We start from the raw sequence: 144179 nt of genomic DNA on the forward strand, positions 1-144179 counted from the left end.
ATTCTGTTTATCAAAATTAACGTAATGCTATAAATCTAAAATAATAATGATGTAATACTAACTGATTAATAAATTATTTATACAACACCACACTTAGAGTATTGTCATGCATGATTCCCATCGCAAAGAATATTTTAAACTGTTTTTTACCTATTATCAAAGCGCAGAACTTCACTGTTTGCTGATTTAATTCAAGAGACCCAGTAATTGTATATTGCGAATTCAAATAAATGTACTCAGAATTACAGCTTCCTTTTATAGTAGAAATAGAAAAATAGAAAGGATGTTAAAAGACAAATTAATTGATGCTTTTAAAGTATTTTGGTTTTAATCTTTATCTGACCACTTCCGTTTCTAAATAACAAAAGTGGTAAAGACTTGTGACTTGTTCCTATACTGCCAGCAACATAAAATTGAACTATATGCTGTTTTGTATCGAATTTAATTCTGAACTTTGGGAAATATATGTAAATTTTAACTAATTTAAAATGATAAATGTTCTGCCATTTTTAAATGTCTTAGTGGCACAATTGGCCTTAAATCATTTTATTCAAAATGGGGCAAATATGACGACATAGTTGGCAACTTCACTAATTATAGTTATATGATTTTATGACTTATGGCACTTTACAAGCCCGCTGACAGGTAACTGTCAGCGATTTAAGCCGAATGAGATTCTCTTGTTTTTTCAGTAGCGCCAACTAAGGTCAAGAGTATGACTTAGCTACTTCATGTGTCACATTCGCTTGCACAACCCCCTTTTTACAGGGGCGCACCTTCACATTCCTCACAGATAGAAGGAGAACAACTATGCCCGAACTGGGACTCGAATCCAGGACGTCCAGATCACGGGAAAGACGCGCTACCCTTATGCCAGAACGCCGACATTATAGTTAAACAGCCGTCATTATTAAATTGTAAAACATTTCATACCATATAATTAACATTAGCAGAGCACCATTGTTCTAATTGTTAATTAATATAATAATAATTAATATAGTAATAATTATAATTTTTAATAAACTAATTGTTATGTTTATTTTTACAAATGAACAAAATAGAAAGATTTTCTAATTAAAACAATAATTGATATTAATGCAATCCTTAAAAATTTAATATTCAAAGATTTATTTAAAAATCAATGAGAAACCAATCTTTATATTTGATATCCAGATGTTCAAATAAAATTCTCAAAAGGTTCTTCTTAGCATTTTATTTCTTTCGGACAGTTTAAAATTTCGGTATCGAATTGTGATAGTAAGAAGGAAGTTTTACAAAATTTATCGCTAAAAGAAACGTTCAAAAATTGGAAGAAAAAGATAGAAAATTAATCAAAATTGTTCACTGATATCCTTAACTGTTTAATGGCGAAACCGGGACTGTTGACGCTCTGTAAAACAAACGATAACGATAAGGATCAGGATATGGATCTTTAGATTATAAAAGGGTTCAAAAATTCCGATTTAGAAACATGATGACTAAAACAAATTATTTATTTCTATCAAAATAATTACTTTACTCTTGACACTACGGAACCTTTGAACATTATCTGTGCTCTCAACATGTTTACAAGTTTGTTTCTCTTAATCTGCCGCTCACAGGAACATTTGGCACGTTTTTAATATCTTCTCTTATCAGCTCAAAGAGCAATCACGTCAAAATACAATTACGGATGAAAAGATGTGAAGCATTTATTTAATCAGATGGTAGAATGAACGTGTGAGTCAAGTCTTCGCTTAAAGTGGCTTTCTTTCAATTTTTCAGTATATATATATATATATATTTCTGGTCAGTTGTATCCAATGGAATAAGGGAATTACATATTTTAACCTTTAATTAATTTTATATTTTGGTATAATCCAACAAAATTTAGATGGATAATTGCTACAATATAAAATACAAATATTTAAAATGATAATTTATTTTTGGACGCATAATTTCAACAGTAAAAATTTCAAGGCAATAAAAAATAATAATAATTTTTTTAAAAAAACCATCAGACGAACTGTAATCATTCTCAGTTATAATTTGAAACGTTTTCATTTGTTTCCTTTCACAGCACACTATTCAGATATACTTTCAATTTAGTCTCAACAGCTTGTGGGATATTATTTAGATGATTTTTAATGAAAAGTAAAAGTGTTAGAACTTTATTTTAATCCTCCTAAGGTGTTGATAATTCACTAACGATACCAATAAATGAATACAAACGTTAATATACTGGAAAGCTTATTGGATAATTTTTTAAATATGAAATCCGACCCAAATCTAAAATATGGAATTCAAATGTAATATTTCTCTTATATATTGTTCCGCAAAATTATTATTTTTCAAAAAATGGGAATTGCGAACAATGTTTCTTCAAAAGTAAACCGCTTTGTTTGAACTAAAAGGGCTGAATCTGGCGGGTAATATTTAAGATGATTCAGAATGATTGTCTCGGTACAGAAATGACAATTTTATGTTCGTCAATTAAGATTTACGTTGTATCTTTGCAATCAATTAAAAAACATTATTCATGATTATTTGAAATTATTGTCGCAATAGTTTTGGGTTTTCCGGGCTGTATGTCTGACCATATCATTTAAATAGAAGAAAGTTTTTTCATGTTATAATTATTCATAAAAACATCCATATGAATTAATATATATCTTGCAGTAAAACACATAAGTTTTGAATTTAAACATAGTTTCAAGAAGAAATACAAGTATGACAAACTATTTTTGTAACTAATATTTTCTTGCATATGTTCAATAAATTAATTAGGTTTTCAACTTTTTTTAATGTTTATCATTGAAGAATTTTTTCCTTTTTCTATCATAACCATTTTTTTTTCCCAAGCAAATATTGTTTGAATACTTGCACATTTTTATTTGCGATTACTCTACGGTGCTCTATTTTGTTATCATTAATAATAAAGCAGAGAAAATAAAGTCAATTTTATTAACGAATCTTTGCTCTTCCCATCTTTTAATCTAGTTCACATTTTCTTAGATGTTAAAAGAAGGTAGAAAAGTAGTTCTGGAATGATGTATCTGTGGTCAAATGCCGAGCTCAAAACTTGATAGTACAATCTTCCCTCGACCCTGGCAACAAAGACATGGAAATGCTTTATCATTGCCAACAGATTTTGCTTTTAATGGATTCCATTCTTTTAACTCGAAGACTAAGCTCTGAGCTAATAATTCGAAAGAACGGCTGATTTTAAAAAATAATCCGGGATTCATACATCAGGACATCTACTATCAAAAGAAACTTTTATTTCTTTGTGATAGTGTTTAGTAACAAAAATAAAACCCGTAATATGAATAAAAAGTGAGTGGAACTTCAAATTATTCTCGAAGATTCGCATTAGAAAATTTAACTGTTGCACATTGCATTAGAAAATTTAAATGTTCTAAAGCTGTAGTAAAAAGAAACAAATGATATCGATACTTTCCGCCTCATTTTTCATGATAGAGTTATACGATAAAAAAATTATGTCAGGTAACTTGTTCCTTAAATTTCTTGAAATTGTCTGAGGGATATTGTTGACATTACATGACTATCTGTTCGTGAATGTACAGAAAAAAGAACTGGACAATTGCCTGCCTGAATGAAACATGTAGAAATTTCTCGAGCTTGAATAGATAATCAATGATTTTCAACTATTTGACTGTAGAGTAGATTTAATTTATTCTATGCATTGAAATAATGTTATACAAACTTTTATGCTTGCAGATGTTCAAATACCAGTTTCAGTATTAAAATCGTAATGTTTTGTCCCAACATGATTTCCTGATTTATTTCTGAAGAAAAACAGTATTTTATGTTTTCAAAAACAGAATAATGAGTTTTTAGAAAGGAATAGCAGGAGAAAAAAAAAATCATAATAATTAAGATGTATCTGCTGTCCATTTGGACAAACCGAAGTTTCTCTATAAATATAAAAAAAAGTGAGCATTTATCACATTATAAAATGTTCTATTATTAACCATTTAACAGATGTGTCCATGCTCCCTGCATGCATCGAATTACTGTATTCTTAATCTTGTAAATTAGAATTGCTATTCACAGAGATAATTAGATGCAAAAATGGTATGAAAGCCCTAATTATTTCAAGTATTTTAAGGCCATCTTAGATGGCTCAGTATTTAAAAAAATTTCAACTACTTATTTATTTATTTTTTTGTTATCTAATTAGATGACACCTTCTATACAACTCCAAATCCACAGAATGCTTTAGGTTTTTATGGAATATGTAATTTTTACATATCGAATCATAGCGTCTTTAAATGTTAATGTATGTTAAAGTGTGTATTGAATTACAGTGTCTTTTGCGATCATTTGATGGTTCGAGACTATTAAGTAGTTAAAAAGAAGGTGTTAATTAGTTAGATAGCAGAGAAAAAGGAAATTTCATTTGTATTTCCAAAAATAGGTAATATCTGCATGATTCATTTTAGTTTGATATACTACTTTTTGATTGCTAATAATCTTTAATTTTTACTTTGAAAATTCAAGATGTGTGTATAGTGTGTGTGTTTATATGTAAATAAGCATTTTTCAACAGACGAATTTTTTTTTTTTTTTTTTGGAACTGTAATGTAAAGTATGAATTAACGTAACAATAAAACATATTTCTTTCTTTCTTTTCGCTGTTACAAGCAAATGAAATATCTATGCTCCTCTCATTTAATTTTCAAATCTTACAGAATTTACTGCATGTATATTTTCTAGAAAAACTTCTCCATATTTAAAAGCATTTTCAATTAAAAAATTTTTAACTCCCTTCTAAACACAAGTACATCAAAATATCTATAAAGCATAAACTATCTTTTTTTTTAATATTTCATTTAATATTCTTTAAAACATACTTCGACACAAAAACCTCACAGATATTAAAATACTCATATAGTATTAACAATCCATCAAATGTTTTTGAATTATTTTATCCACGAAGCAGTTAATAGAAATGTAACAAGATCAAGTCCCCTTTCCTTTACCGATTTGGGAGGAAATCGTAAACGATTTTCATTTTGTTCGGAAGCTTTTTTTTTCCCTCCCCCGTTCCCGGCGGGTGTGAAAGGTTATCCAGATTATCGTTGACCACTTAATGGGATACAGGAGGCGTTAGTGCGCCCCAATCAAGATATGGAGACCCCCTTCTATTCATGTGGAAAACAGTTTTTTAGCCACCCCGCGCACGCATTCATGTCCTTCAAACTTCGCGACTCGGGTTTGACGCTTCGAATTTGATTCGAATTGATTAATTGATTAATTTCGAATAAAATTAAATGAATAAATTTGATTAATTTCGAATAAAATTAAATTCGTTTGTTAAAAAAATGGGTGATTTTTCCTTTTAAATTTTTTTCGTATAGATTCAATCACTGAAAGAAATAAGTGAAATAGAGATATTCTAAATGTTTAGGGGGGATGAGGAACTGATGAAAAGAATTCATAAACCAACAAGAGGGACTGAAGCCAATGAAAAATTACGCTATTACTAATGCACTGAATATACATACTCGCCGGCGTCTTGGCATAAGGGTAACGCGTCTTCCCCGTGATCTCGGCATCCTTGGTTCGAGTCCCGGTTAGGGCATGGTTGTTCTTCTGTGTTCTATCTGTGAAGTGTGTGAATGTGCCGCACTGTAAAAAGGGGTTGTGTAAGCTAATGTGACACGTGAAGTAACTAAGTTGTACTCTCGACCCCAGTTGGCGCTACTGAAAAAAAAAAAAAAAAAGGACGCTCACTCGGCTTAAATCATTGACAGTAAATTGTCAGCGGTCTTTTAAAGTGCCATTAGTCACAACACATATATGTACTCAGTTCAATTGATCTGAATTTATGAAACACCTATTAATAATCCTGACGGACCCTGAGTTGAAAATATATTCATGTCTTTTATCAATAAAAAATTAACTATTTAATTAATAGTCACAAAATTTTAGTTAAAAACTTACTTATGTTTAAGAATTTTTTGAACAAAATTTTAACTGATTATAACGCAATTATTTTTTATAACATGACAAATGTATAGTTATCACATGGCAAATTATTAATTACTATGTTAAGTAAACAAAATATTGGGGAGTATAAAAATAAATCTTTTAAACGCTTAAATGATTGAACGCGTAATTTTTTTAAGTCAAAAAATTATATACGTAAAATTTTTTTACACAGACAGGCAACATTTCAAATAAATAAATAATTAAAGGCAGAAATTCATCAAAATCTTGTATATTTCTTATATAAGAAAGTAAAAAAACAAAAAAAACATTCAATATCAATTTAAAAAATGTCTTTATCAAACATGCCGCTTCCTTTCATATATATATATACATAAACTTTGAAAGGAAAGCGTTCTGAATACTAAGCAGTAATTCATATCTGCATTTTTAATATTTTAAAGTTTGATGGTTAATTAATAAAATTATTTATTTACTGCACTTTTGACATTATAGGGGAATGTTTTTTAGCGAAAAGATTTAACTAAATAATTAGTGAAATGATTCCAAGTTAATTATTTAATATTCAAATTTTTTTTGCATATTACTTAAATTCTTTAATGTAATTTAAAAGAACCTCTATTGGGAAAAATAATGTTCATCAATAGGTTAAAAAAAAAAAAAAAAAAAAAAAAAAATTGCTTTTACTTAAAAAGTTCAGTTTGCATGACTGATTGAGAAAAATAAATTAGGAGCCGTTCTTGTTATGTGGCTGTGATTCAAAATGAAAAGAACTGTCCCAAAATAGCCCTTCTAAACGGGATGTTAATATAACTAATCTTTCATTTGCTACTTGTAGCATTACAATATAGCATAGAGTTAGGATGTTGCGACATTTATCATTCAAACTTAAATTCTACGCAGTAATTAATTTGTGTGTCACTATAAGTTTTGGATATTTTTCAGTTAGTGTTGAAAAATTTAATAGTGGATTAACAATAATATCTGTTTAATGCATTTTTACCAGTAAGAAAATTTTTTAATGAAATAATTGATATTTTTAATTAATTTCTAATTTAATAACATTAAAGTACAAAATTGCATATTTTAAAATATTCTTCTTGAATTCCATAACTCTTTTATACATTTTTGCATGTTTGTTTGCAAATAAAAAAAAATTGTGTTGTCTAGAATTAAATAGGTAAAATTCAATTTTCTGAAAGGAATAGCGAATGCTTTAAACTTCTAAGTATGTTTTCGCACCGAAATATTGATATCACAGTCGACTCTTTTCATTTCTCACTGAGAGCATTTTACTCAAGCAGATAAGACAAACACGTATATTTTATTTGATATAAGACAAATTTATAACTTATCTGAATAATTCTGTTTCTTTTATCACGATTATTTGTTATTGTTTCCACATTTGCAATTCTGAAAATTCCCTTTCATTTCCTGATCATTCAACAAGGAAACTCCAAATGCTCTTTCGAGTATCTGAACATGCCTTAGCTTTCAGTTTCAAAGAAGTATCGTAAAAGCCTTCGTCTGATTAGGAGAACTCCCACTTAGAAATGCATTTAGCCACCCCAATTCAAGTCCTAACGACGCCTCGAAACTGAATAGAAAACAGACAGAAAAAAGCAAAAGAAGCCATTTGCTTTCCATTTAGACGTGCTACTGTGGAGATACGGCACACTTCCAGATAGCCGAGGAGTTGTCGACCCCTAATTGCCCGACTACAAGAAGCAAGGCCTGTTGATTTGTAGAATGACAAGTCTTCCCACTTAAAGAGAAAAGGCCCACCAGTATCAATTGGCTACTTTCCCCATTATTTCGTATCAGATTATGTGTCAGGTAATTATGTTTAGCTTTTCTTCCCACTTTGGCGGCGAATTTGGTTTGACGTAGTAGTACTTCTATTAAGGTTTGGATTCGGTTGCCTAGGCATCACATTGTGGATATATGAATGTTGATGCAATGCACATGATGCTTGTTACATATTGAAGACAGGTTGATTTCTTATTGCTTTATTCGTCTCGATGAATAATGAATGAAAGATATTGCTTCTAATACTTTTTTAAGGTTGCTTCAAATCTACTGTTTGTTCTGGATAATATACAGTAAAGGTCAAACATTAAAAAAATGTCAAACAATGGTTTTTGAAACGAATATAAAGACAGGTTGATTTCTAATTGCTTTATACGTCTCGATGAATAATGAATGAAAGATATTGCTTCTAGTACTTTTTTAAGGTTGTTTCAAATCTACTGTTTGTTCTGGATAATATACAGTAAAGGTCTAACATTAAAAAAATGTCAAACAATGTTTTTTGAAACGAATATAAAGACAGGTTGATTTCTAATTGCTTTATACGTCTCGATGAATAATGAATGAAAGATATTGCTTCTAGTACTTTTTTAAGGTTGTTTCAAATCTACTGTTTGTTCTGGATAATATACAGTAAAGGTCTAACATTAAAAAAATGTCAAACAATGTTTTTTGAAACGAATATAAAGACAGGTTGATTTCTAATTGCTTTATACGTCTCGATGAATAATGAATGAAAGATATTGCTTCTAGTACTTTTTTAAGGTTGTTTCAAATCTACTGTTTGTTCTGGATAATATACAGTAAAGGTCTAACATTAAAAAAATGTCAAACAATGTTTTTTGAAACGAATATAAAGACAGGTTGATTTCTAATTGCTTTATACGTCTCGATGAATAATGAATGAAATATATTGCTTCTAATACTTTTTTAAGGTTGTTTCAAATCTACTGTTTGTTCTGGATAATATACAGTAAAGGTCTAACATTAAAAAAATGTCAAACAATGTTTTTTGAAACGAATATAAAGACAGGTTGATTTCTTATTGCTTCTCGATGAGTCGATGAGCTTACGTCTCGATGAGTAATGAATAGAAGATATTTCTTCTAATACTTTTTAAAGCTGCTTCATATCTACCGTTTGTTCTGAATAATATATAGTAAAAGTTTTATATCTAAAAAAAATGTCTAAAAATGTTTTTCAAAATGAAGGAAATAATGAATCTTACTTGGCTTTAATAAATCGAATGATTACTTTCTTGGAAGAAGATGAGAAAAATGAGTGATTTTTTTTAAAAATTAATATTATTTTTAAAGTGTCACTGTGAAAACACTGACTTATTTTGGGACGAGCTTCGTAATTCTGCATAATCGTCAGATCCGAGGGCGGCACTCCCCGACAATTTTAGTATCACAACAGCGAAAGTACGACTGACCCTCGACGGGTTTAGTGTGCATTAAACACTTAAGCACATCTAATCTTTCGCAATATCGGATCTTAGAATTGAAAATTTTACCACCATTACGTTTTTGGTAAAAGAGATAAATCGTTTCACAGGTATATATATTTATCAGAAACAGAATTATTTAGTTTACCTACGTTCCAATTTTAAATACGTATTACTGCAGTAACTTGTATTATCATTTCATATAATGATGTTTTTGTAACTAATTAAGGAAAGAATTCAAAATCTTGCATTTTTTTTTTTGGTAAACTATTTCAATAAAAGGCAGAAACACTTTTTTTCAATGTCTGGATTAAAGCTCAAATTTATTGGTGACCTCCAAGTACTAGTGAAAATGTATAAATAAAAGTAAATAGTGACCGGAGGCGGGCACTTTCAGGCACCAATCATCGATTTCTTATGGCTTGCTTGGTAAAGCTTATTTTGAAATAAACTGAAAATTGTCCATTAAAGGCAATCATTATTACAAGTTAATTTTACTTTAGATAAATAATTTAAAAAAAATTTGAAATGAAAATTGGCTTTGCCAAATTTATTAATTGTTTCAATTTTCAGGAGAATTTAATGAAAAAAATGGATCTTTTCTGCAAGGTTTATATTCAAAATTTGTGGAATTCTTGAATCAGTAAATTTAAGGTTGATTAAAAGCCATAAAGAAAATTAGGGTTAGAAATTACTTCATTTTTCCAAATTTTTAAGTATTTTGTAAATTATTTGAAAATTACTCACCATTATTATTTATAATGAATATTGATTACATAGCCCCAGAACACTTTAGAATCAATTTAATGATTCTTTATTATAAAGAAAAGACAAATTTTTTTGGAATTCTTGTAAAGTGCAAGAACGTATGCGGAGGTTTTTCAAAACGAGTAGACTTCAAATGGCTAATAATTCATAAGTAAAAACAGAACTCATTCAAATGCGTCAGTTATTGTTTCCTGAACAAATTAAATTTGGTCACATCGGATGGGTGGCGAGGTTGATCTTAGATAACGGTGTAGACAGACAGGGAAGGAGTAAAAATGATCGTTAAAAAAAAGCAAAGGATAAAAAGTTAGCACGGGAAGATCTGCTGAATTAGCAAAATTAATTCAAGAATAAGGTTTCAATTGTCGTTTAAAAATTGCTAATAAATTAAAATTATTTAGAAAATATGCAAAACTTTTAATTTATTTCCTGCACTGATGCGTTTAATTCTTTCTATATTTTTCATCTATATAAATTCATTAAAACATTTATCTTTCAAGAAGGATATTTGTTATAAAGCTAAAGAAATTAAGAAATTTACAAAATCTTTACAAAAAAATATTTCAGGAATATTTTTACTTCTTTTGAAGCCGTAATTACAGAGAAATTGAAAAATTAACAAAATTTAGAATGCACTTCAACTCGGAATCACCTGTGTACGGTACTGCAGTCATGCTATGAAGTAGATCACCGAAAAATTAAACATAAAAGGATGAGTTGAGTTAAGAGAGAGAAAAAAAATTTTGAGATTCTAGAATGAGAATTCGAAAGTACTGCAACGACCAGTGACATTAGCAGAGAGATTAGAAGAGTAAAAAAATCTTACTAAGGATAAACATTTAATTTTTCTTGTTAACCATTGCCGAACAGTTTAAATTATTTACTTAGAAGTCTCGGTTCACAAAGTTTTAGATTTTTCAATGCTGTTGGGGGTTATTCTCACATAATTTAATACTTTTTTATCAAGCACTTCATTACTGCAATTATCGCTGTATGTTGTTATGAAAAATTTAATTTTGTCTTTATCTAAAAACTGAAATATGAGTGGCTCTATTGGTATAAATTTTACAAGTCGGTTGTTTCTCTGAAATTAATTTGTTTAAATAAAAGTTGCTTTGAATTATGTTCTCTATTCTTGTCAGCATTCATCTCAAAAATATAAAAACATGTGGAACCTAAACTTGATACAATACCTTTCTATTTTAAGATTTCACTTGTTCTGTTAATAAATACAAAGTTTTTACAATTACCATAAGTTTCTATTATTTATTTCTGCACATTATTTGTAAAACTTAAAATTATTTGCTCAATTATTAAAAAAAAATCTTCAAAAATTTAATAAGGGAAGTTATATTTATTTACAGTGCAAATTTGGTGCTCTTTTTCTTAATTCATAAAGAAACTGCTATTTTTAAATTATGTTGCTGTTAGCAAAAGAAGAATTCTCCCAATTTATTCAAAAAACATTTTTTTTCGTAACAACCTAACTTTCTTAACATTCTTTAACAATACTGTCATATCAAAAAAGAAAATTATTACAAACCCAATTCTTACAATCCATTTTCTTTCTTCAAAGCGTATAATAATGAGTTCACTCACGATAGTTCGACATACATCTTTATCATCTTGAAATAAATTGACAGTTTGCAATAAATTCAAATTAAACAGCTTTACATTTGATGTAAGTAGATCTCCGACCAGATATACCTTAGTTGTCCTTAAACTGTCAGTTTCGTTGCAGGAATTTTTTTCTACTTATGAAGATTATTTATATTTCTCGAGTAGAAGTTTCAAAAATAGTCTAAAAACAATGTTTTAAAATGTAACTTCTCTTTGTAATTTTAATTGCCTAAAAAAGTCATAAAATGCTAATCGTATCTTAAGAATCAAGTATTATTGATATCAGGATCTCTTTTATTGACTAACGATACCTATTACTTAAATGCATATTTCTATCCAGTTATAAAAGTTTTTTTTAATGCAATAAACGTGATGAATCAGTTCGAGTGAAATAAAAATCGAGCTTCAAAAAGGTTCGAAACGCAGAAGCCAATGACATCTCGTTCCATCCATCATAGAACCTAATATAAACTCATAAATGTTGGTTGGAGAGAACCGTATTTTTACGTGGCTACTAAGTAAATGCATACAGTTGGCAGAGAGCGTGAGCGCAATTAATTTTCCTTCAAACAGCAGGAATCCAGTTACCTAATTTATCTTTTTTGACATGAGTAAAAATATCAAAAATAAATTTTCTTCGTACAGTATTCGAACTAAGCAACAGATGGGTTGCCGACAAAAATTTTAAACAGGCTAAGCTAACACAAAACAAAAAGGACACAACAAATGAACTCGTCACATTGACCTGCTTAAGTGAACTTTGCCATCTCATTCAGCTGCTATTGGACTCCAATGAACAAACAGAATAACAAATTCTAATTTACTTTGGAAACAGAAAAAAAAAAAAAAAGAAAAAAAAAGCCACAAAATTAATTCATTGATAAAGAAAAAAAAAAGTAATTGTGCGTTTTTCTTCCGGAAAAGCCAAAAGTTATTTTCCATTTATTTTGTAATAGTAAAAATAAATTTTGGTTAAGAAATTGAAATTAAATAAAATTGCAATACATAAAAATCCACAAACTCAATAATTTTCTTGGGCTGCGAAGAACTCGGCTTCGGAACTGGAGGGCTTCGGGTTCGAGACCCGATTCCACCGAAGAACATTCGTATAAGCGGGTCTGGTGCACGTTCAGTCCATCGAGGTCAAACCCACTCTCCAAACTTCCCACTGGTGTCTCGTGGAGAGTGGATTGCTACTTCAGGTGCCGTCTTCGTCATCTGACCTCGGTTCAAAATGACGAAGTCCATCCCCAAATATTCCAAGTTTTGCTTTAAAACGAGTCATTCATTAAACAAGAACGAAGATTAGAACGAACGAATTACGGATTATAACGAAGCTTCTAAATATTTAAGATAGTAATAGTCTCGATTATATAACATATTTGAATTTTATTAATATACTTATGGTTTTTAATATTTGCTGAAATAACACCAGCGTCATGATCAAAACAAAAATGTTAATCGACTGTTGAGGATGTCCATCCTTCAAAAAAGTTTTCCTCGTTTTTCTGCAGTATAATGTGTGACATTCATAAAATAAAAGAGTAAAAGGTATATATGAGGATAGGATAACAGATAGGAATGTTTAGTTTTAATTTTATTTTATGTCATATGATTTTAAAACACCAGTCCTATTCAGAATTGGAGATTTTTAATATGGCTTTTGCACTAACTTGTTGCATTATATAAACATTTGCCAATATTTCTCTTAAATTAGTAATATTTTTTTTTCATGTCAAAACATTAACCATAAAATCTTGCTTTCGCAGGAGTTAAGAGAATTTTGTCAATTCTATACAAAAAATTTTTGACACGTTTTTATTAGTATACTAAAAAGTAGAATTTTTACAGTAAATTTTTTTTCGATATTTTTGTTTTTATTTTAGAATTCCTTATCATAAATATTACGGATTCTTGTAAACTATTTTTTTTCTCAAAACCCCTATCAGGTGGAATGACTAATAGGAAATCTAAAATTATTAAATATTAATTGATTAACTGAAAATTAAGACATGAAAACAGTGGCTATACAAGTGTTTGCAAACTTTATCTCATCGAGAAGTGAGTGAAAAACTTGTTATAAAATTCGATTTTTAGAAAAATGAAACACTTCAAGTTAAATAAAAAAAAGTTTACAAATTTGAATTCATTAAATGGCATTGCAGGGCTTAGTACTTTTGAAACGTATTATATTCATGGAATTTGCAAAAAAAAAAAAAATATTTTCAGAAAGCTTTTTTTTTTTTTTTTTTCATTCGTTTTGCATCATGATTTGAAGGTCATGAATCCTGCCAGTGAAGAAATTCATAAAGATGAATTTCTACTTCTGAAAAAATTTCTGAATCAAATCTGAACGTTTTCTTTCACTTGTCAGTATTAATGTCTCTCCATTATAGCGTAACATGGTGATTATGATAAAAGGAAAAGCCAATGTATTAAAGCAATATGTTTCTGAGATAAAAGAGCTCGACCTTCGACCCAAAACCATCGAAGAGCAAAGACTCCTATAATGAACACTCACATAAGTTAGTTTCCTCTTCAAAGGGAAGCATTTATACTTTAGATACTCATTTTCTTTTTCTTGGTGTCTGCTGTTTTCTTCAGGACAGGAATTCTGTAAGGATGAATCTCAAGAATCATACAAAATAATATTTTCAAGTGAATCTTTTCAAACTGAGGAATAATACAGAAACATTTATACATATATCGCATTAGCTCTCATTTTACATTTATATATTGATTTTATCTTTTCTGTTTTAAATAAGAATGTTTAGTGCAACATTATCTAATGAATGATTATTTATTCTTAGTCATAGATTTTTATTCAAAGATAGTATTTTTTGGAGTAAATCGGAAGATATTTCTGAAAATGTAAGGATTTTCCTTACATTGTTAGTTCCTAAATAAATTTTTAAAATTCTGCTGCCAGTTATAATTTATTCTAAAATATGATACAAACTGAATAATATGAGGAGAAAACTGAATTTCAATGATGTGTATCAAAGTTACAAGAGCATCATTTTATTTTGCTTTATTTGACAACTGTGATGAATAATTTAAACATATTTTTATAGGCTATTGAGAATGATTTATATATTGAAGCATACTTGAAATTATGAAATGTATACACAGTTTAAAGACTCTGCTCCTCCCCCTTTAAACGTATGTATGAAGAATAATTAATCTTTCGCCTCGAAAATTCTTTCTCGAGTGCGTACAACGAACAGAAATCAAGCTGTTATCCTTTTGACAACAGAGCTATTGATTTCTTCTACACAATCCGACTCAATAATTCACATATATATTCTTCTACAATAGAAACTAAATCTCATTCACATTTGTGCAGATGAGACGGAGATTTTTTAATACTTTATATTCATCACTAGCTGGTACCCGGCGAGTTGCTGTCACAGAAGAAATGATTTCGGAAATATCGTTTGAAATTTGAAATATATCTCCTGTTAAATTAAGAATGATATTATTTTCTGGTCGACAATGAATACATTCAATAAAATTGAATGATATATAAAGGAGAAATATAAATAATATTTATTCTATTTTTTGACATTATTATTCAAGTATACTTTAGGGTGGACAATATTATTTTTTTTCTGTCTTCAGCTAAAGCAAATACATTTCTTGGCTGTCCGACTCCTCAGCATCCAACATACAAATGGCCATTTGAAAAGCATGAATTTTCTGGGTTCAATCAATAAATTGGCAAAGTTTTATCGCCATCAGATAAACGGTACGGCAGCGCATAAAATACGAACAAATAAAAATTCGTTTTTATATATTAGATATAATAATTGTATTATGCCTATAATCTTCGCACAAGTGCAATCAATAAATTGGCAAAGTTTTATAGCCATCAGATAAACGGTACAGCAGCGCATAAAATACGAACAAATAAAAATTCGTTTTTATATATTAGATATAATAATTGTATTATGCCTATAATCTTCGCACAAGTGCAATCAATAAACTGGCAAGGTTTTGTCGCAATCAGATAAACGGTACGGCAGCGCATAAAATACGAACAAATAAAAATTCATTTTTATATATTGAAGCGAAATTATGAAATTTCTGAAATGTAAACAGAGTTTAAAGGCTCTGCTTCCTCCCTTTATATGTATATATGAAGAAGAATTAATCTTTCACCTCAGAAATTCTAACTCTTCTCGAGTTTGTACATCGAACAGAAATCAAACTTTTACCATTCTGACAACAGAACTATTGATTTCTTCGGGACAATCTGACTCAATAATGCACATATATATTCCTCTACAATAGAAATTAAATCTCATTCACATTTGTCCATATAAGGCAGAGATTTTTTTAAATACTTTATATTTATCATTATCTGCAATGGTTGAACACCAACGACACATGTGCGTATATAAAGAACAACGTTATTCATTGAATGAATAGAGGTGCTGTTGAAGTTTCTAGAAAAATGTCGCAATTAATTTTTGTGTATTTTGATATTATTTAACTTCACTTAAGGTTCGGAATGTTAGATTGCAACATAAATGTACAAGAACTAACGATGCCAATTATAAACAACTATTAAAGTTTACCACCCACTATGCGTAATATGATCTCATTCAATTCATTTTTATTGAAGTGCTCTCACAATTCTACAATGTTTTTCACCCTATGTCAAGCACTGTTTAACCAATAAAAACAGAATCCAATGAAGTTGGCTTATCTCAGTCTTTAAATACTGTCGTTATTTCTTTCACATAAAAGACAAAGGAGAAGAAAAAAATTCCTCTCCCGTATAAAACTGCGAAAGATAAAAAAAGAAAAAAGAGTTGTTCCCAACACCCTCCCTGTGACTGAAGTCGTCAAATCGAACAGCATACATAAAAAATTATTTACGCTTTTGTGGTGGTCTAACCACAACACACACCGGCATAAAATAATAATAAAGAGCCAGAGAAGAAAAAGGCTCTAAAATAGATTTTCTAATAAACTGCTCGTTGCAGTGGCTTCTTAAAAGGGGAATATTGCTCTCACTGTGTTTAAGTATCTTGAGGGACAAAATAAAAATTGAGATGACTCGCAACTAAGCTCTCTTTCAAACACATATCATTTAAAATCATTGTCATTATCTGCAATGGCTGAACAACAACGACACATGTGAGCAAATAAAGAATGTAATTATTAATATAATATGAAATAGATATTATTTCTATCCATTAATTAATATAGCATGAAATGGCACATTAATCAATATAATATGAAATATATATTATTTCTTGCTATAAAAGGCATTTCTTCGTCTTCACTTTTATTCTGTTTATTTGATTATACATCAAATTATTTATGAAGAGAACACTTTTTCTGTTGGTAGAGGTTGTTTAAATATTCGTCTGAGTTAATAAATCCATTATTAAATGAATATAAAATAATTATAAATAATGATGCACTGCGATGATATCCCGTTACATCCATTATTTTTATAGTACATCGATAATAACATATAAATAATGTGCGTTTAATATTTCTAACGAAATTAAATTTACTAAAATAACAATAGTAAGCAATTAAATGCAAAAAAAAAGTTCATTTCAAATGGTATCTAATTCAGCGATCTTAACAAATCAACTCATTTGGCAGGTGCAACCATTTCGCTTCCTTTTTTATTCAATGAAATTAAAAATTAATATATATCAGAACAAGAATTAAAATGTTTGTTTTCATTGCCTAGAAACTTTGAATATATTAAAACAATATGTACACATTATACGTATTTCTTAAGATAGTTTTCAATAAATATTCAAGAATCGTTTTTTTTTATTGAACTGTATTAAGTGTGACATCATAAAAGCATGATCTTATATACGCAAAAACACATCGCTAGGGAATCTAGAATAACTCACATATTCATATTTTTATATTTACTTTTCGGGATCATTTTATCTAAAGATGAATTTAAAATATCATGACGGAGTTATAGATAGCAAGTTTTGCTTAATTCGCTAAATCACAATGCTGGACTAGTAAACTAATTTCATTGTATCAAGCTACAAACGCCAAGACTCAGTTGTATACTGTGTTAGAAAGTTAGAATCATGCTCTGTCGGGCTTTACTAGTTCTCTGAGACGTTAAATATATACTCGTTGCACTTAATTAAGATGTCTGACCGTGCAATCACTATCACACCTTCAAATCAGACCGTTTAACAATTGCTACCTCAATAGACCAAGAACAATTCAAACCCCCATAAGTATAACAGATGCTTTACCTTTTGGAGGGAAGTGGTCTGCTTGCCATTGCTTTTCTTATGCTGTCCTCTGATGTGCACTTTCTGAAAACAGATAAGAGGCTCATCTCCAAAGGAGTGACCCGTAGACAGACCTGATTCTGCAAATAACGAAATGCATGTTCACTATATGTTGCGCACGAATGCTGATAGATGGCTCATTACGGAAGAAAGGATATTTCGTAACCAACTTAGCAGCTTCATAGAATTGAATAAACCTCCGCTGATTTTCCGAAAATAAAGAAGCGATAGATCCTTTAATTATACTACTTTAACAGCTTTTTCTGTCTTCATATTCATGAGTAGAAACATTTGGAAGAATTCACTCCTGAAAATAGAAGTCTCTTTTTAAGATATCTTATAATATCATAGTACTGAACTGAAATTTTGAAAGCGAGATTTCAAAATTTCATGTATAATGTACAATAAATTGATATAAAAACTTTTCTATATCTAATTTTACATTATTATATATTTTAAACCTGATTCATTGGTTATGGAGTATCATTTGTGCCGTGATGAACATCAATCAGCAAACTTGTGGAACACATTATGAAAATGCATTTCGTTATTTGCAGAATCAGGACTGACGATGTGTCACTCTTTGGATATCAACCTCTTATCTCTTTTCAGAAAAATCAGTTTGGACGTTAATGAAACAAGTGCACATCAGAAGACAGCAGAAGAAAAATAATGGAAGCCGCCCCTCCCCTTTCCCCGAAAGGTAAAATATCAGTTAGTGAACTTTTAACTTATAACTTTTATACTGCTTAATAAATTCAAAATGTACTACAGCGCCATTTGGGAATGCTCCCCGAAAAACTGAGCAACCATCTCTAGATCCCACTCCCTAAAGCCTCATTTATGGGAGTTATTTGACGGTTGCTTTTCCTTCGCTAACGAGATATTAGGTAGTTAAAATTAAGACAAGATGTCCGAAGGACAATAAAACGAAATCAAATTCACCCCACTAGTAGAAAATTTTGACCTGCCTTTAGCTTTTCTCCGGGTAGCACTGAGAAACTGCCCAAACCTCCATTAACATTTCGAATTGGAGGTAGGAAAGATAACACCTTTTTTGACATTTAGAAGAAATAACTGCGTAAATGATGTCTATATTTCGCACCCCAGGAAGGTAAGAAATCAAAAATGGGAAAGATAATCCGGGAAATAAATATATAACAGAATTATGCAATAAAAAAAATAACCTCTAAGGGTTTGGCACTTTCATGTGCAGCTAAATCTTACCGGAGTTCGTGGGTTGGAAGCAGCAATAAAAGTTCTAGGCAACTACGAGATGATATTGGTTTGTTTCGAAGCTCATATTGTCATTCTTGGTTCAAGCGAACGATTTCATTTTTTAAAATATAGAATGTAATTTAATTTCAAACCATTATCATTTAATTAATGTGAATATAAAAGTATGATACTTAAAAAATTATTTATCTATTTTAAAAAATAAACTATTCTGAACTTATAAGATACTTAGAAATGAAATAATTTCTATTCTCACTTTCTTTAAATTAAAATGTTTAAGACTGGATTATTATTAAACAAATTAAAGTGTGCATCATGCTTTATGGGCTTTTCTTGGACAGTGTAAACAATATTCTATGATGCAATTTCCTGCCGAACATTTCCATTGCCGTACCTTTAAAATTAGTTTTCCGTTGTTGTTTTCACTTGGGAAATAATAAATTTCATACCATCATCATTAAATTAATGTGAATATAAAACTTATTTGGAAGTTATAAAAAAAATCGCAGATAAATGGTTTTCGGCGATACGTTTCTTATTAATGAATAGACGCCTTCTAAAGTTTGGAAAAAATTTCACTTATCGATACAACTCATGGAGTGTAGCGCATACTACTCAAAATGATGTCTTTATCACGAATAGTGAATATTTTCTGTCAACTGTGACTCTTATCAAAATTATTTGCTTTAAATGTGGACCAGAATTGGTAAAATGAGATGAATCAATATGTAATTCTCAGATTTAAAGTTTGATTCTTCCTTTTGTTTTATTAATCGTTATGCCTCTATTAAATATCCTCCAACTCTATGAATAGAAGTGGGCGGGTGCAAGAAATATGAAAGCTACTCTGCTTGAATTTTGATTGAAACAAAATATATATGAGAAAAAATCAAATAAGGTTAAGCCTTGTATTCAAATTTTTCCCAACATGACTTGATAGAACTGTTTATCACGATGAATTCATTCATTTGCAAATAAACAAGGGAAATAAAACGAATCTCGTCAAAAAGAAAAGGAATTATGGGAGAATGAGGGATATTTAGATTAATTTACTTATGAACTTACTAAATTATTCATTACTTTGAGAAAATGATAAAATGTTCCGTAATTTCAAATTATATTACTTTTCCTGCATAGAAGTAAAGTGATCAGTAAATATTAGATAAATAGTAATATTACGACAAGTATGAAATATTACGACTCGGTTTGTTTTTTTATCAGTATTCTAGATGTTTTCTCGATTTCACTGAAGCGTCTCTTTGAAAGGCCAACTCTGAATCCGGCTTGAGACGCCATCGTGAACATAAAACAGCTGTAAAAAATGTTACTATGCCTAACAGCTTGGGAAAAAAGCCGAGATAATGAAGGCTACTGACGCGAGTTATTTGGCTGGGAAAGTGGAAGCCAAAGTGTTAATGTTACAGTCTTCGCCCGAGCATTTGGAGGCTTATGATTGCCTCCACTATGCTCCTCTGTGCCCAATAAACCTTCCAATCAAAGAGTCCATAAAAAATTATTTCATTGTTACATAGATCTCTTGTTTTGGGGAACCAGACGTGCGCTGAATGCGCAAGTTGCTGCTTCGCAAGGAATACTGATTTGTCCTAGGCAGCAATGCGAGACAGCTGCCAGAAGATCCCAAATGGATTGAAGGACAGCAACCAATGAGCAAGCGGCTCTTTCGTATGACGGACGGAATCCGTTTTCGGATGTGACAGATAATTTGCTCGATTAGACTGAAGTAGATAAATGAAAGAGTAGGCTATTAGTATGCGTGTAATAAGCGCATCTTGCATTACAAAGTCAGTTCGAGCAACGTTACAATGAAGGACGACTTATTAACACTTGCCAAGCGGGGTAATTAGAATTATGAATCACTTCGGGCAGACGCTTTTCGATGAACTACCTCGAAAACGCTTAAAAGAGCCTTTTATTGATATTATTAGACTTGATTTCATTATTCGTGTCACTTTCGCCGATGAAGATAACGAATTAATAATGCAAATGCAATTTATTCGCGCTGATGAGAAAATATTAATAGCATTCACATCGGCGAGAGTAAATTTGTTAAAGAATTGAATTTTCTTATTTTAATAGCAAATTATTGTTTCAGATGACATTATCCAGACATAGTTCGATTACTGCATAAAAATTAAAAATAAGAACGAGAGTAAAATGAATGCATTTATTTGATATGATAATAATATTTAACATATAAAATTGTTTCATTTAAATTGCAATCTAGTTTTTAAAATCCGAATATGCATTTATAACTTATGTCTTATATTTATATGAGGACTTATCATTTTGCTTGAAAGTTTGCTTTCCATAATTAACTAAGACTATTAAGTTGTTAAAAATTAAGGACTTAGAAATAATTTTTAGTTTTAATTTGGTTCTAGTTAAATTAAAATGTTTCTTTACCAATGATTATGAATTGCTTCCAAAAATAAACTTTAGTATATTTTAAAATGATTTATTTGTTTGTTAAATTTTATTTCATATTTAATTCATTTTTGATTTCCTTTTATATTTATTATATTTGATATCTATTATATTTTATATCTGTTTTATTTTAAATTTTATTTTTATTTATTTTATATTTAATTAATATTTTTATTTGAAAAAATTGCACAATCTTTTAATAGGAAAAATGACAGATACTTTTTTAGCATCTATATCCGTATATACACCATAATATGAAAACTCCCAGCTATTGATCTTATATACACAAAAATATGAAAACTCTCAACTTACTATTGACATCTCTCTCTTTTTTGTCATTGTTGTTCTATAAATAAGCAAATAAAAGGGGTTGCATGTTTCCATGTTAACGTGTTTGGTGATTGTTTAACTTCAGAATGTAAATTAGTTTATTTTAATGATTATTTTATAATGTACTAATATAAGTTATAATAGTTTAATGAGTAATTTTTACAGCATATAAAATCCATAGAAGCAAAAAGTAGCATAGTTTTACATGAAAGCTTTTTTTTACTAAAAAAAAAAAACGTAATTGAAAATATATAGTCTTCAAGGTATTATTTTGATGTAAGTATTTAGATATTCGTTATTTATTGTACGAAATAGTTCTCTTTCATAAATTCTAAGCTAAAAATCCATATTCTTTTTCAATTTTCATATAATCATTTAAATCTTATTCTAGTCTTTAATCAGTAGATTTTTTTACCTCATAAAAAATGAAATTGGTTTCTGAAAGAAATAGGACTCGCATACAGATGAATTGCTTTAAAAGCAATTTTAGTTTAAAATTGGTTAAGATTGTTTTTTCCGTGATCATAGCAATGAAAAAGCATGAATCAAGCAAATTTAAAAATGGAAAACTAGTTACATCTTCTTCCTAAGAAATTTCAACAAATAGCACGAAAGAAATCTACTAAGAGCTGATGACGTAATACAGAATTTTCCTTACCCGGAAAATGCTGATGGAAAGAAATCTCTATGTGAAAAGTATGCAAAATCTTTAAGAAAAGTATACAAAAATAACAGTCTAAGAGAAAAGTATACAAAAAGTAAAATATGAAATTGCATAATATATCTTTAAATTGCATGAAGCTATTTCATTCAATTCAATTAATATATGTCAAAGGATGATAAAATAGCAACCAATATCACAGGTTTTGAAAGTTTATTTTTATGTTTTAAATGATATTATAAATATATGGATATATTATAATCTGTTTTAAAACTTGGACTTCCCACATTTGTTCATTCAATTAAAAAGAAATATATCACTTTGCGTTTCAGTAACTAACAATGGGACCAACACATTTTGCTTGACATTTTTTTCACTATGCTTCCAGAATAATATTTCGTATAAATATAAATAATATAGTTTTCCCTTAGGTTGGCTTTATTACTAATCAATATCCGGGCTATATTTTATGTAAAATAGGTTAACAAATGTTATAGTGTGCTAATTAGTGCTTCACATGCTTTGTAAAACCTTTCATTTTAGTATCTAAAAATAAAGTTTTTATTTTTTTAAGCGATTTTGTAACGATCATTTATATTTTTCCAAACACACTTTATTTTGTTTTGATTAGGACTTGGAATTAAAAAAAAATACATTTAAACCTAATTTTTCCTGCTTTCTTTTAAAAACAATCCTAATATACAAATTTTTGAAAGAAGCTGTTGAAAATTCCTACAGAAATTTACTTCAAAATGTGCATATCATTGATCAGTGATAAGCATATCTGTATTAATTTCATTTTCTTCTGAAATACTTCAGACTATTTTTTATTGCATCAAAAGCACTAATTTTTTTTTTTTTACTGGCAGGGCTGTTGTGGGTTTTTTTAATGTCATAAATAGTTTTTTTTTATTCATACTAACTTTAATTAGAATAGTTTAAAGTGACATTATATTATTTAAATTGCTTTTAAGTGATTAAATGTTACACTTAGAAATTCTAATCTTACTTTTGGCAGTGAAGGACATTATAAAATGTATGTTAAAGTAATTATAGTTTAAATTTTTGTTTAACATTTCTTTAATCCTTGAAACATACAGTTGAAGAAAGTATTTAAATGAAATATATATTTTGCATTGTATTATATAGGAGAATTGTTAAAAAAATACTTTGGCGATATATGCCAGCCCCCCACCAGATAGCATATCGGTGACGGGAGGGGAAATGTTTTGAATTTGAAGGAAGGGAAAATGTTTCATATGGAAAAAGATAGTCCCATTTTCACAATTACGATTACTGTGACAAAATTTCGAAATTTTCAAATGATGGCAAGCACTTTTTTATAAGGAAATGTGATCCTCGTTGTAGAAAAATGGAGTTAGGAAGGATATTTTAAGATTGAAATATGTTGGCTTTAAACAAAGACAGAAAAAGCGAGAACATCAACAATGGTGTTCACTAGACCACGAATTGCTTTTATGTTGAAATCATAGACCATACTGAGTCATCTGCTCTGGACCTAACCTACTGTATCTCTCTCGAAACTAGAAGATATGAAGATACGTAGATTCCAGCTCTGGCGTAAGATACTGTTATAGCTGATGTCATAGCTCTACACCAAGAAAAAAGCAGTGCGGCATCTGGCTTTCTTGCCCTTTGACGTAAACAACATACTAATGCCGCAAAAGCGAATTGTACCTATCGCCGAAACCATTAATTACAAGTCTCTTGTTCAGTGCAAACTGTACGGAATTTGATGACCAGTTTTGCAGAATCTGATTGTAGATGTGATCTTGTCCTGTTGAGATTCTTGTAGAAGTGAACTTATATAGTACGTTGTAAATGCATACGAAGTTTCTCGCGTGCTAGGTGCACTGAATTTTGCAATCCATAAAATCCTGTGATTTGTTATTAATATGTTTCCATATCCTTTTCATCGTGTTCCGATGCTGTAAGCGAATAAACAATAACTACGGTTGAATTTTACAAATGAATTCGTCCGTCAGTTATGCTAACAATAACTGGCCTTTACTCTTTCTGTGGGCAGACGAGACGCTGGTTGCATAATTCAAAGAACTGTAAGCGCTGTGAAGATTCAGATCCTCATAATGTGGTCTCATTTTCTTTACGTGAAGCAAAAGTGATGCGGGTTAATGGTACTCATTATGAATCAATGTTGACCAGCTTTTTTATTGCCGATTTGTAATAACGGAATGTTCTATTTGGCTTCGTGTGGGTGCAAAATAGTGCTGCCTTTTATGAGTAGTACTGTCCCCCTTTTTTGTCAGTTTTCAACAGAATTGTTTCCCGCCACTTTATTCTCCTGTGATCACCAAGATCACTTGATCTCATTCCAGCGCACCCTGGATTGCTAATTGTGGATATACCTGAAATCCAAAATATATGAATTAACTGCTAGTTGTATGTTATTTGAAAAATGCCTTCCAATCTAGGATTCTAAACATTCTTCTTCACATGATGCTTGCTGTAATACTATGCACCATCCGCGCATGCAGTGTGTTAGCGTTAATGAATGCAGACGCATCTAAAACTTCCGAAGCATAAAAATTCTTTTATTGATTACTATCGCCTTTGTCTTCGTTCTTGCCAAGCGACGACATTTTACACACTAAAAATATCGTTCTAATTCCATTTTAACATTTTTTTATGTGAGAATCACATTTCCATAAACAAAAGCAGGTGTTGCCTTTCGAAATTTTGTCTCTGTAACATAACTATTAAAGTTAGTTTTTTTTTAAAAATCATTTTTCTTTTGATACCATATAACAGCTGCATTCAAGATCTTAGTTCGTTCCTACCAGCGATATAGCCTTTTGGGTGTCATATCACGGAAAAGTTCATTATCTTGACCTGGTGCACTGCAAGATGAAAAGTTCGTTTTGTGCCCAAAAGTCCCAAAACTTTCTTTCCTGGCGGATACTGTTGGATTATACAAGTATCATGCTTCTGATTATTTTTAAAGTATATTAAATTTTCCTTAATAAAACTAACAATTTCCACCAACTCTATGCTATTTATAGACAGCCTATATTGAAATGAAACGAGATATTGCCAATTAAAGAGATCATGAATAAAAACTGTCATAGTTTAATTTGAATTGTTATTGCGTGTTTATTTTAAAGATGGACGGAAACTACTGGTAATTAAATTCATATTTCTACACCATGACTAGATAACATCTTGATCGTTATCCCACTTCTCAAACTTTAATGCCATGTTAAAAAGTGGATGTTTAAGATATGGGACAAAGTTAAACGTGCGCGATCATTCACAAGGTGTGGCATTTTTGAAATTGTAATCGCTAGGCAAGATCTTCCTTAGAATCTTGTTTTCTTTAGAATATTCTTCGGTTATTTTGAAATGGAAGTCATAATTTTGAAAAGAAATAGAGGATGGAATGGCCTCTGAATCTGCACTCCCTCTGTAAATTCCCACACCACATAAACGGGAAGACGTTTAAACTACAACAGATTTAACTAGCGCTAAGGCACGACCTCCGTAATACAAGGCCTCACAGCTAGTTTGTGACGTCACACAATTAGGATGATTGCCTGCCGTGAGCAGAATCCTGCTTTCTTCCTTGATGTGTAGGTATATTTTAAATTCACTTAAAAATAACTTACTATTCCTAATATTAAGACATGAATCTTGCATAAAATTCAAGATTTATTTTTTCCCGTGTGAATAAAAGAAACGGCATGATAGAAAATCTTAAAAGTCCTCTATAGCGTATTGACCATTTAATAACATTCAAGCTTTCGAAGATGTGAATTTATTAGATATATACATTGAGGTATTGTTAGTTTTCTTGTTTTAATAGTTTTTTTTTATTTTATTAAAAGCTGTTAAAAATCGTTTTATTTTTTCCTTGAAAATATTTTTTAAAGCTTGAAATTAAATTAATCATTAAGACTTTTTAAAGCTTAATGATTTTAAAGCTTTCAAATAAAACATTAATGTATTTAATATCAGATTTAAATTTTACACCAACTAATTCTGTTGATAAAAAAGAATTACTTTCACACCTTGTTTCTTCACATTAAGAATTGTTTTCATTTAATATATTAGTAATTCATACAATTTAATAAACTAGCTTTTATTACATCTGATTTCCCATTTCAATGCACTTATACTTAATCTGAAGTAACAGTAAAGGATAACACAAATAAAAAATCACACACTATTTGATTCATAACATTTTATTTTCAGAGACAATAACAAAATACATTTTGTTTCTTAACTTTATTATAAATTTCCCACAGACAAATGAAAATAATTATAATATTAAATAAAGTTAAAATACAAATTTATAAATAAAAGTTAATAACAATATTAAAAGAAACAATTGTGATAAAAGTCAATTAACAATTTATACTGATATTACTTGTTATGCTTGAAAATTTAATATTAAATATTTTTATCATCCCTCCTCTTTTTCAAGTTAGTAATTTTTAATTTTTTTTCCTTTCTTTTTTCTGCTTTCTTTACAGCTAGGTTTTTTTTTCTGAACTAAAGCTTTAGCTAAATTATCATTTTTTTTCTTAACATAATTATTTAAAAATATATTTGTGGAGCACCAAACTTTCCAGATAATGGAATTAAACTGATGACCTTCATCACATGCTCCACTATCACAGAATTCATTTTCTTCTAGAATAGAATATGTAAGGCAAGAAACTATTTTTCTTTGATCGTGAAGTTTTAGGAATTCAGACTCATATTCGTCGCATATTTTTTTAAATACTGTAAAATTATAGAGCACTGCATTTAAAATATGTTCTTGCGGGAAAGAAAGTTTACCCCCATTTTCTAAACCTATATGAGCATGCAATTCATATTGTTTTACAACTATATCTAACTTTTTTATATAATATTTTAGAACAAAATATAAATTTAATTTGCTACAATCTATAGTCATGATATATATAATAAAAAATTAAGTTTTATTATTCATTAGATGATTTTAAACTTTTTTTATAAGAGTATAATAACAGTAAATCACTTAAGTACTTTGTAAGATTTTGGTGATAATTATTGCATATTTCTAAAAAAAACTTACCTTTTATACTCCATTGGTACTTGAATAAGTTCTCCTGTACTGGTATTAAACGCTTCTCTAACAGTTAAAAACTGATTTTCTGGAAAATGTTTAGCACAGACCTACATATATGAAACAAATATTAGGCTTAAGTCAAATTTAAAAAAAATATATATGAAGTATAATTAAAAAGATACAGAAACAAAACATTTTAAATATTAAGAACAAATTAAAAAAAAAGACTATGAGAAGTAACAATAAAACAAAGAAATTTTTTATTTAGCTCAAGCAAACAACACCAAAGTAATTGGAAGCATAAGCAACTAAATGTAGAGAAAACAAAATGACAGAAATGGAAGTTATACATAATTTTAAATGTTTCACAGTTCAAGAGAATTAATTAACTAAAAATTGTACAAAAAAGAATGAAACTTACCTTACTATATTTAGTTGGCACGAAATTGTCCCGCTTTATTGCAGAGATCCATGCTCTTCTAGTGTTTTCATTTCTTGGAAACGAAAGTACTGAAATATTGGGGCTATTTTTCGTGTAATTACTTTTACAATTAGGAACACAGCACGCACTCGGCATCTTTATTACAATAAATTAAAATTAATATGAAAAAAAGATCAGAAAACTTTTAAATAAAACCAGTAACACAATACCCGCACTTCGCTACGCCAACATCTACCGTGACTAACCGCACTCTTTTACACCAGCTGCCTTTAGAATTTTCCTGAAAATTCATCCTAACTCGTGACGTCACGGGCTGAACGCGTTGGGAGTTGTGAGGCCTTGTATTGCGGAGGTCGTGGCTAAGGCCACACACATGACGAATTTTTGACACAATAGGATCTCCAGCCCGTGACATTCCATTTCTGAAGTCTTCAAAAAATGTGATAAAAGTATGTTTTCTTTTACATTTGAAACTATCCCTATATTTTCTCCAGCACACCTAAAAGTGTGTACAATTTTTAAAGTTATATTTCAGATAGTTTTCTAAATGGATATTCCTTTTATTTAATGGGGTTATCTAAACGAAATTTTTTCTAAGCACCACTTTTTCTAAATGTGAGTCCTTAAACCAAAAACAAGTGATTATTGTTGGGAAATGACTCTTGAAAATTCCTAAAGAATTCTTTGATATTATTCATATTAAATCCAAAAGTATATTGACTTTTAATGAGGATGTTATACAGTCTATTTGAAGAAGTAAATAGATTAATTGCTTATCCTACAAAAGCTGTAGAAATAGAATGCATAATAATCTTTTTTTAAATATGTGATGGATTTCGTTGGAAAATGAGAAAAATCTTTCATTTAAAATTAGTTCTCTGAATGCTTTATCAATGAATTGAAAAGTAACTTTGTGTTATTCATCAATACATATTTTCTTTGTTTAATAACAAGTTAATATTATTTCAATTTCAAACGTTCAAAAAAATTTTATCCGAAAACAGTCTGAAAATAGTACAGCAACAAATTGTACTTCTTAGTATAATTTCCAACTTCTTTTGAAAGAGCTAGACATTGAAATATGAATTCAGAAGTAGAAATATGAATCAGACGTAGATGCATCAGAAGAAATATCATTAAATCCCTTAACTCGAATTATGAATAGCAGAACAATTATCCATTAAATAATTTTAGCTTAAAAGTTTAAACGTTATATTATCAATTAAAATACAATCATTGTATATAATGCTTATATTAATTAAGTAGTCTTTATTCCTTCCTTTTCATTATCTCAATTTTAAAATCAATTTAGATTTACCTTTTCAACTTCAGAGGAAATTACCTTCCTATTTTATAATCTTTTAAAGAAATAAAAAATATGCAAAGCAAAATGTCTTCCCAACAGGATTTTAATCAGTTTTCTTAATCTTTTGACCAAAAACAAAAAATAAAACATGAGGAAACCTTGTTTATTTTGTCCTGACAATATCATAAATATTTCCACAAATCGATGAGGTAATTTTTTGTTAATTTTCGCCTCTAATATCTTAGTTTTTTCATTTTAAAAATATGTTTCAGTTTTTAAATTACCTGAATATAAAAATGTTTACGTATACAATGGTTTACTCAAATAAAAATTCAGATATGATTATTAATTTTAATTTTAATTCGAAACTGCTGATATATTTTAAAGAAATTTCATTTAATGTTAGAAAAAATAAATATAGATATGGTATGCATTTCATCTATTGTATTTATTTTTAAAACCGACATAATTTTCCGACTACATTTTTCATACCATCCTCAATATTATTTATAGGAAAATTATTTTCTTTTCACCTAAAAAAATGATAAATGTGTGAAATTGTCTTTTAAAGGTGTCTGATTTGTGTTTAAATGGCAAAATTTAAATGTTATCGAATAAAAACTATGTTATTACTCAGGATTTAAACGTTTTAATAACTAATTTAATGTTTAGTTTGATTATCTTCCTTTTTGAGAATCTCTGAGTAATGGCCCTCGTTATTTCGAACATTGTCTACAGCTACAGTCGGATTTAATTTAGTTATATTAACGTGACATTTTAAAGCAACACTTGGGCTATTTCGGAACGGACCTCGTCCTTTTGAATGATGATGAGGATGATGAGGACAACACCTGAGCTGGCATTCCCTCCCCAAACATCCGCACCACACCAGCGGGAGGATGTTTGGCCCCGACGAATTTAAAGTGCACCAGACCCGCTTACACGATGGTTCTTCCGTGGAATCGGGCCTTGAACTTGAAACCTCCAGTTCCGAAGTGTTGATCTTACCAGCAGACCACCGCTGCCCACTTTCAGTCGGAGTCACTCTTTTCAAACTTCCACATCATATGAATAGCTACGACAAATTTACCATTCACTAACAGAATTTGATTTCGAGCAACTGACTTTCCGATCCCGAAGCTGAAACTGTACCACGAATTATTTCGAAACATATTCTTTAAAAATTTCTCATTTTTATTTATCAATATGCTTTATAAAAAGAAATAGAAATTATAATTTTTCAGATTTACAAAAAATTTTAGTCTTTATTTTTCTTTCTGTTAAGGTTAGCTAAAAGAAAACAATTTAAAAAAAAAACAACTTTTATATTGATTTTTATGGTAATTTTGTTCTTATTACACAATTTTTAGGCATATGCTTCATTAAATTTTTCAGTTTTAAATGAACTGAAAAACTTTTTCGAAATATCGAAAAGTTTTAACGTTTAATGAATAAAACTAACATTTCTGAATTAAATATGATTGCAAATAGCTACATTGCATTGACGTGAATTGACGAAGCCTTTATCAGTTTTTTTTAAAAATTAGTATTGATATTGCATTACATAATTCATTTGGACTAATGGTCTGTTGCATTATAAATAATAATAATATTTCTATACGTGATATGAAGAACGAATCTTTACCAAAGATGTTTCAACTCCTCGAATAAAATTTTCTTTACTTACAAGATTTTCACATTTCTCTTTCCCTAGACTTAATAAATAAAGTCGAAACTGCTTACCATCAATCGTTACATTAGTATAGAAACTGAATCATAGCATGATGTATTCAAACTATTGAATATACTACATACTTTGGCAGCAATTCAAAAGAAACCACTTCGCTTTGTCTTCGGCTTAAGATTTTTGATTTTGTGTCAGATTTGAAATATTCTATATTTTCCCCTTCTGTTATTGTTTGTCTTTACACTCGCTCATTGTTTGATATTTATTTTTTTTATCTACTTCTCTATACTCGCTCGAACAGAAGATAAGAGTAGTTATTTTCTTTAACAAAAACTTGTTTGAAAAATAAGTTTAAAAACTTTGTGAGGATAGCAATTTAAGAATGAATCTGCACGTATTTTCTTAAATATGTATACATTCAATTCTTAAGAATGACTGAAATGAATTTCATATGCTGCAGATTGATTAAATAAGTTACATAGATTAATAGCAAATAAAATAACTTTTTTGAAAAACAAGGTATAAACAAATGGAACTTCACATCTTCCAAATCTTCTTTATTCAAAATTCATTCATTTCAGTTATCAGACTATTTACAAGTCGTGCTGTTAAATCTTTATCATAAATAATGATCTTATTAATATTCATTGACTGGAATTATTACTTTGACCAAAATAAGTTACAATGTGTATTGAATCTATAATACATCTAAGCAATTGAGAATCACTAAAAATATGTACTTTATTTGAGGATTCGGAATAATGAATGCTCTTTGCTATTTAAAGAAAACACTATAATTGATTCAAAGAAATTTCTAAACAACCTGGGTCTTAAGAAAAGTCTGAGTTAACAACATTTAATCGACTTTGAAGTAGGAGAGAATTTTTTACCTACGACAGATTTCGAGTATTTATTTTTTATTAGCTTTATTCACAAGTTCATTATTCTCTTACAAATGTTGACATTAACACTGCTTAGTTTTGTATTTATTATGTAATTTAAAATAAAGAATTTTTAATTTTAATTTTTTTAAATTCAAATTTTATTATTGAAACAGAATTTTGCTTCTGTGCTTTTTTCATTTTAGATCTCACAAATCGTTTCTTTGTCTCTAAGCGGCTCCCATTTATCCCAAATGAAATTTCTCTTGAAATGTCCTCGGAGTAGAATCTGTTACAGACTTTGAATTTGCCACTCATCTTAGAAATTATTTTAAAAAGAAAAAAAAATATATTATCTTCATCTAAAGCAAAGTTGAAAGACATTCTTTGTTTTCAACTTTTAATTTTAACGATTTTTCAAAGAACAGAGAATCTTTTTTGCGAAAATCATGCTGTTCTGAGAGCTTTCTACTACATTTCTTAAAAACTTTTTGACGGAAATATATAAAATTTGGAATAGCGATGTTTTACGTCTTGCACTGTCAATTGGCATCAAAATCTTTATGAGTTCCTTCTCAAAAATTTTTAACTCAAAACTTTATTAATTTTAATTAAAAATATGAAATATACTTTTACATTTTTAGAAATGTATAACTTGAGTCTTTCTTATGCAGTATTTCGATTTAAATTAAAAAGTCATTGTCAAAAAATTTTCATATGTTGAAATATATTTTAAAAATAAGAAATCTCATTTAATTTTAAGAATTCAAATTTCCAATTATTTATAGCTCATTCGTCATTTACTCAAAATTACAAAATGATATACTTTTTTAAACAATTTTAATCGGGTGTTGCTATTTGAAATAATTGAGTTGGCGTAAATCTTAATATGGAGATGACCTCTTCCACGAGGAAATGTTTTCTACCTTTACAATTTATATGTTTATACAGCGACAGACTTTTACAATTTCATTAAGTTTCAATAATTTACAATTTCATTCACTTAGTTTCGGAATAGCGAACAATGTCCGGATACTTTTTCTGATAAATTGTACAAAATTTCAACATTTAAAGTATAGATCTTTATCAACTTTAAACCAAATCCGTCAAGGGGTTGACTACCTATCGGTCAGTACATTCGCATTATTGTAAAAGCAATAACTCTAAAGGCTTAGACAAATGAAATTCGATATACGATCTAAAATTGTAATTTCTTATCAAATTTTGGTTTCACCAATGGATAAAAAATTAACCAAAATACATATTTTTTCTCTTTGTCATACTACAAAGCACAAAATGCTCGTGTGAGAGATTCTGAAAATAGAAATCTGTGCACTCCGACTGTCCCGGTTTTGCCTAAAGTTCATAATTTTTGTGTAGGGAGAAAGAGAATAGTACTCTTATTATACGGTATGTGAGAAATTTCTGGAGACTTCACATGTTGCTCTTTTCATTGTATTTGGAAAATTCACGAGCCACATGCATTCCTGAAGCAAAGCCATAAAAAACAAAAAGTATTTACCTATATAAATTCTGTTGTGATGTTTTTTGATACGGTTAAACATCTCTAACTGACTGGCGTCAAATGCCCTTAACTTGAAATTTTTCTAAATAATCTAAAGTTCAAGCCATTTAAAATTGAGAAGTTGAAAAATTTTGTACAAAATTTTGTAAAATTATAAATTGATGTATTCGTAAAACCCAGTAATATTTCAATTCATCATTCCTTCAAAAGTACATTTTCTATTCACGAAGGTATGAGAAAAAATTTACTTTAGACTCCCAAACATATTTATCTGTACATCATTACAATGAGTTCTCAGATTGGAATGATCCTAGATACCTTCGAATTTCCTAGATCATGTGAACAAAAATTCAATAGAGATGGGGCACGGAAATTGCCAACTGCCTCACTATTTGAGAAAATCTGCTTATATCAAGCATCCCAGTTTCCTCTAAATATGAAGTGTTGTACCTTTGACCTGTTGAAAGGTACAATCTATTGCAGTGGCTAAAGGCACAACTTGGTATAGTTTCAAGTTTAAATATATATTATATATATATATATATATATATATATATATATATATATATTAACTAGGGGAAGAAAAACCAAAATTAGCAGAAAATAAAATTATTAGTCTGAATATCGATCACTAAAATCTTTTTTAATAGTATCAAAAAATGATTTTTGTTATAATTACGTTTTTAGTGATGAAATCAGAAAAAAATATTTTAATTACCACAGTAAATGTTTCTTTTCAACAGCAAGAAACTAAATTAATCTATGTATTAAATATACAGATTTTAAAATTTTTTCTTCTGTTGTTAATTTAGACACAAGTGGTCGAAGGTACGATTGATCATACGAACTTACTTTGAAACTTACTTTACTTTACTTCATACTTTGAAAAATGTTTTAGCTCTTCAGTGTGTGTGGGTAACGTGTGGTTATTATTTTTCTATGTCTCCAATTTCTATTCTAAAATATGCATTATACCTTTATTATAAAATATTTTATACAAAAGAATTGATCTTCTGAGTAAATTTCATGTAATGAAATATGGTTAAAGATTGTTTTAAAACCTTAGGACTATTGAAATTAGTTCACTAAAATGTTAGAAACTAAATGAAATCCTTTCTTAGTAAAATATTTTACAAATTTCCATTTTACTGTGTTACAGCATCATTGATTTTCTGATTCTGAAATTATGAAGTTAAGATGTAATTGTGCTAGAAAATTTTTATTAACACCTTTTTTTTTGGAAAGAACATTTTTTGGCCTATTTGTGTTTATATAAATAATTTACTAGATTTTTTTAAATTTTTTCTTTACAGACCTGCACAAACTCCTTGATTTTCCTGATGTATAATAACTTTAATTCCACTGGAGACGATAGGGTATTTGGTTCCGAAAAAGTGTCTGAAATCTTTGAAAGATTATTTGTCAAAGGCATGATTCATGGTTGACGAATGAAAATGCAAACAGTTTCTTTTTCTTCTCCAGAAAAAGTTGGTCTCAACTCACAGAGACCTGATTTCAGTGAAGATCAAATTCTATCTCTGGTGAGATTTTCCTAGTCATATGATCTCGGTTCGAAATAATGAAATCACTCCTAAAATATCTCTCGTGTGTCTTATAAAACGTTATAATAAAATATACGTTAATCCAACTAAACTTTTTATATAAAGTTCAAGTTCTCAGCAAATACATAAATGATATAAAAATTTGTTTTTAACGCTTAAATTATGCAAAAATAATACAGTTAGTTCTCTTATTTTTCCAGTAATAATTTTTGAACGAAAAATATATTTCTTTTTAAAAATTGAAATTAAATTTTAAATGCAAACAGAAAAATTTATAGACTTGTGTAATGAGTCAGCACACAAATGTAAATTAATCCATGTGATGAAAAAAAATCTGTTCTTACATTTGTTTCGTTTTTAAAAAAGAATGATTGCTAATGTAACGCAAAATTAAGCTGAACGACAGGAATAATATGTAAATTCAACTACTGTTTATGAATATTAAATAGAAAATATCAGGAATTTTCTCTTTAATGTATTTTTACAATATGGCAAGTTTTGCATTAAACTTCGTCGTATAATGGAAATAATCACATTTCCACTTCCCAATGCCAAATCGTGCCCAAATAAATATTATTGAATTGCTTTTACCACACACAAAAGATTTCTCATAAAATCAGGCCCAATTATAAACAACGGTCTTCACACCTTCGTCATTAATTGATAAATAAGGGATTATCGACTTGATTCTCATTAGAGATTATCGACTCTATCGATTTGATTTGTTATATTATTGTATTATTTAGAAATTAGAAAATTAGAAAGCGAAAAATCGCACGACAAAACAAATTTCACTTAAATTCTTTTTCCTCTGAAAATAAAATTGTTATTTAGTACTAACTATAGATTACTGAGCACAAATATGAAAATGAAAATTTTAAATTGGTTCCCTTTTCTAAGATATTTGTAACAGGAAGCAATGTGAAAACAAACACGTGTACTATAGCGGGGGGGAAAAGAGTCATCCTACTTTATTCTTCTGTCAGCCACTCTATATGAAAATTAAAAATACCATTTTAAAGCTAGAAACGTATACTAAAAGTTGTTGTCAAAATGTTGGTAGAGGTTGGTCCAAATATATAAAATTGCACACACTTTGAAATTTCCTATCTGAATTTAATATCCTATTTGAAATTTCCATGTCATGATTAGATTCTTTCCATGGAAAAATTACTCAAAATACAAATTTTGTTTAATATGCCATGATTACATTGGAAGATATTTTAACATTTTTTGTGGGGTTTGTTTCCATGCTTAGCTGTGTAAGATTTAGATATTCTCTGGATGTTGGTAATAAAAAATTTTTTATGTTTATATTTGTGGCACTTTTAAAACATCTGTAATGTTACAATCTACATGTCAAAATCGATTGCTACTTCATATAAGACGAAATAAATACATTAAAAATTTTGGGGAGAAGTTTGATTCTTTTCCACAAAGAAATATTCAAGATCATTGAAAACAATGAATTGCATCTGACAGCGTCAATACGATAAAAGCTACAAAATGGAAAGTTTAGTTGTATGAGTGAAATAAATAAAATTCAATATATTTTTAATGTTTAAAAGAAATATAAATTTTAGGGTTAAAAATAATAACTTACCGACAGAGAAAGAAAAATATTATTATTTACTGATTTTTATTCATTACGTTTTTATCCTTACATTTCTCTATCAGTATATACTATTGCTTACTACGCATAAAAAACATAGAATGATACACAGCATTATTTTACGAGCATATAAGAAAGTAGAGCAATTCATTCATTGTAAATCAGTTTTCTGTCATGTTTTACAGATCACTTAGTGCTCTATGCAAATACTTTTTTGACTGTGAAAGATTTCATAATGTGAAGACACGTATACATGATATATTCCTTTACTTGATGTCTTGTTCTATATATCTTTAATCTCCATTATTGTTGCATATATTTTGCTACTTCTGATATGAATAAAAATCTGAAAGCAGTTATAATTATAATCATTATAATTATGGAAATGATTGTAATCTATGTGATTGTGGAAATAATTTTTCCATAGGTTATCTTTAAGAAGTATCCAGTTTAACTATCGCAAATTCGTATTAGAATTTTTTTTTTCACTAAGCACAACAAATAAAAATGAATGAAGCTGGCAGTTATCAACCAAATATATTAAATGACGAAATAAAATCAATAAAAAAATAATAAATCGTAATAATAGATCTAAATATAATTTATCAAAAACAACAAAATCATGCCTAAAAGTTTGATAGCAGATAGATGTTTAATTTCTGCATTCGTTCTCCAAAGTTTAAAAATATCTTCAAATAGATAGAAGAATAGCATTTTAATGACCTTAAACAGAATTAATTGGCAAACTGCGATTGTTCATATAGCTGAGATCAAATAAAGAATGGCCACAAATATTTTATAAAAAATTCACTTATAATTTTTTGTCTTTTTTGTAAGTACCAAATTAAAAAAAGTAATAACTTAAAAATGAATTTCATTCCAAGTTTTATGTAATTTTTTTGTTTTAAATTATTTCTGCTTATGAAGAGAAATTGTTACAAAACTTTACTTTCGAAGAAGTTTATTCATTTCGACATCCGAGTAAATTGACCTTTATTCTTTTATAATTTTATTTGACACGTTTATGTCCTTCGTTTAAATATTAAGTAAAAAATATGTAATTTTATACTAACAAGAAAGTAATAAATTAAAATATTAATCAATATTTCGTGAATCATTTGAAATTCTTCGTTTTCGCATGTGTATTAAATAAATGAAAGATAAATCTGTTATCCAAAAAATAAATATTAAATGCATTATCAAATAATGTTTAGATGCATGTACTTTTTTTTATTCCATTTATGGTTATATACAATATAAAGCACAAAAATAAACATCAATAAATTTAAAGAAAATTGCCCTTTTCTCGTTACAAAATATGGAGTTCGTTATACATTTATTCTTAAGAGAAATAATTTGGTCATTATGGTAGTAAAATTGAACAGTTACAATCGCACTAAGCCGACGAGCAAAAATTATAGCTTGCCACAAAATATAAAATAAGACGTCAATATAAATCGTTTTTTTTCTAAATTTGATTTCACATTTTTTGCTGCTGTCGAATTTTTTTTATGTATTCTCTTACATTACAACAACGTGGAACATGATATTTGATTCAAGAAATTCATGATCAGTAGCATTTGAAAGCCACATAAAATGCTGTCAATATTTTAAAATTTCTGAATACGTTCCTAAATGCCTCGTTTTGGAGGCAATTGAGAAAACTTAATGTAACTGTAAAACCACTTGTGGAAATGAAACTGTACGTTCTCCATAAAATGGCGACGTGCTTCGATTTATACCCAAATTTAAGTGTGCTGCTACATAATAATATTTAAATTGGAAATTCTAACTTCCAAATTTTTTTCACATATTAAAAATTATTTCTTAATGATAAATATGTATGCTAAATGTGTAGAATACCTTATATCTTCATAGTAAAAAGAATTCTGGTCAATAATTATATTATCTTTTAAGATATGGATAAAAATCTAAAAATTTTTTAAAACTAAAAACGATAAAAATTTTATTGCTAATGATTTCGAAACAAATGGACTTAGACTAATTAAATGTGGTTTTCGGGAAGAAATTCTGATATAGTTTTGAAATTTGATGAGAGACATTTGTATTGCGATAGAAAATTTTGTTCTTATTAGGCACCTTTGGAACGGACCCTTATGAAACGGATCCTTAAGAAATTTTTATTTAATTCCTTATGAAATAACGGTCCCTTATGAAATAATTAATTTCTTTCCAATGGCACCTTTTTTATGGTTGTACAACGAACGATACCAGAATAAAGATGGATCCTTTTTTCTATGTCCGCGACTGTACTTATTTATTCCATATTACTGAAGTGTTTGGCTTATCGCTTATGCATTTTTTCTGAGTTACTACTAAAAATTTCCCGACAATAATCTGCCAGCATTGTAGCTGACCAGCTTCTCTGCCATCTATTTTCGATATGTCCTGGTGAAAATGTTTATCATATTTATAATTAACTTTGCTACAATTCTGAAGTGCGAAATCCAAATGTCATCGCAAGAAATGCATATTTGGAGACACAATGGAACTAAGTTTTTTGTAAGCAGACAACATTAATTTTTTACTATCATTTGTCATCACATTTAAAAAAAATCTTCTTTGACACTCGTCATAGCTCGAAAAACATTTCAAATTTCTTTCTGATCTTGCTGGAACATACGATCAAAATTTGCATCCTTAAAGAGCTAGAGGAAAGTAAGTCTATCTTAGTCGTGGACACTTCAAGGCGTCTAGAAAAATTATTCAGCCATCCTTGATACATCTTACTTAGTATAATATAGTATCATCATTATATTCACAACTAGATGTAAAAAACTTTATGAAAATGATTTTTTTTTTTTTTTTTACTTCTTCTGGATCAATGTAAAATTCACATGGAGTTTCCGAAAAAGTAAATGCTTGAAATTTTGGACTTCCTTGCAATGAAGAGAATATATTCGGACACTGCCTTCTTTACCCCTCCCTCCTCTCGTAGTTCTTCCAAGCAGATGATAGGCCTTATAGAAGTGGTAATAATAACGTGATTACTTTGTTCTCTCTAAATCAAAAAAAGGATAAATGGCATTGCCATTTTCTTTTCGCCTTACAACCACATTTTCCCTGAACATTCATTACAACATGTAGTGCCCAGGACTTCTCCAGATCATCAATTCTGCATTCAAAGTAAAAGTGATATAACTTTTTTCATTAATGAAGTCGATGGTGCATTTTAGGTCTTCAAATGCCACGTCACCCTTATAAAGAAGAAGAGGCATCAAAAAGAATGAAAATGAGATATAAGAAATATAATGTTCTTAACTAAAACACAAAGCCACTATTCACTCACAAAACCTTGCTTTCAACTAACAGCTATTACATTTTATTTCTTATTTTTAAAACTAAAGTAGGAAAAAACGTCAGCAGCCAGACTTGTATCGTCCCGCGAATTAGGTTTTCATCTATAGTGGTAATAAAGCATTTGTTTTAAATTAATATTTGGAAGCTATACTTCTAAATTTCATTTTTAAGATATTTTATGTATATGTAATTTTAGCCGACATTGGATACTGTCTGGTGTTTCAGGAATATTGTTTACCTATCATTTCAAATGAATGCATAATTTGCATCTTATGCATGACTTAATATTCTTGATTTCCTCGTGAAAGTATTTTAAGCATCGAATTGTGATAAACATTGACTACATGTTGTTTTAATAACCTTATACTTGCTCTATTTATTATATTCATGGACCTTCCTATCCTAGTGCAATTAAAATCGTAATCGTCTGGGTAATCTATTTTCTAATTGAGATCTTATATTTCGCTGTACTATGACTTTATTTTCTTATTTCTCATGCACACTGGATAGATAATAAGGAATATTTTTTTCCCCTCAACTTTCAATAAAGAAAGAAAATCACGAGTTTAATAATTTTAGGAAACATTTAAAACAGATTTAATTTCATTGCAACTATAAAAATTTAAATGGTATAAAAATCATTTTATACAATAACATTTCGGGAGTCATCATGGGAAAACGCCAAAAACACACATAACTTTTAATTCACATTATAGTCTAGCATTCTGTATTCATCACAATTTTTTAAAGGGAGGCATTTCCACTGATGAATGCAGATATTCCGCTAATAAAATATTTTATTGAATATGTAATAATATACTCTTCTTGAATATTTAATATATATTCTTTTTTAATATTATATATGCGAATTAAATTTTTTGTTGAATTCCACTGTTGTTCAGAATGTATATATCGTTTTTAAAATAGAAAGTCAAACATCTCCTGTCAGCCGTCAAATTTTTCCTTTCCCATTTTTTGAATTGCAACTCAGAGCAAATTGTATTGTCCCCTCCCCTTTTCCAGTCATTAGTATCATGCCAAATATAACTGTCGCCCGGGCCTTGCTATAGCCCTTTTTATCCTGTTTTGGTTTAAAAAACAGCACTGCATGAATCTTTTGTGTTCATCGCTCCGCCTGAGACTGGGGCCAGGGCATCTATATCCCCCTATCGTTTCAACCCTATCATTAAACCAATGCAGAATGCTTTGCCTTTATGCGCATTCCTTTTTTTTTAATTTGCACTAGAAAAAATCGATTTAAAATGACATTTCATGTCGAAATTTCGGCAGAATTATTTTATGATGGCTTGTCATCTAATCTAACAATATAAAAGAACGTATTAATTCCAACACTTACATTTGTGAATCTTTTCTTTTTTCCACACTTAAAAAAAAATTAATGCTGCACTGCTCTAAAAAATATCAAAAGTATATTATATATATATATATATATATATATATATATATATATATATATATATATATATATATATATATATATATATATATATATATATATATATATATATATATATATATATATATATATTTCTTATTTATCATAGCCACACCCTCCCGCCTTAAAAAGATTTCATTTCTTAATTAAAAAGGGAAATACTCTATTGAAGCGCCTTCTTGTGTAACAATTTTTTCTGAAAGATTTTCGAAAATTTTCCCCATAAAAGAATACTGTGGGTTGCCATCCCTAGAAGGAAGTAAAGAAAAAACTAATGCTAATTCCATCCTTTAATTAACCAATAACGAGGCACGATCATCTTGCCTCTTCCCATACCATCAATAAACTGGATGAAATGCAGCAAAGTTTAAAAAATGGTAATCAAGAGATGTTTGAATGTCGAGATTGGCATCAAAAATGAAAAATTCAAACATTTCAAGCACACTCTAGAATATGGCCATTCTCTCTAACAAGACTCAAAGCTGATTTTTAATTTTAAAAGATAGACCTCATTGATTTGCTTGAACATAAAAAAAAGTCAATTAAGGCCCCAGATGTAATACACTTAATACTTGTTATTTGCTAAAAATGCATTCCGAAATCTCACTGTGACCAAAATATAATGGCACGTACTATAAACCAAAGCAATATAACATTTAGATTGCAAAATAACAAACAAATGTGCCCTGAAGTTTCATTACTTAATCAGTGGTTAAATTTAAGATTATACGTACGAAAAATTTTCTATCGATCTAGGCATCAAAATTCAATAATTAATGATTTTTTTATCAGTTTTATTTTATTCTTTCATTTACACCTTATCCTGCATCATTTTCAATGTTAGTTTTTCTTTAATATCATAAAATTAAGTTAATTTATGATACATAAGAAAAGATATATAGATAGGGTACTAGGTAAAATAAAAACTTAAGTAACATATTTGATAAATGTAAAATTTGAAATTCTATCAAATATTCAATGAACCCAAAATACTATTAAAATAAAGGATATCAAGAGAATTTGTGCATATATTATATGCTCACATAACAGTTTCAAAAATGTGTTATAGATAATATTAAACCATTAGTTCTTTTTAAAACGAAATATTTCATAAATATGTTCAATAATTCAATTTATACTTACAAAAAAATCGAAAGTGCTACATAAAATATGAAAATAAGATAGGAATCATTTTCAAAACTGAAAGAAGCAACAAAAATGTTTTCAAGATATCTCATTTAATCTTTATGCTTTCTTTCATAAAAAAATAACGACCATTACAAGTAAGCGCTTGACCAATTACCTACAATAACGATATGAAATACAATTAATTATCTCTGCTTTCTCTTGAAACGGCACCATTTTCACTCTCAAATTTTACGATTACTACTTCGTACTTCTCAGCTATCTAAGCTTCAGACTTGTTAAAAGTCACAACAATGTGAATAGTTTTTTTTAATGTTTGTTTTTGATTGAAAAGTTTTATTATGAAAATGACGTAGTGATTTTTCTTTTTAAATAGAAAAAGATCTAATTAATGCATGACCTCTATCCTCTAGTAGATCGTATTTAAAGGATAAAATAGGCCTACAAGACATTTTTAAGCTTAGAAAATTGTTATTAAACATTAGTTTTACTTATAAAAAACAGTTTTTCTTTTAAATTCATTTTAATATTTCAATATATTTACAAAAGAATAAAAATAATCGCTCCATATATGATAATGAAAGTAGCGAATGGTAAAAATTACAATGCAAATGTAGGTGACTGCGATATTTCAGTTACTACTAAAACAATCTTTCTTTCTTTTTCTTTTCTTTTCTTTTTTTAACCCTTCGTAAGGCCATGGGAAGTATGCTTCCCACCAAATTCATCTATCTTTGGGTGAAGTTACGTAGATTGGTTTAAGTTCTGACAAATTTTTCAATAAGACAGAAACTTAGATGCTACAGTTCCTTGACTCACACAAAATGGTGTGTCTTGATTTGTTACTTAATTATTAATTAACACAATAAATTAATTAATCAAATTAAATTTACCTGATAAGTTAAATGAATCACCTTCCTTAAGCCAGTCTCATTCCTAAAAATATTTTACTATATTATGACTAGAAAAAAAATGGCCTTTTAAAGGGTTAAAGACAATTTTATTTTATTTTTTACTTTAAATTATACGCATTCTAATTCTCCTTTTTACGGTGGATCCATTCCAACATTCCTTCAGGGAATTAATAAAAAAAATTGCATATCATATTTCAGATAAAATAAACTTAAGTTTATAACAGGATGCTGAAAATCAATCTTTTCACCATTCTATTTTCAAGATACTGACTCCAATACATCATTCAAAAAGATCTAAATTATTTAAAATTTATTTTTGATACGTAAATGAATGTTTTGAGGCATATTTATGACGTTACGATGAATGCTTCAGAAAAAATGCACTATTCACAAAAATACTACACAGCACATTAATGCATAGTGTCTTTTGAATTTTTGAATATTAAATTTAAATTTAGTTTATAACTTGATAGCTTATTATTATGAAAAATGTATTATTTGAAATAACTTATTATTATGAAAAATTTATTACTTGAAGTAAGAACGTTTTGCAGCTAAAAAATTTCTTTAACATTTCAGATGTTTTTAAGCAATCCATCTGAATTAAAAATTTATAATTGAAATTAATTTTGTAAGACTCTTCTTCTTCTATATGCTTATTTATACAGATTTAGGCAACTGCTGTTGAAAAATAAATTTGTTTAGTATATAGTGAAAGTTTTGTAGCAAGTCACATTCTTCATTTATTTTAAATATACTTTAAGAGTAAAGGGGAATTTTTATACGTATGTCTGTCAATGAATTTTTAAATTTTAAGAGAAGTTTATCCATTAAAAATAAACGTATAAAAATGAATAATTTTTAAACAAAATCTTTAATTTTGTAAAAAGTTGAGAAATATTGAGTTGAGTATTGGGGAAAAAAATATTTGATTAAAATGAAACCATTCTCATTTACAATGAATTAAGAAATAATAGTATAACGAATTAAAAGATAAGAGTTTATTGTTATATTTTCCACAAATAATAATTGCAATATTTTTAACCATTTATAATGCTACGAAAATGACAGGGAATAAAATACTTGAACTGATCACCCTTTTAAAGAATTGTTTGAAATATCATTTATATTTTATAATACTACTTCATTTTCATTAAATTATTAGTCTCTCTTTTTTTTTGGTAATAAAAGAATATCAATATGAATTAGCAATTTTTCTTCCCTGCATTTGCATTGAGCACGAGCCTTTGCATTGAACAAAGTCTTCACGAGCTTCTACGAAATCTGTCAGAGAGATTTGAATGCTTTTACATATAAAGTTGGATTACGTTCATTTATTTTATTAATTAATTAAGTATATTTATTAATGAATTTTTTTTCGTATGTTCTATTAAGAAAAGAAATTGTTTTTGAAACCAAGGACACACACATATTCCAAGCGCATACATATTTACTTGCGACATTTAAGAAGCTCTGTATTCAATATAAGTGTGACAGGCTTTGCAAGAAACTGCATATGTAAGGAAACATTAATGGAATACTCTCAATTAGTATAGTACATCTTTTCAATTTAATAAAAACAAGTAATTGCATACTCTTAAACATTTTCCGAATATCGGGTAATTGCTAAACGATGTTTTTTTAAAATCCGTATTTATATTTATTCAAAAGGTTTTAGAATTGTTGAAAAAGTTGTGTTTAAAAAACTGACTCTTCACTCACCTTTAGAGACTATTTTTGATAAGTAAAAGCTTGTTTTGCGAGTTTTTGGGACTTTCAATATAGTGAGCTCGCATTTCATATGTATTCGAACTAACTCTCTAACTTCACTTATTTTTCAAAAAAGCATACTTAAATATTGCAAAGAGAAATTATTGAATTTAACAACACATTCTAGTTATACTAATCAAAGTAAATCTTAATAATTATAAGTTAATAAATAAAATGAAAAGTAATCTATTTCTTGAGATTCCTCCAGATACAAACTCAACGATTATTTTTTATAATTGAAAAAATTTACTATTTACTATTAAATTTACTATTACTACTTTATCATGGAAATTGATTCAGTATAAATAAAATTGCAAGAGTCCTTATAATTATTATTTATCGATTTTTCCTGACCGTTTTCTTGAAATCGATCTTTTTTTTTGGGGGGGGGGGCATTTTCCTGTCGATGCTGCAATTTGCATTAATCTGTAACTTTATTATTTTTTTTTTTTTTAAATTGCTCGAAAATGCTTACCAACTTTAAGTCGAAAGCATAATTAGATTTTGTAATTATAGATAGGAAAATCAATTTATCATATCAATCACTATGATATTGTTATGAAAAAGAAAAGAAAAATTCGTAACACTTGTTCAGGGGGAGGGAAGTTTATAAAATACTCAGAACAATCGAAAACAATCTATTCCTCCTCTTTCCTAAAAAGTTAAACGGAAATGGGGGATCTCACAAAACATAATCATAAATAAAGGAGATAGCATCTTATCTCAAGCATTGAATTCAATCACCCAATAAACAACTTCGGAAAGTGCCTCAGTTCTATTAGTGATTTTTCCCTGAGAGAGTAGCTCAGTGAGCAGGGGAAGGGGGCGGAAATGATGATGTCAACGGTGGCTGACATTCGCCCAATGGAAGGCGGCATTATACAGCGAAACCACGCCTTTTCGAAGGCGGTACCGAACTGGTTTCATAGCAGGATGCCCCAGCCAGCGCAGGGCGGATACTCGCCTCCCCAATTAATTAGAGATCATTTGCAAAGAGCGACCTACCGATGGGCAGCGAGTTCTCGGAAGGGGAATCTCAAGTGAGCAGTCGGAGTCGTTCAGAAGCGGAACTCGTGTCTGCTGACAGGGCGCTCATCGGAGCTTTCCCTAATCATTTAGTTTCTTCGAAACTCGGCCTTATCAACTGACATCTGAAACTCGCAGTATCAGCTGGAGCGCTGAATCCGCTTTTAACGCCTGCTTTTCTCGAATTGAGAGTAAATGGTAAATAAAAGTGTGCATCTGACAACGCATTGGAAAATGATAGCATTATTGAAGTGAAAAAGATTCCCATTTTGCTTGAGATCGAAAAATTGTGATACCATGCTACTGCACTGAAAAACGAACCTTCGAACGAACAATACATTTAACATGGAATCCGAAACAAATGCCGAGAGCTCTCGAAGTTCGACTCTGAGTGACGACAGTAAGTCGGAAATGCCAAAATTACTAAAAGCTGTCAATTTGAAGACTCCACAAATGAAGGAATCTAAAACAGATATACCGGAGACCGGTAAAAGAGAGACCCCTGAGCTTATATCTAACTTTTCCGTGGCATCTTTGCTGGCAGGAACCAAATCCAACTCTCCCAGGCCAACTTTGTGGAGTCCGACGGAACTTTATATCGGATCCTTGTCAGATCCTTCACATTTTCAGTCCCATCCAGAGACTAATCTCAAATCCCAAGATGGAAGTGAAGCGATGATGCCTGTTACCATCTCCGGTTCTGAACTGTACCTGATGGACAGGATCTTAGACGTCCATGCATCTCATCCTGGTTACCTCAGTCCGCATCATTCGAGACTCCCTCATCCGATGTCAGGCGTGTGGACTACTAGGACGCACGTGGCTGGACAACGGACTCTAGGACCACCCTCAGGCACACCTAACCAATGGGCTGCTGCGATGTCGCTACATGCCGGTAATGCACAAGGTAGAACTCTTCTTCTTAATATGCAATAGAATGTATTTATAAGTGCTCTTCATAAAAAAAGGGCTTTCGGTCAAATTAAAGAAAACAGTTTTCTTTTTATTTATTTAAAAGCAAAAAGTATTTTGAAAAAATGCAACTCGATTTTATTGATTATTGATTTGAGTATTTAATAAAACTTAGTATCTACAACAAAAATAAAAAGATGCTTTCTTTTCATTTTCTTATTCTTTGATAATTACAGTAAAGTTTCTTTCAAATAAGAAATTAAAAGCACGTTTTTATTGTTGTAAGAATTAAATCACAACCTTTCAATGGAAGGGTCAGCTTTGATATTTTTTTAAGCTGTATAAGTTTTAAGTTTAAACTTTTGTTACTTTATTTTGCATGTTACATACTTTTATACTTCATTAACATGTATTCCAAAGCTTCATTGAGCACTATTTAATTCTACACCAAGAATTCAATATTTTATGCTGACATTTCATAATACACTTAAATTTAGTTTGAATGAAATTTACTTTGTTTAAAATGATTGAATGCAGAGAATAAACGGCAATGAAATCTATTTTAGAATAACAGTTTTTATTGCAAAGCCTTTAAGAATCATTCCAAAATACTGAAAAGGAAACGCCAAAATAAAAAATAATCAATACTAGTGTTTGAAGAAAGCATTTTAAATTTAACGCTTAGTTGGCCTAAATACCATATCATTCATTTCCAGTGATACGAAATTATATGAATGCTATAGCATTCCTTTTTATGAATGGAACAAATACTATTATATTCATTTTCATAGATGAAAACTTTCAAATTACCTGAATGCCATAGCATTCAATTTTTCAATTGAACTCAATATAAGAATAATTGATTTATCTATTTTTACAGCTCATCAGATTTTTTTATTGTCTGTGAACTTGTTAAGAATATTTGAGAATTGTTTTGATTCGAACTTGTGCATAAGCGTGTCAAAAATTTTAGTTTTCATTTGCTAAACTTGACTTTGGTATCTCTGTCTTCAGAGATAACTGTTATTCAATATTTCAAAATCTAATCTGCGTATTTTCTTTGAAATATGTTTCCTTAAGAAAAAAGGCAATAAACTTGATTCGTTACCTTGTTTACCAATGAAGATAATGTTTGTTCACTGCTTTAGGATCAAATGAATCTATTAGTCATGCTATCGAACAACTACCTCCCAGAATGAGTATCATTTTCAAATTTCTGTAAAACTAAATTTCTTTATTATATTAAAAAAAATATTTAGAAATCTCTTGAAGGACTCCTTAACAAATTGTTAATTCATTGTTTGAAGGAATAGGAATCTCTAATCCTCAGTCACCTACTCCACACTAACTTATTTTTCTTTGATTTAAAATCACATCTTATTATTTAGAACACATTCAGAAGAAGCAATTTTATGACCATTGGCACACAACTTTTTATTTGATATATCTTGTATATCAGCTTGTAAAAACATTCTGAGAGCTACTCAGAATCTTTCTTATAATATTTCAGAAAAATCTCCAAAACATTTTCTAGTATAATCAGTTTGACTATAGTAACAGCATGACTATAATGACATCATGACTAAATTTAGTATGTCACAAAAAGCAAGGATAAAGTTCATTTTCTCCATTCGCTTTAAAAATAATTTATCGACGCATAGTATTTTCTATCCTCCAGCCCCCAAGAATTGTGAAAAGAGATCGAAGGTTCAACTCCAAGTGTGGGAAAGTTGTTCCATTATATATCGTTATAAAGTTTACAGTATGAAACTGAAGTGAATACTTTGCTTACCTTTTGCCCTTTAGGAACTTTTTAAAAAGAAAACTTCATTCCTTTATTTACTTTTGAAGAGATATTGGATGCTTCTCATATTGTTCTGAACTTTTATTAGATTCTTTTAATTCAAAATTATCCATAGTATAAAAGATTAAATTAATAATTTTTAATAAAATTTTTAAAACCTGAAAACATTTTTGTTTTTCTTTAGAAGGTGAAGGGAACAATTCAGTGCACCAAAACAATGATCAAAATTTCCTTAAAAATAAAAGAGCGCGAAGACTACTGGAAAAATACCACGAAATTGTAAAATATAATCAAATGAAAGGGACGATTTCTGAACCAGCATCCCGATTTCAAATTTCTCTTATGTAACCACTTTTAATTATAGAATAAAATTTATAGAATGGAGACTTATTTTTTGACTTTATACTTAACCATAAGAGCAATAACATCAAATAAAAATATTAAAACCTCGTAACTAAATTATTTAAATATTTTGTTTATATAAATTTGAACTTTGATAGAGCTTCGACAATATAATCACAAACAGAGTTGAAATGATTTTTCCTTTTTCATTCCCGTTATGAAAGAAAAATAATAAATCATGCTTCAAAAGTTACATTAATAACTATATACTTCTTTTGTTTTTAGAAATAAATTTGGATATTCCTGACCTAAAATTTATATAACGCACCAAAACATGAAAGAGAAGGTAGTACTAAAAAAGTATATATTTATATAAACGTAAATATGCATAAAAATAAAAGACATTTTCTATATTATTGAAAATGTATGTCTATGAATTGGGTCCAATTCACGTTAATTCAAATCAAGGAAATGCTCAGCATCAATGAGCCAGCTTTTACTTCAAATGAAGCATTAAATACATTTCTGAAAGGTGATTCCTTAACTAAGCCACTCTAGGATCTTATGAAAGTATTTAGTTAGTGGTAGAAGTAGTTAGCATGACTTTTTTTTTTTTTCAATATAAACACACATGGAGTATGTGAAATCAGAACAGACTGCTTTGAAGGCAACACTCTCGAAGACAGAGAGAACAATGGCGCTCTTTAAGCATGTTTTAAGACACTATCTGTTTATATTTTTTCTGAAAAAATAAATTCTTTGCCCATTACACAGTAATCGCCTTTCTTTTCTTTTCTTTTCTTTTTCATTCTTCATCTACCTTCCCCCTCCCAAACCACACTATTTATCTGATCCGCTTAACCACAAGATAAAACAAAATATGATTCAGAAAAGAGAAATATGAAGAATTAGAGGAATTGCTTTTTTTAGGAATCATTTTTGATAACCGCGTGTTATGAGGCTTGCAAAATAAAATGAAAAAGATAAATGACTTGAATATCCATATTTTTAAAGGAAAAAAATGTTCTTATCTATACGCAGTAGACGTCTTTTATCTGATGTTAATTTTCATTTCCTTACCCAAGTCAATGAATAATTTCGTTAAAGTCTGCGAGATATCGATTAAAATGTACTAAGTGGAATTCAGATAGAACAAGCGCGTAAAATAAGTCTTAATACATGGCGAAGAGATATGTAAGATAACTGAATAAATTACTACAAAACAAGAAAAATATATAAACAGTTCCATCATAATGAATTGTTTCTACAGTAATTTGGCAGATTAACACAAAACCATGTTTGGAAGAAGAATACTTTTCATTTGCGCACAAAAAAAAATATTATATGCATAATAACTATTAAATGCATAATAAATATTAAATGTAATTCTATAAATATGAGTAAAAGATATAGAAGAATATAACTGTATAAGTACTGGAAATTTTATATTAGTTTCTGACTCGTCATTTGTCAAAGTTAAATTAACAAATAGTTGTACAAAGCAGCTTCGATAATATCACCAAAACGGCAATACATAACTTTTAATTTTCTTGAGCAAAAAATTAGAAATATAAAAATATGAATGTTATTCAAAAATTTGCAATTTTGGGCAAAAATATCACAAATCAGTGTAAAAATATAATAAACGAATTACAATAACAAGCATAAGAATATATCTCGAGTAACATGCTGAGAATAATAAATCATATAAATAAATTGAAACCCATCAAATCTTTAATATATAAATCACATCCAAGATATTGAAAAGAATTCAGATAATTCGTTAAGATACTTTTTCTCTTCAATTTCTTAATATGATGCATATTTTGTAGCAGTAAGCATCCTCTAAAAATATTCGAAATCTCTTTTTTGATATATTTATTATTCATTAATAAGTGCTGTCTATCAATTTTTTCCTTAATATTTACTATGTAGTAAAAATTATTATGGACTTCTCAAAACTTTACTCCAGATTGCTGGACGACTATTTTTTGAATGCATATAAAATTATTTTCATTTCATCTAAAAAAATTTCAGTAATTTTTTTTCCTCATTAGATCTTAAGATTTGTATTATGCCATGGTTTGAGTTAATATACTTCTATTTCTTTTAATCTTTTTACTTCTGGACGAATAGTGCATTTGTTAGTTGCAAAAGGCATGTTTATCACTCAAAAAATTTTCTCTTTCAGGACATAAAAGATTCTTTACAAAATATAGGCGTCGAATGAGCCTATTTAATTCATTTACAAGAAAAGTGCGATAGAAAAACTTATTCACTTCTTATTGAAATATGAGCCTTATTTCCTCTCCATAACACCTATGTAAACTCTACATAAAGCTATTACTTTTTGCCTCCTGTTTTCACTTAACGTTTTTCAGTTTAAAAAAATGCAGGAATTAAAAATGTTGGCCCCCGCAACGATGCAAGCCGTCGATAAAACATTTTCTTCCAATGCATTAAAAGAGAAGTTCGGTCGGCAATTGCCTTAATTTATATCTATGATGTCTTGAATGCTTTTAACCTTAAATTGGATTATTTTACAACGAATAATTGGAATAATTATTGAGTACTTTGAATAGAATAATTATTAACCTTAAATTGACAATTACCAGCCTTAAATAGGCCAAGACTATCCCTTTTCCCATTATTGTTTTTTCAGAGTAAAATGGCTTTAAAAATATAACTGGACCAGATTAAAAAACGTTGACGTTCTTCAGCGATGCACGGCATTAGCCGTCTTCCCATGTGTTAGGAGAGACGGTTGGTCGACTCTTAACTTTTCATAAATCTGCGACGTTTATCTTTAAAACATGCCATTTAAAAATTATTAAACATAAGTGAGGTTTTCCTATGCATTTACTTGGTTTGGAAGTTTTTTTTTTTTTTTTCTTTTAGCTTAAGATTTTATTGTGGCGGTAAAGTAGGAATTACAGCTAAGGTATTAGAATAGAAAGCTGTTTAAGAAAAGTCCTTTTCCTATATTCCTTTACATTTCCATTTATATGAACCTGAACCATATGTAAACTTAAAGAGTAGGGATGCCGCGAAAATGATTTGAAAAATGCTTTTAAGTATTTGCATTTATTTTAGAGAACATCTCTTATTTAAATTTCTTAATAATAGAAGATTATCAGACCTAATATACAAATCGGGCAAAGTAATTTTCATAAAAATGTTGTCTATTATAAAGATAATTTCATTTCTCGGTATATGAATATGAAATCGCCAAGTTTCACAGAATTTTAACATTGGATTAAATATTGCCTTTAAAAAACTTCAATATAATCATACTTTACATTTAAGATGCTATCATATTATCACATTTTTTTTCAAATAAATTTTTTAATTCAAAAACCAAATTTCTAATATAATTATAATTGATATAATTTATTTTTAAATTTAAATATAGTTTAATTTAATATAGTTAATTAAATATAGTTAATTTAAATATAGTTTTAATAATTAAATTCATATATAATCGATGATGAAGTAGCATAATTTCCTCCGTCAAATTTTAATGACAAAATTTCTTTCTACCAGATTTTCTAAAATTTCAAATTAATTTTTCTGTGAGTATTATTTTCTATTCTGACAAAAAAAAAGTTTAATAATTAAATTTATACAAACATAGGAACTATTTCATCATCAAAATTTTTCATTGAAAAAAATATGAGTTAATTTTTTCAAAAACTAAAAATAATTTAGATTGAAAATTTCAGATAAATATTTATAAGGACGTAAAAATATCCATGAAAAAGTAGTGAAAAGATTAATAAATATATTCCGGATAAATTAACAAATAATAATTTAATGACCACCACTGTTCTTAATTACCCAGTAAGAAAAATACAATTTCTTACAAAAATTGGTAATTTACAATTATCCAGATGCAATTCTCTGTCTTCTTACTATCTTAAACTCGGTGTAATTTGAAAAAATGAGAGCTTTTCGGATAGAAATCTTCTAACATTTTATTTCCATTCAAATATAAATCAGCAAAGGCAAATGAAAAGAAATTTTTTAAATAATTAGAAAGCATTGTTTTCGAACAGGGTTTTAATGAAATTTGTTGTGGTAGCGATTTATTACTGGCTTCATAACCACTTATTCCTCAGTCATTCCTCGCTGTATTTCTTCCCAAAATTATTCACTGAGGACAGGATTTTAATATATTCAACTCGATGTGGTATATCAGAATATGAATAGTATCTTAAACACCGTCATCTAACAAGTATTTAAAAGTCAAACAAGTAAGATTTTCACACTCGTAGCCCTTGGTACACTTGAAAGCAAATTTATTTTTACTGGGCAGATTACTTTCAAAGAGTTTAATGTGCTTTGAAAAAATATTCAGATTTTAAGTTCTACCCAATATTTTCAAACCTTCTTCAAATGATTCAGAGAAAAAACGATATAAAAAAATTCATGTTTGAAAACATGTTTTATTCGAATCATTTAGTAAAGTTATGTAACAGTTGAATTTAATAGTTCATTCATTACTACACTGAATGAATGCAAGCATCCGATTTATAAAAAAATTATCGATAAAATATTATGAGAATCGAACGATTTTTCCTCGAAGGATTCATGCAAAATAGTAGTGTGAAGTGGCATCTCACCTTTTAGAATCTTTTTAAGCTTCCTCGAACGAGACGTTTCTTTGAAAATATTACAGTAATTGAATTGTAGATATTTTTAAATAAAAATATAAGTCAGCAATTCTGGAAAACTGAAAAGAATTACTTCAGATTATTGCATTCACAAGTATTCTGCTTCGTTTAAACTTAAAAATTAACGAAGCTAGTTGTTATAAATATTGAATTTAATGAGTTTTATATGAGTTAATATCAAACCTACGTCTGAAAACGACCAGTATGTTGAATTTTTAAGTGAATGAAGTGTTAGATCGATTTGGGGGACTGCAAATGAATTAAAAACAGTTTTTTTTTTCTTTTTGAAAAACTAAATTTGAATTTTTTTGCTCTTTAATAATAATAAAACCGACGAATTCACATATTTTTTTCAAATAGTAACGAAGAGTTTATTCCCGGTATTGTTAATTAACTGAGTATTTTTCTTATCATGAAACAAAATTTAACTAAATGAAGTTTTACCAATCAAAGCCATCTCTATTAAAACCATTTTGCCACTTTTTGTCTTAGACGTTTGCTAATGTTAAAAAAAAAAAAAAAAAAAAAAAAAAAACGTTGTCAGATTTTAATACATCACTCCGTTCTTAGAGTTTTCCTAAAAATTTCAGTCTCACAGCAAAGAACAACATTAACGAGTACTTTGTTTCGAGACATCTAAAATTAATCCTTTAAAAGAAAAAAAATTAGTACTTTCAACTTAACTAAAGAAATCAAATGATGAATTTATCAAGATTTTACTTCCATTTGCTTTTCTTTATTTTCTGTTAAATCTAAAGCCAGACTGGTAGGAAAAATAAATTTTAAAGCAATAAGGAATGTTAAAAATCTCATAGCTTATTTATTTAAGATTATACTAAAATGAGGATTAAGAGAGGAAAATCACATTTTAAACGCTACCACATTTTATGACCTTGAAAAAGATTTTATTTGTAACACCCAAAGAAAAAAATCAGTTTAAATTATAGTTAATAAATTTCAGATCACGAGCTTTAATCAGATTTAAGAATAATCAAGCAGAAAAGATTTAAATGACATCTAATATTCCTGTATCTACTTTAAGTCCTTCTTATTCATCTAAGCAATTTGAAAGGATACTAGCATGTTAACAAATGGTTTCACATCCAAGAATTATCTAAGAGATCATGACTTTGTGTAATGTTCTTTTGAATTAGTATTTACTATTCTATTCTACTATCTCTTGAAGTAGTTTATTACTCTTATTATTAGTATTTATTTTACATATCCTAAAGAATAGGAGCGAGGTATTTTGATATTTTAATTTTTAGTACCATGAGATTTTAGTACCTGAATTTGAAATGTCACCGGGCTGAGACTAAATCTATGCAATATGGCGAAAAGAAAAAATCGTTTTCTAGTTAATTCTACTAGGGCTCAATGTCAGTGTCTTTGCTTGCTAATCAATAAAGAAAAAAAAATTATACCTTGAATCTTTAGTTCGGGCAACGGGTCTAAAATTTTGAAAAACTGACAAGAAACGCTAAAATTATACAGGCTAAGAGCTTTGGCCTTTAATGCGTTTTTTTTTTTTTTTTTTTTCATTTTGGTTGCCTGATAACTGAAAAATTAAATTTGAAAATCATGCTACACATTTTGAGTTCGCGCGGAAATTTTAAAGTTATAATATTTAGGAATAAAAGTTGAGACTTTTACCATTTTACAAACAGATAAGCTGTGATATATCTATTTGTACTAATAACAAAGGTGAATATTTGTGTTCTTGATTTTTTTTATGTGTGCTTGTGCTCTACAAGCCAGGCCGTTTCACCTAGAGCTACTGTTTTGACTTAGTGCTACCGTTGACCTAGAGCTACCAAACTTAGCACGCATATGTTTTGAAGGATAAGAATGTGAATTCTGAGTAATTTTAAAATTTTTTAATTAATTAAAAATTAGCTTAAATTTTGTAAGATATAATAAATAAATTATTTGATATTAACTACTTTGATAAAAAATAGCATCAACTTCTAAAAATATTACAATTCAAAAAATGAATTTTATCTCATCTTAAAAATTTTGACTGTAAAATTCATCCCATCTTTAATTGGCTTTCTTAAATTTAAGCAGATTTCACAACAATATATTTCTTTGTTGAAGTGAAACTCAAATCATTTTCGTAGTTGTTATAGTTGTTTTCATAGTTGTTTCATCCTGGAATTTTTTCTCCCATTGTTGATGCTCAAGATAGGACAACTCCGATTATTTTTCATTGTTGAATAAATTTCAGGGTAAGAGATGATTTTAATAAAGAATTTTAAATTAACTTTAATATTTTAATAAAGAAAGGCTATATTCCGAAATGATTTACTCATTTGTGTGTTTATATTCAATTTTGATATCAATATATCATTTTGTTCCTCTTTGCCGATTTCGTAATTTTTTATGAAAAGCCACATATCATAAGGAGTTGGATGCAATGTAAATTTCTCTGATACCTTATTCAATCATAAAATGTGTTAAATTATTATTATAAAATGTGTTTAGTCAAAGATGTTATCTTAAATTCTGACTTTTTGATCAAATGTTAGCATTTCGAGTTTCGGGAACAAAGTTAATGTAATATAATCTTGTTTCCATATCCACATACACTTTTTACAGACTCTATAACTTATTTAACACATTATTCAACAATTAGGATATGGCATGTAAAACATATGGGCAGATTTTATCGTACAGAAACGACGAAAAAAATCACTTTTATCAAACATTCCATTATTTGAAAACGGCACAACTTATATTTTATCTGATCTATCAGCTTGATGCTATCATAAAAGTTCTAACAGATTTGAAATTTTCGATTCTTGCCTCTAGTATCTTTCAGTAATCCTATATATATTATTTTGCATTCACTGTCGTAATCAAAAACATATTCTCCAGGTGACAGAAGAGTGCGTTTCGTTCAATTACAAGATAAGGAATTCTTTGAGGATGAGCTGGCAAATATCTCGTTGCTTGAAAGAATTATGCTTTGAACTTTATTTTATGCACTAATATCTCTTAATGACAAACCAAACTGGAGTATATATACGGGCTGTTTTGGATTCGTTAGTAAGATTTGTTTGGAGAATGTACAACCCAGACGCAGTTTACACATAACAGCCATCAAGAATGACCAAAAAGTCCAAAATCACTTGCAGCCAGATAGGAAGGAAATTACACTGTCTAGATTTCTCTGAAATTATTCAAATTATACTGTTTGTCTGTACTAAGATAAACTACCAAAATCTCATACAGCCAGATTTGGAGCCCATTATATTGTCTATATTTCTTTGAAATTATCCAGAGTATACTGTTTGTCTTTACTAAAATCAGCTTTATTTGCATTGGTTGCATTTCACTCAATTGTTTTGAAATTTGTATAGGTTATCTGAATATTTATACGTTGAAGCAAAGAAAGAAGCAAATCAACTATAGCAATGGACTAAGAATATTGATTTCCAGATTGCGGATAATGCTATTTTTCCATACTGCTGTTTGTTGCTATACCATCCTAACTAACCGTTTCCAGTTCACTGATGTTAATAAAGCTGTCTTCCAGAACTTCATTTGCACTTGACAATATTACTGAAACTCCCACTTGCCAGTGTTACGTGACCAACGCTTCTCGTACCAAACTCATGAATAACACCTGTATGCTTCTTTCTTCTTGTTTCTCGGTAAATGTTAACTTTTATTTTATTTCTTCGAAAGATAGTATTATCTTGTGTCATAAAAGCAAATTTCCTTTGTTAGTAGGAGCTGACTTTTTTTTTTTTTGTAGCATATCACTTAATGAAATAGCGCGTATATTTTTATGACGATAAAACTATAATGATCTGATTTTTCATCAAAGTTCAATAATCATTATATTTATTTTATTTATTTATTTTGCAATTTTATTATTTTTACACGAAATAAAGATTCAAAGTATGATTTTTTTTCAATAATTTTCTTTTGATCAGCATGCAAATACATTACTTTTAAGTGCTTTTAGATTAAGATATTCGAAAAATCTATTTCTTCCTACCATTCTATTAGGAAATCCAACACGTTCTCGCGTTGATCTGAAAATGTGGACAATGATGTATTGTCCATATTTGCTGAATATAATTCACATTTTAGGGGGATTTGTTACCAATATCTAATAGAGAGCTTCAACCAGAGACAGTGACTGTAAAGGACAATTTGAGTGCTTTTCGATTAATTATACACTTAATCCTAGGAATGGGGAGACTTCTAATGCTCGACAGCCTTTCAGTTATGAACAAAGTTGAAATCAAATACATTTATAAACTGGTTTGTATAATCTTGTAAATGAATTTAAATCAGTATGAAGGCTGCTTATATCATCGAAAAAGCTTAGCTTGCCCATAAATATGTTATAAATTTTAACAATTACTTGATATATTTTGATATATGCTTTTGTCTTTTAATAATAAATCGTTCCGTAAGATTATTTCTTGAAATTTTACAATTCCAAAAATTTTAACATTTAAAGTGTCTCGTACGTTCATACAAAATTCAGTACCTAGAATAATATCTGAAAAATTCGCATATTCATTCATAGTTGTTTTAAACTCAACAAGTTACCAAATGTATGAACAAAAAATTTATGTATACAAATTAAAATTCGAATAAGCACCAGGCTACCATTGGAGCGAAATTTGACATTTTTCTATTGAATTGAAGATTTAATACTGTCACAGTTAGTTTGGTAAGAAAGCACTCTGTTGTTATAAATGACGGGGCCTGCAAGACAGAATAATAAAGTCGTTTTATGGATCTAGAACACATCATCGTTATCGTCAGTGCTCCTCTTGAATATACGATGGACCGCTTTTTGCTTTGCTCAGTAGTTTCTTATGACAAACCAGCGAGATCTCTCGCATGTTTTGGATTCCTGAGTCCTCTTTTTGAGCTTAGAATTCATTTCAATATTTTCTTTACCAATGAATATGTAAAACTGAATATACTATCAAATCTGACATGAACACAGTACTTAATAAGTTTATTTATTAACAAGATTTTACTTTGTAATTTCATTTGCATATTAAGTTTACGTTAGCGTTAGGCTACTAATTATGGCGTTTATAAACGTGTTTTTATGATTCAAATAATTCGGATTATGTATAAATATAATTAAGATGCATTGTTTGCCGTGTTTATTATTATTTTTTCCCCTTATCATGAAAAACTTTTTTTTTCTTGTTTTTTTTAATGTTATGCATTTTATCGAGTGAGAATCGAAAACTGCATTTTTCAGTCTTTATAAAAATAGTGCATAAATTTCCAAATATGTTATAAATTGGAAAAAATCGTTTATAAAAAGAAATAAATCATCATAAGTACTCACATGAATGAGAGTGATGATACTGAATTCTGCTTTTTTAATCAATTTTTTAAATAATTGTATAAAAATTACACTATTTTTGATAAACATTATTGATGTTTACTATAAGAAGAAACGAATTTAATATTTAATAAAATTAATACAGCTATTTTTAATAAGTACGTGTGTCTTTAAAATTCTCAATTATATTTAGTAGTATATGCTCACAATTTATCTGGTTCAAGTTCTTATCATATCTATTAAGGATTAATCGTTAAAACTACAATTTTAAGCAATTATTAAACATTAAAACATATTTTACGCCATTTCAGCTTATATTTATCGAATAATTTAGAAGTTTAGAACTGCAATAAAATGATAGCATACTTTTTTGAAAACAAGTATTTCTTTAGGGAAAATGCTCATTTAATAGATATATTAATAAAAAAATGGCATGCAATTTCGGGTCAAAATAAATACACCTCTAACATATTTTACTTATAACAATTAAAAACTAAAAAAAAGACTTAATTATTCCTTAATTAGAATCTTACTCTAGTAATTACGCTTTAACAAGAAATATTAATCTGATTCTGTCGAAGGCAGATTTGGCAGATAACGAAAATTTTGTAGTAGCAACTATCATATTTCTGTTGTACATAATCAAGGAGTAAAACATTGAAAACCAATAACAGATTGAAATTACATTCAAAATAATATTGCATTTCTTACTATAAAGAATTTCGCTAAGATTATCCGAATAGCAAACACCAATGCAGATTTTGTAATATGGCATTAAAATTATAAATTTTTATAACTTTACTTGAGAAGATTTAGTACTCAATCTATCTTTGCCTTTCTGGACATGCCTTTCAAAAATTGACACTTTCTTTCAGATGTGGTGATTGTATAAAATGATACTTTCAACTGAAAAGTTAATATTTCAAGTAGCAAGCTCGGTGACAAAGGAATCCGTACTTGATATTTGTAATCAATATTATTAAGCATAAATTGGAACATACGATGTAGTATTAAAACAAATACCCGAGAAAGATTTTAACAACATGATCAAAACTCCGCATGTTAACCTTGTTAGATTTTAAAAAAAATATTGGTTTTTATTATCATATATAAACATTAGCTACGCTTTTTAGTACTATATCATACCTTACCTCATTGTTGCGCTTTTTTATGACACACATTTTTACGCTGTCAGGCATTTGGATTTTGTAGACATTCCATATTTTGATTTTATTATAAATTGATACAAATATTTTAATTCTATGAATGTGGCACAACTTAGCCAAAGATGGCTTTTGTGCCATAAAACACAAACAAACTCAAACTCAAATTTAACAACATGGTTATCGAAAAGCAAACATTGCTTAATCGCTTGAAAGTTACTACAAATGTACATTTAATTTTGCCGTAAAAGATGCTGCAGAATTTTCACTTTTACTTCAAATTATTGAGATTAATAACAGGAGAATATGTGAAAAATTGGAAACCTCCAAATGAGAATCAGCTCTTCATGCTGTTGGAAGAGCAAGATAGTTAGTAATTCTGTAATCCGGCCATTTTAATCTGACTGAGAAAAGAAATCAGTTGTAAAATCAGTAGTTTCATGAAGTTATAATTGATTTGTCCTTGGAAGAATAAAGCTTTTACTTTCTTTGACAAAAAGATATTCATTATAAGACATAAAAGATTCCGATTTCTTAAAGAATGGAGCTCAGCAATATTGGAAAATACATTTATATGATATCCGAGCTATCCTATATAACGATAATAAGTTGTCATTGTCATTAAATGCACTTTCTTGATGTTTTGCTTAAAAATTCTCATGAAACCTGTTTAAAAAGTAAGAACTTTGTATATTATAAGATGAATATTAAAGACACTTAAAGCTATTTGAATAATCTCCTGGCTAAAAGATATTTCTGTATAAAGAGTGCGTATCTAGTATTTTTTATGCAACGTATTTTAAAAATTTCCATATCGACAATTATAGTTATGAACCCCTTATATTTATCATTTTATTGATTCTTGAGATTCCTATATGTCATAAATGATTACAGATTCTTCTATTAAGCAAACATTTTACAAAATTGTTCCAATTCTTCAGAAATGAATTCGAAGATAACTTGTAGTTTAGTTTTAAAAATCGCATCATTTGTGATAGAAAAAAATAACTGCAATCGGTTTAATATGAGATACAAGATCAAAAATTAAAATATTATCAGAAATTTACATCGATAATTTTTATTCTACATTAATATTAAAATTTTTTTTCTTCCAATTTTGTGCAAAAAAAAAAAAAAAAAAAAAAAAATTATGGCACAGAATTGCAAGAAAAAAATGTATTAAAAACAAATTGACTCTGAAAGTCAACATTTCTCAATAACTTTACGTGATATTTAGTTAAATAATTTCGTTTTTAGCTGCAATACTTTATTTCAAAAACCATGGCTCAAACAATGCTTTGTTAATAATTGATTTAATCTCGCAGCTGAAATTATAGAAAACGTTTCCATCATCTGTTTATTTCTAGTTCAAATCACCAGCTTCTATGATTTCAAGAACTGAATACAATTTTTCCGTAACAAAACAACGATTTGAATAAGCATTTTGGGAATATATCGTCTATCATTTCTGTAAATGAAAAGAATCTTGCTTGTCATCCACGCACAATATATACTGACCATTTATAGGTGCGCACATTTTTTTTTTTTTTTACATTAAAAAAAAAATTTTTTTTTTTCCAGTTTTTAACAATGTACTGACGATACGTTGCTTTTTTAACCATTCCATGAAAGTAATAATGCAAGTAGTAATTGATTCCTTTGTGAATTAGAAAAATGTTCCATCAAAATGTTTTATTGGGAATCTTCCATTTGTATACGATGTTTCAAGTAGAATTCAATATAGCTTCAAATTCATTAAGGAATTCCCCATAAGTATTTTTAAATAACTAAGAATGAAATAGAATGTAAATATGAAAAGGGGTAAAAGTATATAATAACGGCATGAAATGGTGTAAAAATGTATTTTTATAACGTAAAGAACATTTTAAATTGTAATTACAAACTTTTTGTGAATTTTCAAGTTTATTAATTTTCTGCATGATTAAAAGATTAAATTTAATAAATAATTTTTCCGTAATTTAAATGATTAAAATGGTGAACTATCAACCGAATTATGATTCAGCAACTATAAAATATCATTATAGCAAGTATATGAAAATGCTCATCTATGTGCAAGCTAACCAATGCGTTCGGTTTTCGAAAGAGCTAATTATTAATGCTTTGAATTTGAACACTTTTTTCTATAATGCATTAAAAAACAAATTTTAAAACTTTTTTACGTAAAAAAAAAAGTCTTGTCACATTGGCTACTTTGTTAGATTCATAAAGTGAAGATATTTATCAATATTTTTAACTACATTAAAATTTGCAGTACTATAATTTTTTTAATGCCTCGAATTGCTTAGAATGTATCTGCACATTTTTTATTCTTATATATCCTCTATCTATTAATTTATATACACTCTTAAAACTTACACTTTAAGAATCATCGTTACTTTTGAATGCCTTCTATAAGAATGTCTTAATTCTTTCAAAGTTATGTGTTTTCAAATAAGCAATTAAATATTAGAAATGTTGGCATTTGTTTTTAAGACAAAAATATTCTCTTATTTGTGTTTAAGTTTATGGTTCATAAATTTTTTTTTATTGAAATGCAGCTAAGTAACGCAGTCTGTGCAAGAAAAATAGCAGAAACGTTTGAAACCGGATTAGATGCAACTAGTAATAAAATATTTAACGATTCACTGCTTCTTTAAAAACGCTCGTAGATTGAATGTCCTGAGGGAGCGTCTGACCCGAGCTTCTATAGCTTTTTGAAACTTATTTTTAATAAGCTAAAAAAAGCAATGAAGCGGTAAATAAAACTAATAAAAGAAATGAACAATATAAAATGATTATGTTTCTGAGCATCGTGCCTTTGAAACTCCTTGATGAAAATCTGCTTTATAAAAATAATGTAAAGCGTCATTTCTAATGAATGGGAAATATTTCTTTTGTAAAATATTTAAAATTTTTCGAGCTACATTTAATGTAATTTATTATGCAAAAGCCTAGAAAAATAAGGAATACAATCTAAATAAAGTGTCACTTGAAACATTGTTAAGATTTCATTGAGGTGAATGTAAAATGTTAAAGTAATGTTATAATGATAATCTCCCGTTGAAATGCTATTAGTATTTCATTCCGTCATTGCTGAATTCTCTAAAGTTTCTCTGATGACATAAACAGATTTGTATCATAGCTCATCTTCTAAATCATATATATTAAGATGAAATAATACATTTATTGCAGTATTTGTTTTTGTCGAAATTATAGCCATTAGTTTGTTACTTTATGCTTTCATGTAATGAGAATTTCAAGTGATTTTATCGAAGGTTGCTTTAAAAATAAATAACTTTAATTAGAGGGATGGCAATCCTAATTACTTTTTTAACTTATTATATTATTTCGGAAATATTTTAGAGCACGTCTCATTACAAATTTACTTAAATTCCATAATTCATGATGCATCTTAATACTAAAGTTGCTAATCCAGGAAATATACTGTTATATTTAATGTATATCGATACATCTTTGTTGTTATTTTATGAGAATCCTCATTAGTAGTAGTTAAGTAAGAAAGTATGAATTGATTATTGCGTTGTAAGGGATTATTCAATAATTAAGTCATCTGAATTTTTTAAGCATAAAAATTCTTTTCAAGAAAAACACGTAGACTTGGGATCATGTTTTAATATTTCGTGGATTTCGGTCACAGCAAGATTTACTAGTCACTCATTACAAAATAGTTATTCTATAAAATTTCCTTAAATGAAAGAACCGATATTATTGTTTTTCTATCATGAAAACTGGATCCAACACGATATATACGCTATTCTGTTGCCACAAAAAATGATATCAACGCATCTTTTATAGCCATTATTTAAATAGAATTCAGGCATAATTGGTTACTTAAGAAGGGATAAATGAAATATTTCCGTTTTGTTTTTGGAGGTTTAAATGTCTTTAGATTCATTTTTATAAATGCTGCCACTGCTCAGAATTTCAGGTCTGAAAAATTCTCTAAATATTTTAACCCTCTGAGTGCGTACTTTTTTAAATAGCTATTTAGATGCGATGTTTGCAAATAAGTTCAAATATTTTTCAAACAAAGTGAACTGATACGATATGTTACACGATAATAATATAATAAGAATCTGTAATCGTAAAAATAAACGCTCTAAACTGCGAAAAACGTGGGATGCAATAGAAAATGGATTAATTGCCAACTGCAGTGAAAATGGTAAAATGAAAAATAATTTGTCTTAATCAGATACTTGATAAAAGTTCATGTATTTTATTGTTTGTATGTTTAAATGGCTGTCAAATATCTATCTACTATGAATATTAGCTCTTCAATTTGGCTATTACTGTAACTCTAAAGCGGCAAAATTTCTAAGCTAACGGAATGAAGATACAAGTTACCACTAGATACGAACAAGGAATTTGTAACTAGTTGACATATCTTGATTAAATGTCTTGGTGATATTCCCTTTCCATTGCAAAATATTGAAAATGCCCCAACGCATTTCTTAAAATTCTTTTTAGCAATCATAATTACAGGTAACCTCTAATTCCTTTCACTACAATTTAATAATATATGTTCCGATAAAGTTACTCCCAAAGCTAACACTGTGTAGAAATGCTCATAACCTCACCATAAACCACTTAATTCAAATTCATAGGGACTTATAATCTATTCCTAGGAATATAGGTACAATTTTGTCTTCTATTGATCATTGCCAAGGTGGTCATAGATATAATTACGACTCTTACTAAAGATAGAGCCACAATTTTTTCCAATAAACTTTAACGATAACACCGCTGAAATCAAAACTCAGCCCCTCAAATTCGTCTTTATTTTATCACAGAAAATCAGAATATGAATTAAAGTACAACTTACGTAATTATTCGTAGTATTTTCTTAATGCTTGGGCTCAAACAAAAATGAGAAAAACTCATAAACTGATGTTATCTGTGTGGCATTGCTTATTTATTTTCATTATTAAGTAAATTATTTTAATTGGAAATTTGCCATTCATTTATTTATGGATATTATGTCAAAGTTTTTCTCATGATATAAAGATTTTCTAAATCCTAATAATTTAATAAGGGATAATTTATTATAAAACAATAAGCATATTTCTTATTTCTAAAAACTACACTTTCCAGATTTGGCTAGCTGATTTATATGAGCGAAAAACGGATGCGAAATTTTATTACAAGTCAGAAATATATTACAAAAAAGAGAAGTTAAATAGAGAAAAAAACGAAACACCTGGTTCTCTGCTTAAACAAAAATGATGTCATATAAACAGATAACTCGATGCGAAAGTCGTAACAAGAATCACTTTACAAGATTGCTATCAAAAACATATGGAATTTTTGATTGCTCTAATAAAAAATATTGCACAATTACTGAGCCAACAATTCCAGCTGAGATAAATTTTTCCCTTTTGACACTAACGAATCCTCGGATCTAACGAACGAGAAAATATGAAATTGGGAAAGTGAAATATTGGTACTATTCAGAGAAAGTAACTTGATTAATACATATAGAAGTGAGTTTATTCGGCTCTCTTCCCTATAATTTCCGTTCTCGTAAATTTCGCACTTCGATTTCGATGCAACTGGTTGCACGGCGGCCATAAAAACTGAGCAGGTGTTAAGCGGCGCTGTAAGTACATAGAACCAAATCATTTTTCAATCAATACGAGCTATGAATAATGACATTACGTGATTGAATCATAGTTAGCACAATATCAATCTTTGATTTTATCATCAGAATTGAAGTGAAAGCATACTGTTTCCCCCCTTCCTTATTTGCTTAACAACGGGATATTTGTTCTAACAAATTCGTGACACACCGAATGTTCAAGCTGTTCCGATTGCATTCATTTTAATAAAATGCATTATTTTCGTAAAGTTTCAATCGTATTTCAATTCAACCTTTTACCTTCTTATTTTAAAAAAAGTTTTTCTTTAATGAACTTCCTTCTTATGTAATATTTTCTACATAGTTTTGAATTAATGATAATATATGCTTTAATCTACCTCCTGATTTGTAAGAATTCGTCTGAATAAAAATAAAATCTTTATTCAGTAAAAATTAGAATTGCCATAATAAATAGTGAATAATAATCAAATAATAGTGAATAAATAAATAGTGAAATAAATAATATCTGATAAATAATAAATAGTGAAATAGTAAATAGTGAAAGTGATAATAAATAGTGAATAGTAATAGTAAATATTGATAATAAATAGTGAAACGTATTTGGAGCCCAAGCGTAGGGAAATAATCTATTCAACCAAATATAACCAAATTTGGTCTATATACGGTTTGGACCATGGAAATTTGATAAATACAAAACGACAATAATTAATGCTACATACCGTTCTGTGCCATCAGTTAGTATGGTCAGTTTACCGATGGAAGGAAAGAGGATGCATTCCCATTACACATTTTATATTGGCATTGTTTATGCGCACAGTTAAATAAGTTGGTTTCTAAAAGGTTCTAAAAATGCGATTGCATTCCCTATTGCAGAAAGCAGTTATTCAATGTTGATTTGTGGTTATGCGATCTTTCCAAGTAGTTAGATTATTAATGTTTCAGAGAATGCGGTGACCCGCTGAAAGAGAATGCTAGTTCAGTTATCCATTCTTTTATGAAATTTTACAGTAGAGCTTACTAAACAAATAATCTAGTGTGATTAGGCATTTCACCTTACAGGCACTTATGCTGCTGCGTTTGTGAAATAACGAAAATTAAAAGCATTATTCTATATCTCTGTTGCAGTAAAGGGACAAGTAACTGGATCATTTGCACCGTTTACATCAAATGAACTTTTATGAATCAGTAGCATACAGCAACTTTTAGGGATTGCAAAGTTATCTACTGAAACAGGAGGATTCTCTGAGCCCCATATGCGAGAAATGTATGTTACACAGTCCCATGAAGATAGAAGCGAGTTTCATCTCTCAGTAGAATATTATGCTACCAGGCATCTTCAACTTTCATAGGAGTTAAGTTCAGGCCGGTTCGTTCATCACTATTACGTAAATGCTGGATGTGGTTGCTCTTGTAAGGAAGAAACTTCAAAAAATTATCTAATTACCTGGGAATTATTAAAATCTGAACACCGCTGCTCTCCACTATGGAATTACCCTTCGCAGTTATAATTTTCTCGACTTATTGACAAACACATTTCTTTTCTTATTCTTACAGTATGTGCAAAGCTGGATGCATTTCAAAATGTATCTCGCTATATTCATAGGGCCTCGCTATTCCATAAGTCCTTAATCGTACTTTCGAAATCCTGCAGCAGTATTACTGGTGATCTGACATGAAAATTTTCAGTATATCGTGCTTCTGTAAAGATGACACGTCATAGGCGTAAGTATACGTTTGCCAAGCAATTGTAATTTCTTGACTTAAAAAACACAAGTATGAAATCATTTTGCAAAACGTTGCATAATGATGTTAACATGTGTATTTTGAATAACCGTAGCTGTAATAGCAAATGCCCTTACAAATTTCTCAATTTTTTTCATAAGCAGTGTAACTTGGTGAATCGCAAGTATATGATGAGACCAAAATAAAATTTTAGTGGAAATTGTAATTTCTGTAATTCTTTGTATAATTAACATTGGTCACCATTTTGCAAATAGTGGCGAAAATTGCTTTATTTTTTTGTATAGGTCGAAATTTTTGCGGATGGAATAGCATTTAGATTAAATTTGTTACATTGGGCATAACAAAGCTCTAAACAGCACAACTTGTCGTATGACCACTAGCATTAATTCTTATTTTTTTTAATTAATATGTGTTCCGTTGTAGAACATTTAATTTCTATACTATTTAGAAGTTTTAGTTAATTGCGAGAAAACATATGAAGTGGTAAATAAGAAATTATTAATATAAATGAAAACAAAATCTATGCTTTTAAAAGAACTTAACAAATTCCCCTGTCCAGTACATGGGTTTTCTATGTTAAATGATATGAGACTTAAAAAAACGAATAATACCACGTGATTCCGAAAATTTTCAGGGTTACTATTCCAAAAAATTTAGCTTTTTAAAATTGATTTGTAAAACTTGTAAAAATGCAGTAATACATTTCATATATTCGTGTTCCTTTTAAAAATATTTTTACCAAAAATTTAAAAATTTAGATTCATATAAAAAATGCCATATTAAATGTATATTTTATAATCTTTCGGGTCAGATTATTTTGGTATTTTCCCAATATGACCAGGTATCCATTCAGAAGGCATTCTTTTACTATATATTCTATTTCTTTCTAAATATTACTACTAGTACAATTTAAATTGCCTTGCCAATTAAATTAAAAATCTCGTCATATATATGTTATTATGGATCAAAGTGAAACCAGCTTAATCATAAGGAAATGCATAATTTTACTATTCAGATATTATATATTTTATTTTAAACTTACTCTCAACTGAGTGTCATCCTTATATAAGGATGATAAATTGCATTTCGGGATAATTCCACAGATTTTCATTTTTTTTAGGTGAAAATTGAAAGTCCACTTATTTGAGCTTCAGAAATTCTTTGCTTTTTCTTTAATTTCTATTTTTTCTATTAAATTTTTGTCAGTATTATATCTTTCCAATTTTATTTGTTCTATTGCTAAATTATCAATATTTTAATATAAAAAAATCTTCCATCATTTCATATAAAAAGATATTCATTTTTTTGCTTTTGATTCTCACGTTCTATCTTTCTTTCTTTGCAAATATTTTTTCACATGTTTTATGAAGCAAATAAAGAGAAAAGCACAATTTTATTTATCTCTACCAATTTTTTTTTTATTGAACATTTATAAAAACCCCGTGCACCACAAAGTATCACACGGGGCTTGCAGAAGTAAGTATATAACACATAACAAAAAGAAAAAGAAGAAAATTTAACAATTATGAATTGTGATTTCTCAGAATTGCTCTTTCTTAAATTTTAAATATGTTAAGTAATATTTAATATCTATAAAAAATAGATTTCAAAAAATTCTCTTGAAATAAGATATAATTTTTAAAAAAATAAGACATAATTTATATTAATTATCATTTTTATAAAAGAATACACTGGTATTTCTTTTAATAAAGTTAGTAGATAGTTTATACTTCTTTATTTTACTTTTATACTTCTAATAAAGTTAGTAATAACGTTTCTTCTAATAAAGTTACTTTTAGGATTTTAAATATTGTTATGAAAGTTTATAAATAGTTTTTGTCGAGTTGCTGGTTAATCTAACAAATAACTTAATAAATATAGAAGCTCGTGCATTCTGTTAAAATGTATAATTTAGTCTTGTTAGTATCTCAACTAAATTTAAAATGCTTCTTACTTGAGTGCACGGTTCACTTGGATTCACACATCCCGACATAAATTGAACAGGTGGTTCTATTTTATGTCTATTTTTGCTTTAGATATCATTTATTCCCTTTACGGTGTTTATTTATTTGTTTTGCTGTCATTAATCCTCTATCATTTTATAGTATTTATTTGAAAGATCAAATGAAATCAGCATCTGATTAATAAAATCCAACCTGGCAATATAGTGATCTAAAAAATTTTAATTTAATCTCGTTATGCTTAAAATGAAACTTATAGATTGCCCCAGAATATTTTTCCCTTTCATTGTTACTGTACATAAAAAATGACGTAGCGATATCAGTGCATTCTGTTTTGCTCCATCAAACAGTGAAAAGAATCAAGTAATCATTTTGGAATAATAAGCTTTCCAGTTGACTCATCTGGGCCAAAATTAGACACCTATTTACCGTTTAAACCAAAAACTAAATGAACAATTTTGCATAAGTTAAAAGCTACATGCAATCAACTCATTGAGTCTAGAATGATCGTAATCACACTCACATGGATGGGCAGATAGCGCACACTCTTATAGATTTCATCCAAAATATCCACGTTTTTGAAAGTTCACCTGTCGAATGGAATTCCTCTAGCTGGTTGCATTTGGATCTGCCGTATTTTCAAGCATGCAAGCAGTCTTCCTTTGACATATTTGGCTCAACATTTTATGTAGATTTAATATAACGACTGCATACCAAATCTCATGCTTTTGACTTTCTTGTTTTTTCGCATCACATACGGACAGCTCTGGAAGAAAATGATTAAAACGAGGAAATTCATAGAAATTTTGCGGTCCAATTGTTTGATGATTGACCTTTTATTTGTATGCATGTTTCTTGAAAATTTACCGTAGTCTGTTTTCAGACTATTAATAACATATTTGCAATATTGCAGTCAAAGGATTTTGTAATAATGCAAACCGGGGCAGTAATATTGTCAATCATTAAGTGAAATACAAATCAAATTATACAAATTCATTGAACACGATAATGCATTATAAAACAGATCAATTCAAATTCCCTTTCTTTCAAAAGACTCCTTAAATGGTGAGAAAAGTAATAAAGTAGGTCAACGAAAAATCAAACAACTGAAGCAAACAAAAAGGCACGTAATAAAGCAACTGTTTACTCTTCATAATGGTTATGGCTAATGATGTCATAGCTCAAAATTTCTCTACAAATGGAAGCTCTTGTTCAAAGTTTGAGAAAGCGAAAACTTACTGGATAAAAATATTTATTATTCGTTAAATACTTATACAAATAGTATACATGAAAATAGCAATTTGATTAGTCTTCATTTATATATCTCAAACTGCAATCATTTCATCAGTCGTTCTATCAATAAACTATAAATCCTTTATTGCTCATTTTATATTCTTATTTTGTGGTCTAGAAAAATATTCGCTTGGAAATAAGTACCGAATTTTTTTTTCGGGTGACATCGAGTGGGAAATGTTTGAAATTTGTTTTATTTGGTACAATAGGTTTTTTCCTGCTGGCTGATCTCATTCAGGAAAATCTTTTGAATAATAATAAAATGCGAAATTTCTCACTATGAAATTATTAGTTTCTGGCAGTTTCATCTTAAACGATGTTAACGGTGGTGAATGTTTTCTTTTTATACTTTTCTCTTTCAATAATTTTCTTTCTCTCTTTCAATAATTCTTCTTCTTGCGATATTTCTAAAAAATATTCAATTTAACACTTTTTATTTTAATTTTTTAAAAATCTGTTTTGCATTAATAAATAAGCTACAATAAGTCAAGTTTGAATTAATCTTGCATACCTTCCAAAGTGTTTTCAAACCAGGACATTCTTCAATCTATGCATCTAATTAAAACATGAAATAATTTCTATTTTGTGGAATTATTTGCTTCTCATGAATTCTTTCCGAATTTCATATTTCCGCATCAAAATCATGCTTAATAAAAGGTATTATCTTCGGGATCCCAAACTTTAACTTTGCAAATGCTAATCAGTCTATCTTTTGATATACAGATGGAGGAATCCTTTATACTTGAAGCTGTCTATCAAAAACTTTGTTAATTTTCAAAATAATGTTTTAATAATACAAAATTTTCAATGTTTTACGAACCAAAGCATTCAGCAAGGGTATCTTTCTTTTATTAATTTAAATAGATTAACTGAAAGATTTACTTAATTAGATGAGTTTTTAATTTTACATCCTCAAATAAATAAAGACATTTAATAGACAACGGGAAAAGGAAAAATAATCTTTCGTAATGTCAGCATTATTCAAGAGAAAAGACAAGTTAATCGACTATCTAAAATTGAGTCATTCATTTCACCCAACTTATAAAAGTCGTTATTTGTCAATTCAGAAACAGTAGTTGTGTAAATTTACATTTATTTCCTTAGTGTCTGCTTCTGTGTTTCGGTAAGATTTTTTCTTGGTAGCTGAGAGCTGGAAAAGTGGGATTTCCGAACTTGAAGCTAGCAATGGGAATAGAAGAACGCGGTCTGAATTACGTTTACTTCGTCACGAATTCGAGTGACCTTCTTACAGCTGAAGAAAGCAAAAAAGAAAAGAAAAAATGCTCTTAGAAAAGTCGAAAGAAAGAAAAAGAAGCTCTCCATCATTCTTTCAGGGAAATCAATTTGTTACCTACTATAGCGGTATTCAAAAGCCAAAAATTTATTACTTGCTGCTAAAAATGAATATTTATAAGAAAATAAATTCATCAGAACTTTTACTGCTTATTCAGAAGTATATTAATGCCAAATATGATTATAAAAACTTAGCATTTCTTTCAAGAGCAATAATAATTTTCGGTGAAATGAAAATTGCCGAGAATGACCAAGAATTTGTTTTCGATATTTCTCACTTAAAATAAACGCTTTATTTCATTTTATTTTATTATTTGAGATCTTTTGTACTCTAGGCAAAATAACTGGTGGAATAATATCATATTAATATTAGTTATTACTTCAACAGCAATTTTACTTTTTTCAATTAATCAACGGAAAACTGTATTATACTTTGGAGGAAAAAAATATCTTGTAGTGAATTCGATTGAAGTTTAAAAGTTTCTTCTTTTCACGTCATTCAACGTAAAAATATTGAAAAAAATTATTCTTTAAATCGTGCAAAAAGTGTAAAATTTGGGAAAAAATGCAAATAGAAAAATCTTTCATAAATTATATTCACTCTCTAATTATTCAGACTAAAGTTTTAAAGTTCTTATAGCTTCATTTTTACTACCAGATGACGGAAAAATTACTTTAAAAAAACCTTTCGCTATATTTTAAGTTCATACAAAAAAAAAAAAAAAAACCTAAAGTTTTATAATTCAGGTGAAAATCGGGATTTTACCGCCATAAAAATTATTTAATTGACAGGTTATTGAACAAGATGTGAAATGTGTCATTGTAATAAAGAAAACACATATCGAGTGCAATAAAGATAATACTATCGTTCAACACAAATATAAGGAGTTGAAATATGCTTAAGAATAAGGAGAAACGAGCACATTAGCATGATTTGTAAACCTGAAAGATGATATAACGGTCACTTAACACGATGAGTGGGGCCTGTAGAGTAATAACCAAATACAGATTAAGTAGCGCTACTTAATCGAAATAAGTCTGAAAATAAAGGAAATCTCTGGGAAATTCGACAAACAATTATCTAAGTGTGAAAAGGTACTAGTTATGAATTCCGAAGCAATTGAATCAAAGGAAATCGAGATAAATAAAACTGATACTACCAAAAACTAAAAGTAAAAAAAAAAAAAAAAAACCTTTGCCAAAAACTAAAGGCAAACATTGTCAAAGCAATCTAGAGAGAACAATGTACTACAGATCTGCCTGCAGATTTTGGGCCTCTTAGTTCGCGCCCAATGGCCGACATGTACAAATTGGATCTTATGCTTGATCATTTCTAAAACAAATTCTACAATTGAATCCTACAATGCATTGTGAGGTCATACTTTCCTGTCTGGTTTATCGTTAAGAAATGTCAGGCTGTGAAATATGTTCCTAAATATATTTTGAAGGTTTGCTCGTGCAACAACTCGCTAACTAGACAGCATTAAAAGAATCATTGATCCTATGATTGAGTGAAACGCTTCCTTATCATCCCATAAAATATATTACAAACTATAATAGTAGGTGACAGACAGCACATATAGCAGCTAAGTTGCAGAATAACACCAAAACCAACAACTCTAAATCCGAGGTCTGTAAAATCTTTTCATGATTCATTCAAAAATGTTTGATGGCGCTGACTACTTTGTGCTGATAGATTCGATAAAATGTAACCTCTTGTTTTCTCCAATGATGGAAATCTTGACTAAAGAGACTGTTTCGTCAGTTATGTATGATAAAATCAGTTGAGTTTTATTTTTAGAATTTTATATGCCATGTCATTATTGTTAGAATATGTGTCAAATGAATCACCGAGTCAGTAAAAAAAGTGTGCGGATAAGGATATAGAGATGCATACATTAGATCAACTTATTCTTGCACTGCAGAGTAAGTTGCAGCCGCGTTATGATAAGGGCACTGTTAGAAATGACTTCGAAAACTTGATAAAGGCAAATGTAATATTTTTAGCTAAATGGCCCGTTTGTTAGTAGGGGAGATTTGGGAGGAATGAAAATAATTTTAGCAAAAATATTTCTTATAAGTTATCTAGTGCAAAGTGGAAATTGTCGGAATAACATCTTGAAACATTTCAATATATTTAAAAATATAAATTTGATGGTAGTAATTAAAATTTCAGATTAATAAACCAATTAAATTTTCAAGAAAATTGTCTCGTCCTTCCCTTCATCTGAGAGAGGGCTGAGAGAATTTTTAAAGATGTTGTTGAAAAATGACAAAGACAGCGTGACCCTTATAAGCCAAAGATTTCTTATATAATATATATATATATATATATATATATATATATATATATATATTAAGCCAAATCAAATGAAAAATATGCATGTGCCCGATTAGTACTGCTAATTATCTTTGCAGTTAGTGGTAGATGCAATTGTTTATCAATAATGGAACAATCAGTTTCTTGTCCTAAGATGAAATTTCTCCACCTAAATAGAATTTTAAAATGATTCAAATTTCCTGCAGCTTTACTCTCAACTCTTCCAACATCGTGAATAATGGAATGATTAAAACAAAATAATTTAGTTGGTTCATTTTTACCCCAATTTATTTCTTGTATGCTCATTTATGTTGATATCAACGAAACCTTTTTCTTCTTCATTTGCACAACGAAACTTTTTTTCTTCTTCATTTACTCAAAAGGTGTTATGAACAAAAATAAGAGATTCCTCATTAGGGAATTCATCAGACTGAATTTTTCCTTTTTTCTGGGATTTTGATTTCTGTATTCTTTCCTTTGTTTCTATTTTTACTTCCTTTTTTTCAGGAGTATCGGTAAGAATCATTGTTCTTTGTTTCTTCTTCACTTGCTCAAGAGGAGTTTAAGTGCTCGAATAATATTTAATTTTACAAAAATTAAGAGAATTGATATTATAGAAAAGAATATGAATACTTATTACCAAGGACTGGCATTGAAAAATGAAAATGATTCCGAAATAATAAATAATTCAAGAGTAAGAAAGAAAAAAAATGGCTTCGCTTTTAACTTTCAATGCATATATGTTTTGAAAGAAAAATCTTAGAAATAGTTTTTAAAATTTTAATTTGCAAAATTTAATAGCTTTTTTTGTTACACAAATGACTATGAATTCATTTCAACAATTGAAGCATTTCGTAATTAACTTATTTTAATAAATAAACTTCTTAATTTTGTTTCATTTTCCAAATATTCTGTTCATTACGCTTGATATTTATTTTGAATGCTTACTTTTATTTTTCGTTTATTTTGGGGAAAGTCCATGTGTTTACAAATAATCAACGTTCATTTTAAATGCTTCTTATTCTTTCCAGTGCAACAAATAGCTCGAGGGACGCTTATTTCATGTCCTTCAACAAGTGAAAAGTCTACAGTTACTGAACAAATTTATTTCCTATACTGCAAGCAGTGAAATTTAAGATTGGCGGTCTTTTTGGCGACAGCGACTCGTTCTTGGCACTCTTTCTTCTGGAAGCAACCCTAGTCTTTGCTCAAAGAAGCAATATTCTTTATATGTTTCGATTTTTATTTATTTATTCTCTTCGACCCCCTCAATGCGTCGCTACCTATTTACCCCCATGCGACAAAACGAGCCTCGGCTCATTTCATTTGTCACTGTCACCCCCTTTCCCCCTTCAAGAGGGAAGTGGCAAAAAAGAAACGCGGCTTTTATTTATTTTTTTCTCTCTCTTACATCTTGTATTTAACTAACTTCTTTCTTTCTTCACTACGATTTATATGAGATAGATCTTGGAGGGGGGGGGGGGCTAAAAAGGTAAAAAGGGAGAGAGCGGGAGATGGAAATCGCCTCTCTAAATCAATCAACGCTATTCAGGAGGGCTTCGGAACTCAGTCATCAATATGAAAAATCTGTCCGTATGTTGAAATAATTGTCGATTTATTTTTGAGCGGCATTTGCAACCTCAAGGGAGATTTACAGTTAATAAACTTGAAATATACGCAATAGCTTGTGCGGGCATTTATTTTTCACGATAGGGTGGTTTCAAAGAGACTCATAATTCTTCGTCTCTAAAATCTATTACGCTTATAATCGGTTATTAGTTTGATAGAGATGACAAATCTCACTCTAATCTAATGTTTAATACTAACCAGAAAAAAAAATGATTTACTTTGTGTCATTTTGCTTTGAGTTGCGCATAACGAAATAATTTTATTGCGACTGCTAAAAATAAAGTCTTCCTTTCAAATTTGAATTTTATCATTCGTCTTAACAAATTTGTGTTCCGTGGGCTCAAATGAAATGCTAATAAAAATATCTATCTAATAAATGGTTGAAAAATAATAAAACAATCACCTGCCTTCTGATTAAAGTCTCACAATTTTGAAAATCGGCACGTGACCAGATTTTCCAAACCAGCTTCCACCTCCTCTTTTGATCGTACACATGATGAATCTTAATGGTTACATTATAAAAAAAGTATTTTTATGTTTTATTTTAAATATTTATTTAATACAAAAGCACAGTTCCGTACTTGTTATTTGAATTAATTTAAAAACATGTATAAATTCTTTAAATTTTATTTAACATTTTTCAGATTATTTATTTAATTGATATAAAAGTAAGAATTTTAACTTATAAGAAACGCTTTATTCTAGTACACAAGTTTTATATATCTAGATAGTACAATATATAAATATAATTATAGCATGTATGTATGTGCATGTGAAAATATTCTGCACCTTATCTAAAAATTTTACAATTATTTATTTAATTGATATAAGATGCTTGTTTTGATTTATGGTTTTTAAGGCATTTATTTGTGACAAATTCATCGATAATATCACTGACAAATGTATATTTTAACTGATATATTTGTTTAAGAAACTTAAAAAAATTGATGTCTATCCAGTAGCAAGTATTTTTTAACATATTTAAAATAATAATTAAATAATTTTTTATTTCAAACATATTCAAGTAATTCATAAGCATCTGCAGATAAAAAGAACGCATAAATGGATTTTTTTCCCAAAACAGAACACACATACATATACATATGTATATGGTAGAAATATAATAAGCCGAGATTAACCAATCACAGAATAGAGAGCCAAACAAAAATAGATTACCCCAGCAAAAGTGGTAAAAATAATGCAGATAATTTAAATACAGCGTAGTTAGAGAATGAATAATAAATCTAGTATCTTCCTTTAATTGCGCATCCATAAACAACATAAACATCACAATTTGTGCATCGTTCGTATTTTATACGTTTTTTGTAAAAAGATCATCAGTTTAGAATTCTGTAATCTAACTACCATTCCGAAGCATTTAATATCAGTTAAGTTACACATCCAATTTCCACCTAGATTCTTTTTAGTAATATTACTACTCATTAATATACTAATATACTCAGATTGATTATCTTCAAATATTGAAATACTATTAATACTGGAATTTTCACTTATATCATGTTTTAAAAATAAAAGATTTTAGAATGATTTGTTTAAGATCAATTATCTCAGCTTCTTCAAAAGAAGGAAATTTGAAATTTTGCTCTTTGCAACGCCATGAAATCGGAAAATTGCAAAACATTAAAACATAACCCAACGCTGATTTTCTATCAGTAATTTCAGAAATACAATCTGCATCAACATACAAATCATGACCAAAATTAGGATTATTGAACATTTTATATACTATTTAGTAGTTTACAGCATCTTTCAAATACCTTAATATCTTTTTAAGTCCAGTCTTAAATTTCACTTCGTTTCATTGCTGGAATTTGCCTTGGTGCTTGCTTGCTTGAGACCATACGGATTATGGTTAAGTTAGGGCACTCTTCCTATTCAGTCATTGCAATCCTATGGTTGGCTCTTATCTATATAACTTCATCCAAATCTCCAATCATAAATATATCCATGACATGGATATGCAAATTTTCTTGAAATATGAGGATTAAGATGGCATGATGGTAATTAGGAAAAAAAAAGTTACAATGTATTCACCTCCTTATTTCTGCATAAAATCCCGAGAAACAAAAGGAACCCTATATTTTCTATTTCTAATTTCTTTTTAAAGTCCATTTTTCAGGTAATTAGCTGTTTTCCTTTTTCCAAATATATCCCAAACTATCTCATCATATCCCAAGCTTTCTCTTTCTCTATAGAAAACATTTCTTTATCCATGGTTAATTTCCCGGTGCGACTGTTCTTCTTCGGGGAGAAATTTAATATCATCATAAGTTACATCTTCGTGTACAACAGATAAATCTGCATTAAAATGATAAGTCACAGGAGGCTTTCTTTCTCCTTTGTATCCTCTAAACTTTTGATATTGACCAACTTCAATTAGCTTTTAACTTTTATTAAAAAAAATTTCCTAATTTGACATACGTTTATTGACATTTCTCAATTTTTCCTGATTTGATATAAATTTCTTTTTTTTTATATATCAGAAACGTTTTCTTGCTTTTTAAAATTTAGGAGCGCTGATTATTTATCGGTAACTATTTTCTTTTCCTTGAAACAGTAACCAGTAACTCTTCATATAAAGAGAAGATGACTATTACGATGAAGTATTCCAAGTTTGAAAATCCGATGAAAATCGTCTTGTTCGATTTCGGATCCAATTTCCTTCTTTGGGTAACTGCAGCTTTGACATAAGCATCACAACCAAACACTCGCATTTTACTCGTATATTTATTAATTGTAAGATTATAGAATAAAATAAAAATGTCAACAAAAATTAAAAATTAATTTTTGTTACGATAATTTGTTAATAATTTTTTATACGATTTATGATACTGAATTTTATCTAAATTCAGTATCGTAAATTTTTAGACATCCTTGTATCAGTGGCAACCCTGGGCCAAACTATCACAATGGGTAAAACGGCCCTGACTTAAATTGCTGAATAGCGATGATACGATAGTTTAATTCAAATATATGGATTAGACTCAATATCTTTCTGATCTAGAAAATTCGGGTCTAATTCAGAGTTTTATTTTTGCGTTTATATTAACGAAGGCTTAACATGCATATGTATCGATTTTTATTCGTGAAATATATGATACAATATTTCTTCATTACAAAGAAGGGAATTGTATAACTTCAATAATTTTCTACTAAAATCATCTAGAATTATTGAAACTGTAAAAAATTCAAGATGCACTGATTCTATGCCAAGTAAAAAAGCATTTTACTCATTAAAAGCTTTTAATTATTTAATTCAGTGGGATAGTAAATGGTAACTGCATAACTTTACACACATGCTGAGGAGGAAATACAATACAAACTAAAAAATCAAAAATAACAATATCTGATAAAAATGTTATAATTTTTGATTAATTATACTAATAAATTTTGCAGTGTGACATCAAATGATACAAATAAATGCATAAAATGTAAATTATGACAGTTATAGGGCAGACATACTAAAACATATTGAAGTTAAAAATTAAAAAAAAAACTACAGAATAAATTTTTGAAATTGAATTGCTAATAGACTTGAAAAACTGAATTCATTGCTTTGCAAACAAGATATATTACCAATCACATTAAGCGAAAGACTTAAGTCAGAATTTTTAGTATTTTAGAAGGCTAAAACTATTTCTACATTATTTATTATGTTTTCATGACAGTTATATAATTTTAAGCAACATCTTACAATCTGAAATTTCATCTACAGATCTGTATTTCCATATAATATTTTCTAAAGTTTATCATGTAATGATCTTTCGTAGCATTTTACTGTGTTGTTCTCATCTGAATATCTCGATAACCGTAAAAGATTACGATCATTCCTTTGCAATTTGTTTTCATACGCTTTGTTGATTTAGCTAATATGTTGCATGTCTCATGAGCTACTATCAAAAGTCACGGTACTAACTCGAACTAATTGCTGAATGATTGCTGGGATGTCATCAACAGTACGTCTTTGTTTAAAAAAATCGTTAGACCACATACGCATTCGAGAGATTTCATCTATGGATTAAGGAATTAGATAAGGCAGCCTTCACATTGCTATAAAATTGCTTCAAGTAATTTACCATGAAAAATGCGCATCAGTTTATCGGTAACTTCAAAAAATGAAACTAATAATGACAGCATCAAATTGGATCATTATTCTCTGTTCAATTTATTAATTTACTTACGAACTCAAAAAACTTGAATCCTAACTCGATAGATAAAGGCGAACTTGTTATTTGTGTAAACACTTTTGTAAGAATAGCAGCCGTTTTAGAAGATTAACATATCCACAAATGTTGAAAAATGGGCATTGAAATTTGTGCCTAAATATTTCAGAGCAGAATTTTATTGATAGAATTATAACGCAGTATGTATTTTTTGCGATTATCTGTATAAGAAAAGTAAATAATAAATGAAATAAATATGTAATTTTATATTCATAGAAATAAAAAATAAGCTCCAAAAATCAGGAATTAAAATTAGACGTTCATCAAACACGATAAATTTTTATCTGCAGAATTGTATGAAAAGCGTTTATGCAAATGCGAGCAAATTTTTGCAAATTGTCTGTCATTTTGACAAGTTTTCGAATTAGAAATTAAAAAAGGTAAATCTCTACCAAGCTAACCATACGATCTTATTTTCATTCAAGTGCGTATTCACTTTGAAGATTTTCAGAAGTGAGCAATTTAAAATGACAGGTTCGGATTCGCAGCTTTTATATCCGCAGTAAGTGGAGGCTATTTCGTAATATGTTAACTTGGCATTTTATCGGACGTTAAATTTGCCTAATTTTGTGAAACCGAAAACTTGGAATTTTTCAAAAATACCATTTTACTCCTAGTATAGCCTGGCTCTTATGTCCAAGCTTTTAAAAAACCCAAAACGACTCATTTTTTTCAAACAATTTTTAATAACTATGCGGGATATATATATGAAGACGATTAACATTCGACCTGTACTGGAACTTCCAAATATAAATATTTTTGTGTGAATTCATCTGAAAATTATTGGATTATTGAGTAAAAATGCAATTATAATAATACATGATGAAATTTAATTTGTAAAAAAAAAAAAATAAAAACATTTTTGAAGCGTGATTAACAAGGAAATTTTTGAAAACATTGAAATTGCTCGAAATTATTATGCGGAATCAGAAAGAGTAACAAAGAACAAAGAGTAATTGAGAAAAATGAAATACAGTATATACGAGTGAGGCCTTAGTGAAGGAATGTGTCTTGTTTATGACATTTTGGATTTTAAGATTACATGTAAAATTCAGTTTTCATTTTTGCATTTTCTATTCAGAAGCGAGTTATTGTTCTCTGTTACCCTTGTACGTACGTTAGCAGGATTAAGAATGTTGATTTTTTCAAATGGACGTGAGTGTTTAAAAAGCACCGAACTCAAAATAAATCATTGTTTGTTTTGGCAATGAATGACAGTAGATGATCTCCTAAACTCACATAAAAGCTATAGCACCAAATCCTACCTTTGAGATAGATTTTTTTGTAGTTAAAATATTTTTTCAGAATGCGAAAATTTTAAAGTAAAATTAATTGAATGGAAATTTTAAGGCTTTGCTTAAAGTGTGAGCTCTATGTTCTGCAATCAAATTAAACTACCAGTTCTTACTCATTTTAAAATGAGTTTGTAAATCCTAGATATTTCTTACTCATTTATTAAAGTATCCAGTCATTTATGTTTTCATAAAGCTTCATTTCTCGAATTTTCTCGACAAAATTATTATAAATTTCTCCAAGTTGAAGGAATGAAATCTTATTTTTAACATTCCATGAAATAAAATATATTTATACAGAGAAATGTACTTTGGGAAAATCAGAAGCGAGTAGTAAAATAAATTCTGATGCAATATGCATTAGTTTCTCATCACTCCGGCTTCTGATCATACCACTACAATGCTATGATCAGAAGCCGAAAAGACGTATTTAAAGTATCACATAATTTCTGCAGCATTAGGAACACCCGTGGATAATTATGAGTATTTCTGCAACGATTGCTGTTAATTGAAAAATTATTTTGGGAAAAATACATTGTTTTATGAGCCCTACCGAATGTGATTATGCACTCGTAAAAATTACTGGCTTTTTTTCCGTCTCATTCGACCATTTTAAATAGAAAAAATGACAAACTCTACAAAATTCTTTCCCAGTTACCCTTATTGTCCCTATTATAAATTACGGGTGGCACTATTAAATAACTTCCAATATCGCATATATCTTACAAAAGTTTGGAAAGAGTTAAATTTCTCACATCAATTACACAAATATAAAAGCAATTAAAGAATTTATTTCTGAAAATAAAGAAATTTCTCGAAACTTTAATATAAGCTATTTCAAACGTTGATCTTTATGACGATTTAATAAACTTTAAAATAATTATGTGGTTACCCATCTTGCTTTAAGGATCTCAGAACTGCTCATCATGTCCATCTTCAAAAATGTCAAAAGAATTATTTTTTTTATCAAATCTACATAAAAGAGAGCCAGGAAGTTATAAAATATCTCATCCACAATTGCGATAATTACGAATAATCGTATGCTAACTTATCTAATATCATTCGTGACTTAGAAAAATTGAACTCCTGAATCAAAATGAAATCTTTATACAAAAGGTTTTATACATGAAACAGTATTTGATCTTATGGAAAAACTGGATCATGTCTTTAAATTATCGTTTACTTAAATATTATATCGTTTACTTAAATATATACTTTTTTTTTTTGTTCTCATTTTATTATCTCAGTTAACCGGATCATTACTTGGTCAAATGAGTTTTTCCCTCCTTCTTTTTCATGTCCACCCAAACTTAAGTTCTGGGAAAATAACTATGAAATGATGTCATGTCAATATATTTTAAGCTGTATGTACTTTCGGTTATTTATTTATTAAGAGGAATATAAAAAAATTTTAGATGAAATATTTTAAAGAAATAATTTGTTATTATAAAATTCGAAAAACAAGTAAATGAACTGATTTTCATTTCAAACAATTTGAGCATTCTTTTCAATTTCTTAAAAGAAGCTCCACATTTGTGATGCTTGCCACGTTTTGCGAAATTTGTTGTTTATTACGAGGGACGATTATGGAAAAAAACACACAAAAAGCATTATCCCAAAACAAATGATTCTGAAGAAAATTTTTATCCTCTTGAGGCGGCAACGTATGGTTCTTATCTGTCCTTATGTAATTTGTGACAAAGTTCATTCAGCTTCAGACGAGTTATTCTCATTTGAAAATTGGTATCTTGAGCATATTGAGATCAGAAGCATAGTACGTTTCTTATGGGCTAATAATGATTTACAATAAGAAAAATAAAAATAAAATTTTTGAAATTTATATTGAGCATGCAATTAGCAGTACATCAAAAGTATATTTAAGCTCTGATGCGTCAAGTGAGATCTGTAGTGCCTTCCTCTACAAAGCCCTGATTTGGATAATAGTGATTACTTCCATCTGCCACAAATTAATGAGCACTGGTCAAGAGCTAGGTTTACTTCAATCAATGAAAAACACCAAAGCAGCTGCTAAGAAGTGGATAAATGAGCAGGGATATAATATTTAACAGTCAAGATAAATAATTTGGCTCTAAGATACAATAAATTTAGCAACGTAATATATAAACCAGATATGTTGCTATCTCTCTAGCGTACCATTTCATTTCAGATATCATTAAAAAAAATTGGGGGCATTGGGATCTATTTTTAACTTTAATCAAACTACGTATTTTAAAGCAAAAAAAAAAAGAGTTATAGTATTAGAGATTAGCACAAATGAAACTTGTACCTAAAATCTAGCCTATTACAGTTGCTGTGAACTAGCCTATTCCGGTATTAGAACTCGATCGGTAAAAAAATCGAAATGAATTATTACAACTTTAGAAAATCTATGCAAAACTGTTTTAGTCTGCCCGAAAAAAACTCTTTCGAAAATTGTATTCTATAACTGTCGTCAACCAAATGAAAGATTATGATAATTTTATTTAAATATTTTTTTCTATTTACACATTAAATAAACGAAGCAGTCTAGGTCAGGAACAATCATCTAATTTTTAAAAAAATGATCATGAAAGTTAGTTAAAATTACAGAAAATAATATTCTTGCAAAATCATATTTGAGTAAATGATCACAAGATTTAACTCCTGTTGTAATCTGATGACGTAATTGTTTAGTAACAAATTTTAGAGAATCAAAAAACAGATTTGGGCATTTGAAAGTTTTCTGGATAAAATACTGTTAGTCAAATCTGTATGAAGGATTCGTAAATGAATTAGAGTGCTGATTAGAATTATTAATACCACCTATTAATTAATGAAGCTAATAAGGAAAGTATGCATCTTGAATATCATAGTAAATAAACATGGCGTTTTTACAGGACTTTTTTGAATTCTTTTTTCCTTTTGATTTGTTAAGTGTATCATGGAAATATCAAGAGACAAAAAGAATTAAATTGCTTCAACAGTAAATTCTCTAAATAGTTGATTTATTTCCTTTTGTCCTTCATACAGTTTAAATTCTGCTAATCGTTTATTTATTTTTCGTTGTCATTTATACTGTCGGATTGATTTTCGTTAGCTATTTTTCAGATATGTTTACACGTTTTAAGAAAATTGCAATTACATAATGACAAAAAATTATTTATTTTGAACATAATAGATAAAAGAAAGGGAAAATTTGAAATATATATTCAGCTATATCATTTTGAAAAGAGTAATTGAGTAAATTTCCAAAATTATTGATTTTAATAAATATTTTTATTTATTAAAATCAGTAATTTGGAAGAAAATTGTTCACTTACTCACTTCAAAGTGATAATTCTGAATATATTTTACAAATTTTCATTATCTCCTATCTAATGTGTAGAAAATAAATTTTTTTCTTTCTTATTTTAAAATAATTAAAAAACAGTTTTCAGCAAAAAGTATATAGCACCTTAAGAAGGGAAATTTCGGTCTTACTTCAATACGAATGTATGATATGGTTAATGAAAAGGAAGTGTAATACAAAATTATTGTAATTATAAAACTATATTCTGGCAACAATGAGAACATGAGTCCATTTCAGTTAGGTAAAACAGGATGATATTTTATTAAGTTTTTTGAACTTTGATTAAAGCTTCTTTTGCCTCTACAAAATGAAAACCGAAAAGTTCTCTATATTGGGGGGAGGGGGGGGGGGGGCGTGAGCCATCACCTGAAGTTACGAAGAAGCCAAACAGTAAAATCTTTGTGTCTTGCTTGTAGTAAACTAAAATTGACTTTTAAAAAAAATAGAAGATAGTAAGTTTTTTTAGAAATTATTGAACTGGATTTAGGTTTCTTTCTGATTTTTATTATTTTCTTTCCTTGCAAAAATATATATTATAAAAAAACATCAGATTTTTTTTTTTTTTTACACAAAAATGTATCAAATGAAAGTTTATCAAACTACCAAACTTAGAAAAAGAAAAACATAATATTTAGCAAAGCATTTGAAATACATGTAGTTTTACATTTTGTTTCACTAGTGTTGTTTCTAAAATACGCTGTGACCTAGCCTATGTTTTTAGTATTACGCATTTCATTTTGGAAGAGATACCCTATAACAGGGATTATAACTCGAATTTTCCTGAACACCAAACAATAGATAACCTACTCTAAGCTGAAAATTTTGAAATATAGTCATAAAAACAGCATTAAAAATATCGGAAGTAGAGATATATTTTGATTGCACATTATTTTATTTCACAATATTGTAATCATTAAAATTATTTCTGTTTATCAATATGGAATAAAATAGCAGTTCTTGCTTTACTATATAATAATATCTTCTTCTTTTTGTCTATTACTTCGGTATTTGCACAGCTTTAGTTTCGAGAATCTCTGCACATAACAGTGCAACACAGGTTAGCATTCACATATTTGCTTTTATTTCGTCAATCTTTACTGCTTCCTATACAAATGACAGCTTGTGTTAATTTCCTTGACGAATGCCCTCTTATTCTTCAAATATTATGGCCAAACCAAGGGATGTTTGATGATTCTTACCAGTTATACATTTTGCATCAAGAAGCAATGCACGCGGAAGAGTAAATGACTATAAACTAGATGCAATGTCTGCACCAATGTTGTAGATCTTCAAAGATGGTTGATGAAGCTCAATTTTAAAAATGGGAAAATTTTTGTTTGACTCGCAAAAAGTTTCCAAGCCTCTTGCCAACAAAGAGCGTTCGATTTCACAAATTTCCACTGGGCAATAGTAGAACGTAGGCATACATACTTTTACAACAATAAATGGTATTAATTATGGACATGTTATGTGTAGAACAATCGAGATATTTGATAAGAATAATTAGCAAATTGTTGAGGTTTGCCAAGGTGTTGTTTGTTTAGTTTTATTTACTGTTCTTTTTTCAGACTACATGATTGTCCTCATGTTGAAGGTAACTTCAAAGATAGGACATGCAAAAATCTAAAGACCTGAAAAATTCTAAGTTTATATCGATCATAAAAAAACCATTCTTTGCCTTCTTGCAATTAATGGTTTTGACTCAAACCTAAGAAATTTACTGGTAAGGAAAACTGCAGGTCGTAAAAAAGTTGAACTGCAATGAATATCAGAAAAATATTCTTGAAATCCTCAGTAACCTTAATTCTGCTTATGACGATATCGACTGAGTAGAAGACAAGTTCATCATCGCAATATACAATAACACTAAAGAGGGGGGGGGGGAGAGAAAGAAAGAAGAGTGAAAACGAAATATGAATGTTTTATTAAACTAGTAGTTCAAACGAGAATTATTGGTGCCCTATAAAACCTTAAACTAGAACACTGTACAACACCAGTCCGTCTCACATGTGTAAACTTGATATGGACACTGTTTAAACCTATCGGGTTGATATGAAAGTTAATGGACAAATCGTTTGCAAGATATCTAATCGTTTATAAGAGACCTAAGCAAGTTACAATAATTTCTGTAATTACTTGTGGATCAAGAAAGGTTGTAAACCGAAGTGCAAATGAGTGAAAGCTGACATGTGTTACACTATTAAGTACAAGAACTATAGAGACCAAAGCTATAATAACACAGTCCCAATGCACTTGAAAAAGAAGATAGATATAGAAGAAGAAGATAGACAGTAAATAAAAAGCTAGTACGTTGTTCTGAAGGATCTCAATAACAAATATTTTAATGTCTAATCAATTTTTTAGCACTCGAGATAGCACTTTATAAGTTCTATCTTACTACTGTCTTCTAGATATTCAGTTTAATGTAGATCATGTGCTATTTAGGTTTTGTAAGGGTTGGTTTTTAGGTTAGGTTACACGATTTTTCTAACAAAATAATACAAGAAAAAAAAAAGAAAAATAGGGCAGGGTCACATAAGCATCTATGAACAGCACTGATAAAACAGACCGTAAAAGTATATGGTATTTTAAATATGAAAATGAATATTATTTGTTTATATTTATGTATTCTTCTTTACATTCCAACTTTTATAATTTAATAAAATATTTATTTAGTTCCCTTTAATGAGAAAAATTATCATAGAATCTGCTTAATTGCATTGTTATTTTTATTTTTAAATGCATGTATTTATAGGAAAACCATATCAGACACGAGCTAAAATCTATTGTGAACTTGCCTTTATATTTTAAAAATCATAGTTACAGCTTGTTTTATAAGCAAAATATTTTTTACTATTTGATTTTTTAGGGGGGTTATGAGGGTGAAGCTTTGTCCTCAAAGTTCTTTTGATTTCTTAGATAACTCAACGAGTTTTAAATAAAGTTGAAAAATTTGATTCATTTTCCGTTGTTTTTCTTTATTACAGTGGACTGACTATAAGAGTGAACTACGATTCTGAGATTTCCTTTCATTTTTTCTCTCCACCCCCCGATTAAAATAACTTTTTTAAAATTAAACCATGGTCAATTCGGAATTTCAATTCGAAAAAAATAATTTAAAAGAGTTAAAAAATAAATACATTTTCAGTTGAACATAAACTGGATACCCATTTTACTCATTGATGAAGTTCCAAAGGGAGGTTAGGGAAGGAATCTTTTCCTCTAAAAATCGGAAAAAACGTTATTTTTTTCCATTTCCTTGAGGTCAATGCAGTATTTGACCGAATTTTAAATATTAATTTTTTTCTCCTATTTTCTCTTTCATTGGACTAATACTTCTCTGTCAATATTATGCGAGCAATTCAAATGAACGAAAACGTGTGAGCGCCATGGAATTTATTGATTTTTATATACGAAATTTTTTTGATTATATAATTCTAAAAAAAAAAATCTTATTTTCGGATCTTATATTGAAGAAGAAAAGTTTTTAACTAATCTAATGTATGAGGATTTCGTCATTTATAACTAGTAACATTTAATAATATGTTTGAGCAAAAGAAAAACATTGCCGTTAAAATAATAATTTGTGGTGAATCATGAAAAATTATTATGGTCAAAGTGACATCCTTACAGATGCATTGTATTTTTTTAAAAATTTCTAATGAGGCTATTTTGTTTCATACTTTTTCACCTAAAAAATCTAATATCTTCAAAAAAAATCCATACTCATTTAAAGATGCAAGAAAAGACTCGTTCCACTGATTTAATTGGTTTTGTTTAGTTTAGTTATATTAACGTCCAATTTTTTTAAAGCAACACTAGGACTATTTTGGGACGGACCTCATAATATTGAACCACTCTCAGATGACGAGGATGACACCTGGATTTAATTGGTATGAAAAAAGTAAAATAGCTTAAACGTTTCAAACACATTCTTTCATTTTTATATGAATGATACAACATGACTTAAACATCATTTCGGGAAATACTTTCACTGCTGTGGTCCACCATTATTCAGAAGAATATTTCTATTACTGATAACTACACAGTTCGTCAGATAATTAGTAGTCTAAGCGCAGTAGAACTGTATTAAATGATTTTAAATTATATTTTATTTTTCTCAAGCGAAAGATAATACAAAATTTTAAAACTGATTTGAAAAATTTCTAGCTTTATTCTGTTTAAACTATTAAAATGAAACAGGAAGCAATTTTAGTTACCATGAATTATCTTTGGATTAGTTAGAGCTGATATTTCAAAAGACATATTGGTAATCTCATTTTCATATAAAAAGTTTTTCTTTCATTTTTCATGGTCATTTTTATCACCATGTCAAAGAAATTGTAAATTAAAATAGTATATTTTATTCGAAACCGCTTGATAGCTCTCAAAAAATTACATTTTAAATACTTGCTACTTATTATTTCAGATGGAATTATAATGTATTTAAAAAATGCTTAACGATATGTCAGTCATTTTTGCGCAAAGATTTTCGAAAATCATTTGTACGTATTTAACGTTTAATAAACTTTATTTAGTTTGAAGCTATGATTATACAGTATGTTATTAAAAAATTGCTTCTTTCAAAAAACAATATTCGCTCAAAAATAGGGCAAAAGAAATAAGGGTACTTGAGCCCTAAAGCATTTTTATAGATTCTTTTACATTAAATCACTTAAGTTTCGCCGTTTGCTAGCGAACACTCTCTGGCCTGATCACAACAAGGAAATGAACGAACGCCTGTGATGTCACCTCATCATATCGCCATTTTTCAAGTAACGCCTAACTCATAGCATGAATACAAGTATCCTGCAGAATATAAATGAGCACTTTTTTCAAATTCCTCTCCTTCTAAGGTGCAAACTTCGTGACAAATTTTTATGCTACTCGGCGTTGAATTATGCCCTTTTAGTATGAGTTATGACCCTCCAAAATATGACATCTGTATCAATAGCATCTAACGAACTCCTCTTATATCTCAGTCCGTAAGGTTTACGCTGGTTTCTGATGGATATTATTTAAAATGGGTGTAATTAAATTGCTTGAGAGGTCAGCGATTTATCACGAGTTTTTAACCACTACTAAAAATTTCGAAACAGCGTTTTTCGAAACTGATGAAAAATTACACCTGTTTGAAACGAATGATCTTTTATAAAATATTTTCATTTTATTATTTTATTTAAATTCTTTTTCGGATTTATTCAAAAACAGATAGTACAATAAAGTTTAAGGGATGCTGAATTTAAAGGTAAACTTTTATCGGAATGCATATGCTAGAGAAAGAACATTATACGAAAATTGATAAACTGTTTTGAGTTAAGCTGTGAAGTTCATTTCATTGATTTCTTCCTAAAATTGCACTGGTTAGAAGATTTATTAAAATTCAGGAAGCAGTCGTGCCTGACTTCTAACACCTTAAGCAAAGCCATTATATAAAATATTGTATTCAATGACATATGATAAATAGTACCTTTATTTAATAATCAAAGATAATTACTTCGTAATTAATTCTAATTCTTGATTTTTAATTAAATCCTATATAATAAATCGATATGCACGTAATAAATAATCTATTTTTAACAAACGATACAAAAACATCTAGCTTTCATGATCTCTTTATAATAAATGTTATGGATATTTTTCTAAATTCATCTCACATCCATATTTAAAAATTATTTAGAAGCTTTCGTATATTTAAAATGAATTATAAACATACAGAAAATATTGCTTTCTAGAAAACGTTGACAATCAATATAGATCTTATGGAGATAGTTGGACATTGAAAAAAAATTTCAGTGGTCTTTAAATAGTTGTTAATTTATTTAAATTTCATGTGCAACGCTCATTTTAGTCATTTTTTAAAGTAGGACAGATTTGCAGATTATAAAATATGCAAGATTATTATATATATGTAAAAAGACTTTGTTAATGTATAACACCCTAATCAGCCTACCATACAATTGGTGGAATAAAATTTTGAATACATGGTATAAGCTGAAGAATGATATTAAAAGGAACCACTTAGTTTCAGAGAGACTGAAATTTGATTCCCACTGTAAAAAAGGTAAAGTAGAGTCGCAACGAAATTATCAGCGCCAAAAATGGTGGACTAAGAAGAGACGAAGAAAAGTCGGAAACAACCTATAAAAAAACGGAGTGGTAGCAGTACAGCGAACATTCTTATGTTTCACAAATTTTTGACACATCCGCCAGCAAGCACGATGGCACACTGTATGGTACATAGTTACTGCAATCACCGTATTAAAAGGAATCTGGAGTCATGTCAAAAGAATCTTTCTATTGAAACACAGTTAACGGAATTGGTTCAAAAACTTTGGATTACAAGTCTCACAGTCAAAACTCCGGAGTACATTGGACTGAGATCGGGTGACCTGGATGATCATGGGGACATGAAGTGGTTGGAAATAAATTTATTAATAAAAATTTGACGGAGGACCATATGTGTCAAACAGCGCGATCTTGCATCCACATGAACAATATATCACTGTTGCAAATCGGAAATGGCAATATTGATCCACATTGGTCCACAACGACTTGTTCATGGATTTTAAACAGTTAATTTCTTCAAAAAAGTAATAAGAAAGATGAAAGTGTTTGAAATTCCACACCATACAGTTAATTTTGCTTAGTGTAACGAAGTTCAATCACATCATGGAGATTTGAATCTTCTCAGTATACCTAATTCTTCGTATATATATTACTAATCAAGTAGAAATGGGTCTTTTCTATTTGTTGAATATGTAGAGGCCAGCTTTTATCAGCGTTATATTGGATGAGTAATGAACTAACAAAATTCAACTAGTTGATTATTATCCGTTTTCAGTATCTGAATGCGCTGATATTGGTGCGGAAGCATGTGATGGATACAGCACAGAATTTTGGGGATCATTAGAACTTGGCGCACTCAATATGCATGAAAACTCCACATACATTTGCACTTGGATCTTCGTCTATCATTAGATGTATTTTTGCAGTAATTTCAACAGGAAGGAAAAGTAATTCAGGACGAGATCGATCATACATGCAATCAAATTCTACAAAATTGCAATCAAATTCTACAAATCATTTCTCATAGCTTGCACTAAATACCATCCTCATTGTCGGTGATTTCTGTGGTAGACAAGCAATACCTCTGTGGTATTTTGTCCTTTAGGTAACGAAGCGTTACCTCTTCACATAAGAGAGATGCCTTTCCAAACAAAGGGCAAGAAAGCAGACTCAAGCAGTAAGTCATGGGCAGACACAGCACTTCAATCACAGTGCCTTTTTCTTTACATAAGCTAATGATGTCAGCCATAATATTGTCTTATGTCAGAGTTGGAAATTCGAATGTCTTTTACCTTCTAGAGAAATTCAGTAGTCTATGTTGAGAACAGAGGACAAGGTGTGTAATGTGATGTAAGTAGAGAATTTGTGAAGTCATGACTGGTATTTTAATTTTTATAACTATACAGTGCATAATTTAATAATTATATAGTGCATAATTTAAAAAGCATCTTTTCAGAGATGAATTTTTCACGTTAAAATACAGTACCATCTCTATTTTAAAGGGGTTTTTTTTGTTTTTGCTGTGAGGATCAATTTTTCTGAAAAGGTTTGTTTCTAGAAAATTGTCTTTAGATGTGTTTAACCATATATATATTTGATTAATGGAATATGAGTATAATTCCTTAAGCAAAACCAATATATGGGATAATTTATCGCTTTTGAAATGAACAATGTTTTTTCTTTATCGTAATCATATGATTTATCTGTTAAAAATCCCTTTTTTAACTCATCCTCCACATAGTCTCAAATGGGGTTATAATATTCTTATTGAATGTTTAACGTTCTGCTCTTGATTCATACGTAAAATTTTAAAAGGATTTTGAATATCATGAGCATAATTTAACGCTTCTTTCTTTATTTCAGCTTAATAATATAATTTTTAGAATTAAATCTAGTTTTTAAGAGTTCATTATTGAGTACATTGTAGATAATCCGAGTTCTCTAAAGTATACAAAGAAATTCATTTTTAAGTGACCTAGTGACATTTTTTAGTGACAATCCTTTAACTTCGATTGGTAATAAAGGATTTAGTACATCAAAATTAATTATTTTCCAAAGAGTGCTGCTATTTTGGAGCATTCTAAATATATTATTACATTTATCACAACTAAGTGTGCTTCTCAGTCTGCCTGTCGCATGCACACTGATATATGATAAACAGTATTTTCCCTTGCTGTTATTGATGATGCTTGAAATTTAACAAATAATTAAGAAAGAGCGCTATTATAAGAAATCATTGCAATCTTTAGTTTAAATATTTAATTGGTTATTATTGATATATTTTATGACTGAATGTGAATCATTCCCATACATTTTCTCTTATGATGCCCGCTTCTATTTTCGAAGAAAAATGTTGATTTAAAAGCCAACACATTTTTAATCTTTTTTCTTTTCCTCTTTTGAATCTCGTAATTATTAATAGACGTTTATGTTTTCTTAGTAATATGCTAATCCTCTTTTATGGCTGAGATTTCTTTATTCACTGCTAAAGAAAAGCCTTTCTGATTTTGAGTCCTTCGCTTTAATCAGATACTTTCACCTTGGTCTCCATTTAAAGTCTTTGAAAATTGCTTTCGTCTCGTGTTGACATTTCTGACCTGGGCTGCAGCAAGACCTTATCGATGCTTTTAAACAAGCGATGACCTCTTGAATGTCACGGATTCTGCACTTTCAGAAATGGAACTCGAAGAAGGGGAGAAGAAAAGAAAAAAAGTATAATTCCGCATTTGTTGGAAAATAAAGCACATTCTCGAAAGGAACCGGAGCAAAAAGTGGCCGCCCGGAAGAAATGAATCCAATCGATTTGGAGAGATAAACTGGTACACGAAGTGTGTGCTTGGAACCGCCACTGATCCGACAGCGATAAAAATTAATTTACAGCTAAAACGGCGCGAAAAAACAGCATACGGAAAGCACCATTTCATTTTCCTGTCTTATCTGTTTCTACCATCGCACTTTCCGAGATCCTTCGCTTGCCACTCAAAACCAATTTTCCATTCCTAAATATCCAGACTCACGATGGGCGTGCCGAAACGTAACTTGGAAAAAAAAGAACCCATCGAGTCAGTCGAATTCTAAGTTGCGTGTGAAAGATCAATCCGTTATTCTGTCAAATCTATAACCAAGATGGCAAGAGTAATAAATGTTCTTTTTTAATGAATTTGCAAGTAAATGGCGAAACGAATTGTCAACAAAATACTTGCCAAATAGTAAGGCAATATTCAGAATCTGTTTCCGACTCCTGTTGATTGTTGTGGGGCAACTATATCTAGTCAACGCCGAATCGGAGCGATTTTTGATATCTATCCCCCCCCATCCTCCCAGTAGCTTAAAGAATCCCCTACAATTTGCTCGTACGATTTTTTGTTCTTTCTTTTTCTCATTTTGTTTCGAATAATGAGGAGCCAACATGTACATTTGTTAACATTTAGCCATCGTGTTATGAAGTAGGCGTTAAAATTCTAATTTGATCTTTATCTCGACATTGAATTTCTATCGGTTAATGATTAGCGTCAATCATTTTGCCATGTCATATTCTTACATTTAAATATAAGCAATCGGTTAAAGTATTGTTTTTTTTTCTCAATTAGAATAACGTAAGCAATTATATGAGCAAGAAAAAGCAATTTAAATCATTTGTAAAGTTATTTCTAAATGTTTATGAAGGCAGTTTAAACAGTAGCTAATTTGCTATAAAGCCTGCATGCTCGAAAACCAAGCTCCGTAATTCAAGGATTTAATCAGTGTGCTGTCTTTCTTAGACATTTGGTGCACAATCAGAAATTTGTGACATAAATTCCAGTTTTGAGCGTAATAAAAAAAGCCAATCTTAAATGAGGTGCAAATATCCAGCCAACAGCAACAAAAAACGGAAATTGGGATAAAACCATATGAAATTCAAAGTCTATTTGGCCCAAAGTTTTATCGATTAAAAAAGCAATTGTTAGAAAGAAGAAGCAAAAAAGAATATTGCTGGAATCTTTAAACGATAAAAAAAAAAAAAAAAAAAAAAAAAAAAAAAAAAAGAGGAAAGGACCAAATATGGCAAGAACATATTACAAGCTCTTTGAGGATTTAAATATAAGGCTATTTTTTATAAACCATTGAATGTAAGTGCTAGTATGTTTATGGCCTGTTTCGAAACAATGTGAAGATTATTTTGAGATGGACTTCACAATTTTGAACTTTGATTGGATAACAAGGAACACGTCTAAGCTGGAACCTCAGGGAACAAACTTCAGAAGGATGAGGTTGTCTGTCTGAGGAAAGAGATTTATTAATCTGCAAACACGGTGCATATTCGGTGTAACAAAGTTTTGAATCTAAAAGCCTCCAGCACCGCATCTGAAACCGTACCACCAGAACACCATTATCATAAGTCTTTGAAAAGCTTATCGATAAAACCTTACATCTTTTAAATCGATTTTTATGTCCTTCCCAATAAAGTAATTTTCATTAACTAAACTGTTTTCAATAAGGTTTAATTTAATTTGAAATGCTCTTAAATACCTGAAGCAAGGGCATTTTTTTGTTGTTTGTTTTTTTGTTTTATTTTCGTGAGCATTTCAAAGATTTTGAAATAAGAGTTGAATGTGTAATAACAATGGCTGCATTAAGTGATTCAAATATTTAAAATTAATAAAAAAAAATTCGTTAAAATTTTTAATTTATGAATCATTTTACTACTATAAAGATGATACAATTCGAATTTTGTGTAATTAAGATAATTAACAATAACTTGGATTAAATCCAACAAAAATTAATATCTGATCCATCTTGCTTAGATATGAATCCTGAACAATGCTTTGTTAGAAACTGAGTTTCCATTTGCATAAAAAACACGTTTGAAGATGAATCGTCCAAAAATTTAAAATATCTCTCCATTTGTTCTCCAGCCCTAAACAAGTTGAAGAAAAAATATACTACCGGATTCGACTTTAATCCAAACTCCGTGGGATTGTTTCCCTTTCCTTAAAGTTTTTGGGCTTTGTGCAAGTATCGCAATTTAGGAATAGAATCCATTTTGCATGTTGATTGATTAGTTCTAAAATTTGATGCATGCATAAAACTTGATAATTGACTCTCATAATTTCTTCCTCGATGATCATCTTGCTGGCTGCGGCTATGCATGGGTGGGAAAAAAACATAGTATTCACTTTGACGGATTTACCCAAAATTAGACATAGGTCTATAATTTTGGTGTAAAATTCATAAACTAAAATTCATACATCTAGTTTGTTGAATTTTTGAGCTTTGCGATTCGCATACCTACGAATAGGGACATCAAGAAGCAACTGGTGGACGAATTGAAAATGAATATATATCTTTGATTCTAATAATAAAACCTTATGTTAGATTTCATCTGTTTATCTTGTTTCAGTTTCTTCATATGCACAAGGACAAATAGAGGCTTTCTTTGAAATATCTCTCAAAACGTGTTGCAAATCAAAAGTGTTGATGTAAAGACTGCGTGCTAAATGTTATCCGCATAACCTGTTGCATTTTTTAGCTACCATGTTCATAGATAGATGGGTATAATTGGAAAAATGAGTTTGTCGAACTCAGGAGAGTTTGAATCATGGAGATTAATCAAAATATCAAAGCTGGGTTTATTTGATTATTTCAGTACTCTGTATATTCGGTATATAAAAAAAGCTTTTTTTTATGTTGTACAATGTTGTAAGAATATTACGTTAAAATAATCTCGTTAATGCTCATTATTATCATTCCTGTGTGCATTTACTCACAGAGTTGTTCTTTTCACAATGGTGGTAGGCATTAATAAGTAAATATTTTGTTTATCCGTTTGAAAAGTTTCAATGTTGTATCCTACCTATTGATTTATTAAGAATATAAGTTGTTTATATCAATCGTTTAAATTAAAAACAAAAGAAAATAATGTGATTCGAATGCATGCTTCATCTTAATACATAAAACCGATTTCTTTTCAAATGTATGCTATTCATATTAAATGAATCAATGGACTATTTAATATTTGTTAGTTTTCATGCATTATTATGTTTGTTTCATGAAATATATTAGGCTTCTGATAAAATAAAATTGAATATAAAATATTATCTCTTAATTGTTAAAAAACGCTATTAATAACAGCGAATAGGTATTTTGATTGAATTTTTAGTAAATGCTGAAATAGATATTAATCTTAAAAGTAATATTTACATTTGATGAATCGAAATATTAAAAGGGATCTAGTAGCGGTAATATTTTGGTACTATTTTACATTTTCTTCTATGTTATGTGAATATTATCAACATCAATATCTTTTTGAGCATCTACAATGTTTACTTGAACCGGTGTAAATAAGCCATCAGTTTTCTTTTAGTATTCTAAAAAATAAGGTACTAAGTTGGTACATTTGTAAAGCAACTTTCAAATGTTATTGCAACAGTACGAGTTATACTGATTTATCAAACATTCAGACATAGAAGTGCTTTTGTTTCCGTTTCAAATTACATTCTTGTCAAATAGTTAGATATCTTTTCCTTTTTTTTCAGTCTTTATGGTGAATTGAAAAACTCAAAGTCTAATTTAGGAGTTACTTCATCCTTTATGGAAGCGGTCAATTTATTGAGTATCAGAATTATTAAATAAAGTTAACATAGGAAACACTTATATAAAGATATTTAAATACCTAAAAATTATTCGATTTTGAAAAAGAATTATTAAGTATGTTTAATTGAGTCGAATGAATTATAAAAAAAACAACAACTGTAATTCACAGCTCGGTTTTTTCCTTGAGTATTCCCTATTTTATTATTTAAACAAAGTTTGATCATTTATTTCAATTCAATGAAGAATGATTATGAAACAATAATTAATAGATGTTGTTTGGTGTTGTAGAGAATAATTAATGGTTATCTTGCTTTAATGCTAGTAGATATCTTTTATAGTAAACCTGAATTTGAATTCGATTTTCTGAATAGGCATGAAATCTGAGGAAGCAGTTCGATATCTTTCAACTTCAAAAATAGCAACAAAATAAAACAGTTTCCATTCTTTTGAGACTTTATCATTCGCACAGAAAGTGATGTTTCCTCTATCAAAACACTTCAATTATGCAAAAAACATTGCAAATGAAAAATGAAGCTGTATTTGAATTTTTATTACTGTTGTAATATTATTTTTCTTGCTACTTTACTTCCTTTGTACTAGCAGAAGCTGATTTTTTTTTTTTATTAATTGCACTTTCTCTTTGTTTAAAATTTTATCTTGTATTAAAAGTTATTTCATTTGGTGGAATTTACCCGATTGAAAGAAAAAAATGCTTCACTGTATTTTAATATTGTATGAGACACAAAGGTGTTGCCTATATCAGAATGGAACTTTGACCAGTAAAAATTGATGCAGTCTCTAATGGTATTAGAAGAAAAAAAAATCAAAGCTAGTTAAATTGATTTTTTATTTGCTTTTATATTTTTAAAATCTACAATTCAAACAAATCATTCCAAACCATTCTTTGCATTTTTGAAAGATCAAAACGCTCTAAACTCAAAGATAATTTCTTTTTTTTTTCTTTTATTTCACAAGATGTGAATATTAAAGTAAATCATAAAAATTTTGGTAGCAACTATAGATGCTTTCTGAATAGAAATCATTGCTTATATTTTATATATAAAATAGTTTTTTCTTGTAAACTTTCACGTCTTCTTATATATTAAATTCAAAATAGGATTTCCATTTTTTTTTTAGAAATATTTTGTTTCTTATCTACCTCATACTATCCTACATAAAAATCTGCTTCACTTATTCCCTATCTTCATTAAAACTCACTTAAAATTTGTTAAAATTTGGCATCTAAAGTAATTTTGGAATACTTGTTTTTAATTTATTTTCTGTACATCAAAAATTTTCTGAGTATTGTTTTGTATTCCGATAAGAGAATAAAGTATCAATTATTAAGAAATTTATTTTAAAAAAATGTTTTTATCTTATTTGTGCCTCAATACTTCAATTTAAAGTGCTTATTTTTATTTTTAAGGACTTTTTCGGGAGTTTTATAAAAGTATTGTTAGTGTTTGATTCATACACGCATCTACTTTTTCATTGTTCTGCTGCAGAGCTTTTCATGTTTACTAAATTGCGTATATTTGTTTGAAATTGAACAAAACTTTTAAGTTTATTATTATATTGATTAAAAGAATGTTTCAAATCTTTTATAAACTACTTGAAATTACTTTAAAAACTTCCGAGCTTAAATTATTGTTTATCATTAAGTATTTTATCACGAGAATTTAATTTTAAATTGTATGACTGAATTGTACTCGGCATTTATTAATACCATTTGTTTGGCGCAGTATGGCCATTTTTGGCTCTTGCGCCATTAAATCTCACAATACCTACCTACCTTATCATTAAGTGGAATCAATCTTATGCTGCCGTTCTACAGTATTACTCGAAACCTGGATGATTTGATGCTGCATATTAACATCAGTTCAAATATCTATGACTTTTGAAGATTGATGACGCATTCGATTATTAAACATGTAGAGAAAACTTTAAGAATGTTGTGTTTTTAAATTCACATACTGCAGCCTTCGAGAGTGGATATATACATCTTAAGAATTTATAATGAAATGGATTAAAGAATAATCTAGCATCAATTTTGTATAAAAAGGAATAGAAAAGTGGGAGGAGAGGAAAAGTGTGGGGAGAATTCATGTTGGCCCATTACGACAACGGAGCAAAACAGAAAGGGGCATCTCCCGTTGTCTATAAAGCGTAGCGGTAGTCCTACAAAATAAATTAAACAAATCACAAGATTCAAATTAAAGAACAAATTTGTTAAAAACAAATTTTTATTAATGATCTTAAAAGGAGAATTTTTAAATTTAATTACTTTTTGCGATTCGTTATCGTAAATAGTAGATAACCTTGGTATAAGTGTTTTTTAAATTATTATCGGATGGCGGCATATATATGGAATCAAAATTTAATTAAATTTATAAACTGATAGTTAAATGATTAAAAGATTCTCATTGAAAATACATGGTGGTATGCGATTTCAGAATTCTAGTCCTTCAGAAAGTGAATAAAAAATTTATTAAGAAATTCCACGTGTACTAACATAAAACAGGTTCAAGTTAAATAAAAATATTTAATCATAAGCCCAAAATGTGTTCAGAGTGAAAACCTAATTCATGTTAATGGAATTTAGCAAGAGGTATAAAAAAAATCCTTTTCTTAGTTGTCAAAAAAAAATTAACCATACATAGTTAATATATATAAATTATTTCACAAAAAAATAAAACCCTCTTTTCAAGAAATTTCTCTCTTTCAAGTTTTACAGGACAAGTTCTTTATTATTTTACGTTAATTTACCAGTTTTCTAACAACAATATAAAATGGTTTTCTTTCCTCAGAAAGCTTTTCCTGAGTGTTGCGTGATGCCCATCCGTTGAATCTTTTTCAGTTAAAAAAGGACAGTCTGGCTTCGGTGCTGTGTTTCCATCTTCCGAAGCAAAAAAAGCATCTTTGTTTTCGTGGAAAGCGAGCATTCATCAGTTAGAATTACTGTTAATGGTGACCACTAAGAAATAGCTCTACAACACGCCTGCAACTTAAATGGCAAGGGGGGGGGGATGCAATCAATCTGTTTTAAATGAGACAACTTGCCGGCTATTGGTGGGTGATTAGTGCTCACTTGCCTATAAATGGGAGCCGCCTTCTTCCACCGCATGAAAGGTAGCTGATGTCTGAAACGGAATTATTGCGTCGTTTTTTGCCGGCTTTTCAAGACGTGAAAGCAGACAATTTCTCCCTGAATCGAAAACTCTCCAGTTCATTAAGATAAGAAGTTCAGAAGTCAAATGTCACGGCGTCTATTGCAAATTAAAACATTTATTACATTTTCGCCGTCTTTCTATTCTTTCGCCGAGTTTTTCGATTCCGAAAAAATGAAACAAAGTAATAAAAGTTTCACTTTTTTATATGAATCGCAACAGAAGCTTAGTAACCTTGTAGTTAAGAAAATTAAAAACAATTCTCTTATTTTGTTTTTCGCCCTGTAAACAAGACAGAATTAATCTGTTTTTGATATAAATTGCTTCGTAATTAAGCAGATTTCTACTTTAACACAAGATTATTGTAATATATCACTTGATGATATCTTCTAATTGTAAATTCTTATTACAGATGCAATAATAATAATAATAATAATAATAAATCATAATCACGTTGAAATTTAAAATAACTCCAACTTTGTGATCAAGAAGAAAAGATTGCTTTTAATTAAATGTTTTCGTTAAAATTTTTATTCGGAACTAGCTAATACCCGGCTCATTGCTACCGCAGAAGAAATAATTTGAGAAATATCGTTTGGAATTTGAAATAGCTATCTTGTTTAGTTAGGAATGATATTTATTTTCTTGTCGACAATGAACACATTCATTGAAATTGAATTATATATAAAGGAGAAATATAAATAATATTTATTCTATTTTTTGACTTTAAATATAATAACCTTCGTGCAAGTGCAAGCAATAAGTTGGCAAAGTTTATAATATATTATAAAAAATATTTATATATATGAAACAAATTCATGTATTGGAAGTGAAATTGTTACTTGTTTTTAAATTTAGGAAACTTTGTTGTCAACTAAACTAGAATGATTAAAATTCATTTAATATTTATTACATGATTATTACAAGACAGATAACATTTCAGTGATCTGTTAGTGATCGATGATTTCACCGATGTCTTTTAAAAGCGAAACAAAATTAATTTTCATTGTGTGAATTTTGAAAGTTAAGAAACTGACTAGGATGAGCTTCCTTTATTAGTGAAATCAAAAGTTGTATCAATGTAATGATTAGAATGAAAATTTACAAACAAAATCGCAAAGAATTTCTATACTATGATTTGCATTTAGTTTTTACTGTTTTTACAGATTTCTTGCAAGTTGATACAGTAACATAATTTTAGGAAATAAAATATTGACTAATTCCTTCTTACTTTCATTAACATCATGTACTATTTTTAGTTGTGTGCTTCCTATTGCTAATATTTTCATTTCATTCTTAGAATAGTTTTAATGAAATAAAAGGTAAGCAAATGTAAATTTTAGTTGTGCGGTACCATCTTAAATCGTTTCGAAATTCGATAGAAATTACTTTTTGAGATATAGATTTTTAATTTTTTTTTCACCAACCTGTTAAGAAAACTAATTGAGTTTGCATAATATCAGACATGAATAAGTAATTCAATTTATATCAACAAATTTTTAATGTGTACCTTAATTTATCATTCCATGTCATGTGGTTAGAATATACGAAGTTTGTGCAATAAAAGTATTATTTAAAATTATAATAAATAAATAAAATAAATAATAAATAAATAAATAATAAAATTTAGTATTTTATTTTACTTCTTTTTTGGTTTTAATCTTCATTTTAAAGTTCCTTATTATGAATATTGCCAAATCTTAAAATCAATTTCTTCTCAAATTTGCCATCAATTAGTGTCCTTTAAAATTTAACTAAATTAATCGATTAATGGATATTTAAAATATAAAATTATTAAAATAATGTATTGTCATCGAGACTACACAAATGTACTAAAATTCGCAATTATAGTACATCAGGCAAGGAGTGAAAACTTCACTATAAAATTCCGTAGTTACAAACAAGAAATAATTGAAGTTAAACAAGCTGCTTAAATATACATTTATCTAAAAATCTTTTTTTGATTTTATTTAATATTTTTTGAAACTAGAGAAAATTTAATTCCTTATCTAAATATTTGTGTATCATCGTTTTCGTCTGATATCAGGAAAACATATAAGAAATTTCAAGCGGCATCAGATGCCATTTAACAAAAATAATCCATCTTATTTTCGAACGTGAATACTTTTTCTTTGTATTGCTTTTGTTCATGGATTAGAAATAATATTATATTTTATAGGTTTAGGTTTACAAAAAGAATTATGATTACTCTAGAAATTATATTTTTTGCATCAAATAATGTTTTCATGTTATTCATTGTTTCATAGATACATTAAAAATAATCATATAAATATAATTATTTTAAATATCATCTGAAATCTGAAATACAATACATAAGGTTTGAAATCTTTGCTTTTTGTTGGGGTTGATCATAGAATAGATAGTTGTTTTGTGGGCGTGTGCTCGCACGTGCGTGCATGTATGTGTGTGTGTGTGTGTGTTTAATAATTTGAAACATACCCAGTCCTACATAGAACATCTCTCGAGTATTTTTAACTTATGACTGAGATCGTTCTATTATAAATGTATGTAATAATAAACCAATAAAAGTTTGTAATTTCTTACAAAATTTTGTTATATCATATTATTTTTCTTTGCCCAGTTAAATCTTAACTGAAAATATTTGCATTTTGCAAAACATAATGTTTAAAGATGAACACGTGAAATTGATTTTTCTCAAAGGGAAATAAAGAAAAAACATATAAATGCGAAGTGCTAATTCTAATAAAATATGTTGTTGAATAAATTAAAAAATTTTATTACAATTAGTTCAAGTTTTTTTCAATGTTGCAATGAAGTATAACACAAAAAATATTGTAATTGAAACAGCTACCAAAGTTTTATACGTGTCTCTTTATAAAGCTCACAAGGATGGAAAAAAGTCTTCAAAATTGTATATTTCCTTTATCAGATGCTGCTTAAGCGATATTTCGGGTACAGTTTCTCATTCTTCAATTATGATTTATATGAAATATTGAAGAATTTCACTTTATATTTTAGGCATTTAAAATCAAGTCATTGTAAATACAATAAATGAGTTTGTGGAAAGTATTTAATTAAAGTGTGAATATTTTTTATTTAATTAATAATAAATTGTTTTTTATGAGACAGTTTACTCCCAAATAATCAATTAAAAACAATTTGAAAATGTTGCTCATTGATAATATTTTTTATTATAATTAAATATTTTAATGAATTAATCTTTAATTGATTCTATTATGGAAATTAATATAGTAAAAATATTTGAAATGAAGCTTTCTTTAATTCAACTATTATATAAGCCCTTATCGTGTCAAGATTGCTTTTTTGAAGAAAAGCAAAAAAAAAAAAAAAAATGTATATAGGTAGCTTCTTTACGCAATAAAAAACATCAAAAAATCAATAATGTCACGTGTTTAATAAAACTAAGTTAAAAATTCTTTTATAGTGGTAGTATATTTTTATAAAGTTGTATGTATGGTATACTATACAAAATGAACATAAGGGTTAAAAATAATTTTTAAATCGGTATTACGAATCAGAATATAGCGACTTATTTACCAGTTTACTTTAATACATAATAATTTTCTTCATCATGAATTGTAGGTTTATTTCTGAAAGCAACACTTTCTAAGCGTATCCTTAAGAAAAATATATTTTACTTTCACATAAAAAAGCATATAAAACTATCATAGCACCTTGTTTTCTTAAGAACAATAGTGTCAAATTACGCTAGAGTATCGAATTTCATTTATCAATGATATATTCAATGTGCCACATTATTATTATAAAAATGCAACTTATGAAAATGTATAAGCAGTACTATTTACCAGTAATGCAGAGGATAAAATTCGCTGTTATTTAAAGAAGAGTACTTTCAGTTTAATAATGCAATTAAATTGAATATTGGTGCAGCAAATAATGAAATGCAACATAAATTCGAGAAATAATTCTAAAAAATGCTTTAAAAAATTAAGTATAATGGCAGATTTACTAGTTTCTGCTTGTGTAAAAATTCATTATTCATTAATGTAACTTTATGTGTATCAAAATCACCATTTGCATGCATTAACCATTTAATAAATCCCAGCATTCATAATTGTCAGAAACATCATCGAAGATTAAAGATTTTTTTTCAGCGAAATATTACATAAATTGAAATCCGTTTATTTTATCTAGGAGCGCAATTGAATGAAAGCAATTGGCTATCCAAAATTTAGGCAACAATACGAAACAAAGAAATATAGTTAAAGACACTGTAACAGAAGCATACATTTTTAAAGTATGAGCTAGATATTAACTAATTTAAAAATAAACACCCTTCCCTCTTATTTCATTGATTCCATCTTATTTCTTTCCTTCGATTTCATTTATTCTTCTAGAAAACATTAGCAAGATTTTTACAAATTTTTAAATTAAAACTTTCAAAATAACGATTTGTATTTTTTTTCCAGCAGGTTCTGAAGGCGCATCGCCCAAAGCAGCCCCTTTAACTTGCCACCTGAGGAGGCACAAAAGCAACCGCAAACCAAGGACTCCTTTCACTACTCAACAACTCTTAGCGCTGGAGCGGAAGTTTCGCTCCAAACAGTACCTTTCGATTGCTGAGAGAGCAGAATTTTCATCTTCTCTCAATCTTACAGAAACCCAAGTGAAGATCTGGTTTCAAAATCGGAGAGCCAAAGAAAAACGGCTCAAAGAAGCCGAAATCGAAAAACTGCGCATGGCGTCCAGACCCTATCCGACACTACCTTCTCCACTGCAAATACAGCACGGAGGACCTCTTGCCGGTCTACCATCTGCAGTTGCAAATGCCTTTCTTTCTCCAATAGTATCTGGCGTTGGTGCTTATGGGAAAATTCCTAGTTCAACTATCCTGCAACCCTACTGTATACCATCCTCAGCTCAAATGACAGGACTCACATTATGTCCCAGGTGACGCCATATTTTAATTTAAAAACTTCAGAAACTTTGTCCTCGGAGAACTTGTTTTGTGAAAATCGATTGTTGAACATTTTGAGAGGCTTGAAACATATTACTATATGTAATCAATCTCTCAGTACTGTAAATATATGAAGTGGCTTTAATTGTTATGTATTTGAAATCGAACTGTCTGCTAGATTGTTAAATGGAGCCATGAAAAGACAAATCACCCAGTCTTTCATGATTGTATACCAAAAGTTAAATGAACTAAAAATACATTTTATTAAAACAACAGCATTTCAATGCTTAAGTCAGAAAAAAATGTTTCAAGAATGAAATTCATTGCACAATCAATCAAATTTTTTCAGCCCTCAGTGTGTCTCCGATTTGGGTAAGTAAGCTTCAGAAAAGACTTTGTTTTACTGAATAGGCTGAAGATTTTTATATGCAAAAGGCTCCAGAAACCAGATGTTTGATTTTTTTTATCATGTAAGTATTGTAACCAAACAGACTTTTAATTGATTGTGTTTTTGAAAAGCTATGTAGATAGAGACATATAAAAAATCCTCTGTGAAAGAATTTTTTGTAGTTACTTGGTTTTGAACTGTCTTCGTTTTTGTAAGTGCTCATTAATATTTTAAATAAAGATAGCTAATAAATGTATCAGAAATTAATATCTTTCAAAAATATTTATGAAATTTTTTTATTCTTTTTGAACAATTATGGTGGTGTACATTATTCTAAGTTCTTATACTAATGACAAAAACGGATTAAACTTTAGATACAAATCTTCCACGTTTCCTTCTGCAAAAATAGTTCAGTATTATTTCAATCAAAATATTTCAATAAAATCAATATTTAGTATATTTTCTGTCACACAATTTCGATTTTTAAGTGTGATGTTTTAAAGCAAAAAGTTTTTTTTATGATGGTTTTTATCCGATGGCTGTTATTATAATAATGACTGTAGGATAAGCATTCCAAATTTCACTGGGAAATCACGTATGGAAATTGGTTAAATAATGCAAAGTTCAGTGAAGAATTCAGTGTTTGTGTAAATCAAATTTGATGTTAAAAAGAAGCGTTTGTCAATTTTTCACATAGTTAAATAAATGAAAGCATTATTTAAAAATAACTATGAAGTCAACTCGGATAATTGGAAACTCAATTTGCAGCCGCTGTTATTTAATTTTTTTTATTTAAAATGATCGCTATAAGTAGGAAACATGCTTGTCATTTATATAAGCAAGCAATAAAATTATGTAGGACTCATCAAGAAATTAGTTACCATACTATTTATTAATTACCTACCCTCCATTACAAGAACGCTCTAAATTACCTCGGTATGTTTCGAGAGACTATTTGTAGTTGGAAACGCATGTTTTGACTTCTGATGTCTGTAACGAAGCTATTTAACGAGAATATATTTGAAATGATGAGAAATTAGTACATTTTGCACCAGCATTTATTTTACTGCTCGTTCATGATTACCACAAAGTACATTTTTCACTGATTTTCAAAAAATATGTATTCTATTTCATGAAACATCGCCTAGAAACTGTCATAACTATGCAGTTCCTCCAATTTGGAATAGTTTATAATCCACCTGCTTCCAATTTTGTTGGAGACATCAGGAAATAGCCATTAAAACAGAAATTTTGATATACAAAGCGATAAAATCTAAGATATATAAAGACGATTTAAAATGAGTGGGAATTAGTAGCTAAATTTAGTTGAAGAAAATATAGCTAACCTTTCATGTAGAGTGTTCAATCTCTTATTTAACTCATTTTACTTTTGCATTTACAGTATCTGAAAAAATATTTTAACTGCAAAAAAATATCTACTTCAACGATAGGATCTGGTAGTATTGCACTTATCTAATTGTCAAAAAATCGCAATCAGCAATACAAATCTTTACAATCATCCTTAATCAGCAAAACAAATTCTGAATTCGTCAAATTAGTGCTCTTCAAATCTGTTATATCCAGTTGACCATTGTCAATTCCATCAATCCAGCAGATATATGAATAAAAGTTATTCATTGTGGTGCATTCAGTATTATCCGTCAAATTATACATATTTTTTGAAAAATCATTCATGTATGATTCGTTATTATTCATTTCCTCCATCTCCACAGCCTCCGTTTCTTGTTAACAAAAATAAAATCACCCTTTCCGAATTTCTTCATCGACATGACATTTTCTCCTACCATGACGACTGTTTTCCTGGGTTTTTTTTCTCCATACTTGACGTCAACCGAGTTCAAATTATTATTATTAAAATATCAGTTCTTAATTTGACATAAAATAATAAATATTACTGTGGGAATGGAGAACTACCGTGTTTATTTAATATCATTTCCTGTCATATAGTAAATTATTCCAAATATATGAAAAATATAGTTTTTTATTACATTAATAATCCTTTACACTTTAAAATTTAAATCCTGTTTCCATTTTCCCCAGATGAAGATTGTCAGATGTAATAGAAAAAGCTAACCTGTTTCCAGTTTCTCCAGATGAAGATTGTCAAATGTAATAGAGAAAACTAACCTGTTTCTCAGAAGAAAATTCACAATCAGAAAATTGAATTTTACTCGTAATCATTATATCTTGCAAATACAAGAAATATATAACTTACCAACTTACGTTGCATATAACCAACGTAGAGAAAGAATAAAGACATTTAGGTAAATTTAGTTTCATTTTTTTAACACTGTTTCAGCTAAAGTAAACAAGCATCAAAAAATAACGCTGAAAAGAAAGCGGAAAAATTGTTTTTCGTCTTCCTCTAAAGTGTGTTAAAAAGGCCCCTATTTCTCAGTTCTCTAAGACCTGACTGATGCATATTGTAGTCCCTATTTCTAATTACCCTTCTTGACCCTACGAAATTAAATAAGTTTTGAAAACCTAGCGTTAAGATTCAACATTGATTCTTAAGCACGTTTATTGAAATGCATAAAATCAATGCATAAAATTAACCGCAAATACATTGAAGCATATGAGACGAATTATACGATATTGAATATACTAGAAGACAAATAGAATAATGGCATTGAAGAAGGTAAGATCTATTTTTATATTGCATGTAATTAGTCAGAAACAATTTTCGCTTGATCATTTCGGTCTCTGAGGTATGACGCATTTATTATGCAGGTAAGCAGAAAACACATTTTTGTCATTTGTATTTTGCGTAATAAGGTTAATTTCGGTTTATAATAAAGTTAGGGAAATTTATTCGTATTTAAACGGCTAAAAGTATTTATAATGCCAAAGGCAATCCTCCTAGTCTTAGATACTTAATAGTTAATATTTCATATTAATAATGACTTTTTAGGAATGATTTACATTGTCTTAAAATTTTCAAGCAATCATCTATGGATAATTAAGCAGATTTCATTCTTTTATTTGATTATGAAACGTGATATTGAGATTTACTATACCTTTTATGCAGCACAATTTAAATAATTTCTTATTCCAGTAAAGGGAAAAGTATTTTCATAGTTATATATTTTTATAGTGATGAAACGTTTTCGTAAATTACTCAACAATTAAGCGCACTCTTCGTAAGTTTATTATTTTTCTAAATGCTGAAAATATGATTAAACCGTAAAAAGAATATTATTAATTTATTATAAATAACTATATCCTATCTATTTATTAGTATTCTTTGTAGAAGAAATTCTAACGAAACAGATAATAATTTCGAGTAGCGAAGATATTTAAGTTATAAAATCATACCTTATCGAACAACCAGGGAAAAAACTCATGCTTCCAGGGAATAATTCAAACAACGTGATAATGTAATTATGAAAATACTTTAACAATCTTGTACGTTAAAAAAAATGAAGGATAACGTCTCAGTAAAGTATAAAACAAAATGCAGTTAAATGCTTTATGATGTAAGCAGTCTCTTTTGTCAAGCGACTGCGAAGTTAAATGGATTCACAAAATCCAATGCCTTTCTACGCGGAATATATGCATTCAATGCATGAATTTGCTTTTCAGTAAGGATCAAAAATTCATTTAATTTTAGTGTTTCAAATGCCTAGAAATTATGACTGTCTTTCAGAATTCTGGTGATGAAAAACAGTTCAAATACAAAGATTGTAAAACTTTGCAAGGATACATGTGATCTTTCAAATAGATTCCTATATAGAGCTATTAATTTATCTGCGCCAATCTAATATATATATATTTTGTTTATCTGTATTTTTGAACCTAGAAAATCCCTGTTTTTCACATGGCCAGTTGTATGTCGGATGCTCACAAGTCGGACAGGCACGAAATTTATTTATTTTTGCTGAAGACGGAAAAACAAAGAAAATATTGTCTTCCTAAAGTATACTTGAATAATAAAGTTTAAAAAAATAGAATAAATATTATTTATACTTATCCTTTATATGTCATTCGGTTTCAATGAATGTATTTATTGTCGACAAGAAATTAAATATCATTCTTTCTACCATTCCTAATTAAACGAGATAGCTATTTCAAATTTCAAATGATATTTCCAAAATTATTTCTTCTGCGGCTGCAATGAACCGGTACCAGCTATTAATTTATAAAAATTTATTTTTTGAAACAGCACCTTAACAAATAATTTTAAATTAAGCAAAGAGATGATATGCTTCGAAAAAATATAATTAAATATAAAGAATATAAAGGAATATAATAGTATAAAGAAAAGCTGCATTATTAAAAGCTTCCATTTCATTGTTTAAAGAAAATTTAAGTATTAGAAATGTCATTTCTTATTTTTAAAATAAAAAAAAATCATTTAAAAGTTTAATTAAAAGTTAATAATAGTTAATAAAGTTAAGTTAATAATGAAGTTAATAATTTAATTAGCTTTAATAAAGTTAAGTTAATAATGAAGTTAATAATTTAATTAGTTTCAATAAAGTTGTTAACATTAAGTTAATAATTTAATTAATTTTAATAAAGTAAAGTTAATAACAAAGTTTATTTCATTGTATTCTTGTAATCCTTCCAGAAAACAGTAAACACGTGGTTAATATAAAACATAGCTAAACAGATGCGAACCCTATAGATAAAAGTCAAAATGTATTCGGTTTCTTTCAAAAATTCTCGTCATAACCATACATTTGCAAAAGTTTTTCATCATAAGAGTGGCAAAAGACAACTAATAATATTTAGGAAATAAAAATATTTGAAACACTAAAACTGAATGAATTCTTCGTCATTACTGACTCATAGCTGAAAAAAGATATTCGCAAACTACATTCTTATAATTTCCTTAAAAAAGAATAAAAAATAAAGAATTTATTCTTTTGGTCAGCACATCGCCGAAAGCGCTTTCTTTGAATGAAATTAAGTCACGCGGCGGACATCTTAATTAAGCTTTTAATTGTCATGTAGTTAATTACCATTTTGATAGACATTACAACAAAAAGGTTTGTATTTATGCGTTGATGTTGAAATGCCTGTCTCTTTAATGAAGTCTTTGAAAAGGTTTAATAATTTTATTTGGCGTTCAAATCCTTTATAAAGAGAGTTTCAACGGTTTGATGTTCTTTAAAACTTTCCGACTCTTTGTGGTAGAATTAAGAGTATATAATTTATTTTACTTTGATGAGCTAAATTTTGTTAAAAATATTAAATTTTATTAATAATCTAGCTGCCTATGGACTGAGTATACATACAAAATGCGGTTTCGTAACAAAAATTGAGTAAACAAATGTAGCTATGAATAATCACATTTGCGAATAATTAGAGACAGAAAAATATCTTCTAGAGCTGTCGTTTTCAGTAGGTTGAAAAATAAGAATGTTATTGCAAACATGCTTTTAAAAAAAATCTTTTTTTTTTCAATTTTAAATGTCTTTTTTTTTTTAAATAAAATTGATGGTAGGAGCTCTTTCCTCGAAATCTGTTTTTGAAAAATTGCTTACAGATATAATTTATACTATTAACTCTCACCGGAAATGCTAAAAGATGCTGTTGAAATTAATTTTTTAAAGAAATATATGCTTAGTTTACTTGCTGTAAGTTCTTGCCTTGCACAAACTTATTCAACATGAGTAATTTCAAAATGCAAACAAACAGAAAGAAATTATTGATACAATTCTATATTATGAGTCCCTCATTATAAATATTTCTCAAATTTGTTTATATGAGCAATAATACTGAGTGTACACCTTTTTCAAAATATAAACGCTATTTGTTAATTCCATAAAAATGAATTAGTAAAATATTATAATAATGCAAAGCAGAATTAATATCATTCTATTATATACTTTCAAATATATAATTAAATTAGTCTTATAATGACTCTAAAATATGAAAAAAGAACGGAAAATGTCTCTGTGGCAAAAAAAAAAAAGAATAAAATCTGAAAGCAGTAATATTTCAATCTTTCTTCAAATAATTAAAAAAAAATATTTAATTCATATTACAGTTTATAAAACAACCACTGAACAAATTTATCGCGAGAAATCTTAGAAATGGAATCTTCATACTTGAATTTTAAAGATTTTGAATCATTTTAATTTATTAAAAAAACTAGTACATAAAAATATCTATAGCTGAAAGATACTTCACATCAAACAATGTTTTGTGATGGAAACAAGATGTGTAAACAATTGAATATTTAAAAAGTCACACTCGAAGGTTCTCTAATTCTGTTAGTTTTGAGTAGAAAAATCAGAGATGTAAAATATATTCATCAAAAAGAAAAAAAATATTTATAAGTTATAAAGATAATAAAATTTTTTATTGTTATTAATAGTATTCGTATGAAATAATGAAACTTCAAACTTTAGAAATTTAAGCAGGTATCAGAAGGAACCTCACTTAGATAACCTCACTGCTCTCAGTTTAGATAACTTTTAAAATTCTGGTACATGTTATCGTTTTTCCTCTTTAAGAAATGAATAATTATGCAAGTACAAATGGTTGCTTATAAATCAAAAAATCAGGGGATTCTGTAAAATTCTTGTAGAATGAATTCCTTTATTTGCTCAGAAACATTAAAAATTAATTTTTAAACTTTATATTGTCACATTTATTTTGTTTCTACTTCCTAAATCGAAATACGAATAATCAGTGACCATCGCAGCAATGATCTAATGATACCGTCAAAGGGTACAGCATGCTTCAGCAATATGAAAGGTTAAGGTTAATTACAGCCAGTAGTTTGAAAAGAACGAGATCCGCCCTATCTATAAAAATTCCCTAGTAATAAAAGTTACTTAGGCAAATGATACGTTGCAGAGAATCGCTACTTAGCGAAATGAATATGTGTGAGCTTAAAATGACTCTCTAAACGATGATGTCCGAAACCACGAACTGGCCATCCTTTTGTAAAAGTGTGTTCCGTGAGGCGTCCGATTGTGTATCGTAGTAATGCTCGCCATCAAAAGTCGATCAGGTTTCGTTTTGTTAGCGAACAATGGACGAGGTGTCCGTGAATCTTCGGGGTCTAATGAAAAACGTGTTAACGAGATGACGCGTTTTGCCGTGACTCCTGTTCAAAAAGACTGCCGCTTGCGTGTTGCTGTCGCCCCCTCAACAAATGACCATAATTGATAACAAATGAACCCTTCATAAAATGACGACTCATTTGTTGCCAACATCCGCTTTCTTTTGGTAGCTCGCATATCGCATCATAAGACGGTTACGGGGTGAAACCGTTGTGAGAACATGCTCGTATTCCGTTAAAAAAAAAAGTGTGCAAAAGGAAATTATTATAAAAAGTTTAGTGGCAAAAGAAAACGATTTATCTATTTCGGATTAGAGTCATTAAAAAAACGAGGACTTTTCAAGTTCTAAAAAGACTGCCGTGCGCAATTCCAATTCGTTTCATTTTTCAATTTCACGGCTTTGAATAATAACGTTTAATTCGTAGGCTTAGCGCTGCGAGATTTATCATATTGACTTCCTTTGTATATCACGAGAAGATGAAAAAAAGTATGCCGAAAAAAGAAAAAGAAGGATTCGGCATGAAAAGGAGGAATCTCTTCAAACCTGAGGGTTACTAGATACTTCTTTGGCGATGACTTGGTGGCTTCTTCATACCGCCAAGTTTCTCTAAGCTGAAATGGACTCTACCGAAAAATTAGATTTCATAAGCAATTTTTATATAACATCTCTCTAAAAAGTTAAATCGAGATATTTTAAACACCAGAACAAAACTCCAATTATTAGTAATATTAAATTAAAGAATGTCGTTATGATTTTATCACAGTTGGGTAAGTCTGAATTTTCCGTTAAAAAAATTAATAATAAATACCATTTTAAAAATAATTCAATAGAACACAAACAATTACTTATGATGCTAATTTCTTTCATAGAATGAAGCGTTTTACAATGTATGAAAGCTTCAAAGACATGAAAATATTTAACTTTCAATCAGAAACACTCTTTCTTTTTTCAAAATTGTAGGATTAATATTTATAGGAAATAGTTTGAGTTGCAGTGCAATTATAGATTGTTGAAATAACTTTCTGTAGAATTCTTATTTTAAAGTAAATCGATTTTACTATGAAAGGTTTCATTTTTCAGGAAATTGATTTAAAAATATTTTATTTATTGCATTGATTGCATTAGCGTAGTTATTATTTGAAGCAAATCTTATATAGTTACCCAAGAAACAATTTTATTATTACCAAAAACAATTTTGTATTTACAAATTTTTAAACTGTTCTTCATCTTTAGAAAAAAAAATTTGCTCATTATCTTGCCAGTATCATTTCCTCCAAATGCAAATTAATTGGAAACGAAAACCAGTTGATGAAGTATCAGTTGATGGCAATCAAAAAGAGAAATAAACTATATCAATAATTTTCTTTCCGGAAAAACGTCATGATGTTTTTAAAATCAAGAAAGTTTTCTTAATTACTTTATAGTTAAGATTCTGACAAAAAGTCACTCAGTGTTTTCGAAGCCTGAACTTACCCACATTTTGATGAAATCCAAACTTTAAGAAATGCATGTTGATTTTCATTTTCCCTGATCTTATAATTAAAATAATCAGTATTGTCTGTCATAATTAAAATATTTGGTTAGATAATTTATGTATTGTATAAATAAATGTACAAATTTACTGGTTTTCAAACGGGAAATAATTAATTTTATATTTTGCAAGGAATGTCTTATATTTTATCCTCCTTTAGTGTAATAAAAACATAAAAATAGAACTTGTACCGTCGTTCACCTTTTTACAAAAAAAGAAAAAAAAAAAAAAAAAAAAAAGGAAGGAAGAAAGAAAGAAAAAGAAAAGCTCTGAAATCGGCAATAAAGTATCATTTAAAATAAATATTAGCAGAATAAATAAAAATGAAATATAGTTAAGCTAATAATCTCATAATATTTTAAAAGAACATAAACTAATTTTAAAAGCTACTTAAAGAACTTAAAACGTCATGCGCTCAATTGTGCTAAATAGCCAAAAACTTAGGATATTCGCTCACGTTAAAATCCCATTTTTGACCTAAACTCACAATTTTTTAATGTTTTATCTAAAAGCTTGTTTTTTTAATTTTCTCAAAACCATTTTTGTGTTGTGTGTATGATAATTAGAAATGAAATGAATGACAATTTAACAGCTGAAAACGGTACTGTAAACAATACTATAAACAAAACAAAACAAAAATTTCATTATTTTTATTTAAGCTATTTAAAAATTACTGTTTTTTCCTATTACCTTTTTTTACCGTATACTACATATTATTTTAGAATATTTTCAATATGAATTTATTTGTTTTTGATGGAATTGTCACATATTTAAATAATCTTGAATCATTCAAGTATCTTGATTTTCCAATGTGCTGTCATTTCTGACAATAAACTCATGGGAAGCACTTAAATTCGTACTTCTGACAAATATTATTTTATAGAAGTATCTTTATATTAGTAAACGTGTAGTTTTAAATAAAATGACATAAGAAATGTTGAAATCAAACTGTGCCACCTAAGTATTAATTATAATAAATATTCATTAGAATAAAGAAAACGATAAAGAAATATAATTCCAAGATTGAAATTAAAAAAAAAATGAATTACCCTGGAAAAAAGAAGGAATAACCTACAAATTTAAGATTTTTGAAATTCAATTTAAGATTTCAAATTTAGGAAGTTTGAAGAAAATTCTTTTTTTCATCCAATCTAAAATTAAAAACAAAAACTTGAAATTCGTTTTGCTAGAAATGTAGTTTTTCCAAAAATTATCAGATTTTCATCGCGAAATATATAACATTTTGCATACATTTAGTTTATAATATTGTCTAGGTAATGAACCAAAATATAATTGCAATGGTGAATCATTGTAAAGTCATGCATAGTGTATACTTTGAGAAAAAAATCTATAATTTTTTACTTTTGAAATTTTCAAAAATTTTGAGTTATTCCTAAGCTTTTGCATCAATGCTTAGCCAATGTATCAATGACTATATCTCACGTATGATCTGCCGTTCAAATCACTCGTTTTTAATTGAGAGTGGAAAAGGTCAAATTTGTGACAAAAAAAAAAAAAAAAAAAAAAAAAAAACCTAAGTTTTCTCACACATTTTAAATAATTACAAAATTATAAAATATTTTTGAAGACAAAATTAAGTTTTTCATAAATTTCATTTGAAAACAGAAAAATATTGCTTCGAATATCATTATAAAAAAAAGGCTATGAATTAGAAAAGTTTTAGACGGGGGGGGGGGAGACTTCTTTTTTAAATATATAAAAATAAATTACATTTTTTTTTCCTTTGGATCATTTATAGGTATTTATTTCTTGAAAAAGGCAACAGTTTTTATGCATTTTTAGTTTTTAGCTGTGAATGGTGCATACATATAGTATATAATAATTTTTCCATGAACGCATTAAAAGAATTTTCATGAGACATCAAACAATGTTTACTTATTTATTTCCGCTTCCAAAACAAGTCAACCTCCTTCTGATTGACTGCTTTTCTCTTTTTATTGTTCTGCGATTTTTGATGCAGTACTTTTTCAACTATTATTTTCTGCTCTTGCCGATTTTTCAAATCAGAAGTAAATGAATCTCTTTCTTTTTTTTAAAAAAAAAATCAATATTTATTTCATTTTTAACTAAGGAGCTTTTGCTGGCGAAATTTCTCATATATTATTATTTTCTTTCTTCTTTCTTTTGAAATTACATGTGTTTTCTAAAAAATTTTCTGGTCACCTTATAAATACAATCAACACAAAAACAGATACAATATAGTACCAAATATTGTTTTAGTAAAGCCAGTTTGAGATCTGATGTAATGAGATTAAGCCTTAAACACAGTTTCGAACAAAGCGATTTCAGAAACAAATTAACTGCGTTAGAGGAGAATCGCAAACAATAATGAATAAAGACAATAGTAATAACTATAAATAAAGTAATAACTGGTGTTATCAATTTCTGTACAAACAAATGTAAATTAGAATTTCCGGAAATCAACTGCACCGAAATTATTTTTAAAGTTTAGCAGTTGCTGATTAGAGGTCTGCTTAATATTTCCTACCCTTCTATTAAAGAAAGAATGAATACGTTACAAGGTAACAACTGGTTGTGATAAAGGCGTCGAAAAGGCGCAGAGTTACGCAACGAGACAGCTGACAAGAAAGAATTCCAAAGAGAAACTATTATTTAACGAAGAGAAGAAATAATAACGATTTCAAGAAGAAAAAAAACACCCGAGAACAAATACGTGTGTCAAGTCGAGTCGTCCTCCTGTAGCCAAAGTCTCTGAGGATCGAATGTAACAAACGCGGGGGATACGCGGTAAATATAGTCGCAGTTTTGACAGTTGTAAATAAGTGATGTTCTTTGTGGTGATACCGCGAGCCCATTCTGTATTCTGGACGCAGATCGAGCCGCCCAAACTTGGCTCAGGTTCACTCTACAACCGCCAAGCTCGCAGCAAACGAAGAAGGACACAGAGTCGACTGGTTGTGTCAATGTCAGCTGCTTGTAAAAATGGAAGATTAAATCTAGATAGATTATTGTCCACAGGCTGGATCAACTAACTCCTGCTGCAAGACGGACGGGTCACTGTCTTTTCGTATTGCTTCATGGTTTTTTTTTTTTTTTTTCAGCTTCTTATCGCTCTTTTTTTGACTGCCAGATATTCAGCGTGGCACATTTTTTCCCATCCACTACCTTCTCGCATATCAGCCGTTATATGATAACCGTATTTTCGAACATTTTTCGTATGTGAGACTTCATTTTTCTGAAAACTGCTTCTTTTTTATGAGAAGAGTTATTTCCTTCCTTTTTAAATACGAAATTATCGCAATAAATTTAACTTTCAGTTGCAAGTAAAGTGAAACTCTGACCAATAGCTACTAAAGACATGATCCTTTTTAAGATCCTATACTAATGAATGTATATCGTAAAAATTAATAAACAAACATCTGTAAATTTTCACTGGAATAAACATGAAATGTTTTAAAAGCACGATTCTTTGAATATCAATATAAAAGCATAATAAATAAAAAAAATAAAACTGCTATGACTTTACACCGAAAGAACTGCTGACTTACACAGTCATTGGACATCACCTTGACATTTGTGTGAAAAATCTATTGTATTGAAACACTGCTATTTACATTTGTATAGTCTCCACGTCTCTTTCGTCTCCACGTCTCTTTCGTCATTGATAACATTCTCACAGTATTTTAGATTATTATTGAAGTACAGAAACTTTCCTAACGGTGTTTTAGTTTTTGATTATTTATATTTGTGTTCATTACTGCAAAGGAGGTATCATAATTAATATTCTGCAATAAAGATTTTTTAAAATTTACATTTTAAAATGTTAAATAGCACTAGGTTGTTGATTAAAAGGGATTTAATAAATCTTTCAATTCCTACTTTTAATAGGTTTAATATAAAACTCTTGAATTTATTATATAAAACAGAAAAGAAATATGATTTTAAAAAGTTACACGATTAACATGACTTATTTAGAACAATAAATAATGCAATGTTTATTTATGACTAACTATAATTTCACTCTTTATAAAGAGCCAAAACAAACTTAAAATATGACTCATGCATTTTTCCGAAAGAACCATATGATTCAATGACAGAAAGCTAAAACGCAAAGAACTAAATCTTCTACTAGCAATTATGTTTAAGAGTTTAATTATTTTTATAAAGTAAATCAACTCACCATCAATAAGAAAACACTATGTATTAATTATTATGTACTTTTTATGTAGATAGATTCCAGAAATATGGGGTTTGAAAAATGAAAAAATAAAAGGAAACTCGCATCCACATGGATCTTGTAAATAACTATCGATGAGTAGTAACTTGTAAATAATTTATAATAACTATCGATATACAAAACGATAACAACTATCAATATCCAGAACAGATAGTGCAAGAACAGCTCCCAATTGTTTAGGAAATCCAAAGTCATTTAATTTCATTTTCACAGAATCGCGCCGAATCATTTTTCTTGCGTATAAAAACACCCTTTTAATCAATTTTCGATTTAAATTTTTAGGACTTGATAAGGAGTAATATATGCATAATCTCAGTCAGATAAATCAGTTTGATGTATAACATCCTTCCTAATTAGTGAGTCCTTTTAAATGAAGCAGTTAGTATCCAATCATGTATTCAGTAATTTTATAGTTGAGTAAATCCAAAGACAAAAGAGACGAGATCGTCCAAAAAACACAACCTTCGAGAAACATTCGTGCATGTCATGAATATATACGACCAAAAATTACGGATGATAAGCACGTTTGATTAAAAAAGAAATCAAGAATGATTACTCTGTAATTCAAGAATCTTGTATCTCGACGTCTGCTTTTAATTTAATTTTTCAACGAGATAAAAAGATACATTTTCATGCTGGTAAATCGTTAAGATAAAGCTTAATGTTTACAAGAGGATATTATCTTCAATTACATGTCATTTTTAAAAGAACAATACTTACTTTCTAAGTAAAATTGGTGCAATGCATGCATTTATATGTGCTTATAGATAAGAGCAAAAGAAATGATAAGATACATACAAAATAAATTATATTGTTGTTCGGTGTATTAGTATTCTTTCTGCTGCGTGATGATTGCCTTTAAACAAAAGCATGTATTACAAATGTTATTTTTGAGCAGAATTAGATAAAAGGAAATATAAATTTTTTTCTGGCTGAATATTTTTTCTATCTCGAAAAATTTTTCAGCAAATAATGAATTTTAATAAGAATCGAATTCATTTTTTTACCGGGATGATTTTACATTGGTTGATTCTATTTTTATTTCAAATTTACAATAACCGATAATAACAATAAAAAATTTAACCGATAACCCATAATAATAATAAAACAAATAACCGATAATAACAATATAACACATAACCGATAATAACAATAAAACATATAACCGATAATCTATAATAACAATAAAACAAATAACCGATGACCAATAATAACAATAAAACATATAACCGATAATAACAATAAAATAAAAATATCATATTAACTTAACATTCAATTTTGGTTCGTTCATATATTGGAATTGACAGATAAATTATTTTGATTTCGTTAACTCGTCTAGATTATTTTAAAGAATTTTTCAAATTGTCATTAACGACTTTCTCATTAGCACAGCATTAATATGTAATCAATGCGTTTGCTTCCAAATGTTTACGTGAACACGCTACCGTAATGAATGGTAAATGATATTATTTGATTTTTTTTATGAAAGGATTCCTCGTATAAACTTGCGACTTTAAAGGTTCTAACTAGTTAACTTTTTAAAAATTAAATGAATTTAGAAATAAGGTCATAAATTTGAAACTGAAAAAAATATTGCATAGAAAGTTTAACATCAATTCATTCAACTAACATAAAGAGTAATATTTTAAAGAAATGATAAAGAAGACATTAAAAAAAAACGTAAAAAAAGATCATTCATTTCTTAACTTTGTGTCACACAGAAGTTTTAAAAAAATCCGCGAACAGGGCTTTTCATATAGGATGGCTAATAATGTCTTATAATACAGTCAAATATCTGAAAAATAAGAAGGAAAATTTTTGAAGCGAAGCAAAAGAATTCTATCTCTATAAAAGTTCATAAATCATTTCCTACCAACCTGCTGAAAGAAAAATTCCTCTGATTCAGAAAAATTATTTTCCAGTTCAAATCTGCCAACTTGTTTTGACATTAATTTAGTTAAAAAGAAGGATTGAAACATGTATGAAATGAGATAAAATACACATTTTTTCCTACCTTTGAAGAAAAGAAAACATTTAAAGAATTAAATATTTTTGAATCTTGGCTCTAATACAAAAATAGTTTAAATGATTTTTTCAATAAATTATTTTATTTGAAATATTTCAATTAGATTTATGAAATATAGATCATGTTAAATATACTAGTTCTTTTTTTAAAAAAAATATTTCTTCTTAATTATTTTAGAACAATTCATTTAATAAAAAGTTTCATCTTAATTTTTGATCTAGTGTAATTCTAAAATATTGCAAGGCTTTTAATCAACCGACCGATTATTTAATAAAGACCTGTACATAACATTATAATATGAAAAAGTGACAGATTTCCTTCAATTTACAAAAGCGGTGACATATGTTTGGATTCATATTTTAACTGAAATCTTTGATCTCTCATTCAGCGTAATTACAGCCCCCCCCCCTCTTTTTACAATAATATGCGCAGACCGGATTTGCTCAGTTTGTTTCACGAAGCAAAATAAAATCTAAGCTCAAAAAGAGGTTCTCTCCACGCAATCTAAAGGGGGAGTGGTCAGCACGATTCTGTAAATGATTCAGGTTCGCCACACAACAATGCTCTTTTCACACTTCTGTGTTTCATAATATTGTGCTGGCTTTTCATTTCAAGTCTTTGGCGGTCATGATTGTTTTACGTTACCGCTCTGCGTATTCAATCGATCTAGGAGACTCTTCTAATAAATGAGAAAACGCCAAAACATGAAATCAAGTTTAACATATTAGCGAACTTTTCAAAATGAGTTCGATACCATTTCTTTAATTTGAAGTTTACAACATCTATTCTTCTTGTAATTGCCACATCGATATTTCTATTAGTCACGGGTCAAAATTCAAACGGGGTTTCTGTCTTCTCTTGTAGACTTCCAGAGTAGAAAGCGTTTTCTGTATGGCTTCTTCGTAATGATGAAAATTGATTATACATTTTGAAACAGTTAAGCTTCCCAATGATGATGGATATAAAATATTGGTGCCTAGATTCCATCTGTTTATCGAGTAGCATTTGAAAGGGATATTATGCACAGTCTTCTCGCGAATGGATTGAATACAAATCGACAAATGTGTAGCTTTAATGGCAGGCCAAATTTCATTCATATATTCATTCCCGTTTTGGTGTTGGCGTGTTTCTATTCCAACGAATAATCAGAAAAATTACTACTTGGAGTTGTTTGGAATCATTCAATAATAAAAGGATTTTCTTTATATTTCCTATTTGAGGAAATTATAAGGTCCTCAGCAATCCACTTAGTCTTTTAAATCTTATATTGAATTCAAATAAAAGTTTAAAAAAGTCAGAAAATATTTAATAAGGTCCATAAATGGTTATTAGTGCTATAGATTAAAGTGTCAATCTTTTTTTTTTTTTTTTTTTTACCAAGCGCACATAGAAATAAGAAAAGTAAAATAAACATTTATCAAATAAAAATGAAAAGAGACTTCATCTTTTACAGTTGTTATATGTATATTATAATGACTAATCTTAATTTTTTTTAACAAAAGCGTATTTTTTTGTATTTTTTTATGATCAAGCATACCAAGCTTGATACTAATTTTTCTTTATTTATTTTAATCACAGAGCACTTTATAGTTACTACAATTCTCCAAAACTTAATTTAAAAGAAACAAGTAAGGCATTGGTTACACAAAATTTAATTATAATTCTGCATTACCCATGGGCAAATATTTGTAAAGACGAAGTCGTACACGACATTCATGAAATCGGAAGTAAGTCATATTTTTTGCTAAATATTGTCAGATTGAAATTTGCTAAATATTGACGAATAAGTGCTTTACAATGATGTGAATTTTTGTATTATCATTAAGTTCTCCCACTTATTTGAGAATTTCTGTTTGTTAAATTTTTTATGAAAGAATTTTCCATCGGATAAATGGGGGTCAAAGTATACGCAAGTAAATTGTTTAATCCAATTAATTAGTTGTTCAAGCGGACTGCGGAAAATAACACTTCATTCATCAGCATAGCAATGGGATGCGTGAAACTGAAATGAATGAAAAAATAATCATTCCCTATCAGCTATAGAAGGATATTAATGAGGGAACTGTGAACAAGATACAATAGGCCCCATCATCGGTGATGAGCCAACTAATTGTGTTATCTTCCTACTCATATGACAATTTATCATCTTCGAGTAAATGAACTTGATAAGTGAAAAGACTTCAGTTGCAGAAGATATTTTCATGGAGAAATGTAGTACGCAATGGAATGATAGAATAGATTTATCAGCTCGGAGCAACTCGAACAGAGAACAGAACATTTATCATTTACTGAATATGTAGAACATAAATAAACAACATTAAGACACTGAATTAAAATACCAGCCTATGAATTGACTGGTATTCAAAATACGAGCAAATAGATTAAGAGTCCAATGAATAATTAAACAATGATAAATTCTATTAGGGCTCCTTTATACAACAGTATAAAAGCGTATAAGTAACAAACACGCATAAAAGCAAAAGTAGTAATGTGTTAAAAGTCATCAACCAAAAAATCAAATTATTCGACAGCAAGAAAAAGAAATTATCAAGATAAATTATAAAAAACAATACAATCACTATTCTTTAAAAATTTTATGTATTTAAAAACTGGAAAATAAATGTACTAATGAAATAAACAGTTAAAAACAGAATTACATGAATCATCCTTTTTCGTCTATGTAATCTGAAACATATGCATTTGTTAAAAGGGTTTATGAAATAGAAGTCGTGTTTTAAGAAGATACAATAATTATGGGTAACAAAATGTAAAACCTTGCAAAAGAAAGAATCAAATTTCTTAAATTTTCAAAATAGTGAACTTATCATGAAAACAATAGTTGAATAAATTTATTAGGTGTATGAAAAGGATGACTAGTTTGGGTAATGGATGAATATACACCAGAAAAATGCACAACCATATTCAAAATAAAAGAAGAAAAAAATGTTTCATTTTTTGTTTAAACGAATTTTTTTTTAGAGCAGAAAGTAGCTCTGGTAATACAAATAATTAGAAATAGACTTAATACCAATTTAAAATAGACTTAATACCAATTTGTCTATAGACTTAATTAACTTAAATAACTTTGTCTATAGACTGAATTTAAAATAGACTTGGTAAAATAGACTTAATACCAATTTAATTCAAGACGGTTTAAAAAATACCAATATTAGATTCACGACGAAAATTATTTAAAAAAAAATATTTAGAAAAATGTGGTGTAAATGAGTTGAACATTATGGAAAAAATTTGGAGATAAAAAAATAAAAAATAAAACTGTTTTCAAAATGTAACAAATTTTCTTAAAATTTCTGAACAAGATTGAAAAATTAAAAATTATTTTTAGCTTTCTGTATAAAATAAATAATTACAATGATTGATAAGATCTTGAGAGGACACTTAAATTTTACTGAGAGCAGTGATTTTTTTTATTTCCTTAAAATGTACAGAACTGTGTCAGAAATAAGGATATATAAGTAGTTTACAATACGTAAAAGTGAAAATTCAAACAATATAATAAAATAATTAAATAACAACACACAAAAAAGCAAAAAATTTCTTCAGCTTGCTTCATTTAATGACAACTAATATCTTTTCATCAGTCACAATAATGTCTTTATATAATATTACAACATTTGTAAGATCCAAATTTTTACAATTTTATCTATAAATATATTTCGTAAATTGTCTCCCATTCATTTAACCGTTGCGATTAAATTAATTGATTATAGACGAGCATGTTTTTAAAATATGTTTTCATTTTTCACTTTTTTGTAGTTATTAAGAACTTTTTATAATTATATCGGCAAAAACTAAGATATTTATCTTAGTTTTTGTAAATTCAAGATGGATTTTCCAACTGTGGAAAGTCGAGCTATATACAAATAACTGTGCTCATTGACATCAGATTAAGTTGCCGTAAAATCTTTCAAAAATAAGGTGAAACAAGCCAATAAATGGAAATTTTTTAAAGAATCCTGAAAATTATTGTGTCGAATGATGAGGTTGAGAAATGCGATATCACTTCAGGTTCTCTGCTTCGAAAATAAAATTAAACAAATCACAAAATCATCTCATCTTCAGAAACAACAAATGATTTGCAATATCTAGGTTCGTGTAAAACTGGAAAACATTTTTCTGTATATAATGAGTGTTCCAAATAAAAAAAAATTTCTCAAGACAATAGAAGTTATTTAATTTTATTCCTTTTACTTTTGTAAAATAATGGAGGAATTTAAATGTTTTGATAAAAAATTAACTCAGATGCATAATGATTTTTATGTTTTCGATTTTCCATTCTTCATATATCAATCAGTTTCTTATATTTGATATATTATTTATTTTATATAAGAGAACTATTGTATTATATAAAGATGAACTGCCACAGTTATCATAACATTTCAGGTTTGGATTTCACACAAGAGAGACTAGTTGACAAAAAGGGATTATAAAATGCTACAAAGGGACAAGGGTAGCAAAATGAAAAAAAAAATCGGTTAAACGAAAAAAAATATAAAAACTTCTCATTTTGATCATATTATTCAAAGAAATTCTCCACACCACTTTCATGTTATATATATATATATATATATATATATATATATATATATATATATATATATATATATATATATACATACAAAAGTATTAGAATCAAGTTAATAGGAAAAACAAAAAATCAAATAAAAATTAAACCAAAAAAATTATAAAAAATATAAAAAAAGAATCCGATCTGAAGACTTTTTCAAGGGTCACCCTCAGGCAGGGATTCAAAGACCCTTGAAAAAGTCTTCAGGCCGGATTCTTTTTTTATATTTTTTATAATTTTTTTGGTTTAATTTTTATTTGATTTTTTGTTTTTCCTATTAACTTGATTCTAATACTTTTGTATCAATTCATCTGTGTTTTAGAAGTAGCTGCAATTGCGCTCTCTAAATACTATGAAGTTCTTTTTTGGTTTTAGTTTAAATAGGTTATAAATTTTAGTTGCGATTTCGAAACTGTTTTGTTTCGTTTTCATTTTAGTTTCGTTTTCAAACTTTTTCTTACTTAAGATTGGTTTTATATATATATATATATATATATATATATATATATATATATATGTAACATTATTTGTTGTGAAGCATGACGTCGTTTTATTTCATTTTGAAGAAATTTCATCCATTTTGATTTCAAAATCAGCAGTAGTTATGTTTTCGACTTTTTGCATAGATATTTTACTTCTACATTTACCTTCCTCTCTTTTTACAATTTATTATCTTTTCATTTTTTCTTCTATTATGCTTTGACGAAAGATTTTGAAAAATTTAAATACCCTCCAAGTCTTCAGAAACGCTTGTGATGTTTTGTATTACTTTTAGAATCCGACAATTCACTGATTTAACTCCAAAAATGATACTTCCCATTTTCTTTCTACGCTGAACGTCTCTAATATGAAATTCGGATTTTATAACGGTAATAATAATATAATATTTCTTATGAAAACTCAAATCCTAAATAGTTTATTTGTTTCTTCCTTTCTTTCTGTGTTCAAATAGAGGTGCAGAAAACTCGACGATAGAGCTCTAGTATATTCAAAGCACATCAAATACAATCCTAATGGCTCTCAGTAAGACAATCAAAGGGATCGGGATCGAGTTTTTTCTGTTAGTTCTTTTACCTTTAGCTTTTTGAAAATTGTTTATTCCTGAAAATACTTATTAAAACTTTTTTTATTTCTATTAGGCCATTGTTTTAACTATCGCTATCATTATCACAATATTTATATCATATTTTTCACTTTCTAAATTAAATGTATACTTTAAAAAGTTTACAATCTCTCTAAATTTGTCTTCAATTATTTAGAAAATATTTATATTTCCAATTTACTTAAATTCTCGGAAGTTAATTCATGTTTATGTGATAAAATCTAATGTGTCACGCCAAAATAATTTTGGAATCCATTGAGTATCTTGCAGAAAGAAAGAAAGCGTACAGTTAGGTCATAGCTGTCATGCAACAGTCATGTGGCATGAATTGAATTGATTATTTGATTCTATTAAAAATTAATTGATTCTATTAATTAGCTATAAATTCCATTCATTATAATAAATCTAGACGGGAAGTGGAAAGGAAGAAAAAATGTCAGTTATTCTAGCATAGGTTAGCATTAGGGATTGCAATACCGGTACACCGGGATACCGAATACCGGTATTTTGAGCTATTTGTACAATTTTGTAATACCGGTTTTCACAAGTTTAAATACCGGTTTTTCAGTATTTACTAGAAATTTTTAAAACTGTCTCCACTATATGTTCAGGGATCGCCAACATAACAAAATAGTATACGTATTTGTCTTTATGTCTTCCTAACGGGCGAAATTAATTAGCTAATTAATGGCTTAATTGCTTAAATCTAAATTAGCGAAACATGGATTATCCATGAAAGAAGATATTGTACCCATAACGACTGACGGAGCAACAGTTATGAAAAAAGTTAGAAAGTTTATTGATGCAAATCAGCAATTGTGCTATGCACATGGAATTCAACCAGGAGTAATAGATGCATTATATCAAAAAAATAAAGAACAGAAGAATCCAAATACTGTGGATATAGAAACTTCGAATTCCAACTTTGAAGAGAATAAGAGTGAGAGTGATATTGACAATGAAGATAATGACAATGCAATTGTTGAAGAAGATATTGCTAATGAGGATGAAATATTAACCCATCCAGAATTGCTTTCTATAATTTATAAAGTACGAAAAATTGTTAAGATATTTAAACGTTCCTCTATAAAAAAGGATATATTACTAAAATATATAGTAACTGAAAATAAAACAGAACATATGTTAATATTAGATTCTAAAACACGTTGGAACAGTTTACTCCTAATGATGGAACGATTTTTGAAACTGAGAAATCCAATCCAAAAAGCAATAATCGACTTAAACCTGCAAATTAGTTTTTCAGATATTGAATTCGACTTAATATCCAGAACTGTATCAGCTCTACTTCCAATAAAACTAGAGATTCTAATTTATTAACAGCTAATGCAACAATATATTTCATGTTACAGTCACTGAAAGAACAACACACATCATTATCTGAAGAATTATATATTACATTGAAAAAGAGCACAGAAGAAAGGCATACCAAAATAGAAAATGTCTTACGGTATTTACATAATTATAATTATTTTAAAAATGAAAAAAAAGAAGAAAAGAGACTAACCAATTCAAATCTGATCACGTTTATAGTAAATTTCCCTAAAATTTTTTTATCCACAAACCTATCCACATTCAGAAGAAATCGGTACAGTTACCGAAGTTTATGATGGCACTAATATCGATAGTGAAAGGAATTATCTCTTGAACAAAAATTAGAATTAGTGATATATAAAAAAATTTCAAGAAACCAAAATACAATACAGAAATCAGCTATATCCAAAACCATCCGACGGGAAATCGATTTACTTGAAGATGAGTGATTTAGAGGTAAATACTTGGAAAAAGTATATCACGCATTGCTAACAGTACCACCAACTACCGTAGATGCCGAAAAAGCGTTTTCGACAGCTTGTAATTTTTGCACAAAATTACTTTCCAGGCTTAATGACAGTACAAGTGATGCATTATGTTTTTTCAGATCACATTTCAAAAATTTGTAATAGTATCACAGACTAAATAGTGATATTTACACTTTTTTGTGATTTAAATAAATAAGATGTTCCTTTACTTTTTTTTGTGATTCTTTATATACTGTTATAAATTATAACAGTATATAAAGAATATTATTAATTATAAAAAGTATATTAGAAAGTATTATTAAAGTTATTAAGTATATAAAGAAGTTATAAATTATGTTACAAATTATTTTTGGGATATTTACACTCTCTAATAAAACTGGCAAATAAAACAAAGAAACACCTGTATTTTCTTTCATTTTCTAAAATTTCTAATACCGGTATTAAGATCTAAAAAATACCGAATACCGGTATTGAACTTTTGGTCCGGTATTGCAATCCCTAGTTAGCATGAAAAAAAGTCTTACAAAAGAATTTCAGGTATAAAAAAAACCCTACTAAAATGGAGCTCAACTCTACTATTTAGAAGAAAATAAAAATCATTTAAAAGCTCGCATGCTTAAAAGATTTGTAAAGAAGCAGTCGGAAAATATAAATAATCAATTGTAAATTCATCTATTAAAAGGATGCTTCTGTATTAAATAAATATTTCAAAAATGAAAATAATCTCTATGTTTTACATTTAGTAAATGAACCAGCGACTGTTTCATTAAATAAAAATTCATATAGGAATAAAAAAATGTCATTGCATGATAATTTAAATGATTTTCTAAAGTGATTTCTATCATAAACATTCACAACAGTTTTTGAAATTTATTTTAAATGAAACTTAATAGAAATTATATCAATTCTAAAGCTAGGCAGGAATTATATCAAATTCATGTAATATAAACATAATAAGGTATCATAGATAACAATTCGACTATCATAAGACCATAAATCCATATCATTCGACTATCAGTCTAAAAGATTCTTTTAATAAGTGACGTTTAACAGTTATGTAATTTTGAATATGTGAATCTATAGTAATGAAACTAATTATTCAGAAAGGATTTTTATCCAATGTTAAAAAAATCTGCAAGTGGGAATTTTTAAGGTCATTCACTTTTTAATATGTAGATATTGTAATATCGGGATAGTTTCATTTCGCTCATTCGCATTTGTGCTAACTCGTTAACTAGTACTATATGTTCTCAAGCGTTAAAACGGTTGCCACTTTGTAAACTTTGTCGATAAGATCTGATACATTCACAAAATATAACACTTAGTAATCAATCAATGTCAATGTGAGAATGACACGCCATGTCTCTGATAACGAAAATAAACTTCAAAGGAAAATTGCTAATGCTTTAATTGTTATTCTTTTTGTGCAGAAAACATTTATAAAAATTGCAATTTTGATGTGCATAATAGAAATTCATCCTGATAAATTCAGGTATATTTTTCAGTTTAATGCAGATTTAATCTTTATAACTTGCTTCACTTATTTAACAGAGCGAAACAAATTACGTAGCAAGTATTTTCAATTCAAGCTTAAATGAATATCAATAAGATTTAGTTCTTTTTACTTTTTCACAAAATTCTTCAACAGTACAATTGTATTCCTGAATTTGCTTCATATTTAATAAGCGACATACTATGAAGAAATCTATATCGGCTGTTAAAATGGTTAAATGAGAAAAAGACTGTTTCACATGGTCATCACAGAAAGAACTATACCAATGGCGATGGGAAACAATATGGATGATTATCACATTTTGAAAATGACTGGTGTCTAACGCACTTTGAGAAGCATAAATATAAAAGAAATATCATAGATTTCTTAGAACACTACGGACTGCATTTAGAAACAAGTGTTTATATTTAGATATTATTATTCATCTAAAGATTAATAATCCTTTAATCTAAAGATTAATAATCCTTACGCTGCTTGAAAGCAAGTACAGTAGACTCCCGATTATCCGCGCCTGCCGCACAAAGTTTTTTTTTTTTTCCTTCCAAGCAAAGATAAAATGCTTCCAAAGCAAGTAGCAAACACAAATGACTGATTTCTTCAAAAAGGTGTAGTTTTACAGTTATGCCTTTGTAATTATATAATACATTACAGTATTAAAACAGTACATATGTATTAATTTTTCTGTGCATCCTTGACGCCTCTCGTAAGTACAAAGCACTTTTCTGTTTTCATTAACAAAATACATTTTAGGTTAATTTTGAGTGATATACTAAAATATTAAACGTTAGTTAAACATTTCCTGCTGTTTATTTTGCGTTTTATTGTACATAAAACGATTTTTCAAAGTTGGAATGACTGTTTTCTCTTTTGCTATACTCGTTTTTAGCTTTTTTCGGGTTATCCACGATTTTTGTTATCCGCGGCGGCCGCGCCACCCAATTCCGCGGATAATCGGGAGTGTACTGTAGTATATGTAAGCAAAAAGTAATAGCATGTTATATACTCAGAGAAGAAACTTTCTTGATTATAACTTACTATAACATTTTTATTAAAGTACTTTAAAGAAAGGTTAGGTTGATTTTTTTGGGGGGGGGGGGAAGGGGGTACTTAAAAGTTTCTCTGGTTGAACCTGAAATCATTGCCTGAATTCCATAATCCCATCAAAGGGATCCTTATGTCGCCGAGAAAGAAGTTATAATTATGAAGCTGCATAAATTGGAACATGATAAAGCAAAAAGACACAATACAGGGGTATTAAAACATGGTTGATTCAAGAAGAACAAAAACTGAGATTGAGCATTTTTGCACCGTATGTGAGGAAACAAGCAAAGAGCAAAAAATGATCCAATTTATAAATCTCAAACTTGAGTTCAAACATTACGTGCTGATGTGAATTTGCTTAATTTTGCTTTAATTGAGCTGAAAGAAATTGGTGTTACAATTTGAGATGTCTGTTTCTTTAAATGGACCTACGAAAAGTTATTAAATTATGCTAATACAATCTTACTAAACTAGGTTTTTTTTCTATTTTAAAATGCATTTCTTAATATGCTTTAATTTCAATTTTCAATATGATTCAAATAAAATAAAATATAGCATTTTTATTTCATTAAAATTACATATCTATTCTTGCTCATTATATAATTATTACAATATATACATTATATAATTATTACAATATATACTATATATTAATACATTATATAATTATTGCAATACGATAAACTTCTGTTATTTCTACCACTTTAAAAAATATCTTTTAGAAATCAAGCCCTCCTAGAACAAACTTATTTTTTAAAAGACTCAACAGATTTCTCAAACAAGAGAAGCCTCATCGAATAGTAATTATGTAGAATGTAGTAATAGTTCGATCAACCGAACATTTAAGTGGGATTTTTTTTTTATTAGTTCACACGTTTGTATCACGGAAACTAAGATTTTAAGCCAATACATAAATCCAGTCATAATTCAAAATTTTAGTCTCCTGTCGAATTTATTTTCTTCATGTTTCATATGTGAAAATGTGCTCAATGAATATCTATTTTCTTATTCAATTTTTTCATAAAATATAGAAATATTCTAGAAATAACAAGACATTTTTTAGCATGACAGCCATGATAATTGTATGAGCAGAATTCCTAAGATTTAAAAAGTTGTTTTAAAAAACATCCACCTTGAAGATGACTTCAGAATCATTTTCTCTAATCATGAATAATGCATTACTTAAAAATCCAGCTTAATGCATTTCTTTACAGACTGCATTTCAGTGAGTAAAGAAATGGAATGAATTTTGGTAAATATTTAGTAAAAATTACAGATTTATATGGTATAATATCCATACCGACTTATTAGTACTGATGGAAAAGTTTTATTTCATCAACAAAGTATTTATTAAATCAGAATTCAAGATTATTGAAAAAAATAGCTCTTAATAGTAATATTTATGTAAAAAATAATAACTTTAAATGAAAATCTGAAATTTTTTTATATGTTAACTCATTTAAAAAGGTATAATTTGTTTTTAAGTGTTAATAATTTAACGCTTTTAAGCGAAAGAAAATTGAAGCGCTGAAGTTGGTATTTATTTTAATATTTTATTGTTTGAAACGGATGATTATACCTTAAAAAAGAATCCGCATTCATTAATCATTCTATGATCAGAATGAGAAAAGTACATTCTCTGTAGCTCTTCTAATTGTTCGCCGAGTTTTCCTGCCAAAGGTAATGAAGCTTCAGTAAATCTATAATGTGAGCGCAAATGGCACTAGTTAATGACGAATGCAAAGACGACTGGGTGTATCTGCCATACTCAAATATCAATTGAGATGCAATTCTATTAGCGTTATATTGTACCATTCATTTGACATTTATCACAAAGCATAAATTGAAATTTTTCTAAGTTTTAATGTTATTGGTTACAAATTGATGTCAACAGAATGCCGCAACATATTTAAAAATGATTTTTTTACATTTCAAATACTGCAACATCGGCATTAGGATTTCCAGTGCATCAAATGATACGGTTGTGGTGACTGTTTTTAAATGGAGAACATGAAAATGCAGTCTATTTATCCTTTGAAGGTGAAAGCAGCAAAGAAAATTTTTCGATTCCCACAATTTATGATGCAGTAACAACTATCGGCATTGAAAATCTAAGAATCTCCATTAACAATATTGAATATCTATATCTCTCGATATAAAGTTTATCTACTTTTCTTCGATGAATTGAAAAAATTTAAAAGATATGAGATATTTTTTGCCAACATTCACCAAACAATTAAACATCATGATGAAATAAATGTAGTTTTAATTTTACCAAGAGATATGAATAAAATTAATTTCATATTTTACTATTTTTTGCTGTTAATGAAGTAATCTAGCTTATGAGTTTAATTAAGTTGCGACATTATCGCCAGTGTAAATAAATTAAAAGCAGTTTTAAAAAGCTTTTGTTTTTATGATGTATATTTTCTACTAATTCTGATAAAAATTTCTGAGCAATTATATCTGCATTGCATTAGTGCTCGCTTTAATGAAATTCGTTAAAATAATAGCCAACGATAAATATTCAATATTATCCCAGTAACATTATTAATCAACAATTACAGCCTGAGTAAAAACTTTAAGGCCAGTAAAAATTTTTGAGAAAATGTAAAATGAAATAAAAGGGATTCAAATAATATTAATTATTAAAGTTCATTGATAAAAAATAAATGCCATAAACATAATTTGTAAATACATAATTATGAAAAAATGTGGTTATTTAAAAAGTTAGTATTTCTGCCTGAGTAAAAACTTTAAGGCCACCAGTCATTTTTAAAAAATAAATATAATATAATCGTGTAATTACCGTTGCAACTACTAGCTTGTGACAACGCTGCAATTTTCATACTTGCCATACGTTTCTTCGAAGTATTGGTGATCTTTGTGAAGATGGCGAAGGGTAAGAAGTTAACTGATCGTGAAAGTGGACAGATCGAAGCTTTGTCTACAACAGGAATGAGTAGTCGTGCTATTGTGATAAAGATAGGAAGATCAAAGACTGTAGTCAACAATTTTTTTTTTTAAATTGAAAGACAATTACGGTAAAAAGAATACTGGGGGAAGGCCTAAAGCTTTGTCCTCGCGTGATGAAAGAAGAGTTTGCCAACTTGCATCTACTGGAAAGTACTCAACCAGGAAATTGATTCCGACGACAGGTTTAAAAGTTTGTCAAAAAACGATTTATAACACAATTAGAATGTCTGGAAGGTTCACTTATACAGCAAAATTGACTAAGCCTCAGTTACTGCAGAGACACAAAATAGAGCGTTTGAACTTTGGCCAGAAAGTCATGACCTGGGACAACCAATGGATAGAAATTATGTTTTCTGACGAAAAAAAATGGAATTTGGATGGACCAGATGGCTGGAATTTCTACTGGCATGATATAAGAAATAAAAAAGAAATATTCTCCAAGCGCCAATTAGGTGGAGGGTCTGTCATGACCTTGGGGCCGTTTTTCTTACAATTGTGTGGGCTCAATTGCATTCGTTTCAGGCAGAATGAATTCACAAGGATACCAAAATGTCCTAACAAATCATCTTTTGCCAAATGTGGAATGTTTTGCTGGAGAAAATTGAAAATATCAGCAAGACAATGCATCGATCCATTCGAGTAATAGCACAAAAAACTGGTTCCAAGTCAACAATGTTGAAACTGTGAAATGGCCAGCTAGTTCACCTGACCTTAACCCAATCGAGAATGTTTGGGGTGACTTAGCAAGAAGAGTTTATGCAAATGGGAGACATTTTACATCAACAACAGAGCTGAAATCTACTATCGAAGAAGAATGGTATGAAACCGACCCCACCCTTTGTCAAAAACTCGTTTCATCCATGAAAACAAGAGTATTTGAAGTAATTCGAAAAAATGGCTCCTACACAACCTTCTAAGAATTTGTAATTTTTTTCTTATATGTTATTTTCTATGTTGGCCTTAAAGTTTTTACTCAGGCTCAAATATTCATCTGTGTGTTCTGTAATATTTTCTAATAATAAAATATTTGCAAATAAATTTTTCTACTTTTTTTACTTTTATTTAAGCTCAATAATTATCAATCAAATGGTATTTTAATTCCTCAGTTTATATGTTTCCATTTTCACAAAATTTTTTACTGGCCTTAAAGTTTTTACTCAGGCTGTACTTTGAATTCATCGTTTTCAGCTCTGAGAAACTTTCAAAACACATTTTTTCTTTTTATATTCTACCGAATTTTTATAATCTAATAATTTCTTTGACCTGGGCATTTTAAAGGAAATACACAAAAATATAAGAAACCCACTTCCCAGCTAAAGAAGGAGATGGCATCTAAAATTATCATTGCGACTAATCACTCCAATATTCTTAGTTTCTGAATATCTCAAGTGCTCTGAATACTTTTGGACTCAATATAACAATTTTAACCACATTAACTTTCAATGAGATGGAGCGAAACTTAGACATCACTGTTCCCCTACAAGAAAAAGTAATAGCTACTGATAACTCCAATATAAATAGTTTTCCTGTCGGAGACATTTTGTGACCTTTACCGATCGTGACCTACCACAAATCGTTTTCTTCCCTGAACGGACCTTTCACCTTTGTGACCACCGGCATCGACGTAGAGTCTCAAGTGCTTTCTGACAAAGACATATGGACTCAGCTTTTAACGAGAGAACTACCGAATTAAGTGCTCAAAAGATGAAGAGAATTGCTTCCAAGAAGTAATGGTTTTAACTCCGTCGTCAGTCCTGACACTGCCGTAAACAACGGAGGTCAGTATGAATTACTCCAAACAATGGGATAAGAGTGCTTCGCCTAATTTTCAAACACACTGAAAAAGAAATTGTTTCTTTTTGTCAAAATAGTACTTAAGTTCTTATGATTAAAATTAGACGCCAAATGAATATTGCACATGTTTCAGTTAATGTCATTTTTTAGTATACTATCTTTTATATATTAATATTCAGCTCTAAATAAAGTTTTTAAAGAAATTTATTTTTATCTTAGAAAATAATAAATGCTTGCCTTATTTGCTCGACGTGACAGAAGGGACTATAAAAGAAACAACCTAAGAATTCTATACTTTTTCAAAACTGACTTTTCCACATAAACATATTTCACGGAGTCATTGGGAGAAGAATTACTGCACATTATAACAGATGAATAAGCTAATACTCATATTTCCCTTTCAAAATGTTAGGATTTTGATTATAATTGTATAAATATGATCGAAACATTCTAAGCATTCCAGATCTCATTAACTAGTTCTTATTAAAGAAAATACTGCTTTCATTCTATACGAACAAGCTTGCTATTTCTGTCCTGTATTATCTTCAACTTGCTTTTTTAATTCATTCCATTGTAATTTATTGGAAGCATAGAAACTAGGCATAAAATCATTGAAGATAAATAATTAAATTACATTTGAGAAATAAAACATTTTTCAAAACTAAATTCAAACAAATTTATTGAAAATTAACTTTCTTGCCATTTAAAAATTTGAATAGGAAAATGTTTATAAATAATAATTTTGAAAAAAAAGAGAGAGAGAGAGGTTTTTGGCATTGCTTAGTATATTTATAAGCGTTTCTGTTACAATATTTGAGTCCTTTATATATAGAGAGAGATATATAGTTAGATATATAGATATAGATATAGATATAGATATTTGCTTGACATATGTAAGTTTCATGTGAATGTTAATTTTTGGGTATAGACGGTAACATGAACAATACTTATTTTAAAAAGATAACATTCGTATTGATTGCCAAAAATGCAAAAACGTTTGCAACACTAAAATTTTAAAGCCTTATTGAATATATTTTTACCCTTTTAGAGATATTATTTTAGAGTAGTCAGTTAAGGCAACTGCAATCAATTATCGACAATTAAATTGTTTGGCCCATTTTAAGAAAAAAAAATAAGCATATGGAAACAAACAAAGTAAATAAGAAAGCATATTCCTAATTTTTTTTGAAATAAAAACTTTTTTCACCAAATTACTGGTTATCTACTGACATTAAAATCTCCTAACAATTACATATTAACTCAATTAAATATAGATCTGTTTCTGTGTTAATAAAAGGATACTTATTTAAGTTGTGTTAAAAATTCTTATTTAATATCTTACTTTCAGTCATTTTTGTGCTGAAAATATTTTCAGATTTTATACCGAATAATTTTTTCTAAAATGTTTCATAATCATTTGAATTCAGTATAAAATAAAGTTTGATAAATCATTAGATCTTAAGTTACAAAACAGGAGAAATTCAAATAAAATTATGATTTTGGTCTCTACTGTGCATATTTCATTAGTAACTGAAAGTATAATGAAACAAATATATAAAAAAACACTACTTAATGGACAATAGAAAATTCTTTCTTTTCCTTCCAGAATATCCTGTTTAGTTCAAATTTACTGATCGACTCATATCACTTGATTGATCTAAAATAGGGTACAGTTTCTAAAAATTTCAAACTAAAAAGAAATTTAACTACATTCAATTTTTTATATATGTAGCATTAATCCAAATTCAAAACACTCGTTTTGCCTTCAAATTCTGATTATTGTGGAAAACCGACTTTTTGTTGCATAAGAACGCGCAATTTCTACAATCAAATCCAACTTAATGAAATTGCCAAGCATTACAATGATATTACATGCTTTCACTAAAATCTTTTAAAATTATTTATTAGAACAACAGAAAGAATTTATTATATCAGGAAAAAGTAATTTTCTTGTCAGATATCATATCTGTTAAGTAGTTTGTTCTCGCCAGGTGTAAAAACAATGAGATATTTCTTGCAAATAATATTCGAATCTCTCTATTACAAATCACTTTCACAGCAAAGTTAATATTAAAACGATACCACCTGAATAAGCCCCAAAGAAAAAATATTTCTTGCATAAAACTTTAAAATAATTAAAAAATGTGTTGTGGTTCCGAATCTAACATAACTGGATATCTAAAGGAAAAAGAAAGCGTGCGTGTGGTCTGTGTTGATTTTTATCTTGGTGTAGCCGTTTGCGAATGTTTAGATGACGGGCGAACGTCATTAGCATGGTGGTGGTGGAGAGAGACTACAATTTACTCCCGGAAATCAGCATTCACTCAACTATAATGTATGAGTCAGGAATCAACAAATCACGCGATATGCCAACTTTTTATGTGCGATCCTTCTCTGAATATGGCAGAAGTTGATTCGCGTCTGCCATAAATGTAAAAAAGTAGGCATTTAGGTGCCGTATGTGATCCGAGTTATGTTTTCACCCGAAAAGCCCTAAGGGAAGATCTGTCATCTTAAAGGCATCCACAATAAAGAAGCAGGAGACTCCCCCATGACTCGTTTTTAACTATTAGTAGTCATAAAGCATCTTGCGATGATAGATGGAAATAGCAGAGCTCTTTCCAAATAAACGGCATTCTCGTACTGATGACGATTTGTTTGGAGATACAACTAGCAATTCTAAAAGAATCTGTATTCTATCGCACAACAAGTATTTAAAAACAGAATGCTTTTAAATGCAACAAACAAATACGAGACTGCCTTTTTTTAGAGGCTATGGAAGGGTACTGCTATTTAAGAGGGAAATGCAGAGCATAAAGCATATTATAGTCCATAAAAATTAAGCTAAACTTTTATAACTAAAATTTTAAGTTTTCAAAACATTGGATTAAAAGTCTTGATTTAAGAAACATCTCCATTCAACTAATTCTTCCTTTTTCATATATCTTTTAATCCTTTTGTGCATGACTTAAACTTGCGAGAAGTGAATTTAATTTCTAAAAAATTACTGAAAACAGAAATTTATAAGCATACTAAACATCAAATTGTTTTTATTCAAATTATTTTCAGTTTTACACTTCTTGAAATCTATTGCTATGCCAACAATCTATCAGGCGGTGTTCCTGATATGGAAACAAATTTTAATTCAATTAATCATTATCTAACGATTAAGTTCTGCAAAAATTGAAACGGTATACTGCCCTCAAAAATGCACAAATGTGCACAATTTCAGTCATCTAGTACTACAAAAAGTGCATGAAAATTTAATTGCAAAATTTCTTTGTTGAATATATGAAACATGTAAAGTTAAACAAAAATATTTAAAGCGTCTTTACTTTCAAAGAAAGAAAAAAAAATTGCATCTATAAAATAATTAAAATAGTTGTAATTGGTAAATAAAAAAAAGACCTTTCTTTGGCGTAGCGTTTTAAAACTATTAATGTTTATTTTTAAAAACTATTTAAGCTAATTTAAAAGTAAATATAAAAACCGAGTTACTTCACTGTTAAAATTATAATTAAATGCCACAAACTTTTCTTTTACCTTGAAGAGCTCAATTTGTTGGAAAAAAAAATATCTTTTAATGATCGAGGATTTCAATAAGACTTGATGCTTCTCTAGTCTTATTGAAATGTTCAAACTTTCAGATTTTAACGGCATTCTTACAAAACAAAATCTGAAATCAACATTTAACGCAAATATTTAATGGTGTTTCAAATTCGTCCTTCGTATTTTTATATGAAGAGTAAATGTTCTCTTTATTTAAAACTTAACCTACATTACTCGAAATTTCTCAAATCCACATAAATCTCTGATTTAATTTGCTTAAATAAAATTAACTTCCTTCACGAAAATTAATAAATAACATCTGCAAATATTCTGTAGTGAAAGTTTCTAATTATAGCTGGAAAACCAGATCAGGATATAATAAAAGGCTTTATTCCATGCAAGAAAGACCTTGAGCTATCAGTTTTCTATCTCAGACATCGGTTAAGTGCAGGGATAATTTTATTGTTCACCAATAATGTGGTAACCTTGTATTTTAAGAAGGCTAGTTTATTCTAGAAACCATGCATGCAGCATTTTAAATGTTTCTTTTCAATGAATTAATTTATAATGAAGCGTGGAAAGGAAACAATTAGTTCAAGAACTAAATAATTTCGTAGGAAGGCTTTTATCTTCTTCCATATCAAACATGGTACCGCAACGGACGACGTCGGGAAACTTGATAGGAAATGCAATTTCTTAACTTCGAAATAGAGAAGTTAAAGAAAAAAGTTTTAAAACCTCTTTTAATGCGTTTATGTGATGCAGAGCTTTTCACATTACATATGGCAGTTGTTCTTTCAGTTTTTAGCTCATAAACTTTTTTAAATTTTAAAATTAAAAATAAAATTTTAAAAATGCATCATTTCTTAAAATGAAGTTTGTAATGAAATATCTCTCCGCATCTTCTACTTGCATTTTATAATAAAACATTTAATCAATTTTCCTTAAAGTAAAGTTAATAACCTATTGGTCGATATTAGCTTATTCGCTTTATGATAAAAGTATTTAATAATAAACATTATGTTTCATCATATTTCACAAAATCATGCAAAAAACTTGATGTGAGAAGCCACGGCATAAATTTGATAGAGTTGGAATTCCGATCAAAAAAAAAAAGTTGTTCTCTAACGGTTTATCATACTCAAGTGATATAAAATGAGTATCGTTTTGATATCTAAATGCATTTCATATTTGATGCAGTCTTGCAGATGAAAAAGGACATGACGTCACAGTACAGCAGTTAAATAATAAGCCTCACATTTCGCGGAAATGAATCATTAAAGTCAAAATAATTATAAAAATTAAGATTGATACAAATGCTGTTTAATCTACGACTGTCTTGACCTAAGCAGGACACTATGCTACCGTTGTCTAGTTTATAGAACCAAACATTTCTTGTAGAAATATATAAAAAACGTCAATTTTCCTGAAGAATTCGACAAAAAAATTATTTTAAAATAGTAAAAGCAAATACAAACATAAAGAATGAGAGGGGGGGGAGGAAGATTTGTTTGAAGAATAATATTTATAGAGATACGTATAGAATGACTAATATGTATCGATTTTATGTCAAGAAAGGGTAGATTATTTTTATGTAACAAAACATTGCTCCAGTCTTAAAACTAATGCCTACATGTACTCGATCTATGTGTTCGTACAATATCTGGTAATGATAACGAATGGAAAGCAGCGCAAAGCAAACAAGGGCTCGTAGCACTCCCGAGTGAGCAAAACGGTTTTATTCTGAAGCGCTCCACGGGGGGTTGCATTCAATTGATGCTGGCCTCGTCGTAATATGCGTGGACCTGTCGCCACGGCGGTACAGGTAAAGCCTGTGCGGTCTACGTCGGAACCAGAATGGATGGTATCTCAGTGGTCTGCATGCCTCCGCTGCGACTGACTATTCATCATCCCGGGATTGTGTCCTTTGACGAATGACCACGTCACAGAGGTCAAGGTGGGTGTCCTCGGCAAACGGTGCATGAATATTTATTCGCGGAACGAATCAGCTCCGATTTTAGTTTTCACTCGCATCCAGATAAATTCATCGTAACATATTTGTCTTTTCAAACGGTGCAAATTTATTGGCGTACAACTAGCGCATCAGATAAGATGATGGGATTCATTGTTTCAGATATCATATAGTATATGAGATGATAAACATTTGAGTTATCTTCAATTGGCTTTAGGCATGAAGATGGTTTACTTTGTTTTATTTTTCGGGAAACATATCTGCTTGAAAATTCAGTACGTAAAAGTATGTTTTTAATGTAAACAATATTAACATTGGATGAAACATAACTGTTATGCATATTGTTTGTTATTCGAACTTCGTTGATTTCAATAATATCTAATATCTAATATCCAATCCGTTAATTCCAATATCAATAATATCTGATATCTTCCATCAATAATAACTTTCTCCAACCTTTTAACGATAAATAAATTAGCAATTTTCAAAGGGGTATCAACAAGTAACGAATACAGTTTTGAACATAATAATAAATATTGCAATGAATGACAATATGAAAGGGAAATGAATGTATTACCAATTTATTCCTTAGTGACATAACTGTCATTCATGTTAAGCCATTTGTCCCAGCGATGGAGACGTTTGAAAACTCCAGTCTCCTAGAATGCCACGGGCCCGTTTAAGGTCGTCATCAGAGTTCAAACTTCTGACCGCAGAGGAACCTCATCAGGGGTACAAACAGATGAAAAACTAAGGGTGCTAAGTCCGAGCTGTATGGTGGATGCTCCAAAACTTCATAACCGAATCCTTACTATTTTGCACGAACAGGTTAAATATATATCTTAGTTTAATATTTGAATGGATATCTAATGGGTATAGTTAAAAGAATCCTTTGCCACAAGTGTAAGGAATATTTCCCCCAAAAAAATTCCATAAATGCAACAAAATATTTTTGATTCTGGAAATATTTCTGAGCATTTTCCTTTAGTAAGAAGATGTAATTAAATTTTAATTGCCATATTTGTTTTTAAATTGATATTTTTATCTATACTGATTGATTGAGATTGTTTCTTAAATGATTTCAATAGCAGTGACTATTGAGATTCTAATTCATTTTATTCTTGAAACCTCAAGCATGAGTGATATTATTCACTAAAGGTTGTTGTATGCCTGAAAAGCCTTTTAAGAAAAATACCCCTAGGATAGGATGTTTAGGTATAATTGGATACCAAGATTCAATTTCAAAATATCTTTAAAAAGGAAAAGTGTGAGCAATGTTTCTTATGAATAAAAATTGCATTACTAATAATCATCATTACAGGCGCACTTTTTCTCTATTTTTACAGACTTCCAAAGTATATTTAACAACTATTTGAAATCATCATCTGTAATAACCGTTTTATAAAAGCAATTGAAATAGAAACATCAACATGTAAATATCATCAACTTTTCCCAATATGACGCGATACAGACAGCGAGTCTAAAATATTGTAGCCACATTTGCCAACTTAGATTTTTTTTTAATTGCTATTTATGATGATAGGATAGCGGGATCCGGATTTTTCCCTCAAGCAAAGAGCACAAGTGAAGAAAAAAAAAGAGAAGAAACGTAGATGCTAAACATCAATGTCAATCGAGAACATCATGGTAAATATCAGTGTGGAATCTCAGAATATCATTCACGGTATACCTGAGAAAAAGGAAATTTAGTATACCATGGTCATAAATTGCATTAACAAATCGATTAAAAGTTAAAAATAATGTTAACACGCAATATATTATGCTAATAATTTCCATTCATGCTTTTAAATAAAATAAATGGTTTTATTTGGTTTTATTGACGTCCTGTTTCAAAGTAACACTTGAGCTAATTTGGGACGGATCTCGTAATTTTGAATAGCTTTAAGATGACAAGGACGGCACCTGAGCTGGCAGCTCTCCTCCAAACTTCCACACCACAACAGCGGGATAATGTTCGGCCCCGACAGATTTAACATGCACTGAACCGCTTTCACGGCGGTTCTTCGGTGGAATCGGGTCTGAAACCGTCCTGAAGCCGTCCAGTTCCAAAGCGGGGACCTTAAACCTAGGCCACCGCAGCCTATTAAATAATCGGATGATCCTCTCAAACTATAAGAGGCGATACAGGGCATTTAATAAACCGCCCCAAAAAATTCTTTCAGGAACTAACTTAAATTAAAAAAAATATTATTTAAATAAAAATTTCGTTTAAATTTGAGCTACTAACAAAATTAAACATGATGTTCATTATAAGCTTTTATTTCAATTTACATAATAGTTGAAAAAGAATATTACTGTTTCATTGTCAGCCACAAGAGGACGAAAATATTGGTGAGAAAAAAAATATATTCGTGTCACAATGTAAGCAACAATTTTCAATAAAAGTACAAATTCAATGCATTGGTAATAAATAAATCCAATGGTAAAAAATTTTTAATCCAAGAAATTTTGTCTTTCATTCCTGAAATAACTGAATTAAAAACTTAAAAAATAGTTTTTACTAGAAAAGGTAAAGACTATACTATTTCTTTTAGCTTGTTTCCTGTACTGGTAAGAAAAATTGAAAGATTAAAGCACATATAAATGACGAAATTTTAGATAAAAATCATAACCTTAAAATGTCCTTCAAAATATTTTAA

The 144179-nt window shown here is 28.8% G+C and overlaps 1 protein-coding gene across 2 annotated transcripts; it reads left to right on the forward strand.

Moving 5' to 3' along the window:
* Nucleotides 1-46262: 46262 nt before the first annotated feature.
* On the forward strand, nucleotides 46263-106556 carry LOC129960370 (homeobox protein HMX2-like). Of its 2 annotated transcripts, none has more exons than XM_056073778.1 (2): nucleotides 46263-47193; nucleotides 105472-106556. In XM_056073778.1, the coding sequence occupies exons 1-2, from the start codon at nucleotides 46632-46634 to the stop codon at nucleotides 105954-105956; spliced, it is 1047 nt and encodes a 348-aa protein (XP_055929753.1). In that variant the 5' UTR covers nucleotides 46263-46631; the 3' UTR covers nucleotides 105957-106556. The 2 variants fall into 2 exon arrangements, with proteins under 2 accessions (XP_055929753.1, XP_055929754.1); XM_056073779.1 differs by having other exon boundaries at nucleotides 105475-106556.
* The last annotated feature ends 37623 nt before the right edge of the window (nucleotides 106557-144179 follow it).

The sequence above is a fragment of the Argiope bruennichi genome, chromosome X2 (assembly GCF_947563725.1).
Source record: "Argiope bruennichi chromosome X2, qqArgBrue1.1, whole genome shotgun sequence".
Lineage (NCBI taxonomy): Eukaryota > Metazoa > Arthropoda > Arachnida > Araneae > Araneidae > Argiope > Argiope bruennichi.

What these genes read in the sequence shown, in the direction of transcription:
- LOC129960370 (XM_056073778.1), top strand. Translation starts at nt 46,632, where the DNA reads ATGGAATCCGAAACAAATGCCGAGAGCTCTCGAAGTTCGACTCTGAGT. An exon ending in ACATGCCGGTAATGCACAAG is followed by an intron (nt 47,194 to 105,471) that starts GTAGAACTCTTC and finishes TTTTTTTTCCAG; the next exon opens with CAGGTTCTGAAGGCGCATCG.